The sequence below is a fragment of the Panicum virgatum genome, chromosome 3K, assembly GCF_016808335.1.
Source record: "Panicum virgatum strain AP13 chromosome 3K, P.virgatum_v5, whole genome shotgun sequence".
Lineage (NCBI taxonomy): Eukaryota > Viridiplantae > Streptophyta > Magnoliopsida > Poales > Poaceae > Panicum > Panicum virgatum.
The window spans coordinates 57,623,476-57,763,767 of record NC_053138.1 but is presented as its reverse complement, the minus strand read 5'-3'; the positions used below and the strand labels follow the sequence as shown (position 1 = coordinate 57,763,767).

Genomic DNA, 140,292 nt, shown 5'->3' with positions numbered 1-140,292 from the left:
CGAAGCCGTTGAACGGGGCGTAGGAGTCGACGGCGGCGGGGGTGAGGGGCACGTTGGCTGCGGCGGCATCGGAGGCCGCGTCGGAGGAGGAGGTGGAGGGGTGGGTGGCGCCGCTGCGGGCGGCGGACGGGGACGAGGAGGAGGCGTCGTCGGAGAGGATGTCGAGGAAGGGCTGCTGCGCCTGGAGCAGCGCCGGGTGGTCGGGGTAGTCGTAGAAGAACTTATCGTCGATGTCCTCCTCCATGAGCATGCGGGAGATGAAGGGGAGCACCATGTCCTCCGGCGACGCCGCGGCCCCGCCGTTGGGCTGGGGGTACTGCTGCGGCTGCTGCTGAGGTTTCTCGTGCTGCGGGGTGGGCGGGAGGTCGAGGTAGGCGGAGGGGGAGGCGGGGCCGAGGTCGGAGAGGTAGAAGGCGAGGTCGTCGGCGCCGGCGCCGGCGCCGGGGGACGGGGAGGGGTCGTAGGAGGAGCCCATGGCGTCGGAGTGGGTGGGTTGGGGAGTGGATGAGGAGGCGGGGGGTTTAGCTGCTGGCTTTGTAGGGGAGCGGCGGGAGGCGGGGAGCGAAGCGAGCGAGCGAGGAAGGTTCCGGGAAGGCGGCGGCGGAAATGGATTGCGGGAGCCGGGAGGGGTGGAAGGGGAAGAGGGGATCGGGAGCCGCGTGGCCCCTGAGTGGTGGGCCCGGATCGGATGGGCTGGACCGGGCCCGGCGGCGACTTTCCCCCTGGCTCCCGAGTCCCGACTCATCGGTTTGACGGTTTCCACCGTGCCTTGGCTGCCCGCGACGGCAAAGTGATGGGAGCACCCCGGCGGTCGGGACTAGTCGTGTACACAAGGGTTTAATTCTTTTTTTCCTTTTGCAAATGGGTAAAAATGGCAGGACAATAATGTGTATCCGTAGATCAATAGCTAAAGATGGGGGTAAATAGATTTGAACGCCGGGCACAGAGCGAGCACAGTATACATACGCGATGAGCATTCGATTGTTCTACACGCATGGTGTGGAGAGGGATGCAAGTGGGTACCCAATAGTATTTTATGGGTCAACTAAATAATTACGATGGCATGTCATTCTAGTTTATTTTTCCTCCTAAATTAATTACGTATAATGTCATTCTAGTTGATTTTATCAAAGTTGTGGGTCGATCCAATGATCCAAAATAAATATAACTTGCATCCCTAGTAGAGATGCAACCTCTGGTTTCTTTGGGCAATTGGCTCCACTCAAAATCAGCTCTTTATGTACTTGTATCTCCACATATGCATGGCCATGATCATTCAGCTCTCTACCCTTTTTTTATCACCTCGCGCACTCCAAGCTCCTTTTCCAATACCTTTACCTTTCACGGCCTTCTTTTCGGGCCTTCTTTCACGGCCTTCACGTGAGTTACTTCCCAATATCCGCCATCTACGCCGCACGCGACCTCTCTCCAACCATAACATTTATGTGGCGATATTGGGATATCATCATGACATACTCGCTACCCTCATAGCTAGCCAGACGACGATCCTCCACCATCACCCATGGCCGGTGGTATCCCACCGTCTTGCCGCTTCGGCCGTGTCCCGCCACGCTTCCCTCGCTGTCCCGCCGCACAAGGCCTCTTGTAATGTAACTCCAAAAGCCCGAATGCAGCCCCTTTAGTCCCACCTCGCTAGCGATGCGACAGCGCCGCTCCACTTTAGTACCCGATTTTGTCCCACTTGGTGATCGATAAATGAGGAACACGATGAAGGTTGCGGGGCGAGCATGGAGAAACGTTCGTCTCTGTGAGAGCACGAAGCAACCATCGCCGAGAGGAGATAGAGGTGGGCGAGGGAGTTCCTATATAACTTTTGGAAGATGAATAAGCGATTTATCTATAAAGCCCACTAATGAATAATAAAAGCCCAACAATAATGGAGCAACGTGAGCACCGCTAACTAGGTCAGAACTATGAACTTTTCTTTTACATTGTTGCACTGAAATTTTAGTTACTTCGTGACAAATCACATTTGAGATTTCACTGCATTACTAGTTCGTTATTTTTGCTAGAGATAGTGCATGCAGCATGCATCCAATGTGAAATAATAGATTCAACATTTGCATATAAGTTAAGTTCAATATTTCAAATAAACTACTTCAACATTTATGCAATAATGTTGAAATGGTATAACTAAAATGTTGAAATAGTACACCTAATTTGTTGAGTTTTTTAAAATATAAATAATATATGCAAATTGGATCTCATTTTATTATATTAATTATGAACAACGTCTATGTTCAAACGGAATTTAAATTGGGTATATGGTTTGAAAGTTATGGTCGTTTGAATATTCTGTTAACAAAGTAACACGCACCCCGATGCAAGTCAGGTGCAAGTCTGGTAGGGCCGTGCAGAGCTCCGAGCCGTGCAGGTATGTCTTTTTTTGCGGATTCCTGATCCGACTTCGTTTATCACCGTTGGATGTATATTATGCACGAATTTTAAAGTGGAAGTTTGATAGCTTTTCCGTCTTTCGGAAAATGTATAGGATTAGCCGGTGGGCGATGGACTACAACGTGTCGCCTACGCATCGCGCCCAAGCCCAACCCAGCCCAGTCCAGGCCCCAACAATTAATGGTCCCGAGGCCCTGCACATGAAGCAGTTGAGGCCGGTCTAAAGAGAAGGCGCCCATCGAAGGTCTGCAGTGCCTCCTCAAAAAAAAAAATCGAAGGTCTGCAGTGGATGGCCATCGTCGTAAGCGGCATGGCATGGGGTGGACCTCGCATTGATGACCGTGCAGTGCGACCATTGGGGTGCACGTATCCGGGCAAGCACAAGCTGACCCGCCGCCTCTCTCAGCATCAGCGTCCCCATGGCCTACTTGGCCTCATTGGCCTCAGAGATCGGCCGGACAGGATTCCTCACAGATCGAGCACTGCTCCGTATCCCGCCCGGATAATCCACATGTTCGTGTGGATGGACGCCCGGATCGTCCGACGCTGGACCATGCACCATCCGCTGCATGTAGACTGGCAGGCTTGCAGTGTGCAGGCACGAGAGCAAGACTAATAATTTAGGCTCTGTTTGGGGTAGCGGTGCAAAAGCTCTTTTTTGGAAAAGCTCCACCGGCTAGTCCAAAAAGCTATTTTTCAGAGAAGCTTGGTAGGTCTATTTGGCGGAGCTTCTTGGCCATCAGCTTCTCCACCGCCCGCTCATCTACTCGCCGCCACCGGCCTCCCCTCTGCCCCACCCCACCGGCAGCTATGCTCCGCACCATCCTTCCCTCACTCTCCCGGCTGGCCGCCCGCCACCGGCGACCCGTGCGGCCGGAGAAATTAGCCGCCAGTGGCCTCCTCTCCCCCTCTGTCGAGGTCGCCCCCAGATCCATCGCCGCCCGCCCCAAGATCCAGCGCGGAGGAGGATGCCGCCTCCGTAGGGGAGGAGCAGCCGCGTCGGAGGGGAGCTGGCGCAGAAGGGAAGAGCAGAGCCGCGCGGTGGGGATGAGCAGTGGGGACGGGCGGCGCGGGGGAGGGGGGATTGGACGGCGGGGGCCGCGCGCCGCGGAGGAGCGGCGGGGACTGGCGGCACCGAGGGGATTGGGCCGCGGGGACGGGCCGAGGAGCGGCGGGGACGGGCGGCGCGACGGGGATGGGCAGAGGAGCGGCGGGGACGGGCGCCGAGGGGATTGGGCAGCGGGGACGGGGGCCAAGGCGAGGGGATTGGACGATGGGGACGGGCAGAGGAGCGGGCGAGCTGGAAGAGGAGGGGAGGGGAAAAGCTCGGGAAGCAGCGCGAGAGGTGCTTTTCGCTTTTCAGTGCAAACACGAGCTTCCCAAGCTTTTCACCGCTGGAAGAAGCGACCCCGTTTGGGGGAGCTTGTAGCTTTTGGAGCTTTCTGGAGAAGCAAAATCTGCTAGAAGCTCCCCCAAACAGGACCTTAGTCTATTACTGGTTGCAAGATTTTTTTTAGTTCATCTCTCAGCCTATTTGTATAATGGTTTAGCTCTCCACTATTAATACATGGCCTACTTGTCTATCTCACAAAATTTATTGATTCTTGTGTCAAAGCTGACTGTAAGCTTACAGCTCACTTTCTCTATCTTTTCTCTTCTCTCTCCTCCACATTATTATTCAACATGCTTATAGTCTACCATAATACTTGTTCTGAGCCATGTTCTGCTTCAATATATAGTATCTAACATGTGGGACCCTCGGTCAGTCATCCACTCATCCGGGGCCTTTTAGTATTCAACTCCATCCAGCTTCCTTTTTTCGCAAGAAATTCAACCTCGATCCAAACATTCTATTGAACAACAGCTTTATTATTAATTAATATCGAGAACAAAGATGCATTCATACATAGCCCCTGTTTAGATTTTTACCCGTAAACCCCGTAAACGCAAAAAAAACATCACATCAAATGTTTTGACACATGCATGGAGTACTAAATGAAGTCTATTTACAAAACTTTTTGCATGGATGGGCTGTAAATTGCGAGACGAATCTAATGAGCCTACTTAATCCATGATTAGCATCAGTGATGCTACAGTAACCATCCGCTAATTATAAATTAATCATGGATTAATTAGCATCATTAGATTCATCTCGCGATTTACAACACATCTGTGTAAAAAATTTTGTAAATAGACTTCATTTAGTACTTCAAATTAGCAAGATTCCGTCGCAAAAAAATTTTTACGTTCTATCTAAACACGACCATACTGTAATATACTTCCTCGGTTCCAAATTAGAATTCGTTTGACTTTTATAATATCAAGTTTAACCATTTGTTTTATTCAAAAATTTATGCAAAATATCACTTGTTTTGTTATGACTTGCATTGTTAATAAAAATTCTTAAAGAATGACTGAAAATTGATTATATTTGTATAATTTTTTGGGATAAAACGAGTGATCTAATTTAAAATTAAAAATTAAACAAATTATAATTTAGAACGAATGGAGTATTCAAGAAGAATCCAGCATATGTTTCCTTCGATTCACCGTGCCAAGCGATTATTGGCGTGTCGATTTCGCGGCCCGGAAGCATATATGTTTTGCAAACGACAAGGTAGGGTCGAGAGGATTGTGCACTTTTTTCCAGGTTAAAAACTAGTAAAAAGGCTTCCAGACTGACGGCATCCGTTCTTGTCCGTGGCCACTGCCCAACCTACCTTTGGCCTGTAGCTTTCGGATGCAAGTGCAATCTTTTAGGCTTTAGCTGGCGATCTAGATAGTGCTAACGACGAGAGGCGGCTGCTAAGGCCACGTAAAATATCAGAGACTTTATTTACATGTTTGTGTTCTGATTTTTTTTTTAAAAAAAATGATTGCTGTGATTGCGAGATCACACCAAAGAAACCTCGCATGAAAGTCCAAAATATGCCCTGGATAGGTCATCAACTATTCGTGTGAAGTCTAGGTTTTCACTGTCAAGTAATGGTCATCACAACGTCAAATTGTCTAACACCAGATTGTTGTGATTTTTCTCATCATTCATCCACTTTTATTACCAATCGATCGATGTTTTATGTGACTGCCGGCCGCTCTCGATCAGTTTTAGCTTGTAATTCCCGTTGAGCTTCATTCATCCACTCTCATCCTACTAGGCAGTAGCCCTACTTTGGTTGCGCTTACAATCGGTCTGTCCTCCCGTCCTTGTTCTATATATATACATGCCAGATGATAGAAGAGGGCACCACAGTAGTTGTCCTATATATATCCTGAACTTTTATCAGAAACAGATGGATTTCAATCTACTTTTCATGAGTTTAAATTTCCTGCTGGCAGACAAATCGAGTAGGAACCCCCACATGGCCACATGTCCCGACCCCCGTGGAAATGAGGCCAAGCTACTATGGAACAAAACGAGCTATATATACCAATCATCTATAGTCCTTAGAGAAGAAAAGGGAATTCTGTTTAGGGAGGGAGGTGCCGCGGTAGGGTGGTCCGTGCATGGTCATCTCACGAGCCCTGACATATATGGACACCAAAGGAGGAAAAAAGAGAATCACACGCTCGCTACTACAAAAATAATTTGTACAAGCATTGTGTTTTTTTTTTGTTAGGGACAGTCCAAAAAGTAGCCCTCTTATACAAATGGAGTGGGATTATTGTAGCATCCAACCCACCCTGGAATTGCATTTTTACGTGATAGAGTCCGCCGTCTCTAGAAATGGCCACCATTTTTTTATTTTTTATTTTTTGAAAACTGATTTGACCTGCCCTACAAATCAATTTTATAGGGGTGGGTGACGGTGTGACCCGCCCCTATAAATGGATGTATGGGGGCAGATATGTTATCCGCTCATGCAAACAGCTATTTGTAGTTGTGCGAAAAGTAGGAATGAGTACCGCACCCGCCCCTATAAACGGTGTTTTGACCATCTCTAAAAATTATTTTTTAATAGTAACTGTTTACCTAATTTTTTATTCTCTTGCAATACACTTAGGTCGATAAGCGTCGCCTAATTAATGGCCAGTGCGATAAACCTTGTCACCCAACATTCAATTTTGTGCAGCTACTGTTCTTTCGATAAAGACGGCCACGCACGGATTGATATAGTAGGTCGCAAGTCTTGGAACTGTATATATCATATGACACGCACTAGAGAACTTATGAGGTTTAAAAACCAGCCCCTGGCTACTCTTACCCGAAACCCTTCCTAACAATCGAAAAGGAGCAACGATGGGTTAAGGCTAGTTAACCACTAGAAACCAGGGGCGCGGCGTTGCCGCGCCATGTTTGTGCTAGCCACTGGTAATTCTTGGATGGGAGGAGCGAGCTTTAGAATTTGATGAACAAACCATTATATAAATCAACGAATGAAGACAAGGAAACCAAAGCAGATTTCTGGCAAGAGCATAAGTATAAATATGTTTGATGATTTTATCCTCGAGAAAATATATGCATTTTATTTGCCACTGCATATACCATAGTTCTAAGCGAACTTTTGTACTAGTATACGTCGAGCTCCCTGCAAACAATCTAGATAAAAAATATGAGGGAAAATAATACCTTAATTACTTTCGGAATCTCATCTCATACTATTGCTTTTTCCCGTTGCAAGCTCAAAATAACATGAGATAGCTATTGAGTGTTTGTATATAGTACAATTTTCAAATATTGAGTGTTATGCGTCATTGATGTTCTTTTCTATCTTATTATCAAATTATACTCCTTCCGTTCCAAAATGTAGGTTGCTTTGACTTTTCTAGATTCATATATTTTGCTATGTACCTATATATATTATATCTAAATATATAGCAAACACTATGAATTAAAAAACCAAAACAACCTATGTTTTGAAATTGGTAATAGTTATGAAAAAGGGAAGACGGACTGAACCCATATAGAAGATCTTACACGGAGTGCTAATTGTGGATACAAAAAGACATATTGATATTTGATAGGAATCAGTTACGGAGACACGGCAAGCTGATGCTCACCGTCCACGGGTGGTCCGGCGGCGAGGCAAAGGGAAGCGAGCGCTCCAGGGCAGGCGCGGGGAGCGTGGTGAAGGCCGTGGAGTGGCACACTGTGCCGGTTGTCTTGCTCGGAGCAAGTTGCTCCTCGTCACACCCCCACTGCACAGCTAAGCACAGCCGCAGAGCAGAGAGCTGGCGATGGCCGTTTTCTTCTCCATATATCCAGAGCCGCTCCGCCATGGCAGGTGAATCCACGGCGTGGTTCCCTAGCCCCACACTCCCACCGTGACTGCCTGAGCCAAAGCAATTGCGAGCAGTGGCGCTGCTGCTAGAGCCGTTACGCTGGGCAGAGCGCTGAAGTGGGAGAAGCACAGGCGACGCCGCGGGGCGGGATCTGCGCTTGCCACCGCTGGCCGTCGTGGTCGTGGCCACGCCCCGCCGGCGGCCCTACCCAGCCGCGGACCTCACGGAGCCGTGCCGGCCATGCTTGGTCGCCGCCGTGCCCGGTCCTGCTTGTAGGGGGAGGGAGGGAGGGTGCGGCCCGCCGCCGCGCCAGGCATCCGCGGCCCTCGCGGAGCCGTGCTGGCCGCGCTTGGCCGCCGCCGTGCCTGGCCTCCTCTTGTAGAGGAAGGGAGGGAGGGAGAGCGGCCTCGACGCCGCGCCCGGCCACCCCACCGCACGGCAGCACTCTGCAGTGCCGCCCGCCGCTGCGGCCGCGCAGTCGGATGTGCCCGCCACCAAAGAGGATAAGGGAGGGTAGGACCCGGACCGCGGGTTGATTTCATCAAACCTTGAGGTCCTTTTTGCAAAATGGCTGGGTCATGGAGGATCTACACCGTCCATCTCGCGATCGAACGGCCGAGAAGATGGCGCTAGACGTGGCTCAATGTGCGCTCATTTTGGCCTGATCGCAGGGTCAGCTTTCGTCTACCCACCACAGCGTTGGTAAGCCTTGGTAAGTACCTTGTGACCCAATCATCCAAATGGATTACTTGTCCAGTCAACGGTTGTTGCAAATTTGCAATCACTAATCTCTAATCGAGGTTACCTAATAAACTTTGTTTTGCATTATGGTATTATTAGAAGACAATAGTTGAACTGAGGAGAAATTCAATGAGTTATCAGTGTGTGCTACTAGCAATTTATGTAAATTGCCACAACAACATCATAGCAAAACTAAGTAATCCATGTACAATACCTTTTTCCGATAAATCTACCCTCTGAAACCAAAGATAGATAGCATCACAAAGCTGCATCCTTTTATGTGAGAAAACCCATCATCGAAGGAAGAACCTGCACCGGAGAAGGACAAAAGGTATTGATGATAATAGCTGTTGCTATATAATAAATATAGTATCAATAGGAGTGAATACTATCCACACACCTTGGATGATGATGCTCTCACCTCAAAACTGAAAATGGTATTTAGGAACTGATCTGTGGGGTACATACTGCAGCCCAGCAGCTGACATTTCTGAATCTTGAAACTTACTCTTCACTTTTTTCAGAAAGACTTCTGGAATTTTTAGCAGACTACTCACTACTGTGGTCAGAATTAGTAGTTTGTAGCAAAAATAATGCCCAATATTATTGTACCAATGCTTGTGATTACTCAAAATTGGAGAATGAGAACTAACTGTATCACCGACTAAGTTTGCAATATAAAACTTTCCCAGGTATCATCAGAGATCTCTAGTTTAGAGCATGTTGTGCAGAAAGGAAAATTTATTTTGTGATAATAACAGCTTCACGGTCATTTATCTTTAAAGAAAAGCTTTAGTCTACAATTTTTTTAAAAAAGAAATCCGGAATGATTCTAAGATTAACTAATAAGAAGGATAGAGTTTTTACATGCGCTCGAAAGGCGCACAAACAGCACCCTCTTGAATAGATGAAGGAAAAAAAAGATCTTTGCGATCTTTAGAAGCATATGGCTGGCATTATGATTGCTTTTAGTTCTGAAAAGTGTTTATTAATCTACTATGCATGTCTCTTAAATTCTTAGGTCACAAAGTAAATAACAATGCATGGTATCTTGGAAAAATTATGCACGGTAATTTTGTATGAGACTGTTATGCTCTTTGCCAAGTCTAGTTTCCTGCATAATTGGGTATATAATATTTTACTCAGATCATAAAGACAACAACAGGTAATGCTCACAAAGTACAGACATACCATTTCACATGATTAACAGGATCCCTATATGCTGCAAGGCAACAACATCTTTTACCAGAATAGCTGAGTGATAAGATGACAATACAAAATTTGTGAGCCCATCCAAGTTTGTGATCATCAGGTTAGAGTGTTAGTCTAAGCCCCCAAGCTTGTGACCAACAGGTGCTATGATAAATTGTGCGTAAAATATCATGACATAGAGTTGGTAAGCTTTCAGTCCAGTAAACTAACCCGAGCCTTAATGTTGGTAACATAAAATAGGAGTAAAGCTGTAAAGGACTCTGCAGCTTCCTGTGTTAGGAGCTGGATATTTTATCGAACACCTTGGAGGCAGTGGAGGCCACGCTTGTCGCTGGCGAAGGGCATTGCAGCCTTGGAGGTATGGCACAGCCGCTGGAGGTCATAGATGGAGCTGCTGCTTGCGCCGGCATTGCATTGACCTACAGCCGTGGAAGCTGCTCTCCGAAGTGATCTCTCTCTCTGCACTCCGGGGAGGGGGAGCAGCATAGGGGTCGGGGGATGCCGTTCATGAGACTGGCAGCTCCAACACATGGATTGTTGTATTGGACATGGCTCAAGCGCTACCCACGTTGAAGTAGAGGGGGATGGCAAGGGAGAGGAGGGGGAGGGGAGAAGAGAGGGAGCAGGCAGGTGGCTGGCCGCGGTATCCCGGCGGCACACCCGCCGAATTGGAAGCCACGCCAGGTGGGGGACGATGCGGCGGTCGTGGCAAAGGGGGAAGGGAGTCGGCGCCGGCGGACGAGGTCAGTGGGCAGTGCAACAAGCGGACGGCGGGTGGTGCTGTAGGCAGGCGACGCAAGGACGAATGGGCGGCCGGCGGCAGCGCAGGGAACGAGCGGGTTCTCGAGGATTCGCGAGCGCCGCAGGTATGTGGCTTAACGGGCAGGAGCCCCGCACATACCCGTATCGGACGGTCTGCGTCGCGAGTTAGGCTGATCCGACGGGTAACAGGTTAACGGGCGACGTGGCCCGATTCTCCGTCCGAATCCAGGGTCAGCTTTCGTCTTATAGAGATTAACATAATTATATTACCATGCATGGTAGAAAATTTAAAAGAAAATTCACTAACCTGTATATATCCTGATATAGGCACCATGCATGACCTCCGCCGGGCACTCTGTCTTGACGTGAAGATCGACGAGCTCTGCCGGCATCTCTAGCCAGCTCGTGTCGTGCCTACTGCTGCAGTCTGTAGAGTCTACTAGACCCCTGATTGATCCGCGAAGCCACTACAAGAGCACGCATGTGAAGAGCGTCTAATTCAGCGATGGCATGCATGCAGCACGCACATCGATCGAAGCTGGGGATCGAGTGATGGCGACAGGTTCGTCCCCTCCGACTCCGTGGACCCAACCCGACCCAACCCAAAGTGACCTGGCCCGTACGCATGATACGCTATCCGTTGGACCGATTCCGGTTCTCTTCGGCATATCCTATTCCTGCCACTTGTGAAATTAATGAGCTATCAAGGCTAATGTCTCGTTTGATTTTTTTTAATTAGCTGTCATATCGAATGTTCGGACGTGAATTCGGCTGTTCGAATGTCAATTTAATATAAAACTAATTGTATAAGTTGCAATTAGGGCTCTAGACGAATCTATTAAGTATAATTAACACACAATTGGTAGATGATCACTGTAGCAATTAGTGGTCAAAATATGAACTAATTAGACTTAATAGATTCGTCTCGTGATTAAATCACGACTTATGAAATTATAGTTTTGTAATAAATTTATATTTAATGCTTCTAATTGGTGTCTAAACATGCGATGTGATAGGACTTATATGACTCAAACTGAAAAAAATCAAACGTGGCCTAAAATCTGCATGCAATTTGATATCTGATCATTCTATTCTAGGGAGATACTCCGTAATCCGTATCAAGCAAGACAAAATCGGTGAAATCTGCAATTGGGCCTGATTATATACTATTCTAAAAAGGGAAAATTCGATTCATGCCACCACAACTCCGTGAAATTGGGTTTCACGTTGAAAATCATGCCACTCAATGGCATGGATTTCAACATGAAATCCAAAATCGTGAAATTGTAGTGGCATAAATCCAACTGACCTTTATAAAAAATATCGACGACACTGCATCCTCCTACCGATTGCCATGTTAACACGAAACCTCCGCTTCGATCCAGAACAGCGTGTCAACCTACTGGACTCACTGACATGCGGGCCGCCGGAGTCTCGTCGACGCTCGCTCGCCCGGGAGAAGACGGACGCGGCGTCGCCCGCGGGACCGAGACGTGGGGCCCGCGATAGCCACGCCCCGAGGACCGGAAATATCTGGTGGCAAGGTGATGGAATGGAACGGAACGGATGCGACGATCACGCTGCCGATGCCCACCCACTACTACGACGACGAGACATGGACGATGGACCCCAACAAAAGTCTCCCGCATGCAGCAGGCAGCAGGACCCACCCAGGGCCTGCGGGACCCACGGGCTGTAGCAGAGTGTAACCAGTGCACGCGTGCTGTAAGAAAGAGCATGTGGTCCATTCAGGCAGGCAGGAGCATCCAAAATACGTAAAAAAAAATTGTCCTCGTCTTTTGTATGATATGAGGTGATTTGGTGACCAACAGGGCCGTACCAGCAAATTCGGGAGCCCTGTGCGAAACAATGGACTGGGCCCTAGTGACCTAGTACAGGATCATAAATACCAAGCGATAGAAGCCGGCAAGCACGATGTGCTGTGTGAAAGTACAAATATTACAAGTCACACGTGTGACTGCCAGTTAAATCATCACAGAAGGCCCAATAACTGTTTTTTTTCGAAACAATTTTTTTTTGCTAGAACAGTTTTTATTGTTTGAGCAACAAAAAAAAATTCCGAAAAAAAATTTGTTCTAGCAACAAAGCATTGAGGGGTCTGGTTTATTAGGCCGATTTTAAGTCCAAAAGACAGAATCTTGGAGAGGTTGGGATGCTGTGACAGGTCCACTCGAGATCACACATGTGACCCCGAGCAGCACCCATGTAAAAAGAAGTGACAAATGATATGTCTACGACGATTTATCTTTTAGGAGCAATTTGGGCCATGTTTTGGCACAAATTGGATCAAACAATCAACTAAATTAAAGTCTTTACATGACTATATCTAATGTATACCTAATATTTTTGGGGCCCTTCAAATTCGGGGGCCCTGTGCGGTCGCACAGCCCGCACTTGCCCGGATACGGGCCTGGTGACGAATGATCAAAGTTTGGAGTGCAAGGTTGGGAGCTTTATTATTAGTCGGTCAAAGAACAAAACTGAAACCACTACTAACTTGTAATAAACTAACAATTCTTGTTTATCTACTGTAACTAAAAAATCCTTCTCCTACCCAATCATCGCCCTAGCTAAGGCACGTGCTGATCTCACTCACGCATGGTAAACAAGATAAATATTCTCTGTAATTCTTGGGGAACAATCCAGAGCATACGAGAGTACGAGGCTGCCTACGACTAGTAAAAGGCACCCACACAATGACACAATGTCAACATGGAGCGCAAGGTTCAGAGGCAAATGGTTTGCTGATGTGCAGAAACACTCGGGGTCAAGAGGGATAGCTTAGAAAAAAGCTTGGCGACCCTCGTCACGCATTGTCCATGGCAACGCCGGCTACGTACCATCGGCGGCGACGCCGCGCGCCACGGGAGCAAGAAGGCTACAGCTTTGACCTGCAGCTGCACACACCGCCAGTGGTTTGTACTGGCGTACTCGTCAAGATATCAAATTGAATGTTGTTCTCACGTCAGTTAAACAGAGTCATTTAGACGAGCAGAGCAAAAATAAAAAAGTTTGATGTACCAGCTAGCCGCAAGAGACGTTCAGCTCCAACCACCAGAAAGAAAGGCACAGAAAATGCCCGAATCGAATAAACATGATTTTTTTTAGTGCAGTATACGTTTACTTTTGCAGAAAGACAGTACTGTGCTTATCCTATAGATTATCAGCGTGTATACAAAGATCGACGGCGGAAAAGCGACCTGATTCCGCTTACGTTACCTGATCATCAAGCACATCTTTCGGACGCTTTCTTCCCATTCTTTTTTGTTTTTGCGAGGACGCTAGCTTCTTCCCATTCTGCTATGCCTGTATTACGTTACTTAAAGGAAGTGTATGCTGTTCTCCTGCCCAATCATCATCCTGGGAGACACCCTAGTACCACAAGTAAAGTGTATGCTGGGCCTTAAATTTCTCTAATTCTTGGAGAACAATCCGGAGTCTACCAAGAGCAGAATGTCAACGTGAATGAAATAGAGGCCATGCCGGGAAATGAGTAACATCTTAGTTTCTGTTGCCAGTCACGGCATAAAAGTATACAAACATTGCTATATTGTCCCAAAGATATGATTCAGTCAACAGGGATCCAATAATGTCAGTGCATCCAGTCAAAGGATGGTACTCTCATGTTGTAGATAGACTGTGTGCATCTGCCCACAGGATAGCCTAGAAAAATGGAAAGACGTTTGGAGGTCTGGTGACCCCTCGTCATGGACTCATGGTCCATGGCTGCAGGGGTCAACAGCAACGACAAGGCTACATGTTTGATTTAATTCCTGCTGGCTAGCCTATAAATTTGGTCATAAGAATCAAAGGGGAATTAGGTGCAAGGAAAACTAGGCATTAGTATTGGGAAGAAGAACTAGGCCTGAAATTTGGGTGTCACTTGTTCAGGCTATATGATGCACTGAAACAAATATATTATCGTAAAAAGGTGCTGTTGAATGCCAAAAATATTCAGAAGCAAACAATAAAAAAAAATGGTTGCCTCGTTGGAATTAAGCTACAGAATAGCAGCCATCTCCAACATTAAACAGTAGAAAGTCTTAGTATCATTATTTACCAGTATCTGATCTCAACATTAGTATCTTTATTACAAGTATCTGATATCGATTTAAACCACCAGTTGCAACGTAGAGGCTTGGTTTCACTTATTTTATCTGATTGCTGTATTGGCAATCAAGCTACAGAATACCCACCGCCATGGCAAACAGTGAAAGTCTAATAGCACCAGTTGCAAGGTAGTGACATGATTTCAATTATTATATCTGATCACCAATGCAAGCAGATCCTTTTCTAGCTACTAGTTGCAATTTTGAATGATTGTTCCCTTTCAACTATACATACAACTTTATGCGAAGAAAGTGGAATTCCAGGCTTGAGTATAGAAAGCGGCAAAAAAAAAAAGCAAGCCAACACCATCTATTATTGGACAAAAAACAATATTATTAGACAGCGCGAAACATAAGACAATAGTATAGTTACAAGTATCCTGAGCTATACATATAGCCGCCGTGATAAAGATCGCGCAGCCCACCACTATCAACAGCGCGCAACCACGGCGACAATGATGATAGCCGCCAAAGGAACCCATCAGCATCAGTCATATCTTATCCAATCCTAAAATCAACAGATAATAGGAAATAAATAAACTTTATCATCATCTGCTTCAAGTGCCCCAAGCTACAGGTAGCTAGTGACAGTGATCGCAGGCGCCTGGAAAACCGTCTGATTTCGCATGGCCACCAGCTTAGTCTAGATCAAGTGCACTACCATACAGACACGTACAGTACAGGTAAGATCTGCCCAGTTGAAATGAGACCAGATCCCTTCTGATGGCACTAGTGACTGCTCTGGAATGGCTGCTAGAATTTTTTGATTTTATACTCCGGTTATGGGGCCATATGATGGGAAACAGACCAAAAGGTAACATAATTCATGAACCACTATGTACTTAAACTATGATAGATAGGACATAAAGCAATGCAGCCATAACCACCCAAATCAATAAATTATGATATGATGCGTTGGGTCCATTTAATTTTCTCTCCATACATCAGGACAAGGACTCCAAAAGCATAGCATGACATGATATCATGAACCCAGGAGATTAATATCGTTTCTTAAAAAAAAGAGATTAATATCGAGGGGTGGTCCTTCAAAGAAAAAACAGGAAAATACCGTGAAGTGTGGCCACAGCATGGAGAAAAAGTGACAAATAAAAGTCAAGCAGTCAGCATTGACTATAAGCAGATACCACCTTTAACGCCAGACGCGAGGAAACCAGTAACAGCTATCTTCCTATTGTTCGTATAAAGAAATGATTTCCCACCTTCCTGTGTCGCTAGAAGAAACGACTAGATGATGAGGTTCAATGAACCACATGTTGGAACTATAGTTCCTCACACCTGTTACCAATGCCCACCGAAACATTACAAAAGCTTTTGACGAAGCAGTGAAATTACAGGTCTGTGAGCCATGGCATCGTTGAAAAAGGACCTAGTACCGTATTGTGATGCCTCAAAATCAATGCTAAGAGAGAGCATCTTTACTACGATATTCTTTTTTTGTGAAAATACCATGAGGTCATATTTTAATTTAATAATAGTAATGGCATGATTTGAACAAGCCAGCATTGTTTGTCAATATTGTTTTCTGTATAGGCAATATTGTTTGTCAAGCCAGCATCTGGACAAGGAAAGCGCCACCAACCAGCAGAGTAATCACCAATTTGCATTGGGGATGCTCTAGATTTTGAGGTGGCCACAGCGGTTAACTGATGTGGAGGTTTGGTCGATATTTACTGAACAGCAGAACATGTGAAGGGTTGGGCTAATTACTACATGCTCTGACAGATGCTTGTGTAAACAGCATTGTTTTGCCGCTTATTAGAGAGAAAAAAAGGAAGACATCATGCTATAAACTTTTGATTTCTGCACAAATGGGCCTTTTCCAGTAAAATTCTTGCTTAGCACCGCTACAGTATTGCGACCAGAAACCATACAGGGAGCCAACGACAGTGACTTATCGGTGCTATGCAGGTATGTTGTGGAAGTCAAGTGTCATCAGAAAAAGAAACCAGGATTTATCCAGTATGTGCTAGAGATCCCACTTGGATAGTTTTGGTTAATGGTCCAACATCGAAACAACCAGAAAAAATTCATGCAACTAGGCTATGTCAAGCAGTCAGCTGCAGAAGCTATGATGGAACACAAGTGAAACAGACATTGATGACCAGAACTACTGAGGAAAAATACATGGCACTAGAATAGGGTAGTGAAAGTAGGAAAGAAAAGCCAGCTTGACTAAAGTTAGCATACCAGTCACAGTGTCACGTGTGAGTATATATTTAATCAACTGGATGTGGTCTTCGTTTTGGAAGTTTCACCCCCCCCCCCCCCCCCTTCGGAGTCAAAAGAACATTCATGTTACAAGCGAGGAGAACCAACACCAGTAAATTGAACTTCTAATTAACCAATAAAGATATCTCCCTCCACAAAAAAAAATAGGAAAAGGATGATAGATAGACGTGGACCTACATCACCGCAAAACACTAATAATCCTGGAATTTTGGTGAATAGCTTTAACTCTGAGCTAAAGGATTGCACAACTCTGAAAACTGTAGTTCATTAAAGGACCTACATCTATAAACTCTCAGATATATCCTGTGCTCAGCTACAATTTGATGGCAGCAAATGCTCCTAATCTTAATCATTAAGTTATAAATCTGAAGTTCTTGTGCCTTTTGAAGCTTTTTATAATCACTAGCAGCTACTAGCACAACCAATCTACAATTCTACATTAGTCACTACATTTGTTAGTGATGCAATGATATCGATTAAAACAGAGTGTTGAATTCATCAAGTGCAAAGCGTTTCTGCAACTGTCACCTTTACAGATATTTCAACTTCATCAAGCTTCTCTAGTATCAAATCCCCAAGAGGAGGCTCCTGAAAATATCAATGTATATACTTCCAAATTTTAGATAGCACAGTGAAGCACAAAGAGCATATGAAAATAGTCTATGTAACCACAAATTAAGAACTTGGCTCTATAGATAAAAGCAAACTTAACATATTTAATCCTAGATACTGTCAAAAAAGCAATACATTTTATATTAGGACATTTTTATGTTCAAGTAAACTGTCGGAGAAAACAGTACTAACTTCGCGGTTGTAAATTGTAACAGACAAGACATTCAAATAAAATTCAGTGTTTTGCATTGCAATTCATGTGACTGGTTTATGTTATAATTGCTGAAGATAGAGACCATCATATTATTTGATCTCAACATGAGAAATATGCATTTATACAGTATGCTGAAGAACTTATAATCCAGGCTCAGTGGTTGACTGAATGTAGTATCAATATTGCCATAAGTAGTATACATGAAAACTTGCCATGCACGGGAAATTTCGTTCATGCACTGTTTTATAGTGTGCTCAGCACCAGCACAATAACCGAGAATCTCAGATATTCAAGGATTATATATGGTCGTTAGAAATAAGTTGTCTCGTACCCTTGGCGCACTGGTGGAGGCGGCAATGGCAGGGGAGGCTGCATGTCGCTTCGGGTGATGATTATAGGAACCATCACCCGAAGGATATATTAGATGTGCCATTGTAGTTCAATTGCAAGACTGTTTGGGCAAGTAACGGATCCGAGTCTTTCACCTAAGAGAGAAGATTTTATGCATACAAAAGAAGACAACTGTGATGATGTCATCCACCTGCATATAAATTTCAAATTAAAAAAACTATAAATATTAAACCGAGCATCCAAATTAAATTTGGATTGAACCACTATCTTGCTTATAACAAGATCTTCAAAATAAGACCACACTTGACTATATGCACGCGAAACTTTTAAAAGCATTTTTTAATACTAAATAATTAATTTCAGATATTGGGAACAAATATCTTAACTACACGAACAAAAAATTATTATTGAACAAATAATTAAACATAACGAACAAATAATAGTGTACAACGAATAAAATATTAAACATCGCGAATATTTAATTGTATAGGCTAAATAGTAAAAAAATATCACGAACAAATGAGTCAATATGACCGAACAATTTAATCTACAAAATAAACAAATAAATTATATACCTCGAACAATTATATTATGAATAAAAAACTAAATATTATTATCTATTATGAAAAAATAATTTTTCTAAAATTATTTGAAAGATAATGTCATAGAAGTTTATTTATACATCTATCATAAATTATCTGACCTTGCAAAACAAATTAAGATACAAGGTAATATACCGTGAGAAGAAACAATAGCCATAGAAACATGCCGTGTCAAGGATAGAATTATGGAAAATAAAATGAGAATTTCGTATAAGAAAAAAAACGAAAAGAAGAAAATAAACAAAAGAAAATACGAGAGGAGAAAGTGACGGGAAAACAAAGTAATAAAGGAGAAAAAAAACGGAAAACAATACACGGAAGGAACGGCGAGGCTTCCTCTCTCCGTCAAACCCATCAAGCGCGCAGAGCAACGTATTACTATTGGGCTAAAATTTTGTAGCGCAAGCGATAGATTTTTTTTTTTTTTTGAGTGGACGCAAGCGATAGATAGCCAGCAGCACCGGGCGCAGGAAAGGGAAGGGGCGCCAGCAGTCAGGCGGCCCTGACCAGCAGCAGCCAGCATGTTTCTAACAGCCCATGGGCCCGTACTTGTGCTACAACCTGGCCTGCTTGGGCCGCAACGCTAGGCCCACATGGCGTTCACCTCATCTAGATCTCCCTAAATGCGAATTGATTTTAGATCAGTTGGTTAGATCCCTTGTAGTGTGGAACCTACCCACCCGGGTTCAAATTCTCGACTTGGCACGGGTACTCGCACTTTTCTGAATTTATTCGTCAATGGTGACTTCGGGAATCTCCAAATTTGCCGGTTCAGTCCTTCGGAGGTGCTCATAGAGATAGGGTTTGTGTACGTGTGTTCATAGGAGTAAGTGTGTCTGCGTACTTGTTGTGAGCGTTTGCGTTTAAATGTACTAGCATCTCCAAGAGTTTGCTATATTTTACTTGGCATATCTTGTTTTGCCAACTTCTAAAAAAATATACCAAGTAAAAAAAGAGTTTATCTCCAACAGTTTGGCATAATTCACCTGCCAAATCCAGATCTAACTTACATCAGGAACCCTGAGAGAGAAACTAAATTATATTTATGCCCTTCCACTTTTTAAAAACTTAAATCAGGAACCCTTCTCTGTTATTTATTTCTTTTTTCACCCTCCCACCTGACTAAAAACCATGATGCCAACCGCGCGCCGCGCGCGTATATTTACGCGCTGGAGGTTGGTTTTTCCCAAGTTACCAAGTCTTTTGCTAAATTGTTGGAGGAGTATTTTTAACGTTTTTACCAAAAATCAAAGATGAAAACTCGATTTGCCAAACTGCTAGAGATGCTCTAAAAAAATCAAAAATCTAGATCTCCATAAATCAGCGCACGACGTGGTCGCGGAGGGCACGCGGGTACAAGTACACACAGCATGGCCTGGCTGCGGCGCAAGGTAGCCCTGCCATGCCATGCCATGCCCGGCTACCGTACGGCTTGGTGAAATGAGACGTGACAACCCTACGGTTTGGGCCGGCGAGCAGAGTGTTTCGTGAAATGAGACGTCGCCACCGTACCGTACGGTTACAGTCCGTTCCACCCGTACCGTACGTGTGCGCGTGCGATGGCACTCGGTGGAGCCGCTCGCGGTGCTCCGGCGTACCATGTCGTCGTAGCGTCGGGCTGCGGTGGGAACACAGGGCGACGACGATGGACATGTGAAGGTGGGTCCTGCGCTGCTAATTAAGGAGGGTTCTTCTTCTTCCACGGGCCATGTCTCACGCAGGCAACAGGGGGGTTCTTGGCCATGCCTCACCAGGTCTAGGACCGTGGAGGACACGTTTCAGATGGTGCGATTATACCAGGATACAAGGAATCATCATAAATCTCCTGATTAAGGCTGACAGCAGGCGTTTTCTTCCTCTCTGCACTGGGATATCTGTCAGTGGATTAGTATCATTCAATGGCAGATTTCGTCCCAGTCATTGTCACAGCCTCACAGAATCAGAACAGACAAAAATGGTAGCCTGCTGTTTTGCTGAACTCAAAGCAGAGCAAGGAAAAAAAAGGGAAAATTCGATTCATGCCACCACAACTCCGTGAAATTGGGTGTCATGTTGAAAATCATGCCACTCAATGGCATGATTTTCAACATGAGATCCAATTTCAAGAAATTGGAGTGGCATGGATCCAACTGACCCGAAAAAAAAGGCAACATTAACTCTTGTTTGTACGCCGTACAACAGATAATGTCATCTTTATAATAGGCACGTAATCTGACCGATGAACAATTCCAAGCATCCAACACTGCGACACGATTCGGAACTATCCATATTCCTTTACCGCATCAACCCAACTTGTACATACCCCCAAAAGCATTTCATTCACTGAGCATGAATCATGTATGTATGAAGTATGCAGAACATGCCCATCAGGAAAGAGCTCCCCATGTACAGAACATCCTGACAACACACAGGCTTCAGCGCTTTATCTTACAATGCCAGTGCAGCAAGCACCGGACTCCTGCCATTACAACCTGATCAACTGACTGGATTGATCACAACTCGCAAGTGATGCTGCAGCCAACATGATCCAGAGCAGGACCTAAGTTCTACTAAATAGCACTAAGCAGAAACACACGACTGCATGATAAACATCTATTAATTTCACATTACAGATTACAGAACAGGTCCATGTTGAATTCAGATTACAGTCTACTAATTTCACTGGGCCATACAGAACAGAACACACACTGTCCCAAGACACATCCACATGCAGTGGCGGAGCATAATGGAGGCGAAACTGGGCCCCGGCCCCCCTTGTTTCGCGCTCACCTCGCCTGTCCCCTTTCTCTCCGGCAGTCCGGCAGATGTTGCGCTCACTGGGCGCCACCGTAAGGAACGCTGGAGAAGATGAACGGATGGCTAGGGCAGTGTCTTCACGTGCTGCGAAGGGGTATGTGGGCTAGATGGGCTGTGAGTACATTAGTTAGTTAGCAATTACATGAGCCCAACGAGCAACATGTAGCATTGCAGCCCAACTGAAATAATGATGGTCAAGCGCATGCAATCTAGCCATTGGCTCGACGCTTCGTTCTTGATCCGTTCGGTGAATGTGATGGGCAAATAGCAATCCATGTCGGCCCCCCCTTGGTTTACTTCCACGCTCCGCCGCTGTCCACATGACACACCTAATCAACCTATATCTGTACCCAACAGAGTGAAAAAGAAAAACACCAGCTAAAAACAAGAACCAGCATCATCTTCATTTGCCACCCATGTGGAGATGGCATAGAGGATGCGGCCCTTCCATCCCTGCAAGAGCCAGTGGTGATCAGTATCCACCACAAAGTCCTTGTGGTAGCACCCCTTCACCTTCTCCCTCACCACCTGCACGATTTCAGGGTTCAGCGGCAGCTGCCTCAGCCCCGCCCGCCGGTTCCGCACCTGCCACTGCCTGTACGTCTCCGGCCGCTCCACGCGATCCGCCCCCTCGCACGCGATCACGTTCAGCGCGGCCCTCCCGAAGATGTTCTGCTCGATCAGCGCCCTCTGCCTGCTGTCTCTGCCCGTGGTCGTCGCGTCCAGCGCGTCGAACAGCGCCGAGTAGTAGAACAGCGCCTCCCTGAACCTCGTCGCGAAGAAGGGCGCGCTGAACGCGTTCACGGTGCCGTGGATGAACGCGTGAGGCCGCATCCTCCTGATGTTGCCGAGCGCGACGTCTCTTGGGCTGCTCTCCATGGAGACGCTCTCGTCCATCAGGTTCTCGAGCTGGAAGATGCAGTTGACGATGAGCACCTCGTCGTCGTCGTCGCCGTATGGGTTCGGGTTCAGGTTCAGATCCTCAGCTCGGATGGTCTCCATCCGGGAGGCGGCGATCGCCTGGTAGCTGAACGGCACGCCGAATTCTTGGGTGTACTTGCTGAGGCGGCGGCCGGTCTCCTCGACGCGCTGCGCCGGGCGGAAACCCGGCTGGGGGAGGTCGATGCCGGTGATCCTCACCTCCGGCGGCGGGCCCGCGCCGTCCGGTCGGCAGGCGATGCGGCGGAGGAAGCACGGCCACTGGAGGCCGTAGTGGATGCCGTAGTCGACGATGTGGATCCTCTTCTTGCCCAGGGAAGCGCGGTAGATGGTCTGGTTGGAGAAGAGGTAGAAGGCCTTCTTGAAGCAGATGGCGGACATGTACAGCTGGTACGCCTGGAGCACGTCGGCCACGGGCGGGATGGCGGCGGGCATCAGCGGCGGCGGGTGGTGGTGCGCCGTGCCGGCGAGCCGCGCGCGCAGGCCCTCGGCGAAGCAGTGGGCGAGGCGCTGCGTGGCGTCGCCGTGCGGGCTGGCGTGGCGCCTGATCTGGTTGAGGAGCTCGGTGGCGCCGCGGCGGTCGTCGGCGGCGACCTCCTGGGCGCAGTGGAGGAGCAGCGTGCGCAGGTCCACCACCTCCCTCCCGCCGTGGCTGCATCCTCCTCCCTTGGCCTGCTTCTTGGCCGCCGCTTTGGCCTTGCCGTTCCCACCGCTCGCTGCCTTCTTCTTGGCGGCGGCGGCGGCCTCCTGCGTGGAGATCCGCAGCTTCTCCATCTGCTCGACGGCGGCGCACATCGCGTGGGAGGTGATCATGTACTGCTTGTCGGAGACGTCACGGTCGTCGGCGTCCCCCTGCAGCGCGCTCTGCTTGCTGCTCCGGCGGTGCATCTCCAGGTCGTCGGCCTCGTCGTCGTCGAACCGGTTCTTCCGGCCGCGGCCGCCGACTCCGCCTCCAGGCGCCGCCGCCACGACCGCTTCCTCAACCTTCAGGGTCACCGCGGCGGCGTTGGAACCGGATGCCGCGAGCTTGTTCTCTGCGGGGCGGACGGACCTCTTGGCGTCGTCGGGCGGGTCGGGGTCGATGAGGAGCTTGTCCTGGCTGGGGAGGAACTTGCTGGCCTCCTCCATGCCCTTGAGGAAGGCGGAGCTCATGAGGTCGGAGTTGGCCCCGCCGCTGAAGAAGGCGGCCGGGTCGAGGTCGAAGCCGTTGAACCGGGCGTCGCAGTCGTCGGCGGCGGCGGCGGCGTCGGGGGAGGAGTGGGCGACGCTGCAGGCGCCGCTGCGGGCGGCGGACGGCGGGGACGAGGAGTAGGCGTCGTCGGAGAGGATGTCGAGGAAGGGCTGCTGCGCCTGGAGCAGCGCCGGGTGGTCGGGGTAGTCGTAGAAGAACTTGTCGTCGATGTCCTCCTCCATGAGCATGCGGGAGATGAAGGGGAGCACCATGTCCTCCGGCGACTCCTCCGCGGCCCGGCTGTAGGGCGGGGGGCACTGCTGCGGGGCGGGCGGGAGGTCGAGGTAGAAGGAGAGGTCGTCGGCGACGGCGCCGATGGGCGGGGAGGGGTCGTAGGAGGAGCACATGGCGGCGGATCGTCGGAGGACGGAGTGGGTGGGTGGATGAGGCGTGGCTGCGCGGGGTTTAGCGCGCGGCTGGCTTTGTATGGGACGCCGCGGCCGTACGTCGCGCGCATTACAAAACCAAACGTGCCACTGTGAGTTTGGAAGCGTGTGCATGTCACCGTGTGCTGGCAAGCTGCAGCCTAGCTGTGGCGTCCACGCATGCATGCAGCATTCGGCAGTGCTTGCTGCGGTGCTCACGAAACAACGCAGCGTTCCGTGGTGCTTGCTGTGGCTGCAGCCGCAGCAAGCAAAATTGCATTAGCTGGTTGGCTAGTGACAATGCGTTTTTTAGAGACAGGTCAAACTCCTGTCGCTCCTGAAAATATTTTCCGTAGGACTACCATATCTTTATACATACTAAAATATATACTTGTATCTATAGTTCGCAATAACCAGTGTAGACGTTTCACTTTTTTTTTACTTGATTTCCTATATTCAAATATTTAAACTAACTTTCCGAGAAAATATTTTCTGGGACGAGTGATGGCGTCATCTGCTCCTAAAAATGATTTCGACGGGTGATGGAGTCACCCGCACCTACAAATTGATTTTAGAGTTAATATAAAAGAATAATATACCTTATAGAGTCATAAGGTACTGACTATGCAGTGTGGTGGAGATAAGAGTTCAAAAGGATTGTATCTCTCTAGTGGTGTCCTGTTGGCTAGAATATTTTTTTTATTTTGCTCTTTCCAATTTTTTTAGATTTTTGTTTAATTTCTATGAATTCATACTACCATCACCCGGCTCTAGAAAATGGTATTTCTAAGAATTACGCGATCCATCTTTGAAAATAACTTTATATTATATAGGGGCGGGTGCGCTACCCGCTCCTAAAAAATAGCTATTTGCAGCTGCAAAAAAGTAGGATCGGGTAACAAATGCATTTTCCACCACAGCTAAAAAATTATTTTTATGATAGTGGCTACTTGCGCAACAAAACGAGCTGTAGGTGCGGTTTAGGGAGGGAGGTGCGGTGGGTAGCTAGGTTGGTCCGTGCATTGCATGCATGGTCTTTTGAGGAGACCCCGACATGGACACCGAAGTGGAAGGAGAACAAAAAAGGAAAAAGAAGAATCACACAGTTGACAGAATTTTATCTTCTCCTCCGCCAATACACTTATTAGGTCGATAAGCAAACGCCGCCTACTGGCCAGTGCGCTAAACACATTCATTTGTACATGTAGGTACGGTCTTCCGACGAAAGAGACTACCACGTCTGAATTATTGATCTAGATTACACGTCTTAGAATCGGCCAGGGTTGAGGATCAAACTACCCCCTAACTACTTTTACCAAATGTAAACCACACGTAACAATTGAATTGGCCAGCGGTTAGAGCATCTTTAAGGGCTGGTTTGGAGGCACCAAACCCCGCCCGGTTCCTGGCCTTTTCCATGGGGGAGAAGCCCGCGTGGAAATTAGGCCCAGGGAAAGTAATCGCTTCGTTTGGGAGCACTGTTGACAGGGATCTGTGGCCCGATCCCCTCGATTTCCCCGGGGGAAACGCACCCCACCTGCCGCCGTTTTTTCTTTTTTATATTTTTTAAAAATTAAAATTTCAAAAATATATGCCCGTTTTCAAATATTTCAAAAATATACCCCGGTCGCCCTCCCATAGGGCGACAGGCCCAATGTGTAATTTTTTTTTTCAAATTTGCAACGAAGTCCCTGGAGAGAAAAAAAAGGCGGGGGACCTGTCGCCCCCCCAACGGGCGACAGGGGCCTGTCGCCCTCCCCTCGGGCGACAGGCCCCCCTTTTTTTTCTCGGACTTTTATTTTTGCAGGGACCTATTTTGAGCTATTCGAGCGTGTATTCGTCATCATCGTCGGCAAGATCTCGGCCGCTAACTCCTACCGCACGTTACTTGTCCTTCATTAAATCACGAAAAAAAATCGCAAGAACTTTCCTTATTTCACGAGCATTATGGAACCCACAAACATAATAAGTTCACATAAATAATATCTATAAAAACAAATGACAAGTTACCTACCACAATCATAAACATCGGATACAAATAAGCGGTCCACAACTATCTCATTACAAATAAACATCATATACATCTAACCACCCCTAGGGCGTCGGACCCTCTTAGCCCTCTGCTGGGCACGGACATGTCCCTCGGAGTAGGTGAGAACATCCGGAGACCTCACCTGTCGCTCAGGACGCGCAAGGGGCTGCGGTGTCTGCTGCTGAGAGATCCCAAGTGGTGCTCCTCCTAGCTGTGAATACCCCAAGACATCGGGGTCACCTTGCGCGGCAGGCTCTTCTGGACTCAAGCTGTCGAAGTCGTCTAAGGTGAATGTCTCGTTATCTGGTCGAAAGGAGGAAGAAGAAGGTCCGGCGCCCGCATCGGGGTAGAATCCTACGCAAAAAATATGGATGTTAGCGTACGCTCGTATATTTCGTAATGACATGTAGAAACCGAAATACAAAACATAAATTAACCTGTGCACGCCGGTATCTGTGGCCCCGGTACCATCCCTGGATACGGTCCGCCAACTGGTGCTGTCCCTCTAAACATTCCAGTATGGCCGAACGCAGTAGCTGGATCGTATCCTGTATGTGATATTAGTAAATATGTAGGAACACTTGATGTAATTTTAAAGAGATATGTACGTTACCTGTACTTGGGAAGAACTGCGACGTCGGCCCGTGTATGGTCGACGGACACGGGAACGACGACGACGCCTGAGACGACCCGTGGCTGTCTTCGTACTGCACACGGCTTCCGAAGTTGTGCGTTACCTGACGCAACTGATCACGCTGTCTCGACCATGCCTCTATCTGCTCAAACTGGGTCATTGGGGATCCGGCACGTACCCTCGTCAGGTAAGTCGAGCAGTCCGTCTCCATCATGTTGCAAAGGCGAAACTGCATCAATTCAGTAAAGTTACAAACACATGAATTATCTTATGAATATGATTATATATATATGCAAATATGATCAAGAGACTCACCGCGCCAGCTAGTGCCTCCACGTGGTGCCGGGCATAGCCATCCTGAGGCCTCGCCTGGTGTGGCTGCGGGTGAGTGTCAACAAAAACCAGACGAGCCCGAGTCCGGGGTAAGTACCAGGTGAGGTAAGCCCTAAAGGAGCTATCTGTGTGTGGTCCTATTGGATGGACCAAGTGCTCGTCTGCGTGTTCCCATTGGTCCACCCACGGCTGGATCTTGGTGAGCCAATCATCAGAGCACGGCAAGCCACTCCTTGACAACCTACAAAGTGGACCACGAAGAATCGTTAGAATCGACACGAATGTATGAGCCAAGTTCATTCATAATTACCTGTGGTCCTGGCGACTGACACGCTCCAACGCGGTGGGCACCGGAAACTCCTGGCGCTGCCCAAACTGTCTCCTGACTCTCCAGGGGCAATATGCCTCAACCGCGATGTCATAAACCAGGACGGCGGAAGTAAGCCACAGGCTCGCATTCGTGGAGCAGTGCGAAGACAGGCCTGCTGGTGCACGGGTAGCCACAGCCTCTGGGCTGTAAGGCTCCCAGACAACGTCCTCGGGCGTCAGCATGTCGAGCTCCGAAACAAACTCAGGATATGCGCGTTTAACCCGCGCATGTGCCCAGGACCTCTGCATTCCGAATAAGTAAAATTAAAAGTGCGCTAATACATCATGTAACAATGAATAACAAAATTAGGTTTGTTGCGAACATACCTGACGCCAGATCCAGATAGTTCCCATAGTGGGCCTCTCGTCCTCCTCGTCGCCGTACATGCCCCCGTGGTAAGGCTCATGGCTGACCAAGGGGCGACCAACGGCTAGCCTCTCGTACGACCAAAGCTGTAGCAGTAGTGGGCACCCTGACAGGATAGCGTTCCCATGTGTCTTCATGCACCCATCGCAGAGTCCACGGTAACGGTAAGTGGCTGCAAGTACCGCCTCACCCCAGTTGTAGGGCGGTACGTCCTCGTCCCCATCCGCAATCTCCCGTGCATACGGAAGGAGAATCCTATCGACCGAGTTGCCATGAGTGTTGTTGAACATGATGTAACCAAACAACCAAAGTAGGTATGCCTCCAGCGATCTGGTCACACTGTACTCGTCGGCATCCGCAGCCAAAAGGGCAGGCTGCATAAACAATTAAGATAAATAGTTTCAACTATCAATGGAACATGTGAATTGTAACAATTAAATTTATATTTGGAATGAATACGTACTGTAAACTGTAGGAACCAGGTCTTCGAAGGACCTGCTGCTCGCGGGTGCGGGTTGATCGGACCTGCTTCATCCACGCGGTCAACCAGGGCAAAACGGGCCTCCAGCTCATCCTTCCATGAGGCCGCCACCACACGCGGACCTACAGCCTCCCCGACGATAGGGAGGCCGAGGAGGTAGGCCACGTCCTGCAGCGTAGGAGTCATCTCCCCACACGGGAGGTGGAACGTGTGTGTCTCCGGCCTCCATCTGTCAACGAGCGCCGTCAGGAGGGATCGGTCGAGCTGAATAGGCTCAACCTCGACAAGACGGCTCAGAGTCAGTAGGCCGGCCTCACGTAACCTGGAAAAAACAAAAAATGTCGAAACAAAGGAATACCGGCGAATACATAAGTCATAAACAATAATATTTCATTACATACCGGTCACACCAATTGTTGTGTATAGAGATCGCCTCGCCGGGTGGACGAGGACGTAGCACCTCTAGGGCTCGGTGCTCAACAGCTGCAAAGTAAGACCTGTGGCTCGAGTCGATCACTGGGTCTAGCAAGGAGTCCATCTCCATACCTGCATTCAAAAATATATGAGAACACATAGCTAAATATATATTTCATACAAACTAGACACATAAATACAATAATACTTCATTACATACCTGCCATATTTCATTACTACATATTACAAATAATGAAATACAATTGTGGATCATGACACCGAATGCCTTCCACGAGCAATTCTCGCCGATGCTCGTCTGAACGTAGGAGGTGCTCCATCTCTGGGATTTCCAGAAGGACCGACGTCAGCAGCATCGTGAAGTGCATTCTGAGGACACTTCTTGTAGTTGTGACTCAATGATCCACATTGGCTGCAACGTTTTTGTGCCTTGCTTGCTTCCGACTCGTCCATACCATTCCGAATACGACGTGTCTGACGGCGGCCTTTGACTTTCTTAGTGGCTGGATCAGGAATAAACATCTTATTCTCATTATCCTGAGTGAAAGGCCCCACAATTCCAATCCCGTATACCTCATGTCCCCATGTGGATACAGCTGCTTCCTTGCTGAAGTACGGTGAAACAAATAGTCCTGGCTGTAACGCAGACTCTGCACATGCCGCAATGAGATGGGAGCATGGCATATGCAATAACTTAGGCTTCATGCAGGAGCAGAATGCTTTGCCATCAACTGTAATCAAACTCTCCTGTACCACTCTATCTCTACGGATACCACGACCACTTCTATCCTTACATAGAACCTCAAATCTATGCTCCATTGTACCTGTGGATATGACGCGGTGCAGTTTTGCCTTTTCAATCTTCTCTTGCATATATTGTGTCACTCTTTTGCAAAACTGAATTTGGGGGTTGCTGATGTTTATGCTTGCAGCCGTGTAACGCTCTCTGAAATACTTCATGCACCCATACATGATGAACTCAACAATTCCCACAAGTGGAAAGGCACGACAAGAACGCATAACCATATTGAAACACTCTGCATGGTTCGTTGTCTGAATACCATACCGTATTCCGTTGGTATCATAAAGGAATGACCATTTCTCCTTAGGTGCACCTCGAATCCAGTGTGAAAATGGCTTCTCAATTGAATCCCTAGCCTCTGCAGCCTGACTCGTGCCTGCTCCTGATGCCCTTACCTTCACTAGCTCTGCAGTCAACTGATCAAGCATCTGCCATAATGCATTGACTTTTCTCTGTTGATTTTGGGTGCACAACCTCTTAAACAGGTTCTTAAGATCCTTGTTCTTGAAGTGTTCATAGAAGTTTGCACCCATATGCCTAATGCACCACCTGTTTTGGACATCAGGCCATAATGGAGGCGTTGTCGCAGTTCCACATTGCAATTTCAGTATTGATTGCAGGATACCTGCATGCCTATCACTAATAAGGCACACATCTGGACGTGCAGCAACAACATGATTCTTCACTCGTTCAAGGAACCAATACCAACTGTCTATGTTCTCATTCTCAACAAATGCAAATGCGAGCGGAACAATTTGGTTGTTACAATCTACACCGATTGCGGTGAGTATCTGACCTTTATACCTTCCAGTAAAAAATGTGCCATCAATGCAGATCACCGGAAGACAAAACTGAAATGCTCTAACAGAAGCACCTATGCAAAAGAAGGCTCGTTGCATAATTCTTTGTCCCCTAGTCACGGCTGGTAAAAGGTATGTGTCATAAAAGCTTCCAGGATTTCTAGCAGCAACCTGGAATAACATACGAGGTAGGTTATCATATGATGCCTCGTATGTGCCGAACCGCATCTCGAACACCCTTTGTTTAGCCCGCCATGCCTTCAAATAACTGATGGTGTACTGGTAAGTCTGCTCAATGTGTCGAATAATCATTTTTGGCTCATAATTTAGGTTGTCCATAATAAACCCATACATTTGCTTTGCAACAAAGTCGCATGATATATTGCGATGCGAGGGAATAACTTCTGACAGCAAACAAGTGTGCTCTGTGACAATGGAACATTTCCAATTTGACTTCCATTTTCCCTTGAATGCATGTACTCGCCATGGACATCCAGCATTCACACACTTCACCTCATATTCTTTACTGCCAGACTTCACGACTCTGAATTCTCGTTTCAATGAGATTGCCCATAGTCTCACAGCATCTTTTACGGCTTCAATGTTTGGATATGTTGCACCTTGCACTACCTCATTCCCTCTGTACTCCCACTCCTGATTTCGTACATCTTCTGCGATATGACTGCCAAAACCATGCTCTTTCCACTCTTTTGGCAATGAGTACTGCTCGTCATCAGATGAGTCCTCATATTCTTCCATCTCTATTGCGGTTTGGTCTTCTGCCTCCATCTCGTCCACAATGCTATGTATCCTCTCTCCCTCATCAGCAAGGCCATGTGGTCCCATGTTTTGGTTCTCTGTCTCTTCTGACTTATCTTGCTCAACATAATTGGTCTCTCTTCGAATACTCGGAGTTCCTTGATCTGCACAATGTTGGATTTCATTTTGTGTCTTATCCCGGATTTGAACAAGAATGGCCAGAGGCCACCCACGCTCTAGAGCTACTTGCATGTACTTCTGCCAGTCATCAGTGCTGTGTATCATCATTAATTCCCATAATTCACTTTCTACCTCCCAATTAACAAGAGACTGGACAGTGATCACATGTGTCAACGGATCAACATGGAACCCACGCTGCAGCCACTTACATATGGAACCAAAACTCCTTTCTAGAGGTTTATCTATGCCGCTAGATGTGCGCTTAAAGGCAGAAAGATCTACTCCATTTGGCCCATACATAACATTGTATTCACCATAAAATACTTGAAACTGCATTTTGCTCGACATATCTGTATATCACATAATACTTATCGAGTTATACTCTTTACTTCACTACCTTATTCAATAATCCGTAAAAACTAAGTATGGAATTCAACTATAACGTATAAGTATTCATAACTACGTGATGACTCTCGAATTCTATACTGCATATGCCAAATTCTATTCTAAATCATAATTAATTTATAAACATGTCTCTAATAGCACTGCAATTGTAATAATAAATGCGTAGAACTAATTTTCTAAACTAATTTACTACTACGTAACTACAAACTAAAGTATCATTGAACTCCTACTTAAATGGATCTACTATAGCACTAATTAAATTAAATTACTCATATTTAAATATGTAGTACTTAAATATAACAATATTTAAACTAAATATACTAATCTGCAGATCACAAGTGCTGAATCCGGCAGGGCTTCGCCGCTTTCCTTCTCCTCACTCCTCTCTTTTTTTTCTGGATTTTTTGTGGAATTTTCGGGCTCAAATGAGGAGGGAAGGGGAGGGCTGGGGCTTTTATAAGGGGGGAGACCCCGGTCGCCCGGGGGGGGGGGGGGCGACAGGCCCCCCGGTCGCCCGCGGGGGGGGGGGGGGGCGACAGGCCCCCTGCCGCGACTGTGGGCCGGGCCCAGCGGCGGTCGCCCGTGGGCCGGGCGACAGGCCCCTGTCGCCCCCCCCCAAACGGGCGACAGGGCTTGTTTTTTTTTCTCCAGGGACTTCGTTGCAAATTTGAAAAAAAAAATTACACATTGGGCCTGTCGCCCTATGGGAGGGCGACCGGGGTATATTTTTGAAATTTTTGAAAACGGACATATATTTTTGAAATTTTAATTTTTTTTAAATATAAAAAAGAAAAAAGTTCCCACCTGCCGAGGCCGGGCAACGCTCCCCGTCCGCCGTCCCCCGTCTCGCTCGCTCCGCTCGTCCGCCCCGCTCAGAGTCGCATCTCCATCTCGGACATGGATGGATGTGCCTCCAGCCCCCGTCACCGCCTGGCGCCGTAGTGCATCTGCCTCAGTCTCGCTCTCTTCTCGCCGGCGAAGTCACAAAGATGTGAGTCCCCTCCCTTTCCTCTCCTGCTGCTTCTAGGGTTCCTCTTCTCCAATCTCCTTACACCTTTGCTTGTAGATCTTGGTGCAGGAGGCTGAGAGTGCACGATAGACGAAGAAACAAGCAAACCAAGAGAAGCCATACTACACCGCGGCCCCTTTTGGCTCTGCTATGGCAAGGTGTGAATCTTGGTTTCCCAAATTTTTTTTATCACATCACTGCCAAGGTTGCTGTCTGCTCAAAAGTTCGGTAGTACCATTAGCCATCGTATTGTATCCCAATCAGTCCTTTGAATCTGGTGTTCTGTCACCCAATCCATATCTTATTTACAGTCTGCATAGTATATGTACTACCAAAATTAAATTTATTTCTTAATAACCAAAAGATTACTAGGACTCAGATATGCAAATTCAGTCACCTAATCTGATGTCTGAACTCTTTCCCTATGACAGTCTGAACAATACGCATGCCATCTGATTGTTAAAAAAATGCTAACAAAAATTCCAGACTTCAGATTCAACTAATCAAATTGTTATGATGGGGATTATACAATTGGTCATAGTTTCTATCATATAGGGAAAGAGTAAAGCTATCACTAGCAATTGATTCATTTGATGCTAGAAATAATAACTAGCATTCTGTTCTATCATGCTAGAACTGCTTTCATCAAGTTAATTTAGTCAGATTATTTACAGCGGTTAATAAATCACAAAGCAGTTCTGTATGTGTAACAAGGCAATTAGTAGTTATTTAATTTCTTTAGCCTCTTATATTCTGATCTATTTTGATACTTTGCAGGAATTTCATGTTACAATATTTTCGCTGCCGGTCCTCCAGCTTCGCATCCAGGTGCCGCCACCCCTCCAGCTCCGCATCTAGGCACCGCCGCCCCTCCTCCTTTGCCGCTCCATTCTTGTCGCTCGCTCCGCCTCCCTGTCGGCAGCACCGCCACCATCCCTTCTGAGGTCTCGATCTGCAGCTGCGCCTCCAACTCGGCCGTCTCTACGTCGGCACATGTGAGTTCTCCACCTCCTTCTCCCCCTCCTGCAGATCTGGCTCTTATATTTTCTAGGGTTTCTACTCCTCTTCTGATTACTCTAGCTGTGCTGTTGTGCTCGCAGATCTCGGCCATCACTCCATTTTCCAAGAACCACTCCTTGTTTCTGTTCCCCGGTTATTCTTGGCCTAGGTAAGCCTCCATCTTTGTACTGCATGATTATCTGGATAAAGTAACTGATATGATTTGATTGTCTTCGTACTGAGTGCCTAGCCATTAGGACTAGCTGTAGTGATCAGATATCTGATATTATAAGAATTATTAAAATCTGCAAAGTAATCAAGTTAAGAAAAATATTTGTGCTAGTTATGTGATGTAATACTAAATTTTCCATACAAATACCACATTTTGTGATTATGTTTGCATAATTTATAAGCTATGTGTGTTACTTAGCTGAAGGTCAGATCATGTATATTCATAATATCACATTTCTAGAATACTGTATTTATTCTTGGCTTCTTGCAACTTTGCTTCAGTTCTTTACTTATTTCGTACGGAGAAAGTGAAAAATCTGAGATGTCTGTCTTACGAAAGATTTTGTTACTATATTTTCTTGCTGGATACCTTTTGGTACTGAATTTGTTTTTTAATGTTTGGAAAATTTTATTCTATTTTGGAATAAGCATGTTGCTGTAGTAGATGTGCAACAATCTTTATGTTTTACTGTTTTGTAGAATGGGGTTGTGCTGGGTATTATGAGGCATGGCTGTGAGTCAGTTTGTGTTTTTTTATGTGTATAAAGTTCAACTTTCTAGCCAAATGATCAAGATCATTTGATCTGTTGCTTTGCCAATTGCCTTTGCAGGTGGTATAGAGCACTGAGCAGTGCTGCATTTTGGCCAAAAAAATGATCAGCGATTGATATGGTGCTTTGCCAGTTACCGGCTTGATCTTGAATATTCAGTTACATGCCATAGATTAGCTTGCCCATATTGCTTACATTTGATCTAACTGCGGATGTCAATGATAATTCTTGCATGATCTTCTAGAGTTTGCTGCAGAGAAGAACATACACTTCATTTCTGATATGGCACTTACAAGCAGAAGAAGCAGCAAGATGACTTACCATGCTTTGACCGTAACCCCTGAATTGCTGGTTGGCGGCACCATGAGTGGTAACTACTACTGGTTGATGGACATCGCTTACCGGATCTATATCATTGACTGACGACATGGTATCTTGTAGTCCTGTAGAAGACATCGCTTATAGGATCTATATCCTAGTCTGACATGGTATCCAACTGTAAATTTTTTAGGTTGTTATTAAATTTGTAATGGTGTTTGACTTGGTGTTTATAAGTTGGGAGTGATGCAATGTACAATTCGGTTGGATACAACTGAAAACTTTTCAGGGTCGATGTACAATCGCCGGAATGTATATAATAAATTTGCATTTGTTGATGGCAGTGTATGGAATGATCACCATGTGCATTATCTTCATATATATTTGGAATTGATTTTAAAATCACTGAGAAATGACTTTCTCATTTTTATTATTTTAATGAATTTGTTAATTTTTTTAATCTTCTGAGGCTACTTATGATCTCCGGGTTTCCACCCCTACTCCCAAATAGCGTCAGGGATTTACCAGCCTTCCGGGAATGGGCACCCAGGGAACTGGGCGCACGGAAATATCCCCGCGTGGGGTTGCCTTCCCTGGGATATGTGCCCCCTGCTCCCAAACTAGGCCTAAGAGTTTTCAATCTTCCTTCCCTATCCTTATTTTTTTAAAAAAAAGAAAAATCTTTCTTCAATAATTTCTTATCTATTTTTTTATTTTCTAACAATTGACAAACTGAGCTCTTTTATGCGTAAAAATATACACGTCTCCATCGTTCTCCATCCGCTTTTTTTTTTCGTCACCGTCTTCTTCCCGAGCCTAGCCGTCGTCCGCCCAGCCTTGTGCCCCTGTCCGCTCTGCAGTGTCCGCCGCCGTTGAGTGTTGCTGTTGACCACGCGCGTGGCCTGCCCTGTCCGCCGGCGTGGCTTTGGCCGGCGTGGTGCCCATGTTCTGAGCTGCAGTGGCCTTCCTTTCTGTGGCCTCCTTCGATAATTCGATTGGTCATGAGTGGCCTTGGCCTGCGGGCAGGGATTGCATTATCGTTCGATAATCAACGATTATCGACTCATAATCGAAGCCGATTTTAGCGATAATCGCGATTATCATGATAATCGAAGCCAATATCAACGATAATCTGTATTGATTATCGCTACCGGGCTCCACTGATAAATACCTTACCGTTGGTAAGGTATTCCCTGCCTGCGGGTGCACCTGGCCTGCATGGCCTTGGCCGATCAGGGAGGGGCGGCGGCTGCAGGTGGTGGCGTACCGGGCGGCGGACGGAAAAGCAGAGGAACCACAATTTCTTGTTTTGGAGTTAAAACAAAAAATTATTAAAGATGGATTTTTTTGTCTTCACATACCAATTTGGAGAGTTCAGAGTTGACAAATAACAAGTTTTGAAAAGAAAATATAGAAAATTCTTGGAGATGTTTTTAGACGGCCAATTTAACCACTAAGATATTACATGCACCTATCAATCTACATTGCATGTCTTATTAGAATATATCATGTGACAGAATCGAGGTTTAAACCACACGTGATGACTACGTGTACCCAAAAATACTGCCTAACAATTGAAGTACCAACCGAAAAATACTGCTGGCCAGTGTGATGGATTAAGATTAGCCATTAACACATTCTGTTCGGCTAGTTGTGGTTAGTGGCTGGTACTGATTTGCTGTGAGAGAAAAATACTGCTGGCTGGTTGGTGCTGATTTGATGCGCTAGAAAAACATTAGCGTTGATTAGTATAGTTACTACTATGCTACGCACAAAAAAATTCACTAATACGCCAAAAAACAACGCATGCTCAACGGTTCACGCATCTTCCTCTGCGTTAGCTTGAGAGGAACCGGTTCTATGCATGACTCACTCTAGCCTCTCTAGCTAGCTAGCTACGTAGGAGTAGTGTGTAGCTCGTAGCCACCTCGTGTCCACTGGTGCAGGTCCCGATCCCCGAACCTTAAAACGAGTACAAGCGCACATACTACGAACGAACGGATAGGAAAAGGTGACACTGCAGGTGCCCCCACCCACTAGGAGACGAGACCGACCAGACATGGACCCCAACACCACACCAGATGTTTCTGGCGCCAGGCGCTCGCGGGAGGCGCTCGGTGGGGCCGGCTCGCGGGACTTGTGGGCTTACGGCCCAAAGAGCAAGGCAGGCCTGCCAGCGGGGGAAGCAGGCCCACGTGGACTAAGGCAAGCAGGCCGGCATCAGGGGCAGGAAGCCCACATGAGGGGAACAGGGCTGAGGCTGCTGCGGCCTGGCGCGCAACCCGAGCGGCGGCAGTTGGAGCAGGCTTGGCAGCGGCACAAGGCCGAAGACAGCACAGCACAAGGCCCCGGTGAGCTTTTGTTTCAAGACAACTATTTACATTTTGCAAAAGTTGTTTACTGTGTGCTAACCTATTTTTAGCTACCTAATTAGTGCTTGTTGCTGCTAATGCCTCGTGATGATTTGCGTGCTTATTTGTGTCTCTAATTCTTATTAGTTCATGCATGCTCACTTAAGTTTTATTTTTTCAAAAGTGTTAGTTATATATAATCGTTTTGGTTGGTGAGGCTGTTGATCGGCTTTTGGTTAAGATTTGCTTCCGCTTGACTTTGATCTTTGCTAATAATTCTTGATTACAGAATGACTGGTTAACTGAAGTTTTGGTGATTGTTTTGTGGGAGTGAATCGCTTTACATTTATTTTCACTTTACGTCGAGTTTTTCCTAACTGTTACTAGGGTGAGCCCGTCACTGGTTGGCTTTTGTCACCTAGACGGAGAGCCATGCTGGGTTGAATTCAGAACATAGACCTTATTCTCGGATTGGAGATAATTTTTAAAGACTCTCATTCTTCCCCCAGTCGCCCGTTCCCATTCTTCAGGAAGACTAACTATGCCTAGTTCAATTTGATGGACCGTGATATCATAAAAATTGAGCTGTGATGAAGTCGTACCCAACTAAGAGCAACTCCAAAAGCACCTTTATCTCACCCCTAATATCTTATTTAGGGAGAGAATTGAAAAAAACAAAGTCCAACAGCTCCCCCAAACCTCTCCCAAACTATTCGCAATGCGAATCCCGTCCGACTCGCCGCGCATATCTTCACGACGCGCCTCTGCCCCCAATCGTCCCGCAGCCTCTTTTCCCGCACGCGAGGGATCCATTCCCGCAATTTTTTTCTGGCGCGCGCCACTTCGTGGGAGCCAAAAAGCTGTTCCTCGGCGGCGGCTACGGCAGCGGCGGCGCAAGGGCGGCACATGGAGCCACCACGGCAACCTGCTCCTGTCCGGCATGGGCAAGTAAGGCACGTCGGCGGGATGCTTCAACGGCGCGTGCTGTCTGTCGCCGGCCAGCACCCTCAGTGGCCCGGCGACAAGCGCATCCCTCAATGGAACGGCGGCTGCAGAAATTTGGAGAGGCCCAGCGATGGCGACTTCGATCTGCCCGGTGGTGGTGACATACGAGGTGATCTGCTAGGAAGAGGACAACCCCGTCCTCCGATTGCAGCCCTTGCCGGCAATGATTCGGACTCCCTGTCGGCAGCGCCGTACCCATCCTGCGACGACCACTATGCTGCCTTCGAACAAGAGGCCAACGGCAACCCATTTGTGAATGGTATAGATCATAAGCTCTTGAACTCAATTCCATGTGAGACTAGAAACTCCGTGCGAGCCGCTCGGCCCCCCTCTGTTTGTCTCTGTTCCTTGCCTTCCTTCTCTGAATGGCTGAATCTGAGTTATGTACTTATGTGCTCTCTTTTTCTCTAGATTCTATGTGCCTACTTCGAAAGATTAGAAAATAAAAGTTGTAGAGGACACTTTTATCTACGGTTTTTATTATCTTCACTTTGTATGAATCGGCCTCTAACTTGATCAAAGTCGGCTCTGAATCAGGTCGGTTAAACTGAAAAACATAGCTTTCAGTTAACTTGCTCAAGTCTGAACCTGGCTGTCTACACAGAGTTCAGAACAATTGCAGAGTTTTAGCTAACTCCTTTAATTTGGCTGATTTTGAATTCGAATTTGAACACCCTGCAATTAATGGTAACACTTATCACTGTGCTTTCTTCATGCTACCTTGTTTATACAGCATGACAAGAGTTATGCAATTAACAGTAATATCTGAAAGTGCTTTCTTCATGCTACCTTGTGACAATGCATATATGTTCGTGCTATATTTAAGCTTTTACTGAAAACTTATCACTGAGTAAATACTTACAGGAAATGGATATTATTCCAACATGATGATGGATGAAACTAATCTAGGTGATTTTGATAATTATGGCAACACCTATGCTGACCAACAGTCACAGGCAACGCAAGTTGGTCCAGCAGCCCCCTCCGTGAGGCCAAACCATAAGAGATCAAAGAATTTCAGTGACCACGAAGATGAGGTTTTGGTTTCAAGCTGGCTGAATATAAGCTTGGATCCAGTCGTAGGCAAAGATCAAAAGGGTGGCAGGTATTGGTCTCGTATCTATGAGTACTTTCATGAACACAAGACATGCTCCTCAAAGCGTACCATTAATTCTCTCATGCACCGGTGGGAGACCATACAAAAATGTGTGAACAAGTTTTGTGGATGTCTAACACGGATTGAGTTAAGACGTCAGAGTGGTACTACAATGCAAGACAAGGTACTTACTCATTTTCTAACATGGATTTGTTTCGTCTATTTTATTTTTATATCTCATAAATAAAAATCCCTTGGATGTTGCTGTGTCCAGGTTGCAGAGGCATGTGCCTTGTACAAGTCTGAAGATGAACATGGCAAAGCATTTCAGTTCATGCATTGCTGGAATAAGCTGAGAACACAACCAAAATGGCTTGCTAAAATTGATGAATTGGCTGCTGGTAAAACATCTAACAAGAAGCAGAAGACAAGCTCTACTGCTGATCCGAGTGCAGCTTTACCAAGTGAAACAGAACCAGGTGCAGTTGAAGGCTTGGAGGCTTGTGCATTGACAAGGCCAATAGGTAAGAAGGCGGCAAAAGCAGCATTGCTGCAAGAGAAGAAAAAAAGTGTGACATCAACCTTAGAAAATATGTGGGCACAGAAGAAAGAAACTGATGGGGAGAAAGAGCTAAAGAAAGAAGAGAGGTTCAATAAAGCATTTGCTCTTGAATAGGATCGAGTTGCAAATGAAAAACTACTTCTCCAAGTGAGGAGTCAGGAGGTTGAGGTGAGGAGTCAGGAGGTCCAGTTGCAGAAAAAGAGGGATGAAGAGAGGATTATGACCATGGACCTTACTGCCATGCCAGATGATGACCTAAAGAAATACTACATGTGCTTGCGGGCTAAGATCATGAGCCGAGTACTTAAGTAGACTTCTGTTCTTCTAAATAGTATTGGTAGCTACTGTGATGTTTTTCCCATTTGGTACTATGTGATGTTGGAACTTAATTGGTATTTGAATCTTCTAAAGAGTACTAGTGGCTACTGAGATGTTATTGTCAGACAATGAATTCCAAAAAAGCTATTCATGGTCAAAACAGCTTGGTGCCTATAATGTGAAACAAATACCAGGTCTCATATGAATAACATTGTCTCAAGTACAAATAAATTTATAACGTAGGCATTATTATTGAAAGTAGCAAATAAATATAAACCACAGGTAATCATTTGTAGCGATCTGGATGATGTTGCCATAGGTGCTCAATGAGGTCATCTTGAAGTTGATTATGAATCTCCTTGTCCTTTATATTCTTGTAGTTTTTAATAAACTCCTCAAGTTCAGGTGTCCCATCGTGAGAAATCTTCACCTTTTCTCCCACTCCATCAAAACTTAAATCATCTTCCTCATCGCGTTCATCCTCCACTATCATATTGTGCATAATGACACAAGCCCTCATGATTTGTCCGAGGGAGTCTTCATCCCAAAATCGAGCTGGCCCCCTAACGATAGCGAAACGAGCCTGCAGAACCCCAAATGCTCGTTCCACGTCCTTCCTACAAGCTTCTTACCCCAAATGCTCGTTCCACGTCCTTCCTACAAGCTTCTTGGGCAGCTGCAAAATATTTCTTCTTGTTACCTTGTGGTTCAGGTATGGTCTTCACAAATGTGGCCCATGAGGGATATATGCCATTGGCAAGATAATAACCCATTGTATATTCATTATTATTAATGGTATAATTCACCTCTGGAGCTTGACCTTCGGCTAGCCGTGCAAATAAAGATGACCGGTGCAAAACGTTGATGTCATTGTGGGAACCTGGCATCCCAAAGAAAGCATGCCAAATCCAAAGATCTTTATCGGCAACAACTTCAAGTATAATTGTAGGCTCATGCACATGCCCGGTGTACATACATTGCCATGCTGAAGGACAATTTTTCCACCTCCAATGCATACAATCAATCGACCCAAGCATACCGGGAAAACCTCTATTCTCTCCAATTGCAAGTAATCTAGCGGTATCATCTTCATTAGGTGATCTCAAGTACTCATCTCCGAAAACCTCCACAACAGCACTGACAAACCTTCTCAGACTCTCAATAGCAGTACTTTCACCAATACGGACATAATCATCTGTAGCATCAGCTGCTACTCCATAAGTTAACATCCGAAATGCTGCAGTGATCTTTTGCAGACTAGAAAGGCCAAGTATACCGGCAGCATTTCTTTTCTGCACGAAATATTGATCGTGTTGTTCTATGGCATTCCATATGGGTACAAACAGTGTACGCCTCATTCGAAACCTGAAATTAAAAAGTGATGAGACACATATAATGGATTTATAAAAAAATGATCCTAATAATTCTATTGTTTACATACCTTCGTCTAAAATAACTATGTCCGTATGTTGGATCATCTGAAAAATATTGGGGACTAGTTATTAGCATTTTGATGTGGGTTGATATGTTTTTGGGAGAAATGTTTTTAGGGAGAGCCCCCAATACATTGTTTTGGTGAAATTTTTTTTGGCAAACTCTTGGAGTTGCTCTAAGGGAACTAATGGAAAGCTATTTCTTCCTTGTGTGCGCAAGTTTGCCTAGCAAATAAAGGCTTGAACTCTTGTAATTTTTTTTGAAGCAAATGGTAGGAGCTCTGCCTTTCAATTAAAAAGGAATGAACTCTTGTAAATCACATGACTTTTCAAGGCAACGTTCGGTAAGCCATAAGCAGAAATCCTGCTGCTCCCAAGATGCTCAAATGTTCGAGTCTGTGTGTCGGAATTACTCGCGTAGCCACAAGGCAGTAGTTTTCTGAATAACACAGCCCACAGTTGCCAAAACATTTGACGCCAAAAAGTTTTGTATTATAATAAATATTTTTTTTAAATTACATAGTAAAACGCAGAACGACGCATGAATAATAGAGTTGGAAATCTCTGACTAGCTACCGGCATCAATCATCATGTTGCCAGTCCAAGTTGATAAAAATTGGTTGAATAGCTAGGTTCGACAGGTAAACCATAGCTGCTTACATATATTTTGGATTGGATGTACTTTAAACGCACGGTGGTTGCACCAAAGATCGTAGCTTAATTAGTGCCAAATTAAACGATATTATCCCTTTTCTCCCAAGAAAACAAACGGTCTTATCCTTCACACAGCTAAACGTCGTCGACCTATATCAGACTTCTCTTTGGACTTTGGTGGATATATATACATACAAACACATGCATACGACCAGCGAGCAAATGACCTACCAAACCAAATTTTGTTGTAATATGCAGATCAGTTTCACCGGTTTTGATTAGTAGACCTTTCTTCCACGTCAGAGAGGCGTAAGCGTAAAGCTAGAAACACTAGCTACGTGTGCAAAGCCTACATGTGGCGCAGTTTTCCGAATTAATTAACAACGGCCGGAAAGCGATAGAAGATGCCTGGTTTGGTAGCTAGTCTCTACTAATATGACGAGCACTTGTTACTAGTCAGAACTCCAGAACTACTACGCGTAAACAAACATCTGTGTATTCTTGTCTACACATCTCATTAATTTATTCAACGTCTTTTGTTTTGGAAGTATATATATGCATTAGTGTTTGTTTTGGAAACACGGTATACACGCAGAAGCTTTACATACATGCATAACATTCACTACCAGACTAGCCCTGTTTGTTTTCGCTTAGCTTATAATCTAAGCGTGTCCTCGAGAGAAGCGAAGATTTTCTCGCTTCTCGATCGATTCTCACTTCTCGTAGTTCAAATCTTCGAAGCGGATTACCACTGAAGCGAAAATAAACAAGACATTTGGTGGGATTATCGCTTATTTCCATCGATAAGCGGATTATAGTCGAAAACAAACAAGGCCGCGGTTCTTTCCTGTCGGACTATTATTTCCCTATCGGTAATCTTCAAACTGACGGGAACAAAGTAGAATGTAAGCGTGCATATTTTACCTCTATGAGCACCTCTACGAAAATCATGAGGAAGTCATATTGATATCGACAGACACACATCATCTGCCATGGGCAATCTAAGTTGAAAAATACACGAACACACATGCTAAGTCGAGTGGATAGATTCCACCATGGGCAATCTAATCAAGAAGGTTCGTGGAGGATCCACCACAAGCATTTATAGGACGTGATACCGGCTCCCTACAATTGGCTGTATAGACAATGTATAGGACAATGTACCTCTAAAACAGAACATGTAGGAGAATGAAGAGAGACACAAGCCCATTCTTAAGCATAGGACATTCTTTGAGTAGTTTATATAGAACATAAACGGACATTTGTGACATGATACAATATATAGATCCAACATGGTATAGGTGAATCCTTAGCCGATGCTTTATACTCCCTCCATTTCAAATAATAATTTTATTTAACTTTTTTTACCACTAATTTTATTCAAAAATTTGTGCAAAGTATCACTTATTTTATTGTGTCTTACTTTATTAATATAGTTCTTCAAGAATGACTTCAATTTGGCTATATTTGCTCTAATTTTTTTGAATAAGACGAGTGGTCAAATTTAGATTTAAAAAGTCAAATAAATTATAATTTGAAAAAGGAATATATAAATCATTGATTTCCGTTCCTGGCCCACCATTTTTAGGTACCGTTCTATGATTTAGGTTCCTCCTAAAGTCCTAAGGCCAGTCTCAGTGGGAGTATCATCGACACAGTTATCTAGACTGGAATCTTTAGAACTGTGCTAGTGGAGGGTCATGGTGATGACACTCCTCTCACATTTCATGACACTACTATCTTCTCTCTCCTCATACTATTGGTACATGTTATCAAATTTAATGTCCATGACACTCTTATGACCCGCCCACTGAGACTGGCCTAATATGTTCCTTTTGACTTTTAACCATTGGATAGAGAGTCATTAATGGCTGTTATTTTCTCCAAGCACCGTATCAACACATCTTCCATTTTGCTAGAGAATTGCTGGGTATGAATCACCTAAACCATTGCCTGTCCATTATTTTAGTCTTCATTATTATTCATTCTGAAGTCATAGAGACAAGTATAGAAAAAAAAAAGCAAAAACGTCACAGAAAAGAATTTTGAGCGTCTTCCCTGTCTATAAATACTCACCTTGTACAACCTCAACATGCCGCACCACCCTCCACAGCGCACATAAATTAAAGCACACGAACACAAGTTATTAGCAAAAGCTGCGTAGCCAAAGCCACCATGGTGAACATCACCGTGACAAGGAAATCCCAGTCCTTCGTCGTGCCGGCGTCGTCCGAGCCGGCGTCGGCCGAGACGACGCTCGAGCTATCGGCGATCGACCGCGTGCCGGGCCTCCGCCACACGGTGCGGTCGCTGCACGTGTTCCGCAACAAGAAGGAGTCCTCCGCCGCCGGCGCCGGCTGCGACGACGACGATGCTGCCAGCAGGCCGGGGGAGGTGATCCGCGCGGCGCTGTCCCGCGCGCTGGTGGATTACCGCCCGTTCGCCGGCCGCTTCGTCGGCTCGGTCGCCGCCGGGGAGACCTGCGTCGAGTGCACCGACGACGGCGCGTGGTTCGTGGAGGCCGTCGCCGACTGCAGTCTCGAGGGCGTGAATGGCCTCGACTACCCGCTCATGGTCTCCGAGGAAGAGCTGCTGCCCGCTCCAGAGGAAGGCGTTGACCCTACAAGTATTCCGATCATGATGCAGGTATATTTCGTCTTCCTATCTTGGCATGCATTCCAAGCTACTTGTTGACCACCGTTTATATTTTTTTAAATAATCTTTTAAGTGGCTATGTATCGTACTATTTTCCTAATAAATGGACAAGTGTTTTAAACACTACTACTACAAAACAACATATCGATCCACCCTAAAAATACCGGTCGGTGTTTTTAAGGGTGCGTGGATGGAAAGGTCTACACATTAGTACCAGTACTGTTGTTACCACCAGGGGTGGAGCCAGGCCCCGGGCTGGGCGTGGTGCAGCCCGGGTCCTTGGCCAAACAAATTAAGTGTAGATCACCCACATTTGTACCAGCTGATCCTAACTCCACCCTTTATTATCACCGGTACTAATACCTACACCCACATTTGTACTAGCTGGCCGAGAAAATCGATAATGTTATTATCGCCGATTGGCAGTTCGGCACTTGAGCACTGGACTAGCTATCTATGAAAACTATGTGTGGAGCTCTAATATTTTCAATGTCTTCTTCGAATGTTATGGCCATCGAGCAAACCTAAGCGGCTTTTGGTCTAGCTATTTGTGTGGTAGTAGAATATTAACCATAGGAACTGAAATGAATCGTTTCATGCATTACCACCCAAGGTATTGGTCATTATCACAGCCTAATCATAAAACTACTAGCTAGGGATCGTGATGCACTTTCAATAGTGACTTTTCGGTGTGCCATTCTGTTTGCGTGGAAGAGAAAAACTGATCCCTGGTGGACTATGATGTCTAGCTAGCGCACCTACTATATTCGAAGAAAAGTTCTAAGAATTAGAATGTGATGTGTTCCTGCCTCCATATAAGCTAAGGCAAACTATTCCAACGTTACTGTGGCTAGCTAGTCCAACCTTTGTCAAACTTTACCCTCGATGTTGCCATGAGCAAGTGATTAAACCATCTTTACAGTCTTTCTCAAAAAAAAAACCTTCTTTACAGTAAAAAAGTATCATAAATCCCATATGATGATAATTTTTTTTTATCGAGCTTCTCAGATTTCACACAGAACTCACATTATTTATACATCAAACATTGCGGAGGTGGACATCATTAATTATTTATTTATTCTGAAGTAATTGACCTAAATCAGATCGAAGTGGTTGAACAAGATTAGGTACATCTGTAATAGTATACTATCTTTTAGTCTGAACAACTTTACTTATTTATTCTTGTACATCAAGACCTAAATCAGATGTCCGGAACTTTCGCACAGCCAACTAAGAGCCTAAACGCACAGGAAGTACGAGACGATTCCTGAGGTCAGAAAAATGCACAATGGTGCACGTCTGATAATGGTATAGGTGGAAAGTACAAGCCAGCACCCCATATTTCCAACAACTGAAGCACTAAAATGTAAAGCCATTGCTTTAGGTAGGGCACTACTGTCTCCTGTTCCCTCTAGTCAAAATCCTCAACCACTACATACAGACAATAATAATAACCGTATCCATATCTCCGCTTCAATTCGTAAGTGGTACGTCGCATTATTCTCTCAACTTTTCCGTTCATAAGTCATCGGGCTTTCATAATTCCAACTGAATGTAACAATTTATTTAAGCATGGCGATAATCTTTTTTTTTCTGTGACTGTGTCCGAGCATATATATTTTTCATTAAGAGAGAAAGCATAACAATAATCTAAGGCTACGGTGGATGTTTCTATGCTCATATATATTGTTTAATAAACACCCATGCTATTGGAATTAATAATGAAATTTAACTTTGTACAGGTTACAGAATTTGCATGCGGAGGATTTGTGGTTGGGCTGGTAGCAGTCCACACTCTTGCTGACGGGCTCGGCGCCGCCCAATTCATCAACGCGATTTCTGAGTTTGCTCGTGGGATGGAAAAGCCCACGGTAGCACCCGTATGGGCTCGGGCTTTAATACCAAACCCACCCAAACTGCTTCCCGGGGCACCACCGTCCTTCAAGTCCTTTGGGTTCCAGCACTTCACCGTGGATGTGACCTCTGACCGGATTGCCTACGTCAAGACCCAGTACCATCAGGCCACTGGACAGTACTGCTCCACCTTTGATGTCGCCATTGCCAAGGTTTGGCAGGCAAGAACCAAGGCAATCAAGTACAGCTTGGAGTCCCAAGTTCATGTCTGCTTCTTCGCCAACACCCGCCACCTCCTCACCCAGGTGCTGCCCAAGAATGGGGGATTCTATGGCAACTGCTTCTACCCAGTTTCTGTGACGGCCACTGCTGAGGATGTTGTCACTGCAGGGTTGCTTGATGTGATCAGGATGATAAGGAATGGGAAGGCCAGGCTTCCCCTGGAGTTTTCCAAGTGGGCAGCAGGGGATGTGAGTGTGGATCCATACCAGTTGACATTTGAGCACAACGTGTTGTTTGTGTCTGATTGGACGAGACTTGGGTTCTCCGAGGTTGACTATGGGTGGGGTGCACCGGATCATATCGTGCCATTCACCTATGCAGACTACATGGCGGTGGCGGTTCTTGGGGCTCCGCCTTCGCCGAAGAAGGGAACTCGGATTATGACGCAGTGTGTGGAGGAGAAGCACCTCATGGACTTCAAGGATGAGATGAAGGCCTTCTTTTAGGGGCTTGTCATATATATCTTTAATGTGCCAATGCTGTGTGTCTCTATATATGTATATGATCGATAAGAATAAAATTGCTGTTGACCAGTTTCCTCATTTGTTATAAGAAATGTAACATTATTCTCTACAGAGTTATATTAAGCCATGATTCATATATATCTGCAGAGATATCGAACGGTCAAGATTATCGTACGACAGAATGACGAGGGGAGGGGAAGCCCGCCGTGGATTCACTGACTTGCTGGTAACTTTCGATGGATTTCCGGCCGTCCATTTGCAGATGGATGAATGAGATCTGCAGCTACTGTTCACACAGACACAGTTTGGTGTGCATTTTGCTGACTTCGCCTCAGCAAGTCAGACAAGTGGAAGCCTGGTGACTACCAATTTTTCTACCAATTATTTCTTTTAGCCGTAGAGATTGTACCTCAGAACATGCGCCACATACATAGTGGAATGCGTAACTAAAAGTCAACAGTCATGCCCATACCACTTCCATGTCAGAAATCTACTTAGGATGTGTTTAGATCCCAAACTCTTCCAAACTTTCCATCACATCGAAATCACATCGAAACATTAAATATAGTAAGTGACCCATGCATGGAGTACTAAATGTAGGTAAATAAAAAAACTAATTGCATAGTTTTGATGTACGTTGCGAGACGAATCTTTTAAGCCTAGTTAGGTCATGGTAGGACAATATTACCACGAAAAAACAAAAAGTGATACAGTGTGCTACAGTGTTTTTTTCCATGGGAACTAAACACAGCCTTAGTTACCTTTTGAATTCATCTAGAAGACTATCATGTCCTCATAGATTTAAATGAACCACTGAGTTGTCCTTTAAGCACTCAAGTTGCATTTGCAAACTTGTGCTGGTGTGAAGTTGACTGCTATATTACTTTCACTCCATCTATAAATCCATTAATCCATGCTAAGGGTGTGCCTAGACTGTAGACATCAGTCAATTGATATTTGTGGTATCCATCAAATCACCGGCGGTTGGATGGCTGCCTGCTGTCCGTCAGGTTTCCTCTGCAAAAGGGTGTTGTGTATTCGTTTTTTCTTTCTCTTTGGACCTGTTAGGCTGAAACAGGCACCTGTGTTTCCTGTTTTGTCGAAATAGTAGCTTCTTCCTTCAAAAAATAAAAAGAAACAGTAGCTTCTAACGGGTGTTTGTTCTGACTATACATACAGGCTGTTATTAACCAATCAATCAATGGTTAAAGACTCCTTTTTTTGTCAACAGCCCAACTCCTTTTTTGTGGATGTACACGACGTGTGCTGAAAAAAAACAAATATAAAAACTTACCAGATATACTAGCAAAGAAAAGCATATTACAAAAAAGTGTCTAATCTAGGGTGGCCTCACAGCAACAGAACTAAGCTACATGTTTGTTCGAGGCTTCTGTTTTCTATTGGTGGCTAAAAAGTACAACAAAAAGGGTCAAAATATAACAAGAAAATGAAATATTACAGGCAAAAATTTTCAACAACAACAAAGTTACAATTACAATTTTACTAAAAAAATCACAATCACCAAATCCGATCTGTTCTCCTGCTGCGTGTGTTTCTACAATCTACAAAACAGAAAGTTACAGCTAAAAAAATGTATAAACGATAAAAAATGTCATTGTGCTTTCAGAGAAACAAGGAAAATGAGATAAACAATGAGCAAGTAATTAGTTACATAGCATTGAGAGAAACATCAATACAAATCTTGCAAACTAGAATAGTCAACAAGAAAACACTAAGACAAGTAAAGAATAAATAAAGAATTTACACCATAGTGAGTAATCTGACAGTTTCTTAGGACGTCGTATTCACTTCTAGTCTCTTCCAAAGCCAGCAGCACAACAACCCCAAGCACCCCGGCTCCGGCGGCCATGCGGCGTCCATCCAGCGCAACTCGCGGTGGTAGGCCACAAGCGCCGGTGTCCTCTGCGCGCCTGACGGCCACACTACGCCTGTTCTCCACTGGCTCGGTGACCATGACGATCGCGCTACACCTGTCCTCCACTGGCTCCGCGGCGCTACGCCTGTCCTCCACTGAAAATACCATGAGGTCATAATTTAATTTAATAATAGCAATGGCATGGTTTAAACTCTGTATAATGAAATATTGTCTGTCAAGCCAGCATCTGGGTCAAGAAAAGCGCAACCAACCAGCAGAGCGATCACCAATTTTGGAACACTGTAGATTTTCAGGTGGCCATAGGCCCTAGCGGTTAACTGATGTTTGAGGTTTGATTGATACTTACTGAACAGGTGGAAAGGTTGGGCTGATTACTACATGCTCTGACAGATTCTTGTATGAACAGCATTGCTTTGTCACTTATTAGAAAAAACGGGGAAGACATCAAACTATAAACTTTTGATTTCTGCAGAAATTAACCTTTTCCAGTAAAATTCTTGCTTGGCACAGGTACAGTAGTGCGAACAGAAACCATATAGGGAGCCAGAGACAATGACCCTATTGAAACATGGTACAGAATGCTTATCAGTGCTATGCAGGTATGTCGTGGAAGTCAAAATCATCAGGAAAAGAAAGCAGGATTTATCTAGTATGTGCTAGAGATCCCACTTGGATGGTTTTGGTTAATAGCCCAACATCAAAACAATCAGAAAAATTTCATGCAATTAGGCTAAGTGATGGAACACAAGTGAAACAGACATTGAGGACCAGAACTACTACTGAAAACGAATACATGCACTATAAGTCCTGGATACTTCTGTATCATTTCACAGGATAGTGAAAGTAGGAAAGAAGCCAGCTTAACTAAACTTAGCATACCTGTCAAGAATCAACATATATTGAATCAACTGGATGTGCTCTTCGTTTTGGAAGTTTCAATACCCTGTACCACTGCTTGCATTTTCTGAGTCAAAAGAACATTCATGTTACAAACGAGGACAACCAACACCAGTAAATTGAACTTCTAAATGACCAATAAAGGCATCGCCCTCCACACACACACACAAAAAAAAAAGGAAAGAAAAGCAAAACGATGATAGATAGATGTGGACCTAGATCACCACAAAATAGTAAATAATACTGGAAGTTTGGTGAATAGCTTTAACTCGGAGCTAAAGGTTTGCAACTCTGAAAACTGAAGTTCATTAAAGGACCTACATCTATAAACTCTCAGATATATCCTGTGCTCAGCTACAACTTGATGGCAGCACATGCTCCTAAGTTTTAACCAGTAAGTTATAAATCTGAAGTTCTTGTGCCTTTTGAAGCTTTTGATACATCCTTTACAGCAACTAGCACAACCTATCTATAATTCTACATTAGTCACTACATTTGTTAGCGATGCAATGATATCAATTAAAACAGAGTGTTGAAAGAATTGCTTAAATCAAGTGCAAAGCATTTCTGCAAATGTCACCTTTACAGAGATTTCAACTTCATCAAGCTTCTCTAGTATCAAATCCCCAAGAGGAGGCTCCTGAAAATATCAATGTATATACTTCCAAATTTTAGATAGCACAATGAAACACAAAGAGCATACGAATACAGTCTATGTGACCACAAATCAAGAACATGGTTCTACAGATAAACGCAAACTTAAACATATTTAATCCTAGTATACTGTTAAAAAAGTAATACACTAGATATTAGGGCATATTTATGTTCAAGTAAACTATCAGAGAAAACAGTACTAAGTTCGAGGTTGCCTTACAATTTCATGTGACTGATTTTTGCTATAATTGTTGAAGTTAGAGACCATCATATTACTTGATCTTAACATGAGAAATATGCATCATACCGTTAACACAGAGCCAGATGATGCATAACACTATGCTGACAGAACTTACAATCCAGGTTCAATGGTTGACTGAATGTAATATCAATATTGTCTGTTGGCACTCCCTCACACACACACAACACCCTCTTACTTGCAGGTGGAGGAAGAAGATGAGAGGAAGAAGAAGGACTCAGGAAGAGCACACGAAATGGAGCTGCTTAATCTATGAGCTGCAGCTGCTCTCTCCTTTTATAGACACAAGTAGTCAAAGTAAGCATTTACAAGATAAGGTGCTATAGTGTTATGCAGCCTCTACCACTACTAGCTACTGCTACTACTACTAGTCACTACTGCTACCATGCGGCCAACTGCAGCTGCTACTATACACAATAGTGTTTGCCGCCCAACATTGACAAGGCAGCCTTGACTGAGCAGGAGCAAGAGCCCCTACCAGCGTAGAACCTAGACAAGCTAGAGCATGGGTAATTATCTAATAATTCTTCCCCTAATTGCACTGTTCTTGCTTGATCTCCTCAACTCCAATCTTGGTCCTCAACTCTGTAAGTCGAACGCGCCCAAGTGGCTTGGTGAGGATGTCCCCGAGCTGTCGAGCTGTCTCGACATACTCGAGCTTGATCTGTCCACCGTCGACGCAATCACGGATGAAGTGATACTTGGTGTCGATGTACTTGCTCCGGTTGTGGTGGACGGGGTTCTTTGCTAAGGCGATGGCGGACTGGTTGTCCACCATCAGGACGGGTGCCCGAGCTTCTTCTCCGGTGAGCTCTGCCAGCAGCTGCCCCAGCCAAACTCCCTGGCAACATGCTGTCGCCGCCGCAATGTACTCTACCTCGCAAGTACTCAGCGCAATGACCTTTTGTTTCATCGATTACCAGGAGATCGGGCACGCTCCAAGGAAGAAGAGCACACCAGTCGTGCTCCTTCGTCCATCAACGTCGCCCGCCATGTCGTTGTCGCTGAACCCAATCAGCTCCAGCTCTCCTCTGCTCCTCCTTGGGTAGACAAGCCCGTAGTCGCGCGTCCCTGCCACATAGCGGAGCAGATGCTTGACCGCGGCGAGGTCATCCTCCCGCGGCTCCGCCATGAACCGGCTCACGTACCCCACGGCGAACCCAATGTCCGGCCGCGTGTGCGTGAGGTAACGCAGTGCGCCGACGATGCTCCGGTAGCTCGTGGCGTCCACCAAGGGGGCAGTGTTGTCCTTTGACAGCTTCACCTTCTCCTCCATGGACGTCTGGCACGCCCTGCACTCGCCCAATCCGCTCCACTCCAGCAGCTTCCTCGCGTAGGCGCTCTGGCGGAGCGTGATGGCATTCCCGGTCTGCTCCACCTCAATGCCGAGGTAGTAGGTGAGCAGATCGAGGTCTGACATGTGGAACATCGACTTCATCTTCTCCTTGAACGTGTCGATGTCCCGCTGCTCAGCTCCGGTGACGATGAGGTTGTCGACGTACACGCCGACGATCACCAGGCCTCCCTTCGACCGCCGTGTGTAGAGGGCGTGCTCGGTGGCGCACTTGGTGAAGCCGAGTGACGCGAGGCTGGCGTCGAGCTTGATGTTCCACGCGCGCGGTGCCTGACGCAGCCCGTACAGGGCCTTGCGGAGGCGGAGCACCCTGTGCTCCTCGCCGGCGATGACAAATCCCGGCGGCTGCTGCACGTACACCTCCTCGGCGAGCTCTCCGTTGAGGAATGCCGATTTCACGTCCAGGTGATGGACCTTCCAGCACCTCACCGCCGCCAGCGCCAACAGCAAGCACACGGACTCCATGCGCGCCACCGGCGCAAAGACTTCCTCGAAGTCGATGCCCTCGCGCTGCACGAATCCCTTGGCAACGAGCCGCGCCTTGTGCCGCACCATCTCGCCGCGCTCGTTCCACTTCACCTTGAACACCCACTTGAGCCCAATTGGCCGGCAACCGGCCGGCGGATCCACCAGCTCCCACGTGCGGTTCTCCTCCACCGCCGCCATCTCCTCCAGCATCGCCGCCCGCCAGCGTGCCTCATGTTCTGCTGCGCCAAAGTTTGGTGGCTCCTCTGCGCTGCCCAGATGCAGCTCGAGGTCGTACAGCACATGGGCCGCTTGCCCGGGCAGACTCCCTATGCCAACGATGTCATCCACCAGACGGAATCGGAGTGGCTCGCCGGAGTAATCGGCGTCGATGTTCGGGGAGGCGCTCGGCGGAGGCGTGACGAAGCGAATCGACGAAACGGTGCTCGTTGCGGCGGAGATCGGAGTCCCCTGCCCCGCGGTCGAGGGTGTCCCCTGCGCCTCGCTCGAGGGTGCCCCTTGCGCCTCGCTCGAGGGTGCCCCCTGCGCCTTGCTCGAGGGTGTCCCTTCCGCCTCGCTCGAGGGTGTCACCTGTGCCGCTCTCGAGGGTGCCCCGTGTCGCACTCGAGGGTGTCCCCTGCGACTCGCTCGAGGGTGTTGCTTCCCCTTCGTCGTGAGCCAGCTCCCCCGCACCGGAGTACACCATGTACTCGACGGTGAAAGAGCTGCTCAGTCCGCCTGGCGTCGCTTCTCCATCGCCGGACTCCCAGCCCCAGCACGCCGCCTCGTCGAAGACGACGTCGCGGGACACGACCACCTTGCTGCTGGCCGGGTTGTAGAGCCGATAAGCCTTGCTCCCGCGCTCGTACCCTAGGAACACCATGGGAGTGCTCCTGTCTTCCAGCTTGGCGAGGTTGGCATCGTCTTCTTCACGTGCCCGATGCAGCCGAATGTCCTGAGGAAGGACACGTCCGGCTTTCTCCCATGCCAAGCCTCGAATGGCGTCGTGCCCTTCAGGCTCTTGGTGGGCGCGTGGTTTAGGATGAACACCGCCGTGCTCACCGCCTCGCCCCAGAACGCCAGCGGCATCTTCTTGGCCTTCAGCATGCTCCTAGCCATGCCGACCACCGTCTGATTCCTCCTCTCCACGACGTCGTTCTGCTGCGGCGAGTACGGCGCCGTGAGGTGGCGTTCAACGCCCTGTCCCGCGCAGTAGAGGCCGAACTCGACCGAGGTGAACTCGCCGCCGCGATCCGTCCGCAGCACGCGTAGCTTCTTCCCCGTCTCCGTCTCCACCTGCGCCTGGAACTCCTTGATCGCCGCCGGCGCCTCATCCTTGCCGCCAAGCACACCGGGCGCGCAATGCGCAGCGCCAAGGTGTAGAGGCGATTCCTGCCGCGCTCGACCTTGGCGAGCAGCTTCCGCTCGCGGTCCCTGATCCGGAGCACGCCGCCGTCGATCAGCACCTAGCAGCCTCGCTCGTCGAGCTGGCCAATGCTGACGATGTTGCTCCGGAGCTTGGGGATGTAGTACACATCCGTCAGCGCCTTGTGCTCGTCATTCTTGCACTGGAACACGACCGTGCCACGCCCCTGGATGTCGACGCCGGAGTTATCCCCGGACTTCACGGTGCCGACAACTCCGATGTCGAGCTCGGAGAAGGCCGCGCGGTTTCCGGTCATGTGGTTGCTCGCGCCGGTGTCGAGGTACCACTGCTCCTCTGCCTCCTCCTCTGCTCGCCCGAGGTTGACACGCGCGCGCGGCTCATCGAGCTCGACGCGCCCGCCGCGGTCCTCTGCCTCGGTGTTGATGGCGCAGACCTGCGCCATGAGCAGCGCAGGCTCTTCCTCGTCATCCTGGGCGAGGTGCGCCCGCTCCTGGCACCACGGCTCCTTGCAGTCGCGGGCCCAGTGCCCGATCTTGCCGCAATTGCGGCCACGATCCTTGTCGGCGGCACGATCTCCGCCATCCTTGCTGGCGCCCTCCGCCTTCCGCCGTGGCTTGCCGCGCCGCCTCCGCCGCTGCTGCGCGAAATAGAGGAGCCCTCCCCCTGCTTCCTCTTGCGCAGGCGCGCTGCCCACTGCTCCCGGTGAGTACGCGGTCGCCGCCGAGCCGCATCGTCTCCAGGCTCTCCCACGCCTCCTTGGCGGAGTCCTTGACGCCGAGCGGGACGACGTACTCGGTCGGCACCGACTTGAGAATGGCCTCCATGGCCGACTGGTCGTCTTCTTCGTCGGCGGTGCCCACGGTCACCGCCGCCCACAGGCGCCTCGCCTTGAGCATCACCTTCATCAGCACCCACTCGGCGTAGTTCGTGCGAGTGAGCATGGGGTACTGCGCGCCGCCGAAGTCCCGCACTGTCTTCTTCACAACGTATGTCGTTTGGCGCCCACGGCCACGCTCCTGAGAACGCCCGCGCCCATGCTCACGATCCAGGGAGGCCATGGCCACCAAGCTCGAACACTCAAGCTCTGAATACCACTTGTTGGCACTCCCTCACACACACAACACCCTCTTACTTGCAGGTGGAGGAAGAAGATGAGAGGAAAAAGAAGGACTCAGGAAGAGCACACGAAATAGAGCTGCAACTGCTCTCTCCTTTTATAGACACAAGTAGTCAATGTGAGCATTTACAAGGTAAGGCGCTATAGTGTTATGCAGCCTCTACCACTACTAGCTACTGCTGCTACTACTAGTCACTACTACAACCATGCTGCCAACTGCAGCTGCTACTATACACAATAGTGTTTGCCGCCCAACATTGACGAGGCAGCCTTGACTGAGCAAGAGCAAGAGCCCCTACCAGCGTAGAACCTAGATAAGCTAGAGCATGGGTAATTATCTAACATTGTCATGAGTGCTACATGAAAATTTGATGTGCAGAAAATACTGTTTATGCACTGTTCTGTAGTGTACTCGGTACCAGTGCAACAACTGAAAATCCTGGATATTCAAGGATTATGGTTGTTAGAAATAAGCTTTCTAGTTATCTGTTTTCTAGTTACCTATTTCTATGTATTTGAGAAGTTACTTCTTAGGTATCAGGTGAGTCATTCCTGTGAAAGGATAGCATTGTATCCTGGATTCCTTGTTTCATTAAGGAAATAAATTAGAAAAAGCTTCCCAGCTCTCTAGTTTCTTCCTCTCCCTAGCCTGCACCTTCTCCTCTAAGTGTGATACTTTAAAGCTGCCTTTATGAATACATCTATACAGTGATGATCCGCATTACATGCATCAGAACAGCTTAACATCACGCATCAGAACAAGTTCCTTAAGCACATTTCAGTATTTCACAAGCATTTTGCAAACCAAATATTGTTTAGTAGTAGTAGCTAATATGAGTAAAGCATATTTTGAAAGTTTGACATGCCAATATGCAGCTCAATAACTTTGTTAAAACATTGTACAACTTTCGGTGTTAAAGAGTAAATGAAACAAGACAACTGAAGACATACCCAAGCACTAGCTATAGGATTCAAACTTGTGCTCTGTTGTCCATCAGATGGAGCTCTCCTACTGAAATTCAGGTTCCTTGTGTTCAAAAGATGGACTAGAACAGCCTGAATAAGTACATCCAAGATTAAATTTCAACAAAAACTCAAGATAAACTGAGACACAATTAAACACTGAAATACCTTCCTGAAATCATGCGGATGAGCAACCCCAGTTATTTTTACATCATCACTAGGAGGCTTTCTAACACCAACATTCTCAATTCTGATAGAATATACCCCAAAAAAGGATTGGAGATAACCTACAGAAATCATATGATAAATAACTGAGCTATTTGCAGCAAACATTGTATCTCTCTTATACTTATAATGAAGAAACTCTTTGACACAGATTCTCGCAGGTAAGAACTAAGAACAAAGGAGGGAGTTTCTTTTCTGTAAATTTGTCAGAAAGAATTGGCTTCTGGAAACAATCTCAGAAAGATAGGTGTGGAACAGGATATGAATATGTTGTTGCTAAGTTCTAGTAAGAGCACATTACTAGTAGAATATAGCCTATCCCCAAAACAAGTCAAGATCTTACAGTCCAGATCATCCAGTCCTTCTACTTTCATTCTATAAAGTTACACATACACCTGAACATTTATAGATGAGAGCTGGGGGGAAAAACACTGGAATAACTCGTGTCATGGTCTTCCACAACACCAACCACTGTACATATAACCTTATTTTCTTTATGCTGTTTTCACTATCCCATCATATGTAATGTGAGTTGAAAGCAGATAACATTTTCATTATCAATCACCGACGATTTTATTCAGCATAGCATCCGGCTCACCTTGCTCAACAACAACATCAGAAATTGAAGGGAGGATAACATATTTCTCCTTCCTGAAAACCCCAAAACAAGGAAATGCAACAGGCTTGTTTACCTGATATGATCACTGTGTTAAATAGATCAATAACTATAAAACCAAAGAGTATTTTACTCATTCCTCATGTGAATACCTTATAAACAACAGCATGTGGTGTCAAGTACAACTTCCTTGAGCGGAAGTCCCTCCGACATACATATATTCGAATAGGTAGGTAAAGTAGCATGAGCACTCCAACTCCCCAAGCTAACACTAGTAATACAGATAAAAGAATCCACTGGGCAATTTGATACTTAACAAAATTATCTTCCATTTCTGCAAATGACGCATCATGGAGGACCTCATCCTCAATGATTCTGTTATAGTCGTTTGAAGATAAACCAGCCAATAAATGTCTTTCCAGTGCATCTACTTGCACTCTTTCATCTGGCAATTCCATCTGTCATTCATAAGTATTCATAAAGTAAATATATCTTAACTTCAAAGAACATGATGCGAGACAAGGGTAAAGAGCAAGTTGCTAACCATCATCAAGGATAAAGCATTTCTATATGGATTATCCGAATAAAGCTACGGAAAAAAGCATTTAATTTCAAATGAAAATACATAACCAAACAGATGCATTAAATTATCAACAAAAATGCTGCAGCATGTTGTTTTCTGGTAGATTTGCTAATTGCATTTCAAGAACTATCAAGCTACAACCCCTATATAACAGCTTTGATAAATAAATTGTATAGAAAGCACTTTCTTGTACAACCAAAAGAAGTTTTTGTAGAAATCAACACGCTGTTGACACAAACGATCCTTGTGCCAAACCAGTTCTTGGATACCTTAATGAATTCTAACAACACTGCTAAAGTTTGAGAAGACGCCAAAGATCTACAATGCAAATTTACAGAAAAGTAACACTAGACCATTCAAGTTCAAACATATCAGCAAGAAAAGCTGCGATATGTGAGCACAATAGCAAGCCAGTCATTCATCAATACTGCGTGGTGTCAAAATAAAGCTATGTTCAAGTCCTAAAACAAGGGCTAGGTTTATATTTTTCAGTATATAAACTTGTGGGTACAATCATACAAATGATACTAGGTCAAGCACAAGTTTGCATCAAAACAAACCACAGCAATAAAACGCCAGCTCATATCGCAGGACGGAAAATAAGCTGCGGTGCGGCAAAGGAAGTTATCCATACAGACAATGAAACAAATTTCAGCCCTATGTAGCACTGAAGAAATAGAAGCCAGCAGGAATTTTACCGAAGTTAACCAAAAACAGTAAAGAACCAAATCGAGGATGAGTGTCTCCAACCAGTGTTCGCGCAAATTTTGACAGAATCTGTAGAACAGCCAAGGGGAGATCCAGCAAACGAATCAGTGTAAGACCAAATGATATCAACAAAAGAGTTAGTGACCCTCCCCTACACAATTGGGAGTGAGGCATAAACACAATTGCAAGGCCACCAGAAATAACAGTTAAACTGCACACTATAAACAGACTGAGTCACAGCATTCAACTCCAGACTGCATGCTACCGATTGCACATGCCACTAATCCAAGCAGAATTGAAAAAAAAAAACTAAAGCCAGCGGAATATATGAAAGCACAAAAGCCAGTCGACACTTTAACTTAAATTAACCGGCAACAGTAAACGGCCAGATGGAACAAGGAGACCAAGCGTTTCTCCGATCACTCTTTGCTTAATTTTGGACAGAGCCTAGAACAAACAAATGGAAATCCAGCGCATGGAGCGGTATAACAACAGCAGACTGCATCAACAAAAGAGTTACTGTTCCTCACAGTCACAGACTCACAGACAGCACCAGGCACCAAGTAATGTCTGGAATGGGGGGGGGCACAATCGCGCCGCCACGAGCAACAGACCTCGAACTTAGACTGAGCCGCAGCACCGGACTACCTACCGCGCTCACAGCGCATCGATCCGGAACGGGACGGAGCAAAATTAAGAAGCAATCACGGCCGCACGGGTTTGGGGGCAACCGGTGTCGCCGCCGGCAGCAAAAATCGCAGGAATCGGAGCGAGGGAGGATTTACCGGGGAGGGAACCGCGACGGGATCGGACGAGCGAGCGCGGGGGCGCGAGGTCGCCGGGGGAGATTTGGGCCGCCGCCCGCCGGTGGTGCGTGGTGGTGACTGGCGGTAGCCAACTGGCGACTTGGCGAGGCGGAGGGTGGTTCGAGAGAGAGAGAGACGGGAGGAGAAATTCAGATGGCAAACGGGCGCCGACTTAGGAGTACGCTTTCGAAGCATGCAAACGTAAAACTAGGTAGTGCGTGTTCGCGGCTGACTTGGCAAGTTTCTTTGTGCTTCGGGCCTTCGGTCGAGCGCCCCGGCCGGGTCCGGCCGCACCACCAGCGCGCGGGAAGTCATCATGCGAGAACGAGAGCGAGAGCGAGCGGGCTCCATCACCGTAAATGACCTGCGGAACCCATGCGCAGCGCAGCGTCGTTCGTTCACGGATCCCTTCGTTTCCTGCTGCCCCTTCTCGGTGGACCCTGTCGTGCGACTGGTGTTGTGTGTTCGGGTGGGGAGAGCAGAGGCTCGGCTCGAACTCGAAGCGGAGTGGACGAAGAAATCGTCGTCCATGGTTCGCGTGGCGCCGGCCGCCGGTGGGTCACTGCCCCGTCCGTCCGGACTCCGGAGTGGTGGGGAACTGGGGTTCCGCGGGAACCAACGGGATCCCCCCAGTCGCCGTCGCCGCCACACTGGCAGCAGTGCCATGCCATCTGAATTTAGTATTCTATTCATGTGAGATTCTCCAATTCGCCCAGTCGCCGTCGCCGCCCCAGTTCGCGAAAAGTTACATACATATCTGAAAAAGTTTTACAAATAGACTTCATTTAGTATTCTATACATGCGAGATTCTCTCTTCGGGAAACATGTGTGCTAGGACTCAAGCGCGATCCAAACACGGCCACTACTTGGTACTATCACAAAGTAGGAAGTAGATTTTTTTTTCTGATTTTGCATCAAGCTACAGCTAGTGCGGTGCCTGTACTACAGTCTGTAGTAACCAAACTACCCCGGGCTCGCTAGTCGCCCTCGGCTCTCCCTGGGCCCCCCTTGGCAATTGGCATGCGGCTGCCAGTCGGGGTGCTCCTCCGGAATCCGGATCCGCAGCGCTGCCACCGCGCGCGCAGGCGCAGCCTTCCGTTCCCGTACGCGCCCCGGCCTCGCCGGTCGCCAAAACGACAAGACGCACGCAGGCCGCTGCTCTGCTCTGCTCCTGCTGCTGAAGTCTGGACAGCGTCGCGTTTCCTTTCACCTACGCGGACGGACGAGCCCGCGCGCTCGAGCCGAGCGCCCTTGCCCCTTTGGTGTTGGCGACGACACGAGAGAACGGCCGGGTTGAGGGTCCGTGCGACCGTGTGCCGGCGCGGCCATTGCGTTACGGGCGCATGCATGCGTGCCGGATCGATCAGGCCCTGCAGCTGGGCGCATTGTCTTTTTTTTTTGCACCAGACGTATTTTCGCGCTAGAAGGAGTGTTCTCATGATCTCATCACGTCGCTTAAGGCAATTCAAATATGGGTGCCTTAGAGAGAGAGATCCCATACCTCGTAGCGATGGTAGTATTTTTTTGAGGCTATTCCCTACGGGGCATTAAAAAAATTTCCAATTCCTCCTATACCACCAGAAAACATCTCACTCCCACCCAGCCATCAATTCAATTTTCTTTGAACTCATGTGCCACTACCGTTAGTTCTGGGTGGAACGGCAGCTAACGGTAGTTTAAAATGTCCCTTTTGCCCTCTCTTACATGTGGACTCCGCACGTCAGCCGTCTTCCATCTCTCTCCCTCGCTCGCTCCGCCCGTTCCCCTCACCTCCGCCCTCACGTCGCCGACGCCCGCCCCGACCCTGACCCCACCCCGCTCTCCCTCCTCCCGGCGCCCCTGCTCCACTGCTGCCGGCCCGCTCCTCCGCCGCCGGCTGCCTCTGCTCACCTCGCGCCGCCCCGAAGCTCCGCCTCGCCTCGCACCTCCTCCGTCCCGTAGCTCCGCCCTGCCTCGCTTCGCAGCGCCGCCTCGCCTCGCGCCCGCCGGGTAAGGAGGAGTAGGCGCGGCGAGGGAGCACCACGCGGGCCCACCTTGCCTCTGCTGCCGTTGGTTGCTCTCGCCCGCCTGCCACTGCCTGTGTGAGCCGCGCCGCGCGCATCACTGCTCCGCGCCACTTGCTTGCCGCCGCGCCACCATGTGTGCCGGTGCCGGAAAGTCCTCCACCTCCCGCACACGCCATGCCAGCCTGCTTGCCGCCGGTCCCTCCCCCCTCCTCCCGGCCGCCCGGATCCGTTCGCCCCGCCCCGGCCGGAGCAGGGAGGGGCGGTGCAGAGGGAGCAGGGGAGCGTCGGTGGTGCTGGGGGGAGGGAGCGGCGGACGGCGCGAGCGGTGGACGATGCACAGCTCCTCGTCGGCGGCGCCGAGGAGGTCTGCCGCCTGCACGAGTCCGACGTGCTCCGCCGCGTCCTCGAGGGTGCCCCCGGCCAGGACCCGTCCTTCGTCAAGTCTTTGGTCAAGCTCGGGTCAAGGGGACGAGGGTAAAACGGGAACTTCATCCTTCTCTATGCTTCCCAACGAGTCTGACAGACGGCAAACGTGACGGAATTGGACAGTAATGGTACGAAAGTCCAGAGCAAATTTGCTTAGTGGTTGTGTGGGAGCGCCAATTTTTTTAGTGGCACAGATGGAATTGGGAAAATTTATAATGGCCCGTAGGGAATAGCCTCCATTTTTTTAACCTAGCTTAGTGCATATACTAACATTCACATATACTCAGTACACAACCATCCTACTAATCGTTGTTTAAGAGCAACTCCAGCAGGGCCTCTATTTGGGTGACTAAAATGAGGGGGTGACTAAATTTCCTCTCCCACCCCCTCAATTTGGTCACCCTCTACTTAGGCTATCAAAAGTAAGGCCCACTATTTTTTAGTCTATTTAGTCGGTACTGCTGGAGTAGAGATTATATTTTGAGTGACTAAATTTAGAAAGTGGGTGATTAAAATGAGTTTTAGTCACTCAAATTTAGCCACTCCACTGGAGTTGCTCAAACGGCTTCGGCTAGAGAGCGTGATATATATACCATTTGATGCCTCGGATCGGAGGTGCCACAACAACGTTATCGTTATCGCCACCATACATCTCTGCCACAATTACCTCCCGTGTTATATGTCAAACTACTTCCGTGCATTTGGTTTTTTCCTATATATGCATGACTGCGCCGCTCTCTCAAGGCCACAAGCTATACGAGAAATAATCGTGGGAGAACGACCTATCTTGCTATAGGGTGCAACTGCTATATGTATACAACTGCCACATCATCGTCCTCTCCGCGATGCTAAATGTGCTAAATCACCTCTCAAAGTAGCTAGCAAATAAAAGGTGAGAAAAAAATAGCGTTGTCTTTTGTGGAATAAAGGGGTAAAGACGACTAAAGAGGTTGATGGATGAGAAGGGCAAGCACCTCACCATTGGAGGGCACACACATATATATCGTGCTATATACATATGGCTGCCATCCTCGGTCTCCGCCCTTCTCCTTACCATCATTCTTTTTTTAAAAAAATTTGTGAGTGCATCTACATGCTTGATCACTTGTATTCCTAGTAGATATAGGCCTTGTTTAGTTGCTTTCAAAATTCCAAAACTTTACAACATTCTCCATTACATCGAATGTTTCAACGCATGCATGAAATATTAAATGTAGCTAAACAAAATAACTAATAATTACACAGTTTATCTATAATTTGCGAGACGAATCTTTTGAGCCTAATTAACTCATGATGGGATAATAATTATTAAATACAAACGAAAGTGCTACAATATTTTACACTAAAAAATTATGCATCTAAACAGGGCCATAGAAAAGTAGCTAGGCAGATTACAAGAGCGGGCCCACAAATGCCCGTCGATAGTATCTGAGATAAAAAAAAATAACGTTATAGAAGACGCGGACTAGCATTACCGCACTTGATATTTCGCACAGAGCATACATATATAACAATGAAAATAAAAATGCGTACTCGTCTTGCTGCAAAAATAACGATGCTATGCTAGCTAGCTCATTTTACCATCAGCCGAAATTCATCGTAGAGTCTAGTGTGCTCAACTTACCCACTGCTGCCACCTGCCAGAGGCGTGGCATGGATCGATGGATAGCCCTGGTCCGGTGCAGTTCATTGGGCTGGAGATGAAAAGTTGGAAACCGATCGATCCCCCGGTACGTACGGTGTGGCCTATCTAGCTACCTGCAGGTGTCCACCGGGTCATGTATATCATGCAGCGTGCAGGCGCACCGGCACCCAGCACAACCCTACCCCCCACACGAGCGCCACAACCACAAGGCCACCACACGCACGGCGGCACGGCCGCACGGGGCCCCTTCTCTCTTTCTTTGTTTGGGAGGAGGAAGAGGAGATAGAACCGAATCAGCGGGAGGGGACGCGTGCCCACCTGCCGTTGGCGCTGCACCCAGCTGCTGCCGTGCTCTGTCCTCCTGACACCAGCCGTACTGGGGCGCTGCAGGCTTTTGTCCCCCCGGCGGCATGCACGCACGCCAACGGCAGGAGCCGGGCCGTCTGTTAGGCTATTCGCACTCGTAGTTCTCTAAATTCACTCTCTAAACAGAATATTCTATCATGTTCATCAAAATTCTCTGCTCTATATTTCATTCTTCCGCACCCATGCACCCTCTATATCTCTTCTCTATATCAACAACCACATCATGGAACCCACATTTAAATTTTTTCCCACTCCCTCCCCATCTCTTCTTCCCGCCGGCCTTCCGCCCCCTTCCCCGATGCCGAGCTTCGCCGAGCCGGCGGCCGTAGCCCTCCACCCCGATGCCGAGCTCGCCGCGGATACCTTCACGGGGCGGCGCCCGAGCTCGGTGCGGCTCGCCGCGCACGCCGGTGCGGGGCGGCCACGGCGAGGCAGGGCGCACGCCCGCGCGGGGCGGCCTCAGCCACGGCGAGGCAGGGGCGCACGCCCGCGCGGGGCGGCCACAGCCACGGCGAGGCAGGGGCGCACGCCCGCGCGGGGCGGCCACGGCCACGACCACGGTGATGCAGGGTCTGTAAGCCGCGGCGGCCTCCTTCCTCCCCGCCTCGGCACTTGCGCTCCTCCTCACCGGCGGCCCTGCTGCTCCTCGAGTTCGCCTCGCTGCGGCCCTGCTGCTCCTCGAGCTCGCCGGGGCGGCAGGTGCGGCCACCATCCCCACCGACGCTCTTCCTCCCCGGCGGCGGTGGCGGCCCAGCGAGATTCGCCTCGGGTCCGCGGGGGCGCGGTGCGGCGTAGCCCGGCGAGGCGAAGGCGCGGCGAGGCGAGGCCGCACGCAACCCCTCCCGCCCCCTCCCTTGCGCGCTTCTCCCTGCTCGAGCAGCCGGCGCCACGGCCCTGCTGCTGCTCACCGCGGCGTGGCAGCGGCGCGAGCGCGCGTGCGGGGCGGACCAGCGGAGCGAGCGTCGGGCCCTCCTCCCTTTCTTCCATGGCGGGTGGGCCAGGCGGTGACGGGCCAGGCGGTGGCGGGCGCGCGGCCATGGCGAGGCAGGGCGGGCTCGTGCGGGGCGGGGCGGCCAGCGCGGCGGGGGCCGGGCTACTCGGCTCTGCTCGAGCGCCCTGCTCCCTCCGCCGAGCCCCGCGGTCCCGCCTCCTCGTCTTCCTCGCGGGCGGCGCGGTTGTGCAGGCCTCCTCTTCCTCGATGCCGCGCCGGCGCCCCTCGTCCCCCCTCTTCCCTCCGTGCGGGTCGCTGGGATGGCGCGCCAGTGCGTGGGCCCCGCGCCACGTCGATGCGTGGCGTTGGTTCTCCACCCGCGTCAGAATTGGCGCAAAATGGAGCCCTCGCTAAGTTACCGTAGCTTTTACAGAGTCCCGCTGCGGGGATTTTTTCTCCAAACTCCAACTCTAAAACGTGTGGAGAGCGGGATGCAGTACCCGCTGCGGACAACCTTACGCCCCCAGCACGCGCACCGCACGGGCAGGCTTGCTGGATCTCGAGCGCACGACGCGTTCGTGAGAGGGGGTAGGGGCGTAGGGCTAGTAGTAGGTTTGTTCGGGCAGCATTCAGTTCCATTGATCTATCTTCCGTTAACTGAGCTCGATGCTTGTGGTACTCAAATTTCCAACGCCGGAGTCCATGCTTCTCAATCTTCATCCTTATTTTTTTTAAAAAAAATCTTATAAGCTATTTGTTTGTGTATAGAAATATCTAACCCGCAACATTATTTCAACTATTTTTAATTTATTTGTCACACATGCATTAGCTACGCATTTCATCAATTATCGTACGGTGGAGTGAAAGAGCGTGTAGGTTGGTTGGCAAGTGTTGCAGATATCTGGTAGGGCACTTTGACTATAGACATGGACCTGCCTTATCACCGTTGCACTCCACTTGTAGCTTTTCGGCTTGACGAGTGGGTGGGTGTTGCGCCTACAGCATCACCACCGGGAAAGCAGTGATGACGCCCGCATACGTCAATTGGGGTGGCAGGTATTTCATGAACCACAAATAAATCCGCAAGCACACAGAATACCGCTGTAGCATTTTACCCAGGAGTATACCGGGGTGTCATTTATATTTCCGCAGGGAAGACGGTGAATGAAGAGATATAGACCAGTTGATGAACTTTATCTAGATTTGATATTCTCTTGCATAAACACTTAAACAGGGGTAAGATAGATAACATGATAGGAGGTAGTGTGACACACAACTACCCTCAAGGTAAATAAATAAAAGAAAGGAAAAGATGCTTTAGACTGGGAGCAAGGTAGAAGTTAGAGCTCGAGTCAACTATGCTAGGCTCGTTATATCTATGCCATCTTAATTATGGTTAGATCGTCAGAGATTAAACTACACAATAGGGAGACCGCTATCGAAGCAACGGGAGAAGCCCGTACACCCCGGCGGCTTTATGCACCTCCTACCCCCCATACCGAACGTGGAGGATTACTCGGGCTCGAACAGGACTGTCACCACATGCCGGCTACCTCTACAAACTGTGGGTATAGTTGACATCCAGCAACTCTGAAGCGTCCCCTCATGAGGGAAGACTTAAAAGTGATACAATATCAGTCCCAGGAAGCTGATAACACTTTTATTACATCAGATGGTACATCACCGTACAACTCTACGCGGAAGTGGGCAGTGAAGCGCCACTATCGCGAGGATAACAACTAACACCCACACAATGATAATAACTACGAAGAGGGGGTCATCAGAGTCTTGCGCCATACGGAACTTCCTGCGGGTGACCCTATCCACAGGCAAGATTGGGTGCAGGACGGAACCTCTACTCAACGTCTTCGGGAACGAAGTCTGGGTCTTCCTCTGTAAAAATTAAGAATGGGGTGAGTACAAACGTACTCAGCAAGTCCAACCACACCCACGGAGGGGTATAAACATAATATAATGCATAGGGTAAATCAAGAATAAGGCTAGGGTTTAGTTTGCGGAAAGCTAAGTTTTATGCAAGGGTTCATTTGACAGAAAGGATTTTCAAAGCAAGTTTTCTTGTACCGAGCAACACATAGTGTTGATCCCCACATGATCCAAGTTTTAAACTGCTACCGGACTCCTCATCCGCCGTAGCACACGGCACAACTGCCGGACATTTTTCCAAAACAACTCACGTTAACCCATCCCAAAAGAAACACTAGTTGCGTGACCACACCGTAACTCGCCCAATACCGTGGGCACGGCTATTCGAATAGATTCTTAACTCAGCAGAGGTGTGCAACTTTACCCACAAGCGGGGTACCACAGCTCGATCACCGTAGTGTCAGTGTAGATCCCAACAAATTCATTACCCCCTTAGCTAGTCCTGACTAGCCATCAAGGGATCCACCAAGGGGTCATTGACCTATCACAGAGGTTTTAACCGGGGTATTAGTCACACAGAGCTAATCTCTTCTCCTTGATCACCCGTTGCTCTCAGCTCTCCTGATGGCTATCAGACTAACTAGTGGGGTTTATGCTAAGCCGTTGCCCATTCAACGGTCGAGTGGTTTGCACGATAGTGGAGTTAGGTGAGATGACACACCAACTCGGTCCTTAGTTGTGACAAGATGGATATCTCCCTTCCTTGCTCTGCCACATAGGCACGAGCACACCAATCGGCAAATCACATAGAAATGCCATCCATCCCGTCTAAATTCATCTTTCGAAATTCCACTTTTCTCCCTTCCCACACACGCACACATTTTCTTTATAAAATAAGTTATATTGTGTATAAGGTCCTAAACGTTCTAGCAGCGATTAACGTCCAAACAAAACACATTCAGACATTAATCTAGGTGGTCAAGGAATAGTTATAACAAATCAAGGGGTGGCTATCCAATCATGCTTTTAGCAGGAAAAATATATGCAATTTTATAAATCAGGCCAATAGGTTGTGTTTATAAAAACTAGGACAAAACATGCATCAAAGGGTGGAATTGAACTTGCCGTCTTCAAAGCCTTCCGGGAGGTCCTGGTCGAAATACTGTCCTTCGGGCTCGGGGTCGCGGAACTGGTCCTCGTTCGCTTGCTCGCAGTACTGCTCGTCGACGGGTTCTCCCTCGTTCACACCGTGATCTACGACGCATACAAACAAACACACAATAAAAGTTTTATCGCTGAGCTCGATTAGGAAACAATTAAGATATGGATATAGGAGTAATATTTTTGGTCGGTTTCCTAATGGCATGACCAAAATTATGTTAGGTTAGGCGTGGTAAAGTTTCAGGTCGATCGGAGATTGTTTGGCGCATAAAATGATAAGTTAACGGGGTGTTTAGGGCCTAAACAAGGGTCCAGGGACTTGTTTGTAATTAGTGAAAGGACCTGATTAGAATTCTGGGGAGTGTTTGGGTTATTCTGGAAAAGGTAGGGTTTTATTTCGAATTAAGTTTATATGGTGGAATGGTTTATTTTGAAATATAATAAAAGAGGGGGTTTCTTTTGCAAAATGGTTAGAAAGGGGGAGGGACTCTTTAGGAAATAGAGAGAAGGGGAGGGGGCCAAAGGCAAATCTGCCCTCTTCTCCTTCCTTTCGACTGGGAAACAGGGGTGGGAGAGGCAAGGCGCCGGCGGCGGCCAGTCTGGCCGGCCTGAGCTCCGGCGACGGCCGTGGAGGGGGGGAATGAAGAGGGAGGCGAGAGGATTTGATTCCCCCGCTCACCTTGGACTGGGACGCGGCGAGAAGGCGGGGCAGCGGCGGGGGCGGCGGCCGGTGAAGGCGTGCGTGGCGGCGGCGCTAGAGGCAGGGAGGCGCTGGGCTGGGCGGAGCTACGGGTTGTGGGGGCGCCAGGGGTGCTCCTCGGCCCCTTTTATAGGCGTCCGAGGCGGTGGAGGGCGGGGCGCATCGGTGGCGGCCCGGCGGGCTTCGTGGCCGGCTTTAATTGCGATGGGGGCGAGCTGCTGTGCTGCTCGGCGTCGCGGAGCGGTGGCGCGGGCGGCGAGGTCGGCACGGGGTGACACGACAGCTCGGGCAGGCGGCGAGCGGGGAAGGCGGCGCTGTGCAGCTTGACGGCGGAGGGCGCGGCGAGTGCACGTGGGAGCAGGGCCTGGCGTGCATGGGCGGGCCCGGGAGCATGGGCGAGCGGGGCCGGGGGCGGCCGGCGTCGAGCCGCAAGCGGCGAGCGGCACGGCGGGGGGCGCGCGTTGGCAGCAGGCGAGCGGCGTGGCGGTGATGGCGGCCGCGTGAAACGCCTGCGGCGCGTGGCGCGGGCAGGCGGCGTTCGTGCGTGCGCGCGTGCTCGTGCGCGTGCGCGTGGGCAGGCCGGGGGCGGGGCGCGCGCGCACAGGGACGGGCAGCGGCCGGGGGAGCCAGCGGGCATGCGCGAGCGTGGTCGGGGCGACGCGGCGAGCGGGCTGTAGTGCGCGGGAGACGAGAGAGGGAAGGAAGGGAGGAGGAGGAGAAAAAGAAGGAAAATGGAAAAAGGAAAAAGAGAAAGAAAAGGAAAGAGAGAAAGAAAGAGAGAGAGAGTGAGAGAAAAAGAGAGAGATGGCGGGGATCGCGACGGCGGCCGCGACCGGACGCGCACGCGCGCCGGTCGGGCGTGACACGCGGGACGAGGGCAAACAGTGAGACGGGACAGCGATTGGATGTCGGGACCGGGTTTACGGGAGATCGGGCGGGGATCGATTTTGAATGGACTGAGCTCAACGATTGAAAAGAGGTTTTGAAATTATTTAGCGCGTGATTTGATTTGGTAACTTTTTGGGATGTTACGAACTCTTAGCTAATCTAGACACCATGTCTACACTAGTAAGCGATACTCTAGTGTCCCGCGCGGAGCCCCCACCCTCCGGATGGACAGACATCACACTAGAGCAAACATACGAATACTGGAGCAGTTGATAGAGTTCTAAGGCCAATATGTTAACCATCGCAAGCGCAGGGCGATCATGCAATGCAAGATTGAACAATAACGGAACCAGATCAAGAAGCATATATCCGATAACTCAGAACATACTTCGAGCCGATATCGGTAACCATAGTCTAATTCTATTACAAACAACCGAATATTACAAGAGAGAGCTAGAGATGAACCCATATCAGAACTCTCGAGCAACTCCGGCGACTCGATGACTCCTAGACTTCTCCTAAACTCCACTAAGCCTAAAGATTATGCAAGAGGTGAGTGTGTCTGTGTTCTCATTCTCTACCCTCCTGTATTTATAGGAGGGAGCCACGGCCTCTACCTCCTGGAACCGCCATAAGGAGCCAATGGGACGCCTCCACGTGGCTGGCTGAAGGCGGTGGGCCCACTGGGCTGTCGGCCGGCCACCCAGTGGCGCCAACCGCCCCCAATCTACTGGGTGTGGGCTGTCCTGGGCCTCCTCTTGTCTGAATGCTGGGGGTAATGGCTGTGCTTCGATTCTTGGGCTACTTTTGGTCCGTTTGAGCATGAATCGGTGCTCTGATATTTTCTGTGATTTTATGTCGGGCCAAAGTATGCTCGCAACCTGCATATTAGCTCAAAAACACAACTTGCATTTTCTAGAAGGTGAAGTGTGGTTTAGGGACTTTATTGGATAAAGATGCGTGTAAGAAATGCAAACTCTCATAATTTTCTGATCAAGTTGACGCCTGGAAATGGTCGTTAGTGAGCGTCAACAGTGGGGTAACCTAGATCCATGACATTACCATTGGATCGCTTTGATACTAGTTCATCCACATTGGTTTTCACCATTTTAGTCCATCCGATGACGACCGTTATCGTCCATTTTGGTTTTACAACCTATAATTACCGTATTCTCTACGAAAGAAAGCGTGCTCACATAATTACAAACACATGGTGAGCTTTTTTTTCCGAATGACTTACAACATTATAATAGTTGCAAGAAAGTAGTAACTACACACACAGAATAGCAACAATAATTAGCATATCCTGTACAATTTGTTACTGATGGGGCACAACATAAGGAACAAACATGAATCCAAGATGCCATGCCTTGCTGCCCCTCCAACAAAATGCATCATCATCCATTGAATATTTGAACGCACTTGCGGACTTGCCTGTTGGCGACCCTCACGTTCATCCCTACCCAGCTTCCCCTCTGACGTCATCACCAACCAACCCCCCCCCCCCCGCTCGCCAACCAAGAACGATCCGCGGGGCCCACCTCCAAACCCCTCCTCCTCCCCCGCGCTTTGCAGGCTTTCCGTTCGCACGGCCGCTAGCCCGCTACCACTCCAAGCAACCCCACACCGCCCCCTGACTCGCGGGCCACACGTACCCCGGCCCCACTTCTCAGCGAGCTCCCCACGGAATCTTCCGGAGAGCACCCCCGGCCCGGTGGCACGAAGAAGCCCCGGCCCATGGCGGGAGCGCCTGCCCCCCGGGACGCGACAAAACGGCGAGCCACGCCACGCCACCACCCGGCCGCGTCGCCCCCGTCCGCCCGCCGTCCCACCGGCGCCTTCCGGGCAGCTTCCGGCTTCTGCTTCTCCCAGGTTCCCACGTGTCGCCGAGCGATTCAAATCAGGCGGCCGGGCACGTACGAGCAGCATGCACGGCGTTGGTTTGGTGCCGCCGTGTTGGTGATCGGGTTGGTTTCATCCCGTGGCAGCGGCCCGGTTGCCTGAAACGGCAATGGGGAAATTTCTCGGGGAGGCGCAAGGCGACGAGGCGGTTTAAAGCGGGGGCGACGAGGGGTGGCAAAAGCTGTGACGGGTACGGGGAGTGGGTAGAGCCCTGCCAGAGATAAGAGACAGAGGAGGGAGACAGCGGCAGGGGAGGAGAGGGTTTGCTGCCGCCCCCGGCCGTGGTGAGTACAAGAGAGAGGCAGGATCGTTCGTTCGGGGGTGGGAGGTGGTTCTCGGAGGAGGCCCAGGGCAGCATAAAGCGAGAGGAGGGGAGAGGTGGAGGTGGTGGGTGTGGAAGGAGACGAGCGCCCGCCCGTGCGAGGCAAGGAGCCGAGCACGCATGGGGGAGGTGAGTGGCGAGGGGAAGCTTTAGCTAGCCAGCAATGGGCGTGAGTGTGATCGGTCACCGTGTTCTTCGTGCTCGTGCGATTTGGTTCGTCGGAACCCCTGTTCGGTGTGGTTCGTCGCGTGCGCGAGGTTTGGTTTCGAGTTGGTTTTCGGTGGATTTCTCGTCGGGGTTTCTCGCAAATGCGGCGTGCGTCCTCGTTCTCTTCCCCCTGCTCCCGGCGTTGCTTGGGCTTGTCGCCGCCGATGATGGTTAGCCGAGGCGAGCGGCCGCGGAGCTGGAATGGAATTTCTCCCTCATTTTTTCATTTTTTTTGGGGGAAGTTGCGATCGGAGACGATCGAGTGTTGTGCGTGCGTGTGCTCCGCTCCGGTTGGTTTCCGTTCGGCGGTTCGATTTTCCCTGGGGGCTTCGTATGATTGGGGGTTTCCGGGGGCCATTCCTGCGATTCTGGCCGGCTTCCTCGTCCGGGCGGCCGGCCCTCGGGCTCCTCCGCCGCCGTGTGTTTCCCAGCTCGCAGCAGTGCGAGCGCCGGCGGTCCGAGCTCCGGAATCCGGCCGTTTCGCGGAGTTTTTCATGAGCTGCTCTCGAATTTGTGCTCGTTTATGCCCCGCCGCGCCTCTTTTCGGCGGATTCCGTGGATGATGGTCGTGTGGTTTTGTCGCTGTTACTGTTAGGGTTTTTGGCCTCCACGTTTTCTCCCCCTTTGGGCATCGAGTTCGCCCCCATTGCTCTGCTTTCGATTGCTGCCTTTCCCCCCGCCGCGGTTTACTAATCGAATGCTCGCCGCCATTGCTTTGGGTTGTTTGCCTCTCTGCACCGCCGCGGTCTTCTTCGATAGATTTCGGTGGTGGGTGCTTTTTGCTTCAACAGTGTGGATGGAAGGGGATGAGATGATGAAATTTCTGCGAGTTCGCTCTCTCCTCGCTCCTTCGCGAGCTCTCTGATCTGTTCGCTCCCCATGTGCTCCCGTTCCATCCCACAGCTATTTCTGGCTTTGCTTTTGGGGGTTTTCCACAGGCTTGTTGGGTTTTTCGTTCACGCGCAAATGACGTTTGGGTGCGATTCGATGCGATCCACCGCCCTCGTCCATGCTATTTTTGGAATTCCTTCTTGGGTTGAGGAGGTTTCGCTTGCTTCCCCGTATCCGATGGCTGCTACTATTTCCTAGGTGGTGGTGGATTCCGAAGAAATCTTTTGCGTGGCTGGGTAGCTTCGTATCTGGTACCTGTGGCCATGTCGTGTCATTCGCATCTACGTGACCCGACCTCCGGCCATTGGCCATTGATGTGCTGATGTGACCCAGCTCAGTCACAGATGCTCTACTTGTGGTTTGACCATGGTCTGAGCACTGAGCAGGCACTGGCTGGGGAAAAACACTTGTCCCTTCTGCTTGTTCTTACACGGCGTGGTCAATTGATTCGTCACGTTCCGCTTTCGTGTCTGTTGAGCGTCTTGACAGGGCTGCATTTTTGTTTCTAGTACAGTTCCATGTATGCTTTGCAGTAGGATTCATCGATAGCAATTTTGAGCAAGGGGGATTTGTCGGATTCCATTCTGGCTTGTCTTTAGTGGCAACCCAATGAAGCAAAACTTGATTAGTTTGATTTTTTTTGAAGAAGTGATTAGTTTGATTTTCGCTGCCTGCATTTGTCAGATTCCACTCTGGGCTGTCTTTATTAGCCTGCTGTTTCCTGTTCTGCTCGTGCTTTGTGTTGCCATTGGTCAAGTGGAAGTTTCGATTATGAGTTGCTTCATTGCTTGGGGCTACTGCAACAAGATTTATTCTGCTGGGACATGTTTCAAGTGAAGCAAATTGATCATTTTTTTGTTGTAATATAAGGTGTTGAAGTGAATTTCGTCTTTTGAATTTGCAGAGTTCAAGTGAAGAAACCAGCGGTGCGGGGACTGGCGGCAGCATGGACCGCGTGAAGCACGAAAGCTTCTGCCGCGCCGTCGTGGAGGACAACACCGCGCTCCTCCTCTCGGCGGTGGGGAAGTTCAGGAAGGAGGCCCTGCGCCGCATCCGCAAGGGCTCCGACGCCTCGAGGGTGCTGGACCAGGAGATGTCCACGAGGCTGGTGCACCTCGCCTGCAAGCACGACGCGGTGGAGTGCGCCAGGCTGCTCCTCGAGGGAGGCAGCGGGATCACGGCGGCGCCCGTCGATGCCAGGGACCAGCTCACGCGGACGCCGCTGCACGTTGCCGCTGAGACACACTCGGCCAGGTGCATCGAGCTGCTGCTCTCCAAGAATGCCCGCACTGATCTGAGAGTGGTTGACGGGAGAACACTTCTCCCGCTTGAGATCGCGCTGTTGAGCAGGAGGTATGTGAATGTATCCCATTGCTAGTTAATGCATGGATTTGATTGAACTCACTCCCCATGTTTCCTGCAATAACTGCACTGTTTCCTCATTAACCATGTACTGCTGCATTCAGAGTTCAAACTAATTGGTCGCTGGACAACCCAATTGAAGATCTTCTGTCTTTTCTTAAAGAAAGGGTTCGTATCCTCATTACTACACTTGCACATTATCTGAATTGTTCCACAGCTGATCTAAGTGCAGCTTTTTACTCAAAATTGCCACCTCACTCTTTGTGTAGGATCTCAAAGCAGTAAGGCTCCTGGCAGAGAAAACCAGAGTGGTCGGGGAGCTTGCTTACAGATATGCCATGGAGGGACGTGTTCCTGCATTGGCAATGCTGCTTCTCGTGGTGGAAGAGAAGATATCGACACAAGTTAGTGTGGTGATAGAGGGTGTCAGAACAAAAAGATCAATTTACAATGCTGTTGTGGATGAGGCTTTATCCCTGGGAGATGCTTCAGCTCGTGACGGAAATGAAAGGAGAAAGGCTCTGCTATGTGAGATTCAGCTGCTTAACCAATTTGGGTCGGCATCTTGGAGGGAGCACACTGACAGGAGAACATTACCCCCACTACTCAGGGCTGCTAAGGTACTGCTGTTCATATAGGAGTGCTTAAATACATTGGTCAGCACTCAGTAGTATAGCTATAAAAAATATCTACTCATACTAAAAGCAAGGCTTTTGTTTATGTTGCTTTCTTTTTCATAACATCAAATAAGTACTAAAATGTACTCGTATGTGACTCGTGTATTCATATTCAATGCATGTATAGTAAATGAACTTTCAGTTACTATGACTTTGACTTGACTTATGTATTCGATATGTTTATTTTGAGATCTAAACTGACTTTCATGAAAAACAGTGGATTTTTCGCAAATTAGGTTGATGCTATTTAACCTTAGTCGTGCTATGCATCACAAGCTCAAAGTTTTTTGGGAATACAATTGCATCTTCACAACGATTCTGCTGATAGACCTTTCTTGTGTAGGTTGGAGATATGAATGTCATAAAGATGCTTCTGATGGGGAATGTTGATGTAAATGAAGCCGACTCTGAAGGAAACACAGCACTTCACTGGTGCCTTAGTGGTAGCTCAAGTACACAGGAGCCAAGGTGCTCATCTCTGAAACTGCTTTGTCCTAACCAGTGAATCCTAATTTGTAAGATAGTTGTCTTCTTAGACATCAGTTGTATTCTGTCATTGTGCAGGATTGTGTGGCTCCTGCTCAAGAACGGTGCCAGAGTTTTCCAGGGGAACAAATTAGGGCTCACGCCAGTACACAGCGCTGCAGCTAAGGGCAATTACAAGGCTCTTCAGGTAGCCTTTTGTTACTTCCTTTCATAGTACCTAATTGCTCTGTTGTGAGTTGTGACTGATAGGTTTTATTTTTCTTTGCTTTGAAAGTCACTTCTGCTTCATGCCCAAGATTGTGTTGATATACCTACCAAGACCAAAGAAACCCCCTTATTCTTAGCAGTGAAGAATGGTTCTGTGGAATGTGTTAAACTCCTTTTGCGTTTTGGGGCTGATACCAAAGCCCGGAACCTACGGTGAGTAAATTCAGAATAATTCAAATAATCGAATTAAAAGAATAAATAACAAAAAGTAAAATACATAAATTGATTTTTAATTTATGGTCTAATGCACTAAACATGCTTATTTGACTTGAACAGAAAGCAAAGACCCATTGACGTGGCAACGTCCCAGGACATGCGTTTCGTTCTTAGCTCTGCAAATGTGGTACCATGTAAGAGACTAACATAGATTTACTCTTTTTCTGTTCGGCTTAATCTTGATATATGTTCACATTTTCTTCTGTTAGCTTATTTGTATTCTGCAAGTATAGTAGTAAATACAAGCCAGAAATTCAATTAGATGGAAGGAATTTAATAAACTGAACATATATATTTGCTGTTCTTTTGCTGGTATTACTACATAAGTTTGGACATTTAGAATTGCCATTTTAACAGAAAAGTACTCTAGTTTCAGGGAACCATAGATCACCTCAAAAGTATCATTTGATGAAAAAGGAAATTTGCAAAGAGCTTCTGGGTGATGAGTTTGATGACTTATTCAATGATGACTGTACTGAAAGGTACATCTGGTATACACTACAATAGCACATGATTACTTGAACTATGACATCTTTGCTTCTCACCTGTATTTGCTTTGAATTTTTCTGCAGCTATACTGGTCTAAAGACATCAGTAGGCCAGCGTGATTTGCGGTCCAGTAACCGTTCTGCTCAAGGGCCTAAGAGTAAGAGCCAATATGTTACAAAACAAGGACAAGGCTCAAAGTTTGTGCCACGGGTGAGTTAAGCATGCTCAACCTCATTCTGTCAACATCTATTCCTTTGTTCGGTTTGCTTCTTACATTACATTCTTTTTTAGAACAATCATTGGCCGAAGCATGACTACACTCGAAAAATTTTTGTTGGGGGCCTCCCACCTTCAGTAGACTCTGGTAAATTTCATAAATCCTTACATTGCTTGAATTTGAACCAAGACACACTTCTAACTTTCTGTGTTGTCCCATTCTGACAGAGTTCCTTATTGAATTCTTCAATGCTGAATTTGGGCCTGTGGAAGAAGCAGTGGTCATTGGGATACCAGTAGGCAATCGAATGCAGTCCCGAGGTTTTGGCTTTGTAAAATTTGAAAGAGAGGAGGACATGGTAAGTGCAAAGGAAGCTCATCATGTATACATGCTTGGGAAGAGAGTGGAGGTAAAGGATGCTGTAGCTAGAGCATACTTGCCTTCAGAAGAACAAAGAGCTACTTCTTTGCGGCAATTCATCAAGGAGCGCCCAGAGGTAACCCATAGTGTGCTGGATGGTGAACTAACTGTGGAACACAACCTTCGGAAGCGGCGACCATTGCCTGAGAAATGCCTTCCATCTTGGTTCTTCGTATTCAGGAAGTGGTTGCCAGGATTTCTTGAGGATGCAACTGAGCGACTTGGGGGAGAGAGGTATCCATTAAGCTCTTTGAAGGGTGATTTCAGAGCAACTTGCAGGATGGAGCTTGATCATACTGCACTTGGTTATCCTAAGCTAAGTGACTTTATGCGCTCCCTCCCTGGCATCTGCAGGATGTGTGTAGTTCCTGTTGGATGCGGACCTGCAACGCACATGGTCCTTCTTCCACCACTCTCAAGACCGAAGTATGTACCCTTGCTAGAGCCTTGCTCCTTTGATCACGATGAGCTCCCTGAATCAGTGTCAGATTATCACTCCCCAAGATCTCCACTTAATGCCAACATCACGGATGACTCCCCTCCTAACACTGACAGCCAGCAGGGTGATGATGCATGCAGTGGGACTAATGTTGAGATCCATCAGAGTGATGATGCATGCAGTAAGAGCAATGGTCAGAGCCATCAGGCCCATGGGAGCAGCAGCAGCAGCAGCAGTGCTGAAAGCATTCTGGATGGAAGTTCCTCTGATAATGGTAGCTTGCTGGATGATATTCCTGTCAGCACCCCAAAGCTTGATTTGGTTGAGCCTGTACCTACAGGAAAGTCTGATGTGATTGACTCTGCACCTACAAGAAAGCCTGATTTATTTGAGTGTGTACCTACAAGAAAGCCTGATTTAATTGAGTGTGTACCTACAAGAAAGCCAGATTTGATTGACTGCATAGCTTCAAGAAAGCCTGATTTGATACAGTATGGATCTCTTCACAGAAACGAGTCTGGACCAGTCCGGAAGCCTAATTTGCTTGAGTTTGGACCTACAAGAAAGCTCGACTTCATTCAGTCCAGGCCTTCAGCGTGCTTCGTTGATTGTCCAGTTGAAAGACCAGCAGTTCCTCCAAGCAGCTGTGAGACTGAAATGAGATTCTCTTTCTTTGAGTCTCAGTGGGACAAGTATCTGGTAAGAGCTCCCTGCTTGCCAGCTTGCAATGTTTATTATGCTGCTTATAAGATCAGAATAATGTTCTCCAAAGTATTAATACTGTTATTTGCATGTTAGACTCCATATCCCAAGAGTGACTCCTGCATCATCTGTCGATCTTGCGAAGCTGCGATGGAGCTCGTCCCATGCCATCATAAGATATGTGTTGCCTGCATGATGAGGTGTAATGTCAGGGCATGCATGGCTTGTGGCACTTCTGTAAGTGGAGTGAAGTCTTCCCCGGCAGTTGGTGCGCCATACAGATACATGGTAGTGGAAATTCTCTGAGCAATTAGAATTGCCTCTGATTCCCTCTTGTTGAGAAGTAGCTCATATCATTTGTAGCCTGTTTTAACTTTTTTAAAGAGAGGATCTGTTCGTTTAGTGCTTTCTTTCTTCACTGCACTTGAGTTGAACTGGTCTGATCAGTTGCGTCGAATATGCAGGGTGTCACGGAGCGCGTTCCGGATCAAAGGTGCCAGTTGATGGTTGTCTGTCGTGGTGCTGAGGCGATCGTCAGATGCTCCCCCTGTAGGCACATCATTGCTTGCCGAGGATGCCTCCTGGCATCAGTGACGTTACTGAAGACCTGCACTACCTGTGGCTGCATGATTCAGCACTTCATGTTTGGTTGACAAGACTCACCTCCCTATTACAGCAGTATTACTTACTATGCATACTAAGGTATAGAATAAAGCAAGTTATCCTACAATCTGAAGGAGAGATCTGACATGCTCTCTTTCGGTTTTGCCACACTTGTGGGATGCGCTAACAGGCGTAGTGGTATAGGCGCCCTCGCTCTTCTGGGCCTGAGGTGCTCTCTTTTGCTCCCTTCTGTTCTTGCTTAGATATGCTAGTCAGACATGCTTGATTGCTATGCTATTTCTGCTTCTGTGAGCTTGTGACGGCTCTGACATTGTGGCAGTAATACCATGTAAAACTCCCCTTGTCTATTATGGCACTCATTTAGTAAACCTATGAGCTATGAAAGTAATATCTCTGGGGTTGTGGTGTTTGCAAAGCCCCTTTTGTACATGTTCCTGATCCTGATGTCTGAATTTGGTTTGTTTGGCTCTTGCTTCTCTTTCTTATGGTCAAGTTCAACCATTGTTTGTCGTGGATGATCTGTTATGTGTTGCATTTTTCAGAATTCGCTCAGCAAGTTCCAGTTACACGGGAACTTGGAAGCTGCATTGCTCAATTTGGTTGTTCTGCATAGCATTGTATTTTTTTTTCTGAACGATTGCATAGCATTATATCACATTGCTTTCAGAATCGTAGTGTGCGTCTTGCACCTTTTTTGAGCAATCAATTTTCATTTTAGGCTATGATTTTACTGTTTCGACCACTGTTGCAGCCATGATTCCATGAAGCTATGTTTGTATGGCTCTTTGCTTTTCAGTTCTGTCGGGCTCCATTTGCCACTGCCCCAGAATGTGGTCTGCACTCTTTGTTCGCAACAGTAGTTATCAGTATATCTTATTTGTGTAGAAGTTGCAAAGACAAATCATGCTTGACTTCATGTCTTTAAATTAACTCTGAAATCTGACAAGCTTCGTCTGTGGATATTACTAGTATATATTGTGCATACATGTATACAACCAAATGGAGCGCTCGGATGTTGTTTTTCCCTGGTTCTGTTTCTATGACTATGAGGGCACGCAATTGCTTGGCAATGAGCTGAAACGAAAAATAGATGACACCAAACAGTAACTCCATGATGGTGAACAGTAGGTAACCTCGGCCAAGGAATTCAAATGGAAGCATGAACAGTGTGCATGAGCGCTGGAGCGAGAAGCACATGATCACTGGCTGTCGAAGTAACCATTCCACCGACGCTGATCATGGTTGTCCTCCCAGGGAGGAAGCCCCCGTTTGATCCTGCCAACCCTGGCGATCATGCCGTCGACAGCGATGTCAAAGGCGTCCCTGAACCCGCCGGCGGGGGTCCTCGGGTCCCTGTAGACGATGCCGGGGATCATCCTGACCACCCGCTCCCTCATGGCCGCCACTTCCGCCCGGCCGAACCGCCGGAGCACGTCCTCCACCCGCACCGTGCCGTTGCGCACGCTCTCCCCCGGCACGAACACCGAGTACCCCGCGTGGTCCACCGGCAGGTGCCACCGGTACTGCGTGTACGCCGAGCCCGGGTGGAAGAAGACCGGCACGCAGCCGGCGAGCATGGCGTCGAACGCCGACCGCCGCGTGTACGAGTCCCCCGGCGGCTGCAGGCAGAAGGCCGCGCTCCTGAGGTGGCGCATGACGTTGCTGGGGGCGTAGCAGTCGTTGCGCCGGCCGCGGCCGCACTGCAGCAGCCCGCACCGCCGCGACCGCGCGCACTGGTCGATCACGGCGTCGCGCAGGGTGCCGCCCCCGCCCCCGCCGGGCCGCCGCGCGCCGGCGAACGCGAACAGCCACGGCCGCCGCGCGCGCCGGACGGTGCGCTGCCAGGACGCCACCTCGGCGGCTCGCGACGGGTGGAAGTAGGTCGGGTACGGCACGCCGACGTCGCCCGCGTGCCACGGGCCGGACTCGAGCACGAGCGCCGTCATGTTCCTGGCCTCCGGGAGGAGGAGCAGGCGGCTGCCCCACTCGCCGCCGCCGTCGTCCTGGCGCCGGAAGTCCCACGCGATGCGGCCGCCGACGAGGAAGTGGTCCCGGCCGCCGTGCGCCGCCCACGCCGGCGTCGAGCGGAGCCAGCCCACGAGGTCCTCGGCAAGCGCGTCGCGCACGCTGTTGCTGAACCCCCACAGGTGGCGGCCGACGTCGAGCCCGGCGTAGTAGGGCACGTACACGGCGGCGGCGCGGGAGGCGTCGGCGGTCAGGCAGCCGTACTGCCGCATCCGGTTGTGGAAGACGACCTCGAGGGTGAACTGGTTGGTGTCGTACCAGCCGGTGGGCGGGAGCACGCCGCCGGTGCGCGTCAGCCGCGGGCCCATGCCGGCGTTGGCGACGTGCTTGCACATGTCCGTCCACTCCGACAGGGACCGGCAGTCGCGGAGCAGGTCGGCGTTGAATCGACGCGGCAGCTCCTGGACGTAGATGTACCGGCCGGCGCACCGGTCGGCCACGGCGGCCCGCCTCGCCGCGCGCCGCTGGCGTTCTTGACGACGTGCCACCTGTGGCGGTGGTGGCGAAGGCGGAGTCCCTATTCTTGCTTGACGATTCGGTGGCTGTGATGACGCGCCAGTTATTTTTTCAAGCTTTGGCGGCGGCGGCGATGCGTCAACGATCAGCTCACGCTCTGGCGGCCGCGGTGACGCGTGAACGATATCTTCATTCCCGAGCACCGGCGGCGTCGGGGGCGCGAAGGCGAGGAGCATCCACACGACGCAGCACGCTGGGACGGCGAGCGGCAGGAGCCACCTGGCGGCCCGCAGCGCCGCCGCCGCCGCGCCCCCGCTCGCCATGGCGCGTCACCGAACAAGCAGAGACGCCCGCCGCCTGGTCTTGCCGCCGGGGAAGGAAGGACTAAGGAGAATGCTCGCTCGCAGCCCCGCGTCCGTGTCGCCGAATGCGCGGCGGCTTCAGCTCCAACACATGCCGCCGTGCCGCCGTGGGCTGCTGCAGCTGCCGATCCCCACCAGCGCGTCGCGGGATCGCCGACGCGGATCCGCCTCGATCTGTTCCCATTCTTGATCGCGTCTCTGCCTAGGATGTTTCCATCCATGGACGCGCCCCCAAGGATGTTCGATTAGGCGCGTGCATGGGAGCATGGCCGGCGCTGCTAATTATGGAATGAAAGCTCATGCATGCAGGATTAGTGGGGCTCAAGATCCTCCATGGCTTTTATTGTGGTTTTGGCTGCACAGATGGTTCAGGGCGGGACCACATGTCAGCGGCACACGCCAAGTTACACAGGTGTGGGCACAGGTACAGCGGCAGGTTCCCAGAACATACTCCAACGCAGCCATTTTGGAAGTCAAATAGTTCAGGAATCAGCATACACAATTTGGAATTAAATCTATACTTCTATACTATTCTATATTATAAAGGATGAAACTTCCTAATACATTTTGCACCAAAATTAATTCACTCATACCTGTCATAAAACACATCTTAATGGTCCACGTATAAGAGCTACGCAGTTGCCAGGACCGGCGGACCAAAAAACGGCGTCTTCCGAAATGATTCCGCCCAAAACCAATTTTTTTTTGTCACGGTGGCCTTCTTTACCCGCCCGCCTGTACCCACCCCCGCCTTCCGCGCCTCGCCCCGTCATTCACGGATTGCATTCCTTTCTCACCGCCTTGCCTCCTGCTCCTGCGCCCCCATCGCCTTGCTACTCCTGCACCCCCGCGCCCTTGCTGCCCCGGCCCCGGCCCCGGCCCCAGCCCCCGCGCCAAGCCTCCTGCTCCTCCAGCCCCGTGCGCCCCCCCACCGCCGCGCTACTGCTCCGTCACCCCGCACCCTTGCCTCCCCCGCCCCCGCGCCAGTCCTCCGCCACCGAGCCCCTGCCTGGGCCCCGACTGAAACCCTAGGCGACGACCGGTGGATCCAACAACGGTGGTGGTGGCCGGTGGCGGCCCCCTCGGCGACGACGAAGGCCTGGTGGAGGTCGTCATAGATGGTGGGGATGGTGGCGCGGATCCAATGGACTCCTGCGAGAGGCGTGGGCGAGGCCATGGCCTCCGCCACCGGCTCCGACCAGCAGCAATCCCCAAGCACAGGTACCTGCCTCTCTCCAATTCGATCATATTCCCTCCTCTTACCGTTTGACTCGACTCAATCCCCAACTCTACAGGGGATTGGGATCCTGATTGATGCCTGATTGGATGGGATCCTTGCCCTAGCAGCAGCAGCAACAGATGCTGACCCGGGAGCTGGGGCCGACAAGCTCGTGTTCGAGGCGGCACTGCAGCCCATGAGGGAGGACTACGTCGAGAACGCCGTCAAGTTCCTCTCCCACCCCAAGGTCAGGGGCTCCCCCATAGTCTACAGGCGGTCTTTCCTCGAGAAGAAGGGCCTCACTTTCCAGGAGATCGACGAGGCCTTCTGAAGAGTCCTTGTAAGTACTCTCCTCTCCTCTTATCTCCTCTTGTGATGTTATTCTTCTATCATCTTGACTACTGATGAGCAAAGCATCGAGGTATGCCCAGAATTAGGCCCTATTTGGCAGGGCTCCAAACGCGGCTTCAGCAGGAGCACTGCCAAACGGTGTGTTGTGCACCAGCTCCGCGCGAGGAGCTGCCCATGGAGCCCCTTGCGGCTTCCACACGCAAGGAGGAGCCAGGAATTGGTGGCTCCGCGCGGCTCTGGCAACACTTTGCCATACTTGCCCCCAGGTGGGGTCCGCTGGAGCGTGGCCCGCGGGGACGAGATGGCCGGCGGCGAGGGCCTGCGGAGTCGGGGACGAGGTGGCCGGCGGCGAGCCACCGGGCGAGGCCGGGACGAGGTGGCCGGCGGCAAGCCAACGGGCGAGGCCGGGACGAGGTGGCCGGCGGCGAGCCTAGGCACGCGGCCTGCGGGGTCGGGGAGGATGTGCCCGGCGGCGGAGGAGGTGGCTGGCAGCGGACGCGTGGAGGAGGAGGCGCGGGGCGCCGCGATTGGTGGAGGAGGAGGCGGCGCGGGCTGCCGCGATGGGTGGAGGAGGAGGAGGCGCGGGCTGCCGTGTTCAGAGGAGGAGGGGGCGCGGGCGGGAGCTCGAGGCCGAGGAGGGGGCCGGCGGCGGCGGGATCATGAGGCTGGGAGGGAGCCGGCGGCGGCGAGAGCGAGGCGGGGGGGGGGGGGGGGTTGGGCGGCGGCGAGAGCGAGGCGGGCGCCGGGGAGGTGCGCCGAATGGATAAGGAGGAGGAGGGGGAAAAAAGAAAAGGGAGAGGAAAATAAAAGGAGGGGAAATAAAGGAAAAGAAAGCAAATGGAAAAAAAAAGAAAGGGCACTTTAGACATTTCACAACCTCAATCTAACTGGTGGAGCTGTTTTGCCAAACATTTTTCAAAACGACTTCGGCTCCACCCGAGAAGCCGCTCCACCAGAGGAGCTGGAGCCGGAGCTGTTTTTCGAGGAGCCGGAGCTCTACCAAACGGGCCCTTAATGAATCACAAGTCCAGGTACATGCGATCCAGTTGAACATGATGTGTTTGTTGAAATGCCTCACACAAATTTTTATTGCTTTTGCAGTACATTTGGTCTTGAATTTTTCCATCAATTATTATGGAGTCGATAGGTACCGATATGATTACAAAAGCCCTTAATGTTAGAGTTAAGGGATTGGTTTTGGACAAACATGTTCCATGTCATTTTTACTGGCTTATTAGTTCTGAAGGTTTGAATATTTGCTGAGGCAGGAATGAATCATTGGTAGGTCCATGTGATCCAGTTGAACATGATGTGCTTGTTGAAATACCTCAGATAAATTTGTATTTATATTGTTGAACGTTTGAATCTTATGAATTTTGCTGTCAACTATGAAAGTCAATAAGGTAGCAATATATGTAACAGAAACAGAATGCTTTGTGAAAAATATTTCTTCCTATTTTTATGGAAAAGAATAATGCTTGGTAACAGCATGCGTTCTTTCCCTAAAATTATTTTAGATAATTATTTTTTAAATAAATAGTGCTTGCAGAATGCTCATTAGGTATGCTGCTTGCCTCCCATTAAGAAATGCACGGAGTAAAACTATTCTGCTTTTGGAGGCACATGTAAAGCTTTAAATTTTACTAATACAACCCACATCAACCCGCATTTATATAGAACCCGCCCGACCCACCCATTAACTAATACAACCCATTTTAACCCATCCAAACACAACACATTTCAAAACCCACCCCATAAAATTCATTTCAACCCAAACCATTAGCAGGCCTATAGCACCACCACCTGCGATCCAATCCCCCCTCCCATGCCTCGCCCCCCATGCCGCGAGATCCCCTTCTCTGGCGGCGGCGCACCTCGGATCCCACTGGCGGCGGCCTGCCGCCAGCGTCCCTCTCCATCACCCGGCGCCACCCTCCCTCCGCGCGGCATGGAGCCGACTCGGGACCGGAGCGGCTCGAGCACGCGCGCGTGGCGGGGCTGCGCGCGGGCGGGTGGAGGCTGAGGCGCGGCGTGCGAGAGGAGTGGGCATAGTGCATGAGCGGCCAGGCCACCGGCGTGGATTGGGCGGCGGGTGTGCCTTCCGCGGCGGCGCGCGGGAGGGCAAGTCGCGCGCGCGCAATAGGCGACGCACGCCCCCCGCCGCGGATTCCCCACGCGCGCCTCGCGTGGCCGCCGTCCCCATCGCTGTCAACGCCCACTCCTCGCAGCTGCACCTCCTCCACACCGTCGTGGACCTCGCGCCGCCGCGTACCTGCTCGTTGAACGAGCGGGGGAGCCCGGCCTCCCGGACAGTGGCGGCGGAGGGTAGGACCACCACGGCGATGGCACGGGCGATTTCCTCCACCACATCCACCCATCCACGCCGGTGTCCCCCCTCCACCAGAACGTCCAAGCCTCACCATTGGTGTGCCGCACGGAGAGGATAGGTCTGGACAGTCGTGCGAAGAGGAGAGGGCGGTTGTCATCCTGTTGATGCCCCGGCCCCATCTCGGCACCCTATCCATTCCGGCGGCGGATCATTTACGCCCCCATCCTTCCCCACAAGTTGGCTCTGGTATCTAATGCAAATTGTTTCACCGACCATTGGTTTGGGCATCATGTGTTTGTTAAAATGCTTACATGTGTTGACCGCTTGTGCAGTCTTGACCTCAGATGGGATCATGGAAGCTCTGAAAGTAGCAGAGATGGGTCATCACCAATCAGGTAGAGTTAGTTGCTAGCTGCCTAGCCGCAAGCAACCCTCACCATCGACAAAGCATTAGGTGATACATCTTTCTTCTCGTTTAGCTAGCTGCTCAGTCCACTGGAATAACTGAACATGCACTCTCTCTGATGTCCTTGCTATGCTTCAGTTTATGAATTTTTCAACCTGATCATGTAGATAGTTGCTGGGGACTAGGAATGTGCAGAGCATTCATGAATAGAGAAGAGAGGAAATGTTGTTGGATGCTACTCATCGTCTTGGGAGTTTATATAAATTCTTTTAGGAATAGTCCAAAGAATATTTAGTATGACCACTTTTGCTTACGAACAGTATGGATATTTTCAGTTTTCCTTAACTCTGATGATTTTGATATGACCACTACTGTTTTTGGTGAGCAGAGAAAAGTTTGTTTGCATGACACATTTTGTACATAATGCCTAACAGTTGCAGCCTCTCTAAATGAAATGCAAACAATAATGCTTGCTTTAGATCAGTCAGTAAGATACAAAAGCTTTTACATGCATCTTCGTGTTGCCTTCAGGTTGTTTTCACTCAATATATATAATGATGCTTTTTTTTATATCAGGTACAAACATATGCAGATGAATGAATAAACAATTAGGACAATACTATTTTGTGTCTTGTCAACTGTGGATGTCACACTGCTTCCTACGATTCATTCGGACGTTCAGTAGCAAAAAAATGTGACAGGTGAATTTGTGTTCATTTCTCTGTTTATTACAACATCAAGATTCAAGACACACATGTTCTGAAGGGCCCATAGTCCCATTTGAAGTGTTGGTCTGTTGATTCTAAAGGTATGTATCACAGCTTAAATGAAGGTTTTAATTCGTATAACTTATTATATCGTTTTATAGCTCATTTAAACAAATAAAGCGAGTCTATTTCCATCTTTTAATTCCTGTGGCGACCAAAAAAAGAAATTGATGCTTCCAAAGGATTACAGAATTTGGGTTCATATGTCTTCAATTTTTAGACAAATATTCTGATTCAGGTGACCTCCTAAGATCGCATCAGTTGAGCGTTTACATGAAGCTGTTGGGTTCAGACTTCAGTAACGGTGTGTGAACTTTGCCATTGCTAAGTCAATGGTGAGGCTGGGAGACATGTTGGGAGAGACCACGTCTTGTAGTTCACCTGATTATGAGATATGAGGGTGAAAGAGTTTCCATCAATTTGGCCCTTTTGGTACTACTATGAAATATTTCATTTATTTGCAAACCTTGTCTCGTATAATTTGTTCTGAATCGCTCCGCATGTTTTCTGAATTCAAGTTGTAAAGATTGTTTTTAAGACGAGTCCTTACAAGTGAAGGCAATATTCTGAGTTATCATGGCAAAGCAGAGATACGGAACCACAATCAAAATCTGAGAAAAATCAGATCGGTTGATCAACTTGCTTGGTTTTCATCGCATTCTAAAAGTGTTTCCAGATGTGACAGGTGAATTTGTTTCTTCCAAGTGATCAGTGAAGTTGGGGCAAGCCTTCTCCGTGACAATAGACCTAGGTCTGAAATGACATTGAGTGTTACTCCTCTCTTGCTTGAGCTCAATCTCCTTGTCTGAAAACAGCATGAAGCATGGTGGTGGTGTTTGGATGAAGTTCAATTAGGTTATCAAATTAACTTTGCTTTAATAATGTATTCAGACAAATTACGTGATTTTTTATTTATATTGCTTGAAATAAAATTTTGGTTACATAGAAAAAGTTGATGCTTCTAATTTTAATGCATCTGTTATAACACTAAGTTTTACTATTTTGCTATTGTCAGAGAAATGACAATACTTTTTAGCTTGAGACGTCTTAGAGGTGTCTTATTGTTTTAAATCTTGTCAAGTTAACATACTGAGTAATGGTACTGAGTAATTAGCCATCTCTCATGATTCTTTTGACCAGAAGCAAAAGACACTCAACACCGAATGTGTTAAGTAGAAAACCATCATCAGGAAGGGTTACTCGTGGTGGATACATTTTGTGATCGTAGTGTATTCACCTTTTTTTTATGGCTAGATGCTTTCATGTCTTGTGACCAGCAACAATGTACATGTAGGCTGTAGCTGTCTTTTTTCCATCTGCAGGTTGATTGTTTGTGCCATTGTGGTGGCACCATTCTGATTTATTCCGATGATAATGATGCTTCGATTTATACTTCCTGGAGAAACGATGATTTATACTTCGATTTATGCAACATTCTGATTTGCAAACAATGAAGAGTTTCATGGCCATAAAAAGATTGTCATTGTATTATTATTCTGCATACATCTTTATCTAAATATAAAATTATTGTTTATTAAATTTTGTACTAAGTTTTTTAAAACACATGCGTACCGCATATGCACTCTAATAAAATGTTTGTTGCAACTGAAATTGAGACCTCATTGTTTATTTTCACCATATATAGTTTCTCAAAAATGCTTGTTGCCACTAAAATTTAATGTGGTTATTTTTTTCGCACTATTGTTTTTCAGACATGTGCGATGCTGCACGTGCACCCTAGGGTCTTAAGCCATGAAATGCTCATACCACGTTATACCTGCGAGACTTCCTACGGGCCATGGTGAGTTGCTTCACTTGGTCAATCAAGTATTCAATAACATCTCCAAGAGTGGCCTTCCTCCCTTCCTTGTAGTTCCAAAAATCATAGGCAAATACTCCATTAAAGTTGTTGAAAAAAATCGAGTGCTCTTAGCCTAAGAGGGGGATGGGGTAAATTAGATAATCTAAAACCTTAATCTATGGCTCCAACTAGTTTGCATAAAAACTTAAACTAAAACATGCTATCTACATGTGCAGCTATGGTTCAACTAGTGTGAAATCCTTATCCCAAAAGAGTTTAGCAACCTATAGCCAATCCTAGCAAGATATTACACTAAAAAAGTAAAGGCACATAAGTTACAAGAAATAAATGCGGAAGCTTAAAGACGGGGATGAGAGGAAGCAAACTCTTGACGCGAGATTTATCCTGTGGTTCGGTTAGGCACAAAGCCAATCTTACTCCACGTTGTTGAAGCACTCACAAAGAGTATCGCTTCCCGGTAATCAAGTCTCTTTTGGAGATACCAAGTCACCACGGTCACCTTAATTCCATTTTTCACTAAGGAGCTTCTCCACAAAGAATGGGGGTCTCTACGTCCCCCGCACAAAGCTGTCCACGCCGTTCCACACCAAGCCGGAGGGTCGTAGACTTGCCGGCGAGCCACCAAGACTCCTAGGATGGCCGGCACACTGAGATACACTTGTGGTTCACTCTAGAACCAGCACACAAGGCACAACACCTTGCTCTCACACTCACTCAAGAGCTAACTTAGCACTAACACTCTCAAAGGTGTGCTAAGGACTAAAGATTTGATCACTAAGCACTTGGAAGGCTTGGAGATGTTCTTCAATGTGTGTGGGGTGTCTCAGGTCTCCAGCAAGCTTCAAATGGCTGGGGTGATGCGTATATATAGGCCACCAAGTCTAAAGAGCAGTTGCTCCAACGGCTAGCAAAAATCAGCATAGCATCGGTTTAACCGATGCATATCGGTTTAACCGATGCATATGCCTGGGAGGCATCGGTTAAACTGGTCACCCTATCCCAGCACATAGCCGTTGAGCTTCTGACGCACGCCTGCTGCTAACGTCATTTGATCGATGCCTTGCTCTAACGCCCACCGGTTCAACCAGTGCTGAAGACTTGGCTTCTTGCTTCGCGACACGCTCTCTGGAGAATGGTATGGTGAATGCACCGACACCCTTTTGTGCACCATCGATTCAACCATTGCTTCGACGACCACGCGTCGGTCTATCCGATGCCTACCTGTTTAACCGGTGCAGTGTCATCGGTTCAACCGGTGCAGGCCCGTTGATGGCCAAGTGCGAGGTGGGCGATCGCTCCGGGACCCAAAAACGAAGGGCCCCTAAATTTTAAGACTCTCCAGCAATAGCTTTTAAATCAAACCCTCCAAATACTAAATGAGGGCTGCCTCTCTTTTTCAGGGCCGTCTCCAGGAGTTTGGGGGCTATTTTTTATGTACTTTTAAATTTGCTTCAACTCCCGCACTAGCCCTCTATTCTAACTTATAATAGAGGCCTTTCTAGAGACCCCTTAAGAATTGAGGATGGAGGAGGGAATTTGAAGACCTCCCCAAAATAGAGGTCCTAGTAGAGGGTCTGCTGTAGCACTTTTTCTATGTTTAACCCTCTAAAATTGAGATAGGGGACTATTTAGAGGTTTGGTTGGAGTTGCACTAAGGCTTATTAATTTATTAATCATATTCTATTGATCATCCGGTACATTGCGATAACTGAATTATCGCAGCGAGCATCATCCGTATCAAGTAGTGTGTTCTTTCCACATTATACTGGTGCTGATGGCCATCGCGAACTTGCAAGCCGCAATCGTCGTTCGTCAACCCCGTTGGTCATTGCCATTGCAGATGATGAGCCCCCTCCCCTCCAGCCCCTGGCCCATGCAACCATGTAGGTGCCAGGCGATCCACTGATCTTTGATCTCAGCATCTCATGGACCGCTGCAGCAGTCAACAACACTTTAAGAGACTCAATGTAAATACGTGACGTACTGAGGTGAGTTGAAGAATGTGATTAGAGCTGAATTTTGACCATATCTAGCCCAAAACAGCACAGCTAATTTTCATCCATATACAAGTGCTATTCGAATTAAATTCGAAATACTCTTGTTTGGTTTATGAAATTAATTATGAAGATTGCTAATTCTTTGATTAATTGAGTTATATAATTGTTCAAAAGTATATCTTAATTGTATTAAGCATATAGTATTTTAATATTTTAGGGCCCCATATTCTATTTCGCACCGGGTCCCAAATTCCTGGTGATGGCCCTGACAGCTACGAATCAAGAACTCGATTATCATTTACCCCCCCCCCCCCCCAACATTTTGGGGTCAAAGATCGAATCTTCCCCACAAATCGACAGCCTTTTCCCCTCCCTTGCCCAATGTATCAAGAATTGATCACCTCCTGCGTGGCAGCGGCGAGGCTCCGCACGGTGGGCCACCGCACCATCCACCGCTCGTAGTAGCCAACTACGACGGGCACTTGCGTCTGCTGCAGCATCACCTCCGACACCCAGTGGCGGAGCCAGGGGGTGTTGGGGGTGCTCCAGCCCCCCTACTCCCATGGAACCCATGGAGCCCCCCCCCAAAGCCCCCCAACATTTTTCAAGCATGAGTGAAGAAGAGGAAGAAAGGAGGAGGAAGAAGAAAAAAAGGAAGGAGGGAGGGAGAAGAAAGGAAAATGAGCCCCCCTCAATTTGAATCCCAGCTCCGCCACTGCCGACACCCACACCGCGTATGCCCTCTCCGCTTCGCCGCCGCTGGCACGTCGCCATGGAAGGTCGCGCCGGTGCGCGTCATACCACCGGAGCAGCTACACGCGCAGCACCACCGGGGTGGCGGTGGCCCCGGGCCAGGTCCTCGATGTCAGCAGAGGAGGAGGCCACAGGCGCGGCCTTGGCGTGGTGCGGTTGGGGCCTTCGGGTGGGAGGACGGCCGCGGCGGTTGTCTGCTGCCCTAAGGTTCTTAGCCATTGAATTTTGAAATTTTAGGGCTTTGCCGCCACTGTGCCCCCGTGCCCAGTGGAGAGGGGACGACAGAGCAAGCAGACGAGCGACGAGGGATTTGGGCCGTCCGTTGACGACCAAAATTGACAGCAACCGGTCTGACCGGTACTCACAGGCGGTCTGACTGGTCTGAAGTAGCAGACCGTCCGCATCCCAGAGGCGGACCATCCGCAAGACAGATGTTCGGACATTCGAATATTCTGACCTGGTTCTACTGTTAATTATGAAAGCGCGGACCGTCCGCGTCCCACGAGCGGACTGTCCGCAGGTTCGGACATCCGAACGTTCTTGCCTGGTTCTACTGTTAATTCTGAAGGCGCGGACCATCCGCGTCCCACGGCGGACCGTCCGCAAGTTCGGACATCCGAACGTTCTGGCATGTTCACAGTGGAATTCAACGATCGGACATCCGGACTAAGGCGCAGACCGCCCGCGGTCTGCTGGAGGACAATCCGCCTGAGGCCAACCGGTCTGACCGGTGGGTCTGACCGGTCCCCCAGGAATCCGAGTACAATTAGGGATTTTCATATATTTAGATCTGTAAGAGGATTTCTTGTAGGGCAAGTCCTCCCCACCCTATAAATATAAAGGGCCACGACCGATTGAGAGTATCCAATCGATCAAACACAGACCAATCTTTTATTTTATCATCTTTACTTTTATCTCCAAACCCTAGCTCTTCCAACCCCATTATCTGTTGTTCTTCCTTCGTTTCGACGACGTCTGAAGGCGTTCTAGGTGGCCTGCTGACCTTAGAACAACTGTAGCGAAAATAGCCTCTCATACCTTATTTCAATATAATGTTTTGGTGATTGATATAGACAACACAACACTTGGACTAATATGATTGTTAAGATGACCATTCTCAGGCTTTTAGGTTCAAGTGATGACAAAGAGAAGATAGGCGTAGCTAGGCCCGAAGGGCCGCACCTACGGTGGTTCCGCAAGAATTGAAGAGACCGTGAAGAAATCCAAGTCGAAAAGATCAAAACGAAGACAATTTGCTATCACCGGTTAAACCGATGATGAGCAAATTGCACTCATCGGTGCAATGAACACAGAAGCTGCGAGCTAGGGTTTGGCACCGGATTAACCGGCGTTGGGTATTTTACACTCACCGGTGTAATGGACTTGGAGGCCGAAGAAGCAGCAGGAGTTTTACAGGCACCTGTTAAACCGGCGATCAAGGCAAAGTGAACGTCAGTGTAGTTGTCCAGAGAGTTGGTTTTCGGGAACTCTGGGACAGTTACATGCACCGGTTAAATCGGCGATGAAGATACATTCACCGGTTGATTACGTCGGTTGATTAAGGTAGCCGTTGAAGTATAACGGCTAGTTGGAAAAAGGTGCTCACCGGTTAAACCGGTGATGACACAAAGTGGATCATCGGTTTAACCGGTGATAGCGCTTTTTGTCAGCCACTTTTCCAACGGCTCTTTTGGGGTGTGTGGGCTATATATACCCCCCAAGGCCGGTTGCTGCATATGGTTGGACGCCAGAAAAGTTGAAGGAAGTGTTGCCCAAGCAAACTAACATCTCCAACCATCCTAGCAAAGCTTAGTGTCATATCTAGCTTGTGAGAAGTTTTGAGAGAGTGCTTTGTGCACTTGTATAGGGATTAGTTCTTGCGAGTGCGGCAAGCAATCGTGTACTCGTCGTGTGACCCTCCGACTTGGTGTGGAGCGGCAACGACACTTTGTGCGGGGAAGGAGACCCCTCTTGGTGAGAAGCTCCAATAGTGAAGACGGTGCCGTTGGTGAATCTTTGAGAGAGACGGTGGTGGTGGCCTTGTCTTGGTGACTTGGCGCCACTTAGCCTTTGCTTGCCGGAAGCCTTGGTGGCGAACGCAAGACGGTGATCAAGCGAAGAGACTCGGCATCACACTTGTTCGTGTTGGACAAGTGGCCGTGGACGTAGGGAGGGACTTGGTGTCCTAACCGAATCACGTTAAATCGTGTCTTGGTGTCTTCACGGGAGTTTGCATATTCTCTCCCTTACCTCTTTACTTACCGTATTACGTTTCCGCATTTGCTCTATCTTGCGTGCCTTTACTTTCCTAGTTAGTTTGATTAGGATTGGCTATAGGTTGCAAGTCTTTTAGGGGTAAGTAGAGAGTAGCATAGATAAACTTTAGTCATTACTAGCATGTGTAGGACGTATTAGGTTTATCTTCTGCAAATAGATTGAGCTCTAGGATAGAAAGCGATTAGCGACCCTATTCACCCTCTCCCCCTCTAGGGTCGGACACCCCGGTGATCCTTACAACAACCCTGCGTGCGCTTGCCCTGACGGGGTCCCTCCCAGACGAGCGTTCGTCGAATCTTCGCTGGTTCACCGGCGAACCAGTCTAACCGGTCCCCACTGCCGGTCTGACTGGTTTGCGTAGGAGGCGCTGCAGCGAGCCACCCTCCTCGCGCCGTGCGATCGAGCGCGTTCGTGTGTTGGCCCAGAAAAGGCGTCGACACTGTCTTCTGGATAGATTCCCTGGTAGAGTTGTAACCGGACAAAAATGTTTGAAAGACAGCTGAAAAATGTGACAAAGAAAAGTTTATTAAAATTTCAAAAAAAAAATCTCCCCCTAATGTTTAAATAAAATGAACTACTAAGGTTAATCCCATGCTTTATATCCTGTTGTTATCGAAAATTGCCATGTAACTATAAGAACTGACTGTGATGTCCAATGCTTTAAAACTAATTGTGATAATAACTGTAGCTTCTATCATCGCACAGGCGTTGTTAACTACTTGATGTCATAATGCTTTAGAACTGACAGTGTATTAGTTTCTGTGCTAGCTTAGCATGGAGAACAAGAAAAATAAGATAAGATACCTGGATTTGGTATGAACGGGCCCAATTTAATTGGATTGCCAAAATCGACTTCACATGTCATTTAGTTCAAGGTTGCCCTAAAGAACACGCCAGAGTGATTGAGAGAGTCAAGTCAGGTAGTCACTCAGTCAGCACCGCAAATCTCTGTCCAGGATGACCAGACTTAAGCTAACGGTCATGGTAGGGAAGGCAAATGCTGGCCCAGCTGGTCTTGGTCTTGTGAGAACCGAGGTCAGTTGTCAAGAGAAAATGGGGAACGAACGGTGAATGATATATAGTCCGGCCTCTTTTGACGTCTGTGGCCACTGGCTCTGTGCCTTTGTCATGCTATTAGAAATAAAAACTCCATTGCCAAATATGACCGTCGGATTTCCATTCTTTACCTCCTTCAGCCTCCTCTTAAATATATGATGACACTGTTGACCAACAATATTTTTTAATAAATTAGTTAAATAAAGAAAAATAAGTACCACTACTTCTATCAAACGTATTGTAGATCCAACTTATAGAATTATTTCTTTTCATGAATTTTTTTAGAAAAGATGAATAGTCAAATGATTGAAAAAAGTCAATAGTATCATATATTTATGAATAGAGGTAGTGTATACTATTACTATCTAGCGCACTATGGTCATATGGGCCATGCATGTTGTGATTAATGTTTCACAATGGTAAAAATATTTTTAAGAATGTAAAGTAGGATTTAAGTGCAAATAACATTCAACCAACATATTAGATCGTTCGAGCTCTACCTCATTCAGATACACTCAAAAACTCCGTATATCACTAATCACTTAATGACGAAGATATGCACCATTTAGTAGTTCGTCATTCTATTTTACAAATGACACCCTCACCCATTTGAGCCCAAGGAATGCTTAGAAATGAACAGAAAAAAAATGTTATTCTCACAGGTCTGGAACTTATTATTGCCGTGCTATAGATGCTGTTGCTCAGTTCAACACAAATATCTTACATCACCGTCGTCTGACGTGGTTTCAGCAGACTGATCTATGGTTCTCTTGGTATGTTTGCGCCCCGATGCAGACGGAAGTGATTGCCTCTACCATTTCTTTGTGGCCTCATCAAAGTTAGTTGCACTTAGCAGCATGTACCCTGCCTCTTCTTCCTCGTCTTTTCAAGCAAGAATGCAGGATCGTCGCCCGTTGTGCACCACCATGCCCTACCTCCACATCTCCATAGCACTACTGCTCTCCCTAAACATCCCTACAATTTCTGCTATGAGGGACACCATCTCAGCTGGCCAAGCACTCACCATTGGCGACAAGCTTGTCTCCAAAAACGGAAGGTACGCACTTGGCTTCTTCGAGGTGGATAGCAACTGGTACCTTGGCATATGGTTCAACAGAGTCCCCAAGTTTACTCAAGCATGGGTAGCAAATAGGGATGACCCAATCAAGAACCCCACCTCGTTGCAGCTTATTATCTCCCATGATGCCAACCTTGTAATCACAAACCGCTCTACCGACTCCATTATCTGGTCCACCCAAACTAAAATAACAAGAAACAATACCACTGCTCTTCTCCTGAATAGTGGGAACTTCATCCTAAGGAACGCCTCAAACTCGTCGGACATTTTGTGGCAGAGTTTTGACCACCCAACAGATACATTTTCCCCCGGAGCGAAGCTTGGGTGGGACAAGATCACCGGTCAGAATCGCCGTCTTGTTTCTAGAAAAAACTCAATCAGCCCAGCTACTGGTTTTTACTGCAGTGAGCTAGACCCCAGCGGTGTTAACCAGTTCGTCAATACCCCATTGGACTCCTTTGAACCATATTGGACCAGCGGTGCTTGGAATGGCAAATACTTTTCATCTATACCAGGATCACTGGACTATGCTGTTAATAACTCATTTGTTGACAATGCAAAGGAGAAGTACTGCACGTATGGAACAGCAGGACAGGAAACTGCTGTCACCCATCATTACTTAGACGTCCCTGGTCAATCAAAGACATTCATATGGCTTGAAGGCTCACAAGATTGGGAACCCATCTACGCCCAACCCAAAGCTCAGTGTGACGTGTATGCAGCCTGTGGACCTTTTACAATCTGCAATGATGAAGCACTTCCACATTGCACTTGTATGCAGGGGTTCAACATACGATCCCCTGAGGATTGGATGCTAGATGATCGAACTGGTGGATGCCTGAGAAATACTCCAATAGATTGTATTACAAATGGAAGCGCCTCAAATTCCACGGATAAATTCTACTCCATGACTTGTGTTAGTTTGTCCCAGACTGCCCAAAAAATAGAAGCTGCTAAAAGTGCCTCCGATTGTGCTCAAGCTTGCCTGGATAATTGCTCTTGCACTGCATATTCCTTCAGCAGCAGTAGATGCTCCATCTGGCATAATGAATTGCTCAACCTAAGGAAACGTCAGTGTAGTAGTGAAGCTCCAAACTCAAATGGAGAAACTATTTACCTTCGCCTTGCCAGTAAAGATATGCAAAGTTCGGAAAAACACAGAAGCTGGCTTTTAATTGTAGTTGCTACTGGCACAATTGTTATTGCATTGGGCTTGTTTGCATTCATCCGGCTATTAGTGATTTGGAGAAACAAAACAAAGAACTCTAGCCACATACATAATAGTGCTCAGTATTCCAATGGAATCGTTGCATTCAGATACATTGATCTGCAACGTGCAACCAAGAATTTCTCAGATAAGCTAGGCGAAGGTGGGTTCGGTTCCGTATTCAAGGGGTTTCTGAATAATTCAACTGCCATAGCTGTGAAGAAGCTTGATCATCATGCTCATCATGGAGACAAGCAATTTAGAGCTGAAGTGAGCTCGATTGGAATCATCCAGCATATTAATTTAGTCAAATTAATTGGTTTCTGTTGTGAGGGTGCTAGAAGGTTACTTGTTTATGAATACATGCCAAATGGCTCTCTTGATATCCATCTTTTCCAGAGCCATGCTACAGTACTGAAATGGAGTACTAGGTATCAAATAGCTTTGGGAGTTGCTAGAGGATTGGCCTACTTGCATGAGAAATGCCGAGACTGCATCATACACTGTGACATTAAGCCAGAAAACATTCTTCTTAGTGATTCAAATGTTCCAAAAATTGCAGATTTTGGGATGGCCAAGTTTTTGGGAAGAGAATTTAGCCGAGTCATAACTACTATGAGAGGAACTATAGGATACCTTGCACCTGAGTGGATCAGTGGAGTGGCTATTACACCAAAAGTAGATGTCTATGCCTATGGGATGGTGTTACTGGAAATTGTATCTGGAAAGAGGAACTCATGTGTTTTGTGTTCTTGTGGTAGCAATCATGACGTCTATTACCCCGTACATGTTGCACAGGAGATTATCGGTGGAGATGTTAGGAGCTTGCTGGACAGCAGATTGTGTGGCGAAGTGAATTTGAAAGAGGCTGAAATAGCCTGCAAGGTTGCATGTTGGTGCATTCAAGATGATGAGTTTGACCGACCAACAATGGGTGAGGTGGTTCAGATCCTGGAGGGTCTACTTGAAGTCAACATACCCCCAATGCCAAGGCTGCTTCAAACTATCGCTGGAAGCTCAAATTATTCCACTTGCTGCTAATCCTCTTTTAGCCAAGCCAAATATATCGATTACAGTATCCATGGAAGTACTGTTTGTGTGCTTTCCTTGTAGTTTTGAATAAACTTGTGTGCTTTCCTTGTAGTTTTGAATAATCTGCATTATCCATATCGTTTGAGTAAAAAGAAAATTGAATTACATGCAATCTTGCAGGCTATTTCAGCCACCAAGGTCTTTGTATTTAATCCAAATCCAAACACCCCCATATATATAGCACTGCAAATTCACGCATTCAGAAGATGGGATCTGGTGATTTAGTGCTGGTATGATCTTCTGAATGCGTGAATTTGCAGTGCTATATATATGGCATAGCAGCATAGTTACCTTGATGTGAATGAGAATCCGACTGCTCTTGATGCTCCAACGATGACTTCGTATCCTTTAACTTTATTTGGCCGTCTCTTCTACTTCTGGACGTCTCCCTTCTCCTCATATTTGGCCAGGAGCTCCTTGAATCTTGGCCTTGCTTTACTTTTAGCCTTGGAGGATTTTCCAGACTCATTGGACGCACCGGTCAGACCGGTCTGTATACTGGTTAGACCGGTCGAGGTACCGGTCAGACTGACTTGAGAACCGGTTAGACCAGTTGGCTTGCCGCTGATCTTCTTTTCTTTGTCTTGCCCCCCAAGCGTTGAAGTCTTTTCTGTAGCTCGAGAGGTTTTGTTCTGCAGCATCTTCTTCTCAGGCCTTTCCTCACCAATGATTACATTTTTTTTCCTTTTGTTGTTTTGGCTTGATTTGGCCGAATTAATACTTTGGGATTCCTCAATTCAAGCACATGTACAGGGAGAGGATCCTTGTCAACTTGCATGGCAGAGACAATCAATCGTCCTTCATTTATGGTCGATTGAATTTGTCTACGTAAGATATTACAATCATTGGTCGCATGCGAGAAGGTATTATAAAATTTACAATAAACTCGCCGCTTTAACTCCTCAAGCGGCGGTATGGTATGCGACATCTTAATGTACCCATTCTTATACAATTCATCGAATATTCTATCACACTTGGATACATCAAAAGTAAACTCTTCTTGCCGATTTTTGTGAATCGGCTTAAGAGCAGAACAAGCATATGATTTGGCTTGGGATGGCCAAACGAACTCAGCGGCATACACTTCTTTAGACTCATCGTCCGAACAATCCGAATTGTATTCAAGAGAATGTGTATTAGGACGATGATGCCGATGACTTTCTTGAGATTCTTTGCTTCAGCTTTCCACAGCCAAAGCTCTTTGATGCACTTGATTAACAGCAAAAAAGTCATAGCCCTCTAATTTTTCTTTAATGTGAGAGCATAAGCCATTGAAAGCTAAATCTGCTAAATCTTTTTCAGCAAGATTTAAATTAAAGCATCGGTTTTTTTATCATAGAATCTTCTAATGTAATCATTAACAAGTTCATCAAGCATTTGCTTAACCGATGTTAAATGGGACAATTTAAGCTCATAATTTTCAAAAAAGAAATGATCATGAAACTTTTGCTCTAATTGTTCCCATGAGTTAATAGAATTAGGTGCTAATGAGCTAAACCGTAAAAAAAGCTGTTCCAGTTAAAGATAAAAAAAATAAGCGCACTTTCAATTCGCTTATAGAACCAGCTTCTTCTAATTGGACAAGATATTGGCTAATACGCTCAAAAGTACTTTTATTATCTTCCCCCATTGAATTTAATAAACTCAGGTAACCTAAAACCAGCATGGTACTGAACCGAATCAAAAGAGTTAGGATATGGTTTTTGATAAGCTTGAGTTTTACCCTTAACATCTACTCCAAGATTTTCTTTAATCAGCTTAGCCAAATCATTCTTATACTCAGCAAGTACTTTTTCAAAATTATTCGAAGAATTTGTCTGTGAGGACGTAGATGCAGTGTGCTGGTTTGGAACTGTATGACTGGGGGAACCGGTCTGACCGGTCACTGGGGCCGGTCGAACCGATTGGGGTGCACCGGTCTGACCGGTCGGGTGAGTCGGTCTGACTGGTTGCTTCCTGTTTTGCCACCTCTGCACATATCGGTCAAACATCTCATCTGTGATAGGACTGATAGGCGCAATCGTACTTCTGCGGGGTACAGGTGGTGTACTATATGCATGAGTGGAATATGGAGGTACAAAATTTTCCAACTCATTTGTTCGGCGAAAGTTGACCGAACTAGGGATGCTTGTAATAGGATCAGAATATGTTGGCTGAGCTACCATTGCATTAGTAGGTATTACTGTCTGACTACTATAATAATTCAACGGCATTCCATATTGAGGTTGACTCATAGGTAATGTTGCCGATGGTTGAGAGAAAGGAGTTTCAGCAGTAACAGCGGTAGAAACAGGTGATGCATCATTGGTTATCTCTGGTTGTTTACCAGCAGTTGCCAACATTTTAGAACTAAGCAAATTAACCAACTGTACATCTCGCTCAGCTAACAAATTCTTAACTTGATCAAGGGTAACACCAGATGAAGATTCACTTACAGTGAATGTTACCGCAGCAGATGCATCCGTGGAGGTATAGGTGAAGACGATGTCCTTGACCTTGGTGACTTTGCCCCGTCTGTCGACTTTAATGCTTTCAAGCGCGGCCTTCAGATCCTCTTCATCACGCTTCTTCTTGCGTTTCTCCAGTAGCTGATGAATATCGTCAGGAAGATGGTCAGCCGTCGCTTCGATGATGTTGTTCTTATCAACTTCGGTAGTGGAAGCCATCTTCTTGGGGGTAGATTAGATCGGTTTTTACAACTAAGATCTTTCTTCCCCAGCGGAGTCGCCAAAAATATGTTGACGCCTTTTCTGGGCCAACACACGAACGCGCTCGATCACGCGGCGTGAGGAGAGGCTCGCTGCAGTGCCTCCAACGCAGACCGGTCAGACCAGTAGTGGGGACCGGTCAAACCGGTTCGCTGGTGAACCCGCGAAAATCCAACGAACGCTCACCCGGGAGGGACTCATCAGGGCAAGCGAACACAGGGTTGTTCTATGGTCAGCAGGCCGCCTAGAACGCTTCAGACGTCGTCAAAATGAAGGAAGAACAACAGATAATTGGATTGGAAGAGCTAGGGTTTGGAGATAAAAGTAAAGACAATAAAATAGTAGATTGGTTTGTGTTTGATCGATTGGATACTCTTAATCAGCCGTGGCCCGTTATATTTATAGGGTGGGGAGGACTTGCCCCGCAAGAAATCCTTTTACAGATCTAAATCTATGAAAATTTCTAATTGTACTCGGATTTCAGGTGGACCGGTCAGACCGGTCAGACCCACCGGTCAGACCGGTTGGCCTCAGGTAGACTGTCCTCCAGTAGACCGCGGATGGTCCGCGCCTTGGTTCAGATGTCCGATCGTCATATTCCACTGTGAACATGCCAGAATGTTTGGATGTCAGAACTTACGGACGGTCAAAATTCGAATAGCAGTTGTATATGGATGAAAATTAGCTGTGCTGTTTTGGGCTAGATATGGTCAAAATTCAGTTCTAATCACATTCTTCAACTCTCCTCAGTACGTCACGTATTTACATTGAGTATCTTAAAGTGTTGTTGACTGCTGCCGCGGTCCATGAGATGCTGAGATCAAAGATCAGTGGATCGCCTGGCACCTACATGGTTGCATGGGCCAGGGGCTGGAGGGGAGGGGGCTCATCATCGGCAATGGCAATGGCCCACGGGGTTGACGAACGACAATAGCGGCTTGCAAGTTCGCGATAGCCAACAGCGCTAGTAGAATGTGGAAAGGACACAGTACTTGATATGGACAATGCTCGCTATTGATCATCCGGTACATTGCACGGGGTTGACGAACGACAATAGCGGCTTGCAAGTTCGCGTATAACCAACAGCGCTAGTAGAATGTGGAAAGGACACAGTACTTTATATGGACGATGCTCGCTATTGATCATCCGGTACATTGCGATATTGAATTATCACAGCGAGTATCGTCCGTATCAAGTAGTGTGTCCTTTCCACATTCTACTGGCGCTGTTGTCCATCGCGAACTTGCAAGCCAAGATCATCGTTCATCAGCCCCGTAGGCCGTTGCCATTGCCGATGATGAGCCCCCTCCCCTCCAGCCCCTGGCCCATGCAACCATGTAGGTGCCAGGCGATCCACTGATCTTTGATCTCAGCACCTCATGGACCGCGGCAGCAGTCAACAACACTTTAAGAGACTCAATGTAAATACGTGACTGTCATACGCTGAAATTTTTAAATTTAAGGATGTCATTAAAATTAAAAATAAAACAACAAATTTCTCATAATTTTAAAATTTTCCCAACACTTATTTTTTTAAGGGAATTTAGTGTAAAAGAAAATATATATTGGTTGTCTTCAAAATTAAATAAGGATGTTTGGTTTCGTTTGCATTCATGCCGCAATGCATTGTTTTATTGCTTGTTGTTCAGTTTGAATTTGAATTTTCTGAATTCGAGTTTGAATTGAATTGTTTGAATCAGTTTCAAAAATGCAAAGCCTTTTCTTTTTCCTCTCTTTGATTCTAGCCCAACCAGCCCAAATCTCTCCCTCCCTCTCCCTTTTGCCTTTTCTTTTTCCGCAGCCCAAAAACACAACCCAGCCCGTCCCCCCCCCCCCCCGCCGGCCCATCTCTTTTCCCTCACACGGCCGGCTCCGCCTCCCCTCTCTCAGCGTCACTGCAACGCGGGCCCCGCCCGTCAAGGCCTTCTTCTTCCCGTGTCGGGTGCGGACTCCGCCGAGTCCCGCCGTAGCACGCGCGTCCCCGCGCAGCGCCTTGGCGTGCATGCCAAGCCAGCCCCGGCCGCCCTATAAATAGCGGCCGCCCGCACCTCCTGGAACCCCAACCCGAAGCCGCCGCCTCTAGCCCTCGTAAACCCTAGCCGCAGCCGCCGCCATTGTTGGAGTTGCTCGGAGGTTCGCGCCGCCGTCGTTCCGTTGCTTCAAGGTCGAATTCGAGACTTCCCGGAGCATCGCGCTGAGGTTTAGGAGCTCGACAACCCTATTTCCCTCTCCCTCGCGTTCTGCTTCGCTCGGGACCTCTCGTCGGAGCCGCCGCTCCGCCATGAGCCGCCATGCGCCCTGCTTCGCTCACCTTTAGCCCGAGCCAACCCCCTAATTGAGTTCTCCATCACCCCAGCTCGCTCCCAGGCAAGACCCCAGGTGAAACCGCCGCCGGAAATGTGTTTGCGCTGTTCTCCGGCGACCGCGCCGCCGCTAGCTTCGGCGCCAGCAGCCAGCGCCGCTGCCAAACTCCCTGAGCCGCTAGAGGCCATCCGATCGAGATTCAACAGTCCAGATTGGATCTAATCCGTGTCAAAACTCAAGGTTACCGGTCAACCCTCGGTGGTTTTGCAAAAGAGTCCCTTCGGTTTCTGGAAATAAACCCGCTGTCCACGCCAGTTTAAAAAGTTTTACAAAACAGCCCTTTATTTTCTGTTTTATCCCCTGAGCTTTTCAAAAATAGAGTCCGCCGTCCCTGAGCTGCAGTTTTGCACGCTAGGCCCCAAGTTTAGGGTTTAATTATGTTTAGGTCTCTAGTTTCTTCAGATCTAGCCCCTGGAAGCTCTGTTTCTTCACAAATAAACCCCTAGAACCTTGTTTTAGCCATAACTTCTTCGTTTTAACTCCATTTTCATCGATTCTTGCGCTCACGTGATCCTTGTGACGTGTGCAGTAGTTTTATCACCTTGTTATCCTTTGTGAGCACACTTTAATGTGCCTCGCAAATCCTTTTTGCTAGCCTTTCACGTTTATAGTTAATCGCGACTAAATCCCTAACCCACCGTTTATCCGGTAGTTTCCATGTCCTAGCTCCGTTTTCTGCGTTTTTTGTGCTCTCGTAACCGTAGCAGCGAGCCCTATCCTTTAGTATATTCTTTTAAAGATTTTCTTTTATTTTGGTGTATTGTTCTTAGTTCTATCTTTTTGTTGCTTTGTATGTTTGCTCGATGATTGCTTCGAGTAGAAGAATCGCTGTTTGAAGATTGAAGAATCAAGTTCTCCAAGTGAGCAAGAGCTAAAGGGCAGTAAGAGTAGCTTTTCGTTGGAGAAAAGCAAGTGACCCTAACCATCTTTCTGTCTATGCTTATTTACAAGAGTATTATGATGATTTAATTGGAACATGGAGAACCATCCAAGAAAACCGTACAACCACAATACTACATGGCTCTGGTCTTGGCCAATTAATTAGAGACTATAGCTTGTGACAGTCTTACCGAAAGGGTAAGAGGGGATGTGTAACGAACATGGCACCATTTATGCCATTTCGAGTGATTTTGGTGATCGAATGACAATGCAATCAATGGGACTAATGGTATTGTTAAGTGAACATTTTTAGATCCCAGGAATGAAGTAAAAAGGCCATGCAAAGCAAAACATGAAGAAAGAACTCAAAGAAACGCTGAATTGGACGAGTTCTACTGAAAACAGTAGCACCGGAAGAACCGATGCTATAGGCATTGGTGCATCCGATGGTTGTCGGATGATCCGACGGCCTGGCTTTTGGCACAAGTCTGTGCGCCTCTGGAGATCATATGAAAGATCAAGTGAAGCACCGGTTGAACCGACGGCTTCAAGACAGGCATCAGTGCATTCAACGTACCATGTTCCAGAGACGATGTCAAGCACGCAGGAGCCAAGTCTTCAGCACCGGTTGAACCGGCGAGGCGTCGGAGCATAGCATCGGTGCATTGACATCAGCGGAAGAGGGTGGCCCAACGGCTAGTCCAGTTGCCGTGTGTGACCGGTTGAACCGACGCCCTAAGCATCGGTCTAACCGATGGTCCCTGGAGTCGCTGCAACTGTGTCAGTGAAGCCAACGGCTACTTCAGTTGCTTAGAGTGACCGGATGAACCGACGCCATCCCTGGCAGAATCATCGGTTCATCCGATGGTACGCAGATTTCTGCTGACCGTTGGAGCAACGGCTCCACGACTTGGAGGCCTATATATATGGCATCCCCCAGCCATTTGAAGTTTGTTGGAGTTCAAGGAAGTCACATACACACCCAATAACCACTCCAAGCCATCCAAGAGCTTAGTGTTCATATCCTTAGCCCTTAGCACACTTTGAGAGTGTTGTGTAAAGGATTAGCTCTTAGTGAGTGAGATTGCAAGGCCTTGAGCCCTTGTGCTGTGGTTCTCTAGTGAACCAAAAGAAGAGCTTGGTGCGCCGTCCCCTTGGAGCTGTGAAGCTCGCCGGCAACATCATCGACCCTCCGACTTGGTGTGGAGCGGCGACGACACTTTGTGCGGGGGACGTGGATACCCCCATCCTTTGTGGAGAAGCTCCTTAGTGGAACCCGGGGCCAAGGTGACCGTGATTGTGTTCACGGAAGAGACTTGGTGGCCGAGTAGCAATACTCTTAGTGAGTGCTACAACAACGTGGATGTAGGTGTGCCTTTGTGGCTAACCGAACCACGGGATAAACACCCGCGTCAAGAGTTTGCTATCTCCTATCCCGCTCATTAAGCTTCCGCATTTCATACTAGCAATTTGTTTGTCTTTACTTTCATAGAGTAGTTTCTTGATAGAAAAGGCTATAGGTTGCTAAACTCTTTTGGGATAGGGGTTTCACACTAGAACAACCATAGTTGCACATCTAGATAGCTTATTTTAGTTTAAATTTTGTGCAAACTAGTTGGAGCCATAAGTCTAAGTATTTTAGAGTGCCTAATTCACCCCCTCCCCCTCTTAGGCTAGAGCACCCGATCCTTTCAGGATGCATCGATGGGGTATAGCTCAGTCCTCTTGGGGCAATTGGTATTGTTTAATGGTCCTTTGGCAGGGTACCACCTCATTAGGACAGTGTTATGACCACTTTGGCTTGAAACCTTAGCGGATTGTCAAGGGCTTAGCGTCCCTATGCAATCACACCTCGAAAGTGTGGTATTGTGCCTGATCAGCACATATGCGTGGTTGGGTTCAAAGTTCTTCGAAACTTTTACGCTTATTGTGGTGAAAGTGTACAACCTCTGCAGAGTGTAAAACTGATATATCAGCCGTGCTCACGATCATGAGCGGCTTGGACCCTCACATGATTAATAAATTTAAAGATGGATTTAAATCATTTTCTGGTTATTTCTTGTAGCCTTGCTGAGTACCAACCATAAGTGTACTCACCCTTACTTACTGCTTCTCAGAAGGAGAAGGTTGTGGTGAAGTCTTTTGAAGATGTTGCTGAGTTCTAAGCGTACGTAACCCCCAGTCGATTGTCTGTGAAGTTTGAAGCATTCGTTTCTAGGAGAAGCTGTATAACTCTGATAGTCTTTATTTGTTTTAGTTCTCTTTTTCGTGATACTGTTACTGAAGCATTCGTTTCTAGGAGAAGCTGTATAACTCTGATAGTCTTTATTTGTTTTAGTTCTCTTTTTCGTGATACTGTTACTGATTATTCACTTATAATGTCTCTATATGTATGAAGTTTGATCCTGGCATACATATAATTATGCATTCGGTTTTGTCCTTAAAACCGGGTGTGACAGTGACATGCGATTAGAGCTTAATTTTGACCATATCTAGCCCAAAACAGCACAGCTAATTTTCATCCATATACAAGTGATTTTCGAATTAATTCGTAATACTCTTGTTTGGTTTATGAAATTAATTGTGAAGATTGCTAATTCTTTGATTAATTGAGTTATATAATTGTTCAAAAGTATATCTTAATTTATTAAGCATATAGTATTTTAATATTTTAGGGCCCCATATTCTATTTCGCACCGGGGCCCCAAATTCTTGGAAATGGCCCTGAACCGGTGCTACTGTTTAGTGTAGAACTCGTTTAATTCAACGTTTCTTTGAATTCTTTTTTCGTGTTTTGCTTTGCTTGACCTTTTTACTTCATCCCTAGAATCTAGAAAAGTTTACTTGACAAACTTATTAGTCTCATTGATTACGTTGTCATTCGATCACCAAAATCACTCAAAATGGCTTAAATGGGGCCATGTTCGTTACAGTTGTACTCTTTCCTCTCCATCAGTGCATCAACAACAGACTTGTACGGGCCTTCTCCCCATTCCCTCCTCAGCTCTTGCAGCTTCTCGTCATTAACATCTATGACCTCATTCTAGTCACAAAATTGTCAAAACACAAGCTGCAAATTAATTAATAGAAAGCTTTTGACAAATGACTTACCTGACAATCACCGCCAACTGCAACTATCTTGAAGGGCTTCCAGCTTGGTTCGTTGAGCAGCTTCTCCCATGTAGAGTACAGTTCAGAGGCAGCCAATTCAACTTCTTCAGGAGGCAGTGCCACAGCACAAGCTGCTTGGAATGGCTTCTCGTTTAGTTTCCCCATTTCCTTCACTCCAAATTTACGTGCACCCTCAAGTTCCATGAATCCCTAACACAATTACCGTGTATGAAACGTATCATCAACTCATCTGGTCACATCTCAAACTTAAGGATCTCAAATGGACACTAATTAATAATTCAAGTTCAGGATGTGAGTAAACCTTGATCATTTTCCCCCTCAGCACCTCCAAGCCAGTATCACTGCTTCCACAATGGCCACTGAACTGCTGCACATTCAGGGCCTGTTTGGCAGGGCTCCGGCTCCTTCAAAAACAGCTCCGGCTCCTCTGGTGGAGCAGCTTCTCTAGTGGAGCTGGAACCGTTTTGAAAAATATTTGGCAAAACAGCTTCATATGTTAGATTGATGTTGTAAAATGTCTAAAATGCCCTTTTTATTTTTTTCCTTCTTTTTTCCTTTTCTTCCTTTTTCCTTTTTTTTCTCCTCCTCTTTTCTTTTTCTTTCCCTTTTCTTTTTTCCTCTCCTCTTATCCATTCACCCCCATCTCCTTCCTCGCAACTACCCCCGTCGCCCAGCACCACCACCGCCGCCTTCTCCACCCATCGGCGGTGGCCCCGTGCCTCCTCCTTGCGTGGCGGCCTGCGCCTCCTCCTAGCGCGGTGGACCGTGCCTCCGCTCCCAGCGGCCGCCGCCAGCGACCTCCTCCCCGGCAGGCCCCGCGGGCCGCGCCTGGCGCCGCCGCCTCCTCCACCCATCGGCGGTGGCCGTGGCCCCATGCCTCCACCCAGTGCGGCGGCCCGCGCCTCCTCCTCCCAGCGCGGCGGACCGCGCCTCCGCCTCCCAACGGCCGCCGGCAGCCACCTCCTCCCCGGCAAGCCTCGCAGGCTGCGCCCCGACGAGCCCCACCCGAGGGCAAGGCTGGCAAGAGGAGGCCGGGGCCGCGTGGAGCCACGAATTCCTAGCTCCTCCTCGCGTGTGGAAGCCTCGAGGGGCTCCAGCGGGGGCTCCAGACCTGGAGCTGGTGCCAAAACCACCGTTTGGCAAGGCTCCGCTTGGAGCCCTGCCAAACAGGGCCTCAAATGATGATTACTCAAGACACCTTGCAGCGGGTTTCCCTCCTTCATGGATTTTGTCTGCCTCTGGTCTCCCAACAAAACTCATATAAGCACAAAACAGAATATTGCAACCGCCGGCCAGAAAAACATTTGAAGAATAAACAAAGCTACTAAGTAGGTGGTTAACAGTAACTCAGACAAAAAACGAAGTAAGCTGCACCTCCTATTGACAAGCAAATAACAGGAATACTATTCACTCAATAAAGAACTAAGAGCTGCTACTGAACTGAAACAAAAATGTCAATCACTTGCTGTAGTTCACAAATGAGAAAAGTGCAGAGTTGCTTATGTAAACTACCGAGCACAAAGAATGAAGAGAAATGAAATCGATAGGGATAATACTATTATCTTAGAAGTTTGGTAGTTTGCAAAGGTTCCATACATTGAGATTTTACGACGAAGATAGAGCATCCAATTGGCCAGCATGCCCATTTTCATCAGCACCATAGTCCAATGGTCCTTCAGATGGTCTTTTCCTCTTTTGCATTGATCTTGTTTGCACCTATTTTCAAAATGAATATTTAGTGAGCCTGATATAATCCAATGTGGGAGAGATTAAACATATTATGATATGTGCATTGACAGTTTTGTAAATAAAAAAGGTAGCAGGCACCCCGTCAATTTACTAAAGGGAAGGATATGAACATAGATAGGTGTCTTAGGACTGTTTGACCTCAGCGAAAATTACAAAAAAGAGAAAACGCATGTTGATTTCTCTGCAGAGGTACTACGTTACGGCACTCCATGTATTCCAAGCAAGGCAAGGAGAAGATCAATTATCTATAAAAGTTAATATACAAAAATGTGCGAGGAAAAACAATAAAGCAATATTTAATGTGCAAGTTTAATCACAACAACAAAGCATTATCTTCAAGCAAGTTGGGGCTGACTAGAGATGAAACCCAACAAGGCATAGCATATAATATGAAAAAACAACAGAAGTTCAAAATATAAAGAGTCACAACATGTTAGGCTGCACTGCAGAATGAGACTGACAAATGACATTAGGAAATAATTTATTACAATTTTTTTACAATGGTTGGGGGAAAAATGGATGGCTCAATCCGACGGTTCAGAATTGATAAGCATCAAGAGGCATAAAAAGAAAGGCACCTATAGGCATCTGATGCATACTTAATGGTGGGCCCATAAGCACCTAATACCTATCAAATTGGTGGGCCCATAATACCTAATACCTATCAAATAACTGTGATAATTTTATTTAATCAAGGGTAAGATAGTAAATCAATATAAGTTGGAAGAGTCTCTGGTTTCGATGTGTCGTTCATCCAGCCTGCGCCGCTCGCGTTGGCTCGTTCATTTCCGCGGTCGGTGGCGAGGATGATCCCCGGTCCAGCTCCAACGGGCCCTCGTCCTCGTCCTCGCCGTCGCCGCCCACCACCTCCTCGATCTCCTCCCGCAGCGCCTCCTGCCACTCCGGGTGCGCCGCCAGCATCAGCAGCGTCCACGACAAGCCCAACGCCGTCATCTCGTGCCCGCCGAAGAAGAGGGTCTTGCACTCGTCCACCATCTCCCGCCGCGTCATAACCTGCCGCGCGACAGCAGGTCTTCCTTCTTGCTGTTGCCACTCTGACTCCTCGCATCGGTCATCTCCATGAGCTAGCAGCGCGCCGATCTCCCGGCCGAGCTTCCACGCCTCGTACGTCCTGCGCATGCGCAGCAGACGCGCCAGCGGAACACTCACCAGGCGGTTCGAGCCTGCATGGCCTGTAGCTTCTCGAACACCCGCGCGCCGGCCTCATCGCCGTCGTCCAGGCCAAAGCTGGCCTTGGCGCCTTGCTTGGCGATGATCTCGGCGGCGTTCCGGACGATGCCGGCCTCGACGTCAATGACGCTCTGGCCGGCGGCCACGGCGTCGGCCCAGCGCGCAGCATCCCGGCAGTGGCCCGCTGCATGACCCCGACCATGTGGTTGAGGTTGGTGCCCAGCCAGTAGACGAACACCTTGCCGAAGGCTTGGCACCACCGGGCGAAGTAGGGGAACACGGCGGCGTGGACGTCGCAGACGCTAATGCTGATGCCCGAGGGATCTTGATTTTTGACGCGACGGCGAGGGCACGGCTGGAGGCGGCGGGATACGGTGGTGGGGTGTGGTGTCCGTGGGCTTTTGGGAGGCAAAATTACTGAAGCACCCTTCATCAATTAAATTTAATTAAAACTACTACTTTGTATAAGCACTCATAGGCATTAAAAGGCACCCACAGGCCACAACCACCGTAAAAGAGCTCAATTTATTACTGGGAGCAAAGGCAATGTCATTATTACCCCTCTTGGTTGGATAATTTCCGTAACACTTCCACGCTGTTGCTCAGCTTGATTATTCTTGGCTTCACTCTCCTGAAGCTTTTTCTTTAGTAACTCCAGGTAACAGTTCTTTTGAGAAATCTCCTCCGTTAATGCCACAACTGCATCCCTTGCTTCCACTAATATGTGTGCTTTGATGCCAAAAGGTCCTCCTTCATTGCAACCAAAGACTCTCCATTTGCTGAAAAGAAATTTTAAAATAGGAATGGTATTTCAACTGACAAGGAATGGTTAGAGAATGCAATAAAACGCATGATTTTGGTGGATATTATGCTACAGAATGTGATCGTGCCAACGAACACAATATCACACATCGTGGAACCAAGTAGACTATTTGGAGAAACAGAATTTGACGAACATTTTCAAAAACAGAATTTGACATGCATATAGTAGAGATGACCATGCTGGTCATGCTGGAGCATCTCCTTCTCATGCTGGAACCTCTCCTTCTCTTGTTGGAGCCTCTCCTTTTCTTTGGTTACCCCATCGATTACATGTTTTATCTCCCTGTACTCCACCATGACATCTTTGAGTAAAGACATCTTTAAGTCAACTCTTGAAGCCATTGCACCTAGGTGCTCGCTCATTCCAGTGTCCTCTGCCATACAGTCTGCAGGACCTGTAGACAACAGAGTGTCATAACATAGTTAAGTTCGGCTCACAACAGTTTATCCATTGCAAAAACTGATTCTATAATCCACATCACAGGTGATTTTGTAGTTTCTGATGACACTAAGTAAACCAAGAACCAAGAGTAGAGTGAAGGACTGAAATGTTGACCAAAAGGGTGAGTGAATGGGAGCCAATAAAAATTTTAACAAACCAAAAAACTTGGCCTATATCCCCATTACAAACCAACACACCTCTTTTCTAATTGCCAAGGTGAAGCAAGACAACAAGTGGCATGCTCGCCCAAGGAATGATTAGGATTTAGGAATTTATTGATACATCATGGAAGCAAAACAAGTCATATAACAAGCAAGGAGAGGATTAAAATTTCTAGTTCACCCATGCCAAGCGAATCCGACAAGCAATGATAAGCTCAATGTTTTTCCACATAATCAAATATCAAGAGCTAATTTGAAAAAGATTAACAAAAGACCCAGCAAGCTGATCGACCAAGGAAAAAATAATTCAGTGTCACAAATGATTGCTTGAAAGAATTTCTCACAATTGCTTTTTTTTTATGGGTCGGGGGGGGGACCCTACCTGAATTTCATTGATGGGCTTTTAGGCAAGCCAAAATGCTACAGCATTTGAGATTCAGTAATTTTACAACAGCCCAACACAACATAATACCTAGATCAGGGAGGATAACTTTTATAGATCAAAAGAAAACCAGGATATCAGCTAGAGAGACGGCCACTGAGCATCGATTGGAGCCACCACCGAACAGCATACTCGTCGGATACACCGCAACCATTGCACCTCCACACCACCTCTCGTAGCTACGCCGCTCCGTTGTCACCCTCCATCTGAGGGTCAGGCCAACGGAGAGGGGACTAAAGGCGGCAGGAGGGGCGCAGACCAAGGCTCATCGGAAACAATGATCTCCCCTTCGATGCTGATGGAGCCACCTTTGAAAGCACATCCGGGCTCCCATGTACCACCATCCAACGCCGTGCAAGGGGAGGAAACCTCACAGGGGAATGGTGGCAAAGTGGAAACACCAACCCGGCATAATATTTGATGGCACCACTAGCAGGAAGAGCGCCGACGGAGCAGAGGCGCCAAATGGAGGACACCCGCTCGACTCACAATGGAAATCCATAGCTTCTATCGGCCTTGCACCAGAACCGACACCGGGGAAAAGAGAACGAGCACACCAGCTTCATGGAGGAGCAATCAGTAATAGCACTTGGGTGGGAGGAAAAATCGACGCCGCCTCCAAGAAGGGGAGTGGCACCCGTAGGTGTCACCGACGTCGACAAGACCAACGCAATGCCGGCCATAGGATTTCATTGGCGGTTTCCCGCGTCCACCGTCACCGTCAGACCTGCACATAGGGGAGCGCTGCGACAAAGCCTCCAACGAAGAATGCGGCACTACAAGTGTCGCCATTGCCAACCGGCACGAAGCCAGGCAGGGATTTCTCCCGGTGCTCCCACAACCATGGACCTAGTAGGTGAGCTCAACGCTGTCAGCACAGAGGGCGCAGAGGCTCGAGGGGGTCTGGTCGCTGGCGACTCGCCGAACCGGCTCCATTGACGGAGCTGAGCGGGGTGACCGAGCAAACCGGAGCCGCAAGAAGCCCCGCGCCTGCACCACCCCCCGACCCCCCAACACACCACGCCGCTAGTGGCCGGGAAGGGGCCATATTTGACCGCCGGCGATCCGCCGGCCTGGCTCCACCGGAGTAGCAGAGTGGGGCGGCCGGGCAAACACCAGGCCCGCTGGAGCCTTGCCCCGCACCCGCCTAGGCACCGGCACTGGGGGGGGCGCAAGATCCGGCCGAGAAGGAGCAGGATCTGCCCGCCATGGCGTCCTTGAGCTTGTGGGAGGGTAACTCGGGGAGGGGGGCACCGCCGTCCCTGGATCCGGCCGAGGAGGGGCCAAATCTGCGCGCCGGCGACCCACAGACCCGCTCCACGCGTGGAGCGTCTAGCCATAGCGACCTTAAGCTTGGGGAGGGGGGAGGGGGGTGAGTGGATGGAGGCCTCGCCGCCGCCGTCCCTGTGCCCGCGCGGACTTCCGGCGGCACGCTCCGACGGCGGCGAGGTGGATGGACGGGACGGGGAGCTCCTCTGGAGAAGCGGCGGCGGTCCGCCCGAACCTCCCCTGGGGGCGACGGAGCGGGGAGGGGGGGGGGGCAATCCTTACCAGACGTATTCGGTACATGGTCGTTTCACAATTGCTTGAGGGGAATTTCCATAAATCAGAGAAATGAACCACCATGAGCTGCTGTTACTAAAACAATAGAACAGAGCTACTATCGTTGACCACACATGAGAAACCTGTGTGTACTAAGAAACAACTAGAGCAAGCACTGACTTTGATTTACAACGAAGCTTGACAAGCAGCTACTGCGTGCGCATGAACAAGCAACCAAAAAAACCTGCTACTGAATATTGCTACCACCAGCCAGAAAAAAAAACATTTAAGGAATAAACAAAGATACTCAAGTAGGCGGTTTACAGTAACTCAAAGACAAACGAAGTAAGCAGCAGCTCCTATTGACAAGAAAATAACAGGAACACTATTCACTCAATAAACAACTATGAGCGGCTACTGAACCGAAACAAAAATGTCAATCGCATGCTGTAGTTCACACATGAGAATATAATTGTAACGGTAGAGTTCAAAATTTGTCCCACAAAAATTGCTAACTTCGACCTACTTACAACAAAAGACAAGACAATTTCCGGAAGATTCTTGCGAAAGACAACTAACATCTCATCCACTCGGTGTGTTTAGTTTGTGAAAAAGTTTGACTTTTGATACTGTAGCATATTTCGTTGTTATTTGACAATTAATGTCCAATCATATACTAATTGGACTTAAAAGGTTCAACTCGTATGAATCAGTTAAACTGTGTATTTAGTTATTTTTTAACTGCATTTAATGCTCCATGCATGTATCCGAAGATTCGATGTGATGGGTACTGTAGAATTTTTTTTTGGGAACTAAACACCCCCTCATCACAAAAGACAAGGTGTATTTTTGTAATTTACACCTTACAATGGTTTGCGTGCTCAGTTCTAGGAGTGCACTGCTGCTGCAACTGATGTCGGACTGTGATATGTGTTGCTACTCTGAATTAGCGGCCAATCAACTCAAAAAAGCATGAAGCATACAGGAACTAGCTCAAAAGGTCAGGACGAAAAACTTAGTGCACCGCCACTGCATAGCTCGTGAAAGACCAAGCAAATGAATGGATTAAATATTGGCTAATTCAAACATCACAAGCAAATCCAACAAGCAACAGGCTGCTGTCGCTGCTCACTAAAGAAGACAAAGCCCGAACTGCTGCAGCTCTGAGAAATGGGAATATGTTGCTGCGCAGAAGAAAAACAGCAACTGCTGTTCTCTTGCACTGCGCTGAGCAGCTGAGCCGTCGAGTCCAAGAACTAGCCTTCTTGCTGATGCTTCTGATCTGCACAATACAGGAAATAAAACAAGCTCGAGAGGCAAGAGAAAACTGCAGATGCGCAGAGTAAGAATAACTGAGCAGAACAACTGAACCGAGCTGCTGAAGTTCTGTAGGCAATGGAGGGCCACATCGCTGCCAGTGCTGGGGATCGAACCACGTTCGCTGGCCTGGGTGCTGGCTTCAGGAGCCACTCGGAAGGAAACCCTAAGTGACGAACAGATTGGGACCTGTGAGGGATTTGATAGGGGATCACACATGTTCTAGCACCGATTTGCCCCCAAGAAATTTCAACAAAATCGCAGCCAAATGCAAAGAACGAAAAATCCCAAAAATAGCTTATCAACTTCATAAGTGCGGCAGACAGATGGGGCCTATATGTAAGGATGGATTCGGATGTCTATTCGAATGTCAGATTTTTGGTCATTTTTATTCGATTATGAACAAATAAGATATAAAATTTATTATGTAAATTCATAGCCTTGTATTTAACATTGATCTTGTAAAGATTCATAAAAACTAAACCTCAAATTTATCATATATATTCTCAAATAATAGATATAAAAATTCGAATACGGATCAGATACGGATACGAATTTTTTTTCACCTTTTTAATTGTAGGGAGCAAATAATACATAAAAAAATTTATACAAAATTTTATTCTTATGTGTAATAATATGCTTGATAATATAAAAAAAAGATTAGCATAAAATTTTAAGCATATCTATTTTAAAATATCAAATTTGTTCTAACAATTCGGATGTTTAGATCCATCCTTACCTATATGAAGAATGTTTCACTGTCTTACACAGTGGCGGAGGGCTCGATAGGGTAAGGTGTGGCAGCCACCATACCTCAAGTTTTGTTGGGAATGCATGCTCAACTATGGACGGAGTTGTTTTGAGATGCATTTAAGCTTGTTAGGCATCAACACTAGTGATATACTACAGCCTTTTGCTTCGTCAATCCAGTTTTGGCATACCTAAATTTCAATCCGTCCTCCACCACTGTCACACCCGGTTTAGAGAGGAAACTGAATGCATCTCATATGTGCGCCAGGATGAATTTACACATATATAATAGACTTAAATAAAGTGTATACCATCACAATGCCATAACGAAAGAGAGTATTAAGAACTTTATTACATGACCGAATGTCTTAAACTTAAGCAAATAACTAAACATTTATAGAGTAGCAACGGATCTTCAACTTCACAGGCAGATGACTGAGAGACATACGCCTAGAAATCCTCGAAATCTTCTTGGTAACCCGGACAGTTATCTTGGTCTGAGCAGCAATTATGCAAGGATAAGTACACTTATAGTTGGTACTCAACAAGTGGTATGGAAAAACTATATTACATGCAAGGCCAAAACAAGGAATAGCTGACACGGTTTAACTGCATTAAGCACTTTTAGTTGGTCAAGTTTTATTAGCAAGCATTAACTAAGTATAAATTTATATCATTAACACACAAGATAAGCATATGAAAGAAATAACAGAGCAACATAAATAAATAACATCGATTTAGATCATCTTCAAGTTCAATTACCATGTGAGGGTCCAAGCCGCTCATGATCGTGAGCACGGCTGATATATCAGTTTTACACTCTGCAGAAGTTGTACACTTTCACCACAATTCGCGTAAAAGTTCAAAAAACTTTAAACCCAACCACGTTGTGCGGGCCAGGCACAATATCACACTTCCGAGGTGTGATTGCATAGGGACGCTACGAGGCCTTTCCAAGGAATCACTATATGTATGTGCTGGTCCCTGATTTTCAGCGGTACCTCAGAAGACGAAGCTTCTTTCGCCCGCTCCACCAAACACAAACTCATAACCACCAAGCCAACGCCCCCAATCACAACATATAGTTCATCCAATTACTTAGCCAAGACCAGAGCCATATGGTATTGTGGTTGTATGGTTTTCCTGGGTGATTCTCCATGTTCCGATTAAAATATATGATATTGTTTAACAGTATTAAACCATCAAGAACATGAAGTATAACAAGTGTATCGATTGTCTTGATTTAAACCAACCATAACCCGATGTAAAAGCAACTAGCAATTGCTACCCAACATAAATTAAATAACCCAAGTTTGGTCGAGGAAGGGTAAACAAAGCTAGGCATATCCTTAATCGGGACCCATCATATTATAGACTCATGCATGCGTATATAAAGTAAAATGAATTTAATGATTTTTTTGGGGTCAACAAGTATGATCAAGGGCCACTTGCCTTCCTCAAACTGCTGCTGCTGATCCGGTTCTTCGAAGCCTTGGTCTTGCTGCTGCTCAAACTGCAGATCGTCTAACGCACCACACAAGTACATACAAGCAAACAAATACAATAGATAAGAAACGGTACACCAATCAATGTAAACAGTGCAAAAAAAGTTACAAAACTACTGTACATATTACAAGGATCGCGTGAGCGCAAGACTCATTAAAAACAGAGTTAAAATGAGAAAGTTATGGCTAAAACTGGGTTTCAGGGCTTAACTGCGAAAGATTTAAAAGATCAGGGGTTAAAACATAAAAGAAAGGGTTGTTTTATAAATACTTTTGAACTGTGATGGACTGCGGGTTAATTTTGGAAAAAACTGAGGGGTTTATTTGCAAAAACACCACTGTTGACCGGTAAGGGATGGGTTTGACTCGGCTCAGATCTAATCTGGGCCGTTGGTTTGAGATCTAGCGGCTCTGGATTGGATCGGTTTTAGATTTGATCTGGATCGTTGGATCCCGATCCGATGGCTGAGACAGATCGGGGTGGAGCAGCGGCGGTGGCGAAGCTACGCGGCGGCGGAGCTCTCCCGAACGGAGTAGAGGGGAATAAGAAGCGGAAAGACGGTCGGCGGCGCAGCTCACCACAATGCGAACCTCCGGGATAGTGCGGGCGTTGAGGAGCGGCGGCGGAACGGCGAAACGAAGGCGGCAGCCGAGCTCAACAATGGCGGAGGCTAGCTAGGGTTTCGCGGCCAGGCGGTGGTTGTAGGCGATGCGAGTCAAGGGAGGGGGGTCTGCGCGCCTTTTATAGGCCGGACGAGCGCGCCTTGGCATGGGGGCCAAGGAAAGCGCGGCACGGGCGGCGGTCGGACTCGAGTTCGGGAGGAGTCCGCGTCCGTCACGAGGTCGGGGAAGGGTCCGCCTGGCGGGGCCCGCCTGGCGGTGTGGGTGAGAGAGAGAGGACGGAGCGAGCTGGGCCAGGAGAAGGAGAAACGGGCCGGCGGTTGGGCCGCGGGAAAAGAAAAAGAAAGTAGGAAGAGAGAGGGAGAGATGGGCCAGCTAGGCTGAAAAGGGACGGGGAGAAAAGAATGATTTTCCATTTTCGAAAATGATTCAAACAATCCAATTCAAATTTAAGTTCAAGATAATTCAAATTCGAATTGAACAACAAACAATAAAATGATGCAAAGGCAGCATGGAATGCAACAAACCTATTTTCCTTATATTTCTTTTTTTTTGGCTAAATACTTTTGTTTAATTCCCGACAAATGCTCTAAACTCAAAATAAAATAATTAAAACCTTATCGAACCTACAACAAATCTAATTAAATTTATTTAGATTCCTAATTTGAAAATTAGGGTGTTACAACCACTGGTCTTACATGATGTTCAGAGAACGTAACTCTCTAAAAATATGTTAAAAAATTCTTTCTAAATATGTCTTTACTTAGCAATCGCAAAGGCAATCAGTATCAAGCAGGGGCGTAGCCAGCGTGGGGGCAGGGGGGCTCCAGCCACCCCCCTCCCCCGCGTTGCCCCATGTTGTCCATTGGAGCCCGCACAAGGCCCCCTAAGAAACTTTGGCATAGTGAAGAGGAGGAAGAATGAGAAGAGAGGAAGAAGAAGAAGGGAAAGAGAGAGGAGAGAAAGAAGAAGAAGAAAATAAGCCCCCCTTGATCCAAGCTCTGGCTCCGCCCCTGGCATCAAGAATCAAACACGAGCCAACCCAAATCAATAAAAATGCCTACAACCCCAGCCAAGAACTCACTGTTTGTTCACATGAATGTGTTAAGATTTTACCCCAGTGGATTGGATTTGGACAGGATCAGGTCCAGTCCCATTCTACGGGTAGTGTTCCTGGCTTAAGATGGGAAAAACCCTAGCAGATCAAGAAATGCAAACGAGTGCGAAAGAGGAGGGGCAGGGGTACACACCAGAGACCAGACCAGAGAGGGTTGATGAAGCGAGAACTGTCTGCTACTGTCCTTGTTGCTCCAAAGAAGAATTAGAGGCCTGGGAGTCTAGGAACAAATGCAAAGGTGGAGGACTGGAGGCAGTGCAAGAGGGAGGAGCGGGCCGGCGGGGGGCGTTGGCGTGCGACTGCGCGAGCGGCGCCGGGCATGTAGACGCGATCATGCGAACAAGATAGAGACGGAGAGAGTGTGTCGCGCGGTTGGTTGGTTGTGCAACTGTAAGCAATGCATTATGGCCGTCTGACACACTGGCCCAAATTAAGATAAATTGAATGTGCAATAAGGAAACATGACTAGACATCATTAAGGAAACATGCAAAGCAGAGCTCGGCTCGACCAATTATAGCGACCTATGTATTTACTCAGTGTGTACTGGTTGTACTGTGGTGTCCTCTTCTTTCACTCACCTACCTGCTATGTATCTTTTTTGGTTTTTCTCTAATCACGTATTGGCATCTGGTGGCCCTCCATTCCCAACCCTGCCGGCATCAGTGTAAAATTATTTAGGTGGGGACCCTCGTCCCCGGTGACTTGTCAAAAAATTATCCGTGGAAGCTACCTGATCATACTAGCGATTATTGATTTTAAAAAAATAACTCTTACGTGCATACAATGCGCACCACACTGTTGTAGTGCTATGTGCTGGATCGCACGACAATACCTTGCAATGTACTCACCCCTTCCATTGTGGAGAGTTTTTTTTTTCTTTCTCTCCTCTCTTCTTTCTTCCTTTCTCTTTCTCTCGGTAATTTGAGAACATACTCTTTTTTTTTCGACAAACACAGTACAGAAGCATATACTCACAAACATATGTACACTTACCCCTATGAATACACGTGCGCAACACTACCACTATGAACACCTCCGAGAGACTGCCGGCAGATCCTCGAGATTGACGAAATCACCACTGGCGCCTCGCATACTCTTATATGTGCGCTAATTATCTATTCTTTGTACACCGTTCTTATCATGCACAAGAACTAAGTGTTGGTGGGAGGTGCCACTCTGTAATGCAAAGTCTTGGATAGTTGGATGCCTTTGAAACGAACATGACACCATTTATGCCATTTCGAGTGATTTTGGTGATCGAATGACAACACAACACTTGGACTAATATGATTGTTAAGATGACCATTCTCAAGCTTTTAGGTTCAAGTGATGACAAAGAGAAAGAGAAGATAGGCGTAGCAAGGCCCGAAGGGCCGCCCCCACGGGGGTTCCGCCCTGAAAGCTCTTCGGTCCAAAGGACAAGAATTGAAAAGACCGTGAAGAAATCCAAGTCAAAGAAATCAAGATAGAGATACTTCAGTAGCACCGGAAGAACCGATGCTATAGGCATCGGTGCATCCGATGGTTGCCGGATGATCCGATGGCCTGGCTTTTGATGCAAGTCTGTGAGGCACCGGTTGAACCGATGGATCCACGAAAGGTATCGGTGCATTGGGCATACCTTGTTCCAGAGACGATGTCAAGCGCCCAGGAGAAGTTCCTTCAGCACCGGTTGAACCGGTGATGCATCGGTGCATACCATCGGTGTAATGACGTCAGCAGAAGAGTTGAGTGCTGTGAGTGACAGGTTTAACCGACGGCTAAGCATCGGATGAACCGGTGGTCACTGTGTCAGCTGACAGAAGCTCAACGGCTACTTCAGGTCTGAGAGTGACCGGATGAACCGACGCTACCCCAGGCAGAGGCATCGGGTCATCCGATGATAGATTTTCTGCTAACCATTGGAGCAACGGCTACAAGACTTGGTGGCCTATATATACGCCTCACCCCGGCCATTTGAAGTTTGCTGGAGTTGCTGGACATCCCACACACACCCAAGAACATCTCCAAACCATACAAAAGCATCAAGATCATATCCTTAGCTCTTAGCACACTTTAAGAGTGTTGTGTAAAGGTTAGCTCTTAGTGAGTGTGATTGCAAGGCCTTGAGCCTTTGTGCTGTGGTTCTCTAGTGAACCAAAATAAGAGCTTGGTGCGCCGGCACCTTGGAGCTTTGAAGCTCGCCGGCAACGTCATCGACCCTCCGACTTGGTGTGGAGCGGCGACGACACTTTGTGCGGGGGACGTGGAGACCCACATCCTTTGTGGAGAAGCTCCTTAGTGGAACTCGGGGCCAAGGTGACCGTGATTGTGTTCACAAAAGAGACTTGGTGGTCGAGTAGCAATACTCTTAGTGAGTGCTACAACAACGTGGATGTAAGTGTGCCTTTGTGGCTAACCGAACCACGGGATAAACACCCGCGTCAAGAGTTTGCTATCTCCTATCCCGTTCTTTAAGCTTCCGCATTTCTTAATAACAATTTATGTGCATTTACTTTCATAGAATAGTTTCTTGATAGGAAAGACTATAGGTTGTTAAACTCTTTTGGGATAGGGGTTTCATACTAGAATAACCTAGTTGCACATCTAGAAATCATGTTTTAGTTTAAGTTTTGTGCAAACTAGTTGGAGCCATAGGTCTAAGTTTTATTAGTGCCTAATTCACCCCTCCCCCTCTTAGGTTAGAGCACACGATCACTTTCAGCCTTCTAACTTAGTAACTCTTGTGTTTTGAACTGAAGATGAATGCTCTGTTTATAGGTGACATCATTCAGCTCTTGGCAGCCATCGCTTAGGAGCGTGTTTTTTGCTAAATAGGCTCGCAAATCACAAGTGTGTTTTACACTTTTACGGGGGCGTCTATTTCTCGCTCGCGTGAGTGCAAGCTAAGCCATCGCAGCACAGGCACCCATCGCCCCCGCCCCAGCCACCGCCCACCGGTTGTCCAGTCTCGCTCGAGCCGTCTCGCCTCCGTCACCAGTCGAACCGCTGCCACCGCCTCCGACATCCTCTTCTAGGGCCGGTAGTCATTGGAGCTCCGGAAACTCGAAATACTAAGCTCCGTCTCCTCAACCACCACCCCGGCCACCGGCGTCTGACCTCCCCCCACCCCCAACCCCTCGCCGGCGCGCTTGCCTCCGCAGGGAACATAAATATTAAATAGTGCTGGCGTGGCTCACGTGCAGCGAGCCCCTCGGGCTCTTCTGCGACAACCTCCCGTGCAGCAGCGCGAGAGGAATATAATTCCCGCTTTCACAGGCTGCCAGCACAAGGTCCGCTCTCCATGCATTATTCAACATACGTGCATTTTTGCCACACATGCAAGAGCATGCACTATATGTGGGGATGGGGTTATATTTATGTTAGAATAATCTAGCAATCTCGCTACGCACACAAATTTGTACAAACATTAATATAGATTCTTAAAATAAGAAACATCTGATTTCAAAATTGCACAAACATTACAGGATTGAGGAAATTAAACTGGACACTGAGCACAAATTCAAATCCAACTGGAGACCGAGCAAAAATAATCTAGTTACGCGTGACAACACAAATTAAGCTTCTTCAATTCCACGAGCATTAGAGAGCGCATAAATAACATCCACGAAATCACATGAACCTTGCTAGTTCCTCGAGGAAGGCATCAGCGTGCTTCCCCTTGACGACGACGACGGACAGCACGCTGGCCCCGTCCCTCCCCTTGCACGGCGGCAGCATCCCCAGCGCCGGGAAGTGCGGCCTCTCCCGTATCCGCGACGCCACCCTCGCCGGCCTCCCGCTCCCGAGGTCGACCTCGTCGAAGCCCAGGTTCTGCCAGGACGACACGATCACCATGTCGTACCGGTCCCGGAGCACCGGACGTGGTGTGCCTCGCCGTGCGCCGCCGCCGCCGCCTTTGTCGTCCTTGAACTGGTCAGGAATCGCCTCCTTGGCGTCCCTGATCTTCTTCGCCGCTCGACGACGTCCCCGCCGGCCACCGCGCCGCTCCTCTCCGGCTCTCCGTCACCAGCTGCGCCGTCACGCAGTTGCCGTAGTACCCTTGCCTGGCGCCGACGTGCCGGCGCGCGTTGGCGGAGAAGAAGAGCACGGGACGGGAGCGAATCGTCCCGCCTCACCGGCGCGACGGACGGCGATGGCGACCCGCGGGCGAGCTCGCCGATCGCCGGCTCCGATGGCTGGACGACCACCGGCGAGGACTTGATCACCGCAACACTCATTGTCCTCTGTCTAGTGTCGATGCTCTAATTTCAAGCTGTATCTTGGATTCTTGGACTCGGATATATAAATCTGCGATGGAGCTGAGCTGCTCTGTCTCCTTCAGCAGAGTAGCCTGACGATGATGCCAACCGGCATGCTATGGCGAGGAGGAAGCAGACGTCCATGCCGGCCTCGGTGAGGACGACCTGGTCTCGGGGTTTTGAGCGCTGGATGCCTGAGGAATTCAGGCATCATTTTCAAGTTCTGACACCAGTTCGCGCAAACAGACCGACAGGGCAAGTTCAGAGCGAAAACAATGGTGCACCGCCAAGTGCTATCAGACATCAGACAGAACACAAAAGATAAAGAGGTTCTGATAGCCGGTTCATCAGAGTTCTAACATGAAGCATGGGAGTTCATACAGATAAAGAGGTTCTAGACTTCTAGTCGTAAGTCATAATCTGTCTGATGAAGTTCGTTGCTACAGCCTACGCTCTGATTCTTCACCAGTCAAAGAGCCGTGAGCTCACTACATTGGAAGCACAGCTTCTATGAAGCAGAATCATTAGCCTACTAAAGTCATGGCATTTTTCTACATAATCCAAAAGGGCTTGCGGTTTCTGCAATGCTACTTCTCAGATCCTTGGGGAGTTAAAAAGGCAGTAAGGTAGCTCATGCCTTGCCGTTCAACCTGCACAAAAAGAGGCAAAGCGTGAGTTCGCAGTAGAAAGACAGTTTGGCATTTGGGGGCTTGATTCTCATAGAGAAATGTGGGAACTTGAAAAGGAACATTAAGGTAACCCCAGGAAATCGCCAATTCTCGATGCGAATATGAATCATGAATGAATGGTTCCCAAGGAAGATTTGTGGAAACTACAAAGAGTACCCAGTAAGGTGCTGGTTGACTTTACTAGCATATGCCTGTATCATCCAGAGTTCTATATCAGTTTCACTTCTAGATATTCACAGTGGTCAAATTGTAATTTAAAGAACCTTTTTTCTTCAGTAAGGTTAAAATTACCAGTTTTTTATTGCAATATTTCCATGTTTTCTTATGCTGCTAACTCACTTGTCCCTTCAGTCACACAATTTTTCTTAAGTGCCGTACTGATTATTGGACACTCCTATATATGATTCATATTTCACATGGACCATGAAGTGTTTATGCTGCAGTAATTTTAACAAATTAGCAGGCAGAAGAAGTTTTGGTTCTCAGCATGATTAAAGACAAGAAAATGCTTCAGAGAGAAGATGTGTCACATGCAACTGCCATCTATAATACACTACTCTGATGCTATGATAAACTAGCAAGAATGCTGCAACCCGCAACTTTACTCACCCAGTAGCACTTTCACAATAGGAGTCTGGGACAATGTCGCACTACCTGCGAATCTTCCTGCACTTCGTCGCGGTAAGCTGCTTCACCTGATTGGACATGTAGTTGATACACTCCCTCATAGTAGCCCTCCTCCCCTCCTTGTAGTTCCATAGTTCATAGGCGATGCTTCTGTCGCTCAGAACGTCGTACTGTTTCATTTCCTCCAGTGCGTTAACCACAGCATCATGGGCACCAGAACCCCATGCCCTCTTCAGCTCTTGCAATTTATCATCATCAACGTTCACAATCTCCTGATAATGTAAGCAACACGTAGTTTATTATCCTTGGTAATGGATTAAAAGCAACCTGTGAGATACCGTGAAGCTTTCTGGAATCGACATACCTGGTGATTGCCATCAACTATAGCAGTTTTGAAGGGATACCAGCTTAGGTCGCCAATTTGTTGCTGCCATGATGAGTACAACTCATAAGATGCCGTAGCAACTTCTTCAGGAGGTACCTTTGCAAGACAAGCGGCCTTGAATGCCTTCTCATTCAATTCCCCCATTTCCTTTATCCCGATTTTCCTTCCGCCGGTATCAATTTCAAGGAATCCCTGGAACACCAACTTGCATGTAACATTGACTCAAACAGTTTAAATTATGATAGATCAAAGTACAGTGAGTACATATTAAGGGATATGATTGAACCTTGATCAGCTCGTCTCTGACAGCCTCTCTAGGTCATCTTCTCCCCTCACCATAACAAATGAGGTTTGGCCAACAGGTGGGCTGTTCACTAGCCCTTCCCTAGGGCACTCTTCTGTTACCTCAAGATTGACAGCATCATTGTCCAGAGGTCTTTCAGACAGCCTTATCTGTTCCTCTATTGATCCTGTTTGCACCTGCATTCACATTAACACTTGTAACGGCAAGAGATACCTCAAAATGCATGCACAAAGAATGAAAAGAAATGAAATCGATAGGTATAATACTATTATCTTAGAAGTTTTGTAGTTTGCAAAGGTTCCATACATCAATATTTTCCGATGACTCCAAAGGAGGCATAGATAGACCATCCAATTGGCCAGTATGCCCATTTTCATCAGCACCATAGTCCAAAGGTCCTTCAGATGGTCTTTTCCTCTTTTGCATTGATCTTGTTTGTACCTATTTTCAAAATGAATATTTAGTAAGCCTGATATAATCCAATGTGGGAGAGATTAAACATAAATTATGATATGAGCATTGACAGTTTTGTAAATAAAAAAGGTAGCAGAGACCTCGTCAATTTACTAAAGGGAAGGATATGAACATAGATAGCTGTCTTGTTTGACCTCAGCAAAAATTACAAAAAAGAGAAAACACATGTTGATTTCTCTGCAGAGGTTCTACATCACGGCACTACATGTATTCCAAGCAAAGCAAGGAGAAGATCAATTATCTATAAAAGTTAAATACCAAAATATGCGAGGAAAAACAATATAGCAATATTTAACGTGTAAGTTTAACCACAACAACAAAGCATTATCTTCAAGCAAGTTGGGGTTGGCTAGAGATGAAACACAACAAGGCATAGCATAGAATATGAAAAAACAACAGAAGTTCAAAATATAAAGAGTCACAACATGTTAGGCTGCACTGCAGAATGTGATTGACAAATGACATTAGGAAATAACTTATTACTGGGAGCAAAGGCAATGTCATTATTACCCCTCTTGGTTGGATAATTTCCGTAACACTTCCACACTGTTGCTCAGCTTGATTATTCTTGGCTTCACTCTCCTGAAGCTTTTTCTTTAGAAACTCCAGGCAACAGTTCTTTTGAGAAATCTCCTCTGTTAATGCCACAACTGCATCCCTTGCTTCCACTAATGTGTTCTTTGATGCCAAAAGGTCCTCCTTCATTGCCGCCAAAACCTCTCCATTTTCTGAAAAGAAATTTTAACAAGGAATGGTTAGAGAATGCAATAAAATGCATGATTTTGGTGGACATTATGCTGCAGAATGTGATCGTGCCAATGAACACAATATCACACATCGTGATCCAAAGAGTCTATTTGAAGAAACAGAATTTGACGAACATTTTCAAAAACAGAATTTGACATGCATATAGTAGAGCTGACCATGCTGCTCATGCTGGAGCATCTCCTTCTCATGCTGGAACCTCTCCTTCTCTTGTTCGAGCCTCTCCTTTTCTTTGGTTACCCCATCGATTACATGTTTTATCTCCCTGTACTCCGCCATGACATCTTTGAGTAAAGACATCTTGAAGTCAACTCTTGAAGCCATTGCACCTAAGTGCCCGCTCATTCCAGTGTCCTCTGCCATCCAGTCTGCAGGACCCGTAGACAACAGAATGTCATAACATAGTTAAGTTCACCTCACAACAGTTTATCCATTGTAAAAACTGATTCTATAATCCACATCTCAGTTGATTTTGTAGTTTCTGATGGCACTAAGTAAACCAAGAACCAAGAGTAGAGTGAAGGACTGAAATGACGACCAAAGGGGGGAGTAAATGGGAGCCAATAAAAATTTGAACATACCAAAAAACTTGGCCTATATCCCCATTACAAATCTAACACACCTCTCTTCTAATTTCCAAGGTGACGCAAGACAACGAGTGACATGCTCACCCGAGGAATGATTAGGAATTTCTTGATACATCATGGAAGCAAAACAGGTCATATAAGAAGCAAGCAGAGGATTAAAATTTCTAGTTCACCCATGCCAAGCAAATCCGACAAGCAATGATAAGCTCACTGTTTATCCAAATAATCAAATATCAAGAGCTAATTAGAAAAAGATTAACAAAAGACCCAGAAAGCTGATCGATCAAGGAAAAAATATTCAGTGTCACAAATGATTGATTGAAAGAATGTTTCACAATTGCTTGAAAGGAATTTTCATAAATCAGAGAAATGAACCACCAAGAGCTGCTGTTACTAAATGCGAAAGGTCGGGCGGCCAGTTGGTTAGCCCGGCTCAGTAGCGTCGCTCCCCACAAGTCGCGAGTTCGAATCCCAGCTGGGGCGAATTTCCGCCTGTGGGTAAAAAAATCCCCCTCGCTGTGCTCGCCGCAAGGCATGGCCCTTGGGGGCATGGGCCAGGGTTCGGGGGGTTTTTCCACGGCCGGAGAAGCCGTTGTCGCTTCCTCTTAATGAAATACGGTGGGGGCCGTTTCACCCCCTCCGGCTGCGTTTTTTTCTTTTTTGTTACTAAAACAATAGAACCGAGCTACTATCGTTGACCACACATGAGAAACCTGTGTGTACTAAGAAACAACTAAAGCAAGCACTAACTTTGATTTACAACGAAGCTTGACAAGCAGCTACTGCATGCACATGAATAAGCAACCAAAAAACCTGCTACTGAATGTAGCTACCACTAGCCAGAAAAAAAAACATTTAAAGAATAAACAAAGATACTCAAGTAGGCGGTTTACAGTAACTCAAAAGACAAACTTGCAGCTCCTATTGACAAGAAAATAAAAGGAATACTACTATTCACTCCATAAACAACTATGAGCAGCTACTGAACCGAAACAAAAATGTCAATCACATGATGTAGTTCACAAAAGAGAAAAGTGCAGAGGTGCTTCTGTAAACTACCGAGCTGATCTCCTGCTGCTTATCGCTGAGTTCGAACTACTGCAGTGCTGCTGCAATTGATGTCAGACTGTGATATGTGCTGCTACTGTGAATTAGCGGCCAATCAACACAAACAAGCATACAGGAACTAGCTCAAAAGGTCAGGACGAAAAACTTAGTGCACAGCCACTGAATAGCTCGTGAAAGACCAAGTAAATGAATGGATTGAATATTGGCTAATTCAAACATCACAAGCAAATGTTTCATTAAAAAAAAATCTCAAGCAAATCCAACAAGCAACAGGCTGCTGTCGCTGCTGCAGCTCTGAGAAAGTGAGAATATGTTGCTGCGCAGAAGAAAAACAGCAACTGCTGTTCTCTGGCACTGCCCTGAGCAACTGAACCGTCGAGTCCAAGAACTAGCCTTCCTGCTGATGCTTCTGAACTGCACAATACAGGAAATAAAACAAGCTCGAGAGGCAAGAGAAAATTGCAGATGCGCAGAGTAAGAATTCAGCAGAACAAGTGAACAGCTGAACCAAGCTGCAGAATCTTTCACCACAAACGAGTCAAATCGACTCAGATTGACACAAAAATTAAACTACAGCGGATCATATGCTATCAATTCCAACTGAAAACATCCAAAAAGATGGAGAATTTATCACCATTTTCAGAAATTTCTAGGAAACCCTACGTGGAGAACAAATTGAAGAAAACTTCAAATTCAAGGTGTTCAAGTGAGGGATTTGATAGGGGATCACACTAGACTTGCTCACACATGTTCTAGCACCAATTTGCCCCCAAGAAACTTCAACAAAATCGCGGCCAAATGCGAAGAACTTAAAATCCCAGAAATATCTTATCAACTTCAGAAGTTGTTTATAGACTGTAGAAGAATGCTTCTCAATCTTGCATGATGTTCAGAGAACGTGGCTCTGTCATGACTCATGAGTACTGATCCGAACAATAGTAGGATGAAATAGGTCCCCATAACTACTTCCTAAACATGTCTTAGTAATCGCAAAGGCAATCAGCACCAAGAATCTAACACGAACCAAGGCAATTTAACAAAAATGCCGATCAATCTGGGCATGGTGCGGTAAACAAAAGCTCACCTTCGCAAAGGGGTAAAATAAAAGAACTAGCACCAATTCGTTGCCTACAACCCCAGCCAACTATCAGTAACCCACTAATCAACCTGCAGGGAAATATTCGGGTAGGTGTGCAAGGGCAATTAGAATCGCATAAACCGATCTGTAGCTGAAAGCTGCAAGAAATCCAGCCTGAATGTATGCGGCTCCAACTTGAAAAATGCAAACAAAAAAACTGCTTTTTTCACAATGCTAAGTAATAAAACCAGATCGAAGAGGTGTACTCCTAAAACAAAGATTTCTCTCCAGCCGAGGAAGACAACGAGAAGGGCGAAAGACAAGATTTTCTTCACCAAAGACGAATTGCAGAAAGCGAATCGGCAGAGAGCAAAAGTAGAAGCAAGCACAAAACGTCAAAAATGCATCCATTCTTGTAACATCGCTAAATGAAATTGATAGGAGAGCCGCAGCATTGGAAACATCTGCGCTCTTAAGAAGCCGCTACCACCTAGCGAGAGAACCTTTCCTTCCAAGATCACATAAAAGGATCGAAGCCCGAGATAGCCTAATCATCCCCCAACCAAGAACAGCAACAGACCCGCACGGAATAAACTGCGCACCAGGAAAGCAGGAAGAAACGCCCACCTCGCAAACCACCCAAGGCGAACACTGATGGTCAGAGCACTCCGGATGAATGTTGTACCCACCAATTCCGAAAGCTCTGAAATTTTTTTTTTTAAGGAAGCTCTGAAATTTTTTTGGTTGGCGATAGAAAGGAGAAAGCTCAGAAAGCGGCGCTGCCCTCTGTACCTTGCAGCCAAAATCCGGCGACGCCTAGTCACATGTACGACTCACGCGGGCCCACGTGTCATCGAGCCTAGGGGTGTGAGATTCTGTTTGGGTAGTTCCCACCAGTTCAGGGAACTAGTGGGCCCATGGATCAGTGGTAGAGCTAACTGATCGCTGGGACCTACCTAGTTGCATCGGAGGAGAAAAACTAGCGAATTGGTCCACGGATCAGTGGTTGCCATGACATGATCAGACCAGCATGCATACCTTGCTGCTGTGCCACCGGGACATGAATGCTGCATTGCTGCATGCATGATCATCGATCATAATTTCATGAATGATGAACCCATGATGTTAACAAACTTCGCTTTACGCAAAAGACCCTTAACAGGAACCTCGAAACGTACTCAGGAAAGGGGCTGCTCGATCCGTTGTCCCTTTTACTGTGCAGACCATTTTTTTTTTCAGGCAAGCAATCACAACTACTGCGGTGAACTCGCCGGCGCCTAAAGCGTGATATCATAAAAGCAAGTATTATAGTAGATTGTAGACGGACTGAATGCTAATGTAGAGAAGAAGCGGGTTTTGTAAACTCACAACTAATTTCGACACAAGCACTAAAAAACTTTGTGAAAGTGATAGGTTCTAAGCTTAGCCCACTTGTATATTTTAATGGTAAATGTTTAACTACTACTGTATGAATAGGTTGAGAGTTAGGCTGTAAAGATTCTTGCAAGTTGCAACCTTCAGTCAGCTGCGTTATTAATTTTGCTCTAACAGGTAAATGTAACAAGGGCTTTAAGGGTAGATGGTTGAAGAAAGGAAATGCTAGATTTGTAGATAGTCTACTAGTCTAATACAATACTTAATGCACATGGTGGTTACATAGATAGAAGCTACTGCTTACGTATATTGTAGAAGAATGATCTCAGATCACTAGATCCGACGATAAACCAGCGTATATCTTCCATTTCTTTTTATAAATGCTTTTGCGTTTATTCAATTATTGGGCCTCCCGAATTGAAGCCGTCAAACAAAACGAGATAGCTGGAAGCCCAGCCCAGTAAGCACAGGGATCATAAACGTGTCCTGGGGTTGGAGACCCAAAATCTCACATTTGTGAGCTTTTCTTTTCCTTTCTTTCATCCTTATTATTTGTGAGATTTTCTAAGTCAACGGAAAAATACACCACCAGAATACTTGTCAGGCAAACCCAATGCTGTCACTTTGATCTGAAACTTTGTCTGAATTTCTCGCTTACTCAGTTCTAAGTAAGAAGCTTGGCATGAAATGATCCATGACTGTCTGACAGGAAAGATGTAAGCTTGGAGCGAAGAAAAAAAGACAGTACAGGTAGCAACAGCAGCATTACATGCATTTGTGGATTCTGAATTTCTGACCAACTAGAGAGAAAGAGTGAACCTTAACAACAGTTGTGAACGAAAACAAAAACAACAGAGGGAGATTCATGGCGTCGTCATCTGATTGCTGTTGGTTTTACATGTCGCGTCCAAGAAGGCAAGAAATTGTCAAACGGAGTAGCAGGTCGAGCGGCGGCGGTAATGATGATGGTGGCCGGCGGTGGTGGTCAGCGCGTGTCGTGTTCAGTTCGGCGGCTCAGTTCATGTCGGTGGCGGCGGACCATGGCCGGGAGCAGCCGACCTGCTCGATGAACTTGGCGACGCGGGCGTGCTTGGCGGCCCACTGCTCGGCCATCTTCTCCTCCTTGAGCTGCGCGTCGCGGCGGAGCTCGGCCACCTTCTCCCGGTGCTCCCGCTCGACGCGCTCGGCGGCGGCGGCCTGCTCCAGCCGCACGGTGCGCATCTTGGCCTCGTACTCCTCCCACACCTCGCGCCGCCGCATCTCGCGCTCCATCTCCAGCTGCTGCTCCACGCGCTTGAGCCGCCACGCCGCCTCGCGCCGGTGCGCCGCCCACGCGCGCTGCCCCTCCTCCAGCTCGCGGCAGCACTCGGCGAGCTCCGCCAGCGCCTGCCCCTCCACCACCGCCATGCCGGGCGCGCCGGCGGCGCCGGGGGGCGGCGCGTGCTGCTGCTGAGGGCTTGGGAACCCGTACGCCGCCGCGGCCGCCTCCGCCGCGGCGCGCTCCGGCATCCACGGCGCCGGGCCGGGCGGCGGCGCCATCGCAGCGGCGGACGCGAGGCTGAGCGTCACGGACGGCGACGGCGGCCTGGGCGGCTGCTGCTGCGTGACGACCGTGGCGGCCCCGGCGTTGGGCGACAGCCAGGGCGGCAGCACGGGCGCGGCCATGAGCAGCGGCGGCGGCGGCGGCGGCGCGGCCGCGGCGACCTGCTGGTGGGGCCTCTCGCCGACGAGCTTCTCCGCGAAGTTCTCGAGCAGCCAGTCGTACCTCCCGCGCTCGTCCGGGCTGGGCTCCGGCGGCGGGCGGCGGCTGTCCCTGAGCTCCCGCTGCTGCTTCTCCTTGAACACCTCCCACCACTTGCCGAGGCGCTTGGCCGTGCGCCCGGGCACCTCGGCGGCGATCTTCTTCCACTTGTTGCCGTGCTTGGCCTGCAGGCGGATCACCATGCGCTGCTCCTCCTCGGTGAGCGAGCCCTTCTTGATCCCCGGCCGCAGGTAGTTCTTCCAGCGCTCGAGGCAGGACTTGGCGTCGCGGTCGAGGGCCACGTTCATGCGCTGCGCCACCAGGTGCCACTCGCGCGGGCCATACTGCCGGACGTAGGCGCGCAGGACGGCGTCTTCCTCAGGCCGCCAGCGCTGTCGCTCCTTCATCTGCACAGGCCATCGCCCATCCCGCACCACCACACCTCATAATGCGCTGCTTGCATTTGCATTTGCATCCATCCAGCATGAAAAAAAGATCAAAATCTTTAGCTCATGGTAACATCAGTTGGAAGAACACCAAATCGTAAGCATACTAGAGCATCAGTCATGAGTCATCAACAATGAAAAAGAAAGCAGGCATGAATATGCTAATCTGACTTGGAGCACGGATGTCTGAATCCGTGACTTGAGCTTGCTACATGCAGAACAGAGATGCCTGTTCTCAGTGGGGTGGGGGGGGGGGGGGGGGGGGGTTGTGTGGGTGGGGGGGGGGCGGGGGTTGTGGTTGCTCTAGTTCATTGCATAGCCGCATTCATAACTGCTGGTTTCAGGTCGGGGTGGCGAAAGCAGGGAGAGGAGTAACTCGGGCCTGCAAACCTCGCTAGGAGTCGCCACTGCCGCAGCCCACAGAGGCAGCCAATGCCCACTCGAAAAACATTACTGCAGATCATCTAACAGTAATTACTCAAGTGACAGGATCATCTGCAACTTCTCCAGGCAACATTTACACTGCTGCTGGTATGACCCAGAACAGATTTTTCTTTCTTTCTCATCACATTTCTTTTGACCAAGACTAGGAATTTTGTCAGTAACCTACGACAAAAACTAACTGTCAAAGATTAACCCATAACTTTTACTACACCAAAGGTAGTAAAAACCAAAGCCATCAACCTTGACCGAGTCAGGTTAGCCAACCGGCAGATTCACTGAAGTGAGGCTCAAGCAAAGCAGGCAGGCATACCCGTCCATGCACCCATGGCGACGCCGCTATCTATCAATCAGCCCACACATGGAGACAAAGGTGTGGGCACGGCCTACACGAGCAAGCACGCCCTGTTTCCTCGCGCGCTTGTCTTGTTTCTGGAGCGGGGTCGCCATCCGCCATTAACGTGGCGCTAGCTCATCATTCATCAAGGACGAAGCTCAAATCCGCCAAATTAAATGCCAACCTAATGCTCGTACCTCAGGGAAAGCTAAAAACAAAACAAAACGCAGGGGGATACCCACCGAATCCGAGAAAATACTGCGACCTTGATGGCGCCAGGACCAGCGCTAATCCGCTCTTTGGCGCCTTGCTAAATGCCAACGGCAGGTTAGAGGCGGCCAAACCTCGAGCTTAAAATTACTGTGTGCCATTTTCACCGACAGTGAAACTGTAAAAAGAGGATCCGAGACAAAAAAAAAAAAAGCAAACTCTTCCAGAGAGTTGGTTTAGAGGAAACCATGAGGCTTAACCGTTACACAACAGAATCCTGAACGAAGTACTGTCAGCAAACGGAGCTAAGCTTACGCTGTTGGTGTTCAAGTTTGGTTGGTCCTATGAAATTTATCGTCTTATGAAGCATAATCATGTGGAAACAAAACATTTGGACGTTGAGAGCAACGTGTCAAAGCCAAATTGATGTGGTATTCCAGCGGCTATGGCACTGACAGGTGACAAATTGAAGGCAGTGGGGTTATGCTACACTTAGACTTAGGGCGCGACTTGGATCTATGGTGCTTTAATTTGTACAGGTAGCAGCAGTACAATCTTTCAGTTCAGGTAATCCACACAGCAAGTTCCCTTTTCTTCAGATTCCTCATCATTTTGCAACCTTGTTTGGTCCTATTTTCCGCATATGCAAGTGAATCTTCCAGAGGACACTAGGGGGGAGTAGCTAAGTAGTTGAAACAATCATGAAGCAATCGAACAAAAAATGATGGGGAAACAAGTCTCTTTTTTTTAAAAAAAAGTTGAAACAAGTCATTTCTTTTTTTTCACTAGGAGAGGTAACAGAGGGCCTCCCCGGTGCCAATGCGGGGGGATCGAACCCCGGTCGCCGGCCTGGGGGCTGGCTCCAGGAGCCACTCGGGCTCACCAGCCCCACGAAACAAGTCATTTGTGAAGGGGGGAAAGGAACTCTCGGCAGCACACAACATGGTGACAAGAATATGACTTGACATAATTTACTTTCTGAATTTCTAGGCTTTAGAAAGGAAAACGGTGATGCACGCTACAGACACTGAAATAATTCAAAATAAAGTAAGGAGCACCAAGAACCTAATGCAAAAATCAGCACTGCATATGCAGGAATACTCGCCAAAAAAAACACAAAATGCTAAACAGCCTGTGAATTGATGCGGCAGGCACTAGTGCTGGGAACCTATTACGAATCAAAAAGAGGAAATTTCCTAGTCGCATCGCAAAGAAGGAAAAAGAAACACACAAAAAAAGACTGTAACGGCACAGCACTGCCGACCTGCCATCATTTTCCAGTTTCCACACGACCTAGTAAAACACGACCCAGGAAGCATGGAGCAATCCTTGTCACGAAATCGGCATCTACCACAGCAATAGCACCTGCTGTTTTTCCATGCCAAGAAATGAATAGATCGGGGCATCATCAGGCCACTAAAGCGCCGGAACGGGGAGAGACTATCTATCTTTCGAGAAGCACACACAGCACAGGAACAGGCATCACTGGGTGGTAGTGAACTGAAAGTCTGAAACTAGTGAGACGGTGGTTAAAGAGCAGGGATTTCTTACAGAGGCACGGCTACACCATCCTCCGATTCCTTCCCTCACCCAGTTCTTGGCCTCCTCTTAGCTTCCTGACTTCCTGTCCTTGGTCGAGCGAGGCTGGAGCACCTGGAAGAAGGAAGGAAGAGGAGCCCAAATAATTGCGAGGTGAAGACGACGACGACCAAGGACCTGCTGGCTCACTCGGTCACTCTAGCAGGAGAAGGGACGGGAGGGGGAGGCAGGGATAGGGAGGTGTGAGCTGAAAGATTCCTTTCCGCGGCCGGCCGGCTCGGACGCTCGCTCGCCCGCCCAGTCCCAGCGTGTGTAGGTGTGTATGTATAGGAGGGGGGACGGGGGGCGAGGTGAGGAGGAGGTGGGGGGACAAAGGCGCAGCGAGAAATTAGGGCACGCGGAAAGGAAAAGACGGGGGCGAGGGAGCCGCGGAAAGGAGATGGCCGGAAAGGGGGGCGCGCGTGTATATATATAGACAGGGCGCGGTAGAGTGAGCCGGAGAGAGAGGGAGGTGGAGGTGGAGGTGGTAGCTAGCACTAGCAGAGCAGAGGCTGGACGGGGAGCACTGCAGGAGCAGTGGCAACAGTTGCAGGGAGCCGCAGGCACCACTCACCATGGCAAGAGCCACACCCACACGGCTGCGCATGCAGCAGCAGGGCACATGGACGGAGCTGGAGCTGGAGGAGGAAGAGGAGGACTGGACTGGGCTAGAGGGAGCGTGCAGTGGCAGCCAGTAGTACGTGGTTGTGGGGGTGGGGCGGGGGCGCTTTCGGCTTTCCTTCTCTGCGCCGAGCTAACTTCACAGTACCGGCTGGCCTCGCAGTGTGTGTGGAGAGAGAGAGAGAGGGGAACTGTTGGAGAGGGGATGGAACAATGCAAGAGCAAGGGATGGGTTGGCCGGGATGGGCACCTCAAATCAAACTGCTGCTTTTCAAATCCATGTAAAATTCACGCAGCGCAAACCAAATTTGGGCCCCGTTTGGTTGCGCGGTGTAAAAATTTTGAAAAGGCATATTTCTATATTTGAAGTACTAAATATAGACTAATCACAAAAATAATTACAGAACTCGTCTGTAAATCGCGAGATGAATCTAACGAGCATAATTAATCCGTCATTAGAGGTTGTTTACTGTAGCATCGCTGTAGCAATTTAGCGTCTGATTACAGCCTAGTTAGGTTCATTAGATTCGTCTCGCCATTTACAGACAGCAGTCGCAATGCGTTTTTTATTTCGTCTAGATTTAAGTCTCCATGCGGGTGCCAGAAATTTTTTTTGGAATTTTGGTTTTTGGAACTGAACACGGGCTTGGCGTAAAAGTAGTGCCCACGGATGCATGCGTCCGGGGGCGCCGGAGCCTGCATGCATTGGTGGGAGACTGGGAGTGTGTGCTCTGGATTTCATCACAAATGGCCAGATGGAGGAGGGGAGATCGTTCGAAACGGAGGCGGAGGGAAATCAAGGAAGGGGAGGAGGCGATGGGATGGGGAACGGAACCAATGGCGGGGCTGGGGCCGGCGGGCGGTGGAAAAGGCGCCGTACGTCGTCGGCGTCGTCGCGCGCGTGGAAAGCGGTGAAAAGATGGGGAGGGAAAAGCAGGGCTTCCACTTGTTTTTGCATGCACGCACGAGTCAAATCAGGATGGCATCGGCATGCACGGAATCGGATCGTGTTGTAGCCGCTGCATCATTGGCTCCCTTCTTGGGTTAACCAAAACCAACCCTAGAAATAGTCAGTTTCCCAAAACAACTTACCGGAACCGTGGGCCCACCTGCCAGCCTCCCATTTCTGAGGTTTCAAAGTTTCAACGACGCTGGGGTGTGGGTCTGGGGATTAACGGGCTGTGCGCGTGGGCCCGTGGTGTCAGCGTCTCAGCGAAAGGTTCCAATGAGAAAAGACTGGCTTGTAGCTTTTTCTGAAGTAGACAATGTTCTTTGTTGGAACATTTGTAGATATTTTTGTAGAATTTATTAGTTACTCCAGCTTGTAGACAAGATCGATCGTTGCGAAACAATTTGAGTACGAAATAGAATAAAGGTCATTACATTAGGACCCAAGCCGTTGGGTGAAAGAAGAGACCCTATCTTTTTTATGTGCTGAGCAGGAGCGGCCCTACCAAACATTTCGGCCCTACATCTAGCATCGACGACGGCGAGGGCTAACCAAATAGTCCGCCGCACATGCTACGTCACAGCTAGCATTACTGGACCATTGAAACGAACCAAATTAGCACGTACTTTCCGGGTGACACTGCACGACGAAGATCAGTCATGTTACTGCACGACGCTAGCTAGCTGATGGACCCTGCCCCCAAAAAAGAAGAAAAATCGTGCTACGCTATTGCTACTTTGCTAGGAGGGGGGGTTAGCGGTGGCGCCGCCCAACATTTGAGGCCGCTCTGGTGGCCGTGCGGCCGGTGCTAGGTAGCATGCAGCATGGTCCCTGGTCAGGCAGGCCGGGTGGTGCCGGTGCGTGGCGGCAACGGCGTCGTCGCGTACTACATGCGTGTGGTGGCCAGCAGGGCCCCGTGATGTGATCCCCTTGAAGGCACTGCTGTTTGCAGTTCCAACCCCATTAGCTAGGAGCCTAGGACCGGCCCGGCCTCCGTCGTCCTGCCGCGTCATTGAAGCCTCGCCGGAGTGAGGCGAGGAAGGAGGGGGACCTCGCTGGAGCCCCCGGCCCGGCCGTGTCCATGCCTTTTTTTTCTTTTTTTTTTGCGAAAGTAGCGAGTTGTATTGAATCGTCATTACAACCCAACCTTTTACAGAAAAGATCCTTAAAAAACTGGAAATTACAGCTGCCACACCAAATTTTAAAATCTTCACGTCTTCTTCCTCGATTCCGAACGTCCGCCGGAGCCAAGGCTATAGCCGCCGTCTGCACCAACGACGAAGTCCACAATGTGGAGACCGCAGAGGAGGACTTACTACTAGGCGACGAAGCCAAGTAAATGACCTCCCAAGCACATCGGCCATCCCCCGCCATCAGTGAAGACCGGCAAGACTGTCCAGCAACGACCAGCAACAGCCCACTGTCCGCCACCGACAGCAAAGCACCCGACGGTCGGAATCCAACTCCCATAGACGGGGAAGACTGGCAGCTCCTATCCCATCGCAGGGATGAAGCAAAGGGACCTCACAACACCAGCTCCGGCACCTACACAGATGCCGAAACTAATATGCCGGAGAAAAGGCCACCATGGCCACATCCATCAGAGAAGAAGAAGGTGAGCACAAAAATGCGGAGCGAGGATACCTCACTCGCAAGCTGTTGCGTCCTCAACACCTCTCCACCAGCTTGACCGTCGGAGAAGACGAACCCACCGGATAAGAAGGAGAGGAACAAAAACAACCGACGCCATGGAGATGCTGTTGAAAACCTAGCTCTAAACCTAACCCTAGGAACTAAACTATAAAAGAGAACCCGGACGTCGATTCACCAAATCCCCACCCCGTCCGGCCGTGTCCATGTCGTTTCGTCCTCTCCGGGCTCTCTCCGGCACTGCTAGACTAGCTAGTACCTGATCATGGTCGCCAAGTAGGGTTGGCATGCTTAGCCTAAGAGCTATACAGCGTACTTGGCCTGCTGAAGTCGTGTTTACAGGTGGGGCCGTGGGGGAGGTGAGGTCCCATCCTCCCATGGCGCGCGGTGGCTGTGGTCACCGGCCGACAGGGGGCGGCCGGGGAGTGGGGACGCTAGCCGGGCCGGGCCGGTCGCGCGGCGCGCGCGCGCGTGAGTTGGCACGGCGACGACTTGCCAGTGAGGCCGGACCGGACAGGACGACGCGCGCGCGTGGCCGTTTTGTACGGTGCTGTGTCCACGGATGGATGGATGGGTCATGGGGGGTGGACGGCGGATCCCTCGGAGACGACGACGTAGCAGCTGGTAGCCAGGCCAGGGGGTACGTACGCACGAGTGCTGCACACCCCGTGAATCGAGAGGGTCAACCGTTTTGTACATTTCCTGCCGTTGCATGCTCAGTGAGAGAGCGTGTTACCATGGAAAAAAAATAGAGGGAAGAAAGTGGGTACTGGTTCATGTACTAGAGTAACTTTAAATTTGCGCGTGCCGCGCTAGGAGCGAAACTATATGGATACTATATTCACTATGTTCGGCTAGCTATGATTGGTGGCCGGTGCTGATTTGCTGTGTGAAAAAATTATTTCTGTCTGATTGGTGGCTGGTGTTGATTTGATTTGAGAGAAAAACATTGAAGCTAGTTGCCAGCAGAACAGAGTAATTGACTAGCTCGGCTGGTTTGTAGTTTTCTTTTATACCACTCTTTTATTTATTTATTTATTTATAAATATGGTAAAATCAAAATCGAACATCTTTCATGTTCTGCATATTGTGACACCATTACCTCCCAACTCATGAGCCGCAGCCGCCGATCTCTGCCGCCGCACCGCACCGTGCCATTCCAAAAGCCACAATGCCCATGCTTGAAGCAACATGTCGACTGTTCCGGTAGCACATGTCAACAACTAAATGCATGGTACATTATTGGTACCCAAATTAACCAGAGGGTTGCAGGCGACTAACACACAGCCCAAGCTGCTGCAAACCCCTCACTCGTGGTTACACGGTCAGGGGATTGCAGCGTCGGCCAGTCACAAGTGACAAATCTACTACGCCATGCCTGTAGCACGGAAAGGCTATCTCGGTGTGGCAAATGGAGGCACCAGGCTAGGAGGTTACTGTACTTTCCGTAGACTCCTAGCTAGCATCGAAGGCCGTCGAGCTAACCGGGGCACCCAGCATTTGCTGCCGGCCGGCCAGGGCTATCTGCAGTCTGCAGCGTGCTATATCTACGAGGGGCGACCATGATGGCAACTCCGCGCCCCGGCTTTCCCCTGCTGCCTGGCGCAGCATCGACCGAGGAAGACCAGATGTGATCCTCCGGCCACACGAGACGAGACGACGACGATCCCCCCGGGGCCTCGATCAGACCACCGGCCGAGACGCTCTGCACGCAGCAGGGGCAACCATGCAGCGGCACGATCGATCACCGCGCGATCTATCCGCTCGCGGGCAGCATTCAGGGCCCGGGCGCCCACGCCGCGCCCAGAGCGCCGCCCCTGGGCACGAGGGAGGGAGACGTGAGAACGGCAAAGGCGAGCGGCGCACGCAAAGCGCCCATGCCTGGCCCTGGCCGCCGCCGGCCCGGGAGGCGGGAGCACTGCGGCAGGCGGGCAGGCTCCGCCTCCCGTCCGCCGGGCGCCGGGCGGCCGGGGCGCGCTGCTCGAGGGGACGAGACCTCTCTCTCCCCTGCCGCGCCTGGCGGTGGCCGGGAACAACTGAATCTATTATTTTATTATTTAGCCAACAAACATAGTTTCTACGTTCGCTTTTAAGGTTTAGAAATTCCTACGTTAATCGGAGAGAAATAAAAAAATAAAAGTTACCCACCACTGTCATTACGATAAAAATTAGCCTAAAATATCCCTGTGCCTAATTAAAAATCACCCACCAATGTCATTATGAAAAAGTAAATATAAAATATAATTTATCTATGTATCAGTTACAAATATATACTATTAATAAAAACATTAATAAAAACTAAAGCTAACAACAATCAATTAAAATAAAAAAAATAATTATCTGCATAATATTATTAAAACTCAACAAATTAAATTGTTATTATAGATAGACCATAGTTGAATTGTTTTA

The 140,292-nt window shown here is 48.0% G+C and overlaps 13 protein-coding genes, 1 long non-coding RNA gene and 2 pseudogenes across 31 annotated transcripts in view; 6 read left to right on the top strand and 10 right to left on the bottom strand.

Moving 5' to 3' along the window:
* LOC120699869 (scarecrow-like protein 34) overlaps positions 1–603 on the bottom strand; it is a 2,843-nt gene extending 2,240 nt beyond the window's left edge. The window contains exon 1 of the mRNA XM_039983964.1: positions 1–603. This exon is cut by the window's left edge and continues 2,240 nt beyond it. Within this exon, the coding sequence (XP_039839898.1) occupies positions 1–475 (475 nt within the window). The 5' untranslated portion in view covers positions 476–603.
* Positions 604–21,090: 20,487 nt separating this feature from the next.
* On the bottom strand, positions 21,091–23,891 carry LOC120699868 (scarecrow-like protein 34). Its single transcript, XM_039983963.1, has one exon. The coding sequence runs from the start codon at positions 23,823–23,825 to the stop codon at positions 21,687–21,689; it is 2,139 nt and encodes a 712-aa protein (XP_039839897.1). The 5' UTR covers positions 23,826–23,891; the 3' UTR covers positions 21,091–21,686.
* Positions 23,892–32,242: 8,351 nt separating this feature from the next.
* LOC120699867 lies at positions 32,243–34,907 on the top strand. 4 transcript variants are annotated; one of them, XM_039983961.1, is made up of 5 exons: positions 32,243–32,428; positions 32,516–32,604; positions 33,224–33,441; positions 33,547–33,614; positions 34,288–34,907. In XM_039983961.1, the coding sequence occupies exons 1-5, from the start codon at positions 32,343–32,345 to the stop codon at positions 34,331–34,333; spliced, it is 507 nt and encodes a 168-aa protein (XP_039839895.1). In that variant the 5' UTR covers positions 32,243–32,342; the 3' UTR covers positions 34,334–34,907. The 4 variants fall into 4 exon arrangements, with proteins under 4 accessions (XP_039839895.1, XP_039839896.1, XP_039839894.1 ...); XM_039983962.1 differs by having other exon boundaries at positions 32,504–32,604; positions 34,484–34,907; XM_039983960.1 differs by having other exon boundaries at positions 32,504–32,604; positions 34,472–34,907.
* Positions 34,908–38,746: 3,839 nt separating this feature from the next.
* Positions 38,747–39,673, top strand: LOC120701106 (glutathione S-transferase T2-like). Its single transcript, XM_039985265.1, has 2 exons — positions 38,747–39,181; positions 39,272–39,673. The coding sequence occupies exons 1-2, from the start codon at positions 38,786–38,788 to the stop codon at positions 39,671–39,673; spliced, it is 798 nt and encodes a 265-aa protein (XP_039841199.1). The 5' UTR covers positions 38,747–38,785.
* Positions 39,674–44,070: 4,397 nt separating this feature from the next.
* Positions 44,071–47,359, top strand: LOC120699866 (acyl transferase 5-like). Its single transcript, XM_039983958.1, has 2 exons — positions 44,071–44,610; positions 46,362–47,359. Exons 1-2 carry the CDS (start codon positions 44,140–44,142, stop codon positions 47,199–47,201), a joined length of 1,311 nt encoding a protein of 436 aa, XP_039839892.1. The 5' UTR covers positions 44,071–44,139; the 3' UTR covers positions 47,202–47,359.
* A 1,343-nt stretch (positions 47,360–48,702) lies between these two features.
* Positions 48,703–59,360, bottom strand: LOC120699865. 6 transcript variants are annotated; one of them, XR_005685683.1, is made up of 9 exons: positions 59,130–59,360; positions 57,206–57,511; positions 57,036–57,129; positions 56,381–56,499; positions 56,201–56,305; positions 50,594–50,653; positions 49,996–50,080; positions 49,597–49,674; positions 48,703–49,250 (listed from the first exon to the last, which is right to left on the bottom strand). XR_005685683.1 is itself a non-coding variant. In XM_039983956.1 (8 exons), the coding sequence occupies exons 1-7, from the start codon at positions 59,343–59,345 to the stop codon at positions 50,021–50,023; spliced, it is 960 nt and encodes a 319-aa protein (XP_039839890.1). In that variant the 5' UTR covers positions 59,346–59,360; the 3' UTR covers positions 48,703–49,250; positions 49,996–50,020. The 6 variants fall into 6 exon arrangements, 3 of the variants coding, with proteins under 3 accessions (XP_039839890.1, XP_039839889.1, XP_039839891.1); XR_005685682.1 differs by having other exon boundaries at positions 49,463–49,674; positions 49,996–50,067; XR_005685681.1 differs by having other exon boundaries at positions 49,996–50,067.
* Positions 59,361–63,759: 4,399 nt separating this feature from the next.
* LOC120701105 (translation initiation factor IF-2-like) lies at positions 63,760–64,305 on the bottom strand. Its single transcript, XM_039985264.1, has one exon. It carries the CDS (start codon positions 64,303–64,305, stop codon positions 63,760–63,762), a length of 546 nt encoding a protein of 181 aa, XP_039841198.1.
* A 7,110-nt stretch (positions 64,306–71,415) lies between these two features.
* LOC120699864 lies at positions 71,416–78,762 on the top strand. The gene is made up of 14 exons (XM_039983954.1): positions 71,416–71,510; positions 73,384–73,832; positions 73,946–74,009; positions 74,111–74,461; positions 74,862–74,986; positions 75,083–75,191; positions 75,279–75,424; positions 75,548–75,621; positions 75,858–75,969; positions 76,060–76,186; positions 76,268–76,340; positions 76,421–77,751; positions 77,851–78,042; positions 78,219–78,762. Exons 1-14 carry the CDS (start codon positions 71,502–71,504, stop codon positions 78,405–78,407), a joined length of 3,351 nt encoding a protein of 1,116 aa, XP_039839888.1. The 5' UTR covers positions 71,416–71,501; the 3' UTR covers positions 78,408–78,762.
* A 699-nt stretch (positions 78,763–79,461) lies between these two features.
* Positions 79,462–81,182, bottom strand: LOC120701104 (xyloglucan galactosyltransferase KATAMARI1 homolog). The gene has a single exon (XM_039985263.1). The coding sequence runs from the start codon at positions 81,180–81,182 to the stop codon at positions 79,578–79,580; it is 1,605 nt and encodes a 534-aa protein (XP_039841197.1). The 3' UTR covers positions 79,462–79,577.
* Positions 81,183–81,983: 801 nt separating this feature from the next.
* LOC120699863 (peroxisomal membrane protein PEX14-like) lies at positions 81,984–87,744 on the top strand. Of its 10 annotated transcripts, none has more exons than XR_005685674.1 (6): positions 81,984–82,442; positions 82,517–82,780; positions 83,893–85,366; positions 85,453–85,574; positions 86,103–86,725; positions 86,812–87,744. XR_005685674.1 is itself a non-coding variant. In XM_039983953.1 (2 exons), the coding sequence occupies exons 1-2, from the start codon at positions 82,340–82,342 to the stop codon at positions 82,769–82,771; spliced, it is 306 nt and encodes a 101-aa protein (XP_039839887.1). In that variant the 5' UTR covers positions 81,984–82,339; the 3' UTR covers positions 82,772–82,991. The 10 variants fall into 10 exon arrangements, 1 of the variants encoding a protein (XP_039839887.1); XR_005685671.1 differs by having other exon boundaries at positions 83,893–83,938; positions 84,060–85,366; positions 86,103–86,877; XR_005685676.1 differs by having other exon boundaries at positions 86,103–86,334; positions 86,532–86,877.
* A 176-nt stretch (positions 87,745–87,920) lies between these two features.
* Positions 87,921–107,533, bottom strand: LOC120701103 (annotated as a pseudogene).
* On the top strand, positions 93,442–97,687 carry LOC120699862 (G-type lectin S-receptor-like serine/threonine-protein kinase At2g19130). The gene has a single exon (XM_039983952.1). The coding sequence runs from the start codon at positions 94,960–94,962 to the stop codon at positions 97,522–97,524; it is 2,565 nt and encodes an 854-aa protein (XP_039839886.1). The 5' UTR covers positions 93,442–94,959; the 3' UTR covers positions 97,525–97,687.
* Positions 107,534–109,157: 1,624 nt separating the features above from the next.
* On the bottom strand, positions 109,158–110,762 carry LOC120701102 (cytochrome P450 714C3-like). The gene is made up of 3 exons (XM_039985262.1): positions 110,597–110,762; positions 109,578–109,782; positions 109,158–109,539 (listed from the first exon to the last, which is right to left on the bottom strand). The coding sequence occupies exons 1-3, from the start codon at positions 110,760–110,762 to the stop codon at positions 109,158–109,160; spliced, it is 753 nt and encodes a 250-aa protein (XP_039841196.1).
* A 4,603-nt stretch (positions 110,763–115,365) lies between these two features.
* On the bottom strand, positions 115,366–118,666 carry LOC120701569. The gene is made up of 2 exons (XR_005686159.1): positions 118,451–118,666; positions 115,366–116,598 (listed from the first exon to the last, which is right to left on the bottom strand). It is a non-coding gene; the product is annotated as an uncharacterized LOC120701569 (long non-coding RNA).
* Positions 118,667–122,869: 4,203 nt separating this feature from the next.
* Positions 122,870–129,482, bottom strand: LOC120699861 (annotated as a pseudogene).
* Positions 129,483–130,613: 1,131 nt separating this feature from the next.
* On the bottom strand, positions 130,614–135,358 carry LOC120699860 (protein rough sheath 2-like). Its single transcript, XM_039983951.1, has 2 exons — positions 134,637–135,358; positions 130,614–132,104 (listed from the first exon to the last, which is right to left on the bottom strand). The coding sequence occupies exon 2, from the start codon at positions 132,056–132,058 to the stop codon at positions 130,925–130,927; it is 1,134 nt and encodes a 377-aa protein (XP_039839885.1). The 5' UTR covers positions 132,059–132,104; positions 134,637–135,358; the 3' UTR covers positions 130,614–130,924.
* Between the last annotated feature and the right edge of the window lie 4,934 nt (positions 135,359–140,292).

Excerpts from the sequence above, each read along its gene's own strand:
- LOC120699862 (XM_039983952.1), top strand. The coding sequence starts at position 94,960 with ATGGTTCTCTTGGTATGTTTGCGCCCCGATGCAGACGGAAGTGATTGC.
- LOC120699868 (XM_039983963.1), bottom strand. The coding sequence starts at position 23,825 with ATGTGCTCCTCCTACGACCCCTCCCCGCCCATCGGCGCCGTCGCCGAC.
- LOC120701104 (XM_039985263.1), bottom strand. The coding sequence starts at position 81,182 with ATGGCGAGCGGGGGCGCGGCGGCGGCGGCGCTGCGGGCCGCCAGGTGG.
- LOC120699863 (XM_039983953.1), top strand. The coding sequence starts at position 82,340 with ATGGTGGGGATGGTGGCGCGGATCCAATGGACTCCTGCGAGAGGCGTG. Across the intron at positions 82,443-82,568 it reads GCAGCAATCCCCAAGCACAG|CAGCAGCAACAGATGCTGAC; the intron begins GTACCTGCCTCT and ends TTGCCCTAGCAG.
- LOC120699867 (XM_039983959.1), top strand. The coding sequence starts at position 32,343 with ATGTGCCTCCAGCCCCCGTCACCGCCTGGCGCCGTAGTGCATCTGCCT. Across the intron at positions 32,429-32,503 it reads GCCGGCGAAGTCACAAAGAT|ATCTTGGTGCAGGAGGCTGA; the intron begins GTGAGTCCCCTC and ends CTTTGCTTGTAG. Across the intron at positions 33,442-33,546 it reads CCGTCTCTACGTCGGCACAT|ATCTCGGCCATCACTCCATT; the intron begins GTGAGTTCTCCA and ends TTGTGCTCGCAG.
- LOC120699865 (XM_039983955.1), bottom strand. The coding sequence starts at position 59,345 with ATGCTTCGAAAGCGTACTCCTAAGTCGGCGCCCGTTTGCCATCTGAAT. Across the intron at positions 56,500-57,035 it reads TGATGTTGTTGTTGAGCAAG|GTTATCTCCAATCCTTTTTT; the intron begins GTGAGCCGGATG and ends TGATTTCTGTAG. Across the intron at positions 56,306-56,380 it reads ATCCGCATGATTTCAGGAAG|GCTGTTCTAGTCCATCTTTT; the intron begins GTATTTCAGTGT and ends GTACTTATTCAG.
- LOC120699866 (XM_039983958.1), top strand. The coding sequence starts at position 44,140 with ATGGTGAACATCACCGTGACAAGGAAATCCCAGTCCTTCGTCGTGCCG. Across the intron at positions 44,611-46,361 it reads GTATTCCGATCATGATGCAG|GTTACAGAATTTGCATGCGG; the intron begins GTATATTTCGTC and ends AACTTTGTACAG.
- LOC120701106 (XM_039985265.1), top strand. The coding sequence starts at position 38,786 with ATGATGATGGATGAAACTAATCTAGGTGATTTTGATAATTATGGCAAC. Across the intron at positions 39,182-39,271 it reads GTACTACAATGCAAGACAAG|GTTGCAGAGGCATGTGCCTT; the intron begins GTACTTACTCAT and ends TGCTGTGTCCAG.
- LOC120701102 (XM_039985262.1), bottom strand. The coding sequence starts at position 110,762 with ATGGCTTCAAGAGTTGACTTAAAGATGTCTTTACTCAAAGATGTCATG. Across the intron at positions 109,783-110,596 it reads GCTCCAGCATGACCAGCATG|CGGGCCACTGCCGGGATGCT; the intron begins GTCATCTCTACT and ends GGGGTCATGCAG. Across the intron at positions 109,540-109,577 it reads ATGCAGGCTCGAACCGCCTG|GACGTACGAGGCGTGGAAGC; the intron begins GTGAGTGTTCCG and ends GCGCATGCGCAG.
- LOC120699860 (XM_039983951.1), bottom strand. The coding sequence starts at position 132,058 with ATGAAGGAGCGACAGCGCTGGCGGCCTGAGGAAGACGCCGTCCTGCGC.
- LOC120701105 (XM_039985264.1), bottom strand. The coding sequence starts at position 64,305 with ATGGTGGCCGCACCTGCCGCCCCGGCGAGCTCGAGGAGCAGCAGGGCC.
- LOC120699864 (XM_039983954.1), top strand. Across the intron at positions 74,010-74,110 it reads TGTCTTTTCTTAAAGAAAGG|GATCTCAAAGCAGTAAGGCT; the intron begins GTTCGTATCCTC and ends CTCTTTGTGTAG. Across the intron at positions 78,043-78,218 it reads GTGCGCCATACAGATACATG|GGTGTCACGGAGCGCGTTCC; the intron begins GTAGTGGAAATT and ends TCGAATATGCAG.